The 121,896-nt window shown below is 42.6% G+C and overlaps 5 protein-coding genes, 2 long non-coding RNA genes and 1 pseudogene across 10 annotated transcripts in view; all 8 read left to right on the plus strand.

Annotated features, from left to right (window-relative positions):
• The window catches only part of LOC115137596 (dapper 1-A-like), a 15,679-nt gene extending 13,828 nt beyond the window's left edge, over nt 1-1,851 (plus strand). Inside the window, exon 4 of the mRNA XM_029673915.2 lies at nt 1-1,851. This exon is cut by the window's left edge and continues 93 nt beyond it. Coding sequence (XP_029529775.1) covers nt 1-1,388 — 1,388 coding nt within the window. The 3' untranslated portion in view covers nt 1,389-1,851.
• Nucleotides 1,852-16,444: 14,593 nt separating this feature from the next.
• LOC135573872 (uncharacterized) lies at nt 16,445-17,272 on the plus strand. Its single transcript, XM_065024056.1, has one exon. It carries the CDS (start codon nt 16,574-16,576, stop codon nt 17,270-17,272), a length of 699 nt encoding a protein of 232 aa, XP_064880128.1. The 5' UTR covers nt 16,445-16,573.
• A 14,229-nt stretch (nt 17,273-31,501) lies between these two features.
• On the plus strand, nt 31,502-33,057 carry LOC135573915 (uncharacterized). Its single transcript, XR_010465000.1, has 3 exons — nt 31,502-31,533; nt 32,160-32,297; nt 32,536-33,057. It is a non-coding gene; the product is annotated as an uncharacterized LOC135573915 (long non-coding RNA).
• An 11,488-nt stretch (nt 33,058-44,545) lies between these two features.
• Nucleotides 44,546-46,528, plus strand: LOC115137757 (uncharacterized). Its single transcript, XR_010465001.1, has 4 exons — nt 44,546-44,921; nt 45,475-45,548; nt 45,917-45,967; nt 46,110-46,528. It is a non-coding gene; the product is annotated as an uncharacterized LOC115137757 (long non-coding RNA).
• A 2,328-nt stretch (nt 46,529-48,856) lies between these two features.
• Nucleotides 48,857-53,345, plus strand: LOC115137597 (forkhead box protein G1-like). Its single transcript, XM_029673916.2, has one exon. The coding sequence runs from the start codon at nt 49,048-49,050 to the stop codon at nt 50,353-50,355; it is 1,308 nt and encodes a 435-aa protein (XP_029529776.1). The 5' UTR covers nt 48,857-49,047; the 3' UTR covers nt 50,356-53,345.
• Nucleotides 53,346-56,886: 3,541 nt separating this feature from the next.
• On the plus strand, nt 56,887-58,223 carry LOC115136671 (small nuclear ribonucleoprotein Sm D2). The gene is made up of 3 exons (XM_029672301.1): nt 56,887-57,008; nt 57,425-57,604; nt 57,799-58,223. Coding segments are annotated over exons 1-3 (357 nt in total). The 5' UTR covers nt 56,887-57,006; the 3' UTR covers nt 57,974-58,223.
• Nucleotides 58,224-63,206: 4,983 nt separating this feature from the next.
• LOC115136672 (vasodilator-stimulated phosphoprotein-like) lies at nt 63,207-94,392 on the plus strand (annotated as a pseudogene).
• A 1,056-nt stretch (nt 94,393-95,448) lies between these two features.
• Nucleotides 95,449-121,637, plus strand: LOC115136673 (clathrin heavy chain 1-like). 4 transcript variants are annotated; one of them, XM_065024397.1, is made up of 33 exons: nt 95,449-95,795; nt 96,691-96,898; nt 105,644-105,912; nt 106,201-106,362; nt 106,492-106,605; nt 106,729-106,902; nt 107,849-108,046; nt 108,215-108,415; nt 108,641-108,793; nt 108,934-109,056; nt 109,229-109,366; nt 109,527-109,691; nt 109,878-110,058; nt 110,203-110,366; nt 110,504-110,629; nt 110,735-110,877; nt 111,068-111,302; nt 111,417-111,539; nt 111,744-111,889; nt 112,044-112,227; nt 112,377-112,569; nt 112,835-112,992; nt 113,133-113,405; nt 113,569-113,736; nt 113,924-114,073; nt 114,245-114,376; nt 114,492-114,602; nt 114,781-114,951; nt 115,152-115,373; nt 116,100-116,120; nt 119,976-120,013; nt 120,098-120,173; nt 120,348-120,436. In XM_065024397.1, the coding sequence occupies exons 1-32, from the start codon at nt 95,754-95,756 to the stop codon at nt 120,126-120,128; spliced, it is 4,917 nt and encodes a 1,638-aa protein (XP_064880469.1). In that variant the 5' UTR covers nt 95,449-95,753; the 3' UTR covers nt 120,129-120,173; nt 120,348-120,436. The 4 variants fall into 4 exon arrangements, with proteins under 4 accessions (XP_064880469.1, XP_064880470.1, XP_029528166.1 ...); XM_065024398.1 differs by lacking the exon at nt 116,100-116,120; XM_029672306.2 differs by lacking the exon at nt 119,976-120,013 and having other exon boundaries at nt 95,450-95,795; nt 120,348-121,637.
• Nucleotides 121,638-121,896: the final 259 nt, after the last annotated feature.

A 121,896-nucleotide genomic window follows, 5' to 3' on the forward strand; every position in this document is an offset into this window, starting at 1 on the left:
AGGGCATCGCTGAGGAGGTGACGGCTGAGGAGCCCTGGCAGTGGGACCCACACTCTGCCCAGGGTTGGGAGGACCAGGCCACTGAGGAGGACTTCCAGCAGGCTCTGAGGATAGAAGGCTACATCCTGGGTCTCATCCATCGCTACGCGTTCTCACCCCGGCCCTGCATGCCTCGTACCAGCCTGGGGCCTGACCCCTCCATCTCCTCCTCATCCAGCATTAACAGGCAGAGCAGCCTGCAAAGGAAACCCCCTCTTCACACCCCTGAGCACTGCATCCCTGACCCACAGGACCTCTACCCTGACCGTGAGTGCCAGGCCTGGGGGTGTGACCCTCTAGACAGGGAGGCGTGGGGGGGAGAGGCCCCATCCATGGAGGTGGACTGTTATCTGTCTTTACCCTACCCTCACTCCAGACCTCACTCCCTGGCCGGGGGGCATCCACCCTCCCTGGACCCCCCTTGTGGAGCAATGGACCCTTGTTTAAGTAGTGAGTCTGATTCCCCCCAGCACTACCCACTGTCCCACTCCCCAGCTTCACATAAACACCTTGTCAGAGCGCAGTACATTCCTGGGCAGGCATGCCACGCCCCTGTACTATTCTCACACTATCCTCCAGAATACTCCCCCTCACATTATCCTCCAGAGCCTTCCAAGCCCAGCCAAACCTTTGTGTCCCCAGACCAAAGCAACTCAAAGGCCAGGGCCACGGGGAAGAAGAGTCATGAGGAGGGACAGAGCTCCAAGAAGCATGACGACAGGACCTGCCGCTCCCAGTCTGAGAACAGTTTGATGGGGCAGAGGGCTTTCCCTAAGCACAGGTACAGCACAGCCGAGCGCCCCCAGCACCAGATGTGCCAGGGTCCACACACAGGCCCCCAGCACAACAACACCGCTGGGGGGCAACGCTGGTGCTCCACCTTGGAGCTCAGCCAGGAGGAAGGGGAGACCCAGGGTGAGCAGGCCCACAGATGCCCACCTCGTAGGGTCCGCTACACCCAGGCCTGCTCTCATGTAAACCCCAACCACCACTCTCAGGTCCATGCCCAGCCTCGCCTCTCAGAGTACCCGGAGAGAGCACCTCTGTGTCGGGGAGAGGAGGGCCGTGTGCAGGCTGCCCCTGGGGAGTCAGAGTTCAGCATGAGTGAGGTGTACTCCCCTGCTTCCAGCTCCCTCTCTAGTGACTCCGATGAGGGGGGGCTGGTGTGGCCCCAGCAGCTGCCCCCTTGTCTGGCCCCCTCCTCTTCCTCCTCTTCCTCCTCACCTCAGGCCTCCTCAAAGGACTCCACGCAGCCCAAGGCCTTTGTTAAAATCAAAGCCTCTCATGCCCTGAAGAAGAAGATTCTGCGATTCCGCGCCGGCTCTCTCAAAGTCATGACAACAGTCTGAAAATATGTCAGTCACTGATTGTTTCTACTGCCCATATCCTGCACAGTCTGATGGGTCAACCTACATCACCTACAGTTCACACCCTAACGTCTACCTCTGCTGGTCCGTGCAGCATTGTCATAAAATCAAAAGCTATTTTACCGTCAGGAAAAACTCAGATGTCTGTAACTGGCCTAAGATCAGTATCATGATGTCATCTAGCTAAACCACATTTCACCACCAGACTGTGCATTAAAACTCTGCATTAACCATTCATTTGTTTATGAAAGTCATCCACTGATGGTAACACTGCCATGTCACATATGGACAACTGAAAGTGAACCGCTACCTCTCCTCTCTCAGCTGCACCACCACCACCTGGACCTGAAGCCCATTGTCTGTAGCACTGGCCCTGTTGCTGACTATAGTGAGGGGTCAACAGACTCATTTCTGTAAATACCTACCTGTGGCCTTGTTTGTATGAATGTAGTTTGTAAATAAAGATGTTGTGGTCTTTTAGGCCATGTGATTAATTTGACACTTTCTAGTATTCAACCTAGAATAGTGGACTCCAGAATGCCTGCTGGATATTTCTCACACATAAATAGTTATTTTCACATTAGATCTTATTCAGAGCTGATCTGATTGATCAAAGACCAATTAGTGACAAAAAATATCAGGATTGAGCTGCCTGTTAGACATAGCCTCTCTCTGGCAGCCTAAACTGCTTTCAGTGTGCTAATTGTATAACAGAAAGTGTACATCACCCCCCCCTGTGGTGTATCAGTAAAACTGCTTTAAACTTTGCTCAGAACATCTGCTGCATATTTTCATGTACCAAGATATGAAAATATGTTCATTCTAAGATGTTGTACATGATTGAGAGCATAGTATATTAACCCTAACCCAGGCCTTAAGCTTTTTATTTCTATTAGTTTTTTATATCCCAAATGAGAACCCCCTCATCTTTAGGCAAGCACAGGGCACAGAGCACAGAGCTTGTGAATGATAAATCATTTGGTCACACTTTATTTGGATAGTCCGGATTTTCCATCTGTAGATGCTCTACAGATGGTCATACTGTCAACAAACTGCCTGCTAAGCTTACGGTTAGAATTAGGTTTAGAATAAGGGTTAGGATAAGGTTAGGGCTAGGGTAAGGGTTATGTTACAAAGGTTAGGGTTAGTAGTTAGTTGAAATGTTACTGATAGTCTATAGAGCATCTACATATGGACTATCCAAATAAAGTGTTAACAACAATTTCAAAATGGCACCAGTGAACTGTATTTCTAGTTGATTACCACATATGGTAAATGTCCAATTTAGGTATAATACCAGGAGTCGCTTGTCGATTTAACCGCTCTGACACAGTTCCACCTCCGACACTCCAAAACAACCGCTATGGGGATGTCAGCTAAATCGGATCTGATTGAATAAAGCCTGTAATTGCACAAGTGTGATTGCTGGCAGAGACATATTGCAGAGAGGACAGGGCTTCCTGTTCTGTTGCACAACACTGTATTATAGTTCCTGTATTAGAGTTTCTGAACCCCCTCATCTTTAGGCAAGCACAGAGCACAGGGCACAGAGCACAGAGCGCAGAGCACAGGGCACAGGGCACAGAGCACAGGGCACAGGGCACAGAGCACAGAGCGCAGAGCACAGGGCACAGAGCACAGGGCACAGAGCACAGTGATTGTGAATGATAAACAATTTCCAAGTGGCACTCCAGTGAACTATAGGAAATGCAGGGGTGATTTATTGAGAAAGTTGCACTGCTGATTACCACAGATGATATCTGAAAGAGAGAGTTTATCACAGTTGTGCCAGAGGAAGACGACATGGGTGTGGAATGATGGGATGAAAGCATTTTAAAGAGCAAATTTGTTTCATAAAACATTTTATTTAAACAGAAATGCATGTATTTATTTTCTTAATTTAAATGTTTAACACAATTCATGTTCTGGTGTGCTCATTAACGGTTCTTGTTATTATCTGAAGGCAAAAACATGACATATTTGTCAAAATGACATTTCTATGAAAATGAAGTCAAATCTAAACATAGCTGATGTTAGAGGTGTAAATGCGTTGGAGCTGTCAATTCGGTGAGAAGCTGCTCTTGATCCTTGTCACGAAGCCACGCCTGTCCCCCTTGCGTTAGGATATATATAAAGTTATCACGCTGAAAATCATTAAAATAATGAATGAGGATTTCTATCAGCCTAATCAAGGTGTAGATTGCATCTCACATTCCAGTGTTAAAACTTGTAGACAAGGCTGCATGGGATTTCTCTTTTAATGTCCAAACAGGGAAAACTAAATCCAATCGTTACAGGAGATGTCAAACAGGAAAACATTTCTATCTTTGCAGGAGAGTCCACCTTCTAGTTATAATGCCAGGGCTAGCCAACAGACTGCAGGTCCCTGACAACTCTAACGACAAAGACACCTGCTCCACCATCTAATAAAGAGGCAGATTACGACAGGAAACAAGGGCAAAGCAAACAAGAATGCACAAGGACAGAAGCAGAAACTTCACATATTAATCAGAGGGCAAAAGAGGACTGGGTTCTTTCTTAGATGTGGGAACAGCTGGGACATGAACTGTCTGAGAGAGAGAAAGATAGTAACCTACTCCCAGCTGTGGCAAAGTTGAACATAAAGCACAGGGACAAGATATAACATGACTCTGCGCCTCCTAAAGCCTGGTCCCAGACATCACATAGAGCAGAGGAGATGAACCAGCTGTTTCCTCAGGACAGTGAAGAGGCCAGATTATTATTCAGAGACACGGGTAGAGAACTGTAAGAGTTAGAGCTATCAGGACCAAACAGGCCAGTGACAACTTGGGGCAGACTGAGACACAGCAAGGCTGAGCAGGACCAGGAGGTTGGCTAGGGACCAGGAGAGTTACCAGACTTAGTCTGCAGTGGAACAAGCAGCACAGGAAGAAGCTCAGCTCCTGAGTGGGCACCAAAAACGCTGCAACAATGACCCCCACTCAAGGTGGACGTCTGGAGACGGAGTGTCACTCACCCTCTTTACCTGCCTCTCAATTCAGGCCCCACCCCAGACCCCCCCTGGCCCCAGACAGTGCTGTGGAGGCTACTGAAGAACAATGACAAAGCATCAGGCTGGTGATGAATGGCAAACACGAAAACCCAACCAGGATTAAGTCGTTTGGCAGAACGGATGTACTCAAGTTCTTATGGTCCCAAACGCGCGGCGCCCCCTCCAACCACTGTCGCCATTCGCCTAGGGCTAAGCGGATCCCAGTTCGCCACATCATGACTTCCGACTGGTGCTTAACTGAATGGGACCTCAGAATGGCTTCACATAGACAAACTGTCTAGGGGATGTAACAAGGATAGCGGATGTAAAACGCCAGGAGATCCACTACAATCATACGACCGGTGACCCAGCCAGCCCTGGACCGACTGAAGACCGTCCTCCAGATATTCTGGCACCCCTGTCAAATCACGGCTCCTGAGAAGAGGGGGCAGAAGAAACAGGAGGGATAGCTGACCAGCATGACAAGCGGTTCCAGGAGAGGATAGAATTACTAGACCAATTAATAGAAGGATTATGACACAGCCAGGGATGGCCCAAAACAACAGGCGTAAAGGTGAACAAAATCAAAAAAGTAGATGGGCCCATGATTACCAGAGACAGTGAGGGTTAAAGGTAGCGTTTCAGGCCTGGGGAGAGGACCCAAAGGGCCATGCTGGTCCAACTGGTCTGAGAGGAACCATGTTCCCGAGGGGCAGGGAAACAGGCAGCACAGCAGGTCAGCCAGGGCCAGGTTGAGGAACCACAGAGAGGTGACGGAGCGCGAGCATGCAGGAAGGAAGCCCGTCACCCACACCCTCCACTGATGAGCTTGCCTTTTACTGGGACACCCAGCAGGAATAGAGACAGAGGCGGTTGGTAATTCATCGAGAACACCAGGGCGGACCTGAGCCAGTGGAGGGGATGGTCGTGATGCGCAAGACCAAGGCCCCCCAGGCATGACGAAGATCTACCCGTCGTTCTACAATCAGTGATGTTGGAAGGAACCTCCCGGGAGAGACTCAACTCCTCTTCAGTGAGAATCGAGCACATATCATCCATGATTGGAGGTGACTGTTGAGGGTCCGTTAAAGGAAAGGGAAGACAAGTCATTTGATAGCTTCTTTCCCAAAAACTCGATAAAAGGGACAATCTCCTCCTTTTTTCTGATACTGGTTAAATACTTTGCCCTAGATTGCCGTAACAACATTTCCAGTAAATAGATATTTTCATAGGATGTATATAAACTCTGTCAGACACCTTAAAAGGCATTTCATTTTTACATGTATTATCCAAAAAGTGTTTAAAGGTTAAAGGCATTGATAGTTTCATGATAACATTAGATTATTCAAATATGTAATACAAATCTCCAAACTTGTTTTTGTTTAATTTTGTTGACAAGCTACTAACAGAGTTGACAAAAACATTTAAAACAGACATATTTTTGCCTCTAAAAATAAAAGTTCTATAACATTATTTGTCACATATAGAAAATCCTTAATTTAAAGTAAATCCCGGGACAATAAAAAACAAGAATCCAAAGGACAGATCTTTCAGCACTAGAGACTGAATCAGGAAAAGGGAGACAGGTGTAGAGAGTAAACGAGTTTATGTTTGAACAGCTGGGAGTTGACATTCAAGTGGTTTGTTTTCCCTCAGTTGCTTTATGACTTCAAAACCTAATTAAAATAAACATATTTGAACCAAAATGAATATCCTATCTTAATCTATACTGAACAAAAATATAAATGCAACATACAATCATTTCATTGGTTTTACTGAGTAACAGTTCATATGAGGAAATCAGTCAATTTAAATAAATTCATTAGGCCCTAATCTATGGATTTCACATGACTGGGAATGCAGATATGCATCTGTTGGTCACAGATACCTAAAAAAAATGGGCTTCAGGATCTCGTCATGTAATTTTTGTGCAGAAAAATGTCCATAGATAAAATGCAATTGTGTTTGTGGTCCGTAGCTTATGCCTGCCCATACCATAACCCCACTACCACCATGGGGCACTCGTTGACATCAGCAAACCGCTTCCTGACACAACGCAGCATACAGAACATAATCAGGTTGATGAGGCCTGGCAGCTTGCAGGCCACGGGGCCAAATTCCAGTGCTGGTCCATGGTCAGGGGCACCATGAGGAGGACATTCAGCTGCAGTCAGCCAGGGCCAGGTTGAGGAACCACAGAGAGGTGACTCCGGCATCGGAAACTTCACATTTTAGAGTGGCCATAGAACACCAGGGCGGACAGGTCCCCAACACAAGGTTTACAGGCATGTGTAATGATCATGATGTTCAATCAGTTTCAGTGATAATGCCACACCTGATTGGAGGTGGATGGATTAAAAGGGATATTTGATGCTCACTAACAGGGATGTAAACCAATTTTTTCAGAGTCATTTTCGCTTTTAACAACATTTGAAATAGATATTTTCAAAATTTCTGGGATAAAAGGCATTTCATTTCAAATCATTAAAGAAAGGCATGGGATCAACACTTTACATGTTGTGTTTATATTTGTGTTCAGTGTATAAAGGCATTGATAATTATTCAGATGGAGTTGACAAATTATGGGTGTGACCATGGTAAAAAACATTTCAATATTTTTGTTTAATTCTATCAAAAGTAGAAAATCTTTTTGTAAATCAATAAAAACCCAATCAGATCTTTCAGGGCTCTGACAGGTGACCAAGGGCTTTACAGGTGACCAAGGGTTTTCCCTCAGGTGACTTCAAAACCTAATTAAAATAAACATATTTGAACCAAAATGAATATCTATCTTAATCTATACTGAACAAAAATATAAATGTGAATCATTTCATTGATTTTACTGAGTTATAGTTCAGGCCACAATTTAAATAAATTCATTACAGGCCAATCAATGGATTTCACAGGTGACCAATGCAGATATGCATCTGTTGGTCCAGATACCTAAAAAAATGGGATCTTCATGTAATTTTTGTGCAGAAAAATGTGATAAAATGCAAGTGTTTGCTTCCGTACAGGCCCATACCATAACCCTTTACACCATGGGGGCACTCAAGGGCTTGACAGGTGACCAAGCTTCCTGACACAACGCCACACAAATCTACGGGCCTGGTTACAGGTGACCAAGGGCTTGGTGGACAGGCCACCAAGGGCTTTACAGGTGACCAACTTCACATTTTACCAAGTGGCCTTTACAGTCCCCACCAAGGGCTTTACAGGTGACATGCTGTTCAATCAGTTTATTGATATGCCACCAATGGATTAAAAGCTTTACAGGTGACCAAGAGGCATTTTTTGTGTGTATGTAAAATTTCTGGGATCTTTTATTTCAAATCATGAAACATGGGATCAACACTTTACATGTTGTGTTTATATTTGTGTTCAGTGTATAAGGGAGATGGAGTTGACAGATTATGGGTGTGACCATGGTAATTTCAATATTATTTGTTTAATTCTATCAAAAGTAGAAACTTTACAGGCCACCAAGGGCTTTACAGGTGACCAAGGGCTTTACAGGTGACCAAGGGCTTTACAGGCCACCAAGGGCTTTACAGGTGACCAAGGGCTTTACAGGTGACCAAGGGCTTTACAGGTGACCAAGGGCTTTACAGGCCACCAAGGGCTTTACAGGTGACCAAGGGCTTTACAGGTGACCAAGGGCTTTACAGGTGACCAAGGGCTTTACAGGCCACCAAGGGCTTTACAGGTGACCAAGGGCTTTACAGGCCACCAAGGGCTTTACAGGTGACCAAGGGCTTTACAGGTGACCAAGGGCTCTATTCCATCTGTATCGTTGTAGCATAACAACATTTTAAGGTCATTTCTTTTTAAACCAAACGCAGTCTCCGCTAAAGCGAGAACATTGTCTTTATATTTCAATCACGTTTTAATACTGAACTTCCGTGACACATACTGAATAGAGCCCCAAATCTCCGGACACGTGTTTTAGGAACCTGTTCTTGTGTTTATATTTCTTTGTGTTTAGCATGGTATGGTTCCCAATCAGAGGCAGCTGTCAATCATTGTCTCTGATTGAGAACCATACTTAGGTAGCCTGTTAACCCACTCTTGTTTGTGGGTGGTTATTTTCTGTTTCAGTGTTTTTCACCGTTCGGGACTGTTTCGGTTTTTTCTTTATTCGCTTGTTAGTTTGTTTCCTGTGTTCAGTGTAATAAATATGACCAACACTTACCACGCTGCATATTGTTCCGATATTTCCTACTCAGACGACGAAGAGATTCGTTACAGAACCACCCACCACAACCGGACCAAGCAGCGTGGTAACCAGGAGCAAGAAATTGCATAACATTCCTTTTCAGTTCATATTAATTATTGCTCGTTTTTACGAGAGTTTGAAATTGGGATCCTTTGCTCTGGACAAGGGCATTTCTGGGCATAGAGCCCACATGGAAATGAACAATATTGAAAATATTTTGAAATTTCCAAAAGCAAATCTTTCCCCTTATAAATTCAACTAAATGTAATTTTTAAGCTCAAATAATGCAAAAAAACCTACATTTTTTTTACTATAAAATAAAGTTTCACTGCACGACAAGGATTGTCCCACCTTTCAAGAATCCCGGAATTGAGAATTGTATACATATTTAAGCATTATATGTTTATAATTACATACTATTTTGATGAATTGCTATCTGCTATTGTTTTATTTGAAAGATTTAATCCATAAGTGTCCATATCCAGACCAAAATAAATAACCATAGGACTATTATCATGTCATTCATGCTGGCTTAGTTATGAAGTGACACAAATCCAGACAGAATTTTACTAAACAATATGACTTTTAAAAGGCATCATTCAAGTGAACAATACCTCTAAAATGAAATAATTAGAATCAGATAACTAATCACCAAACACTAAAGTTAAGGTGACAGTAAAGGTTGTCCTTTACCTTAGATTTCAGACGTATGGCTCGGACGTCCTCTTGTTGATGACTGTACACACCCTTTAAAACCAGGAACTGTTCTTCTTTTGCACAATTTCTGTCCACAGACAAGTATGACCTAACCTCCTTATGATCAGGATTTGTCAAAATGTCAAAACATTACTAAATATAGACAGGCAGATACAGTGCCTTTGGAAAGTATTCAGATCCTTTGACCTTTATCCACATTTTGTTAGCTTACAGCCTTATTCTAAAATTGATTTATTTTTTAAAATTGATATATATATACAAAAGATGTATATATCACATAAGTATTCAGACCCTTTACCCAGTACTTTGTTGAAGCACCTTGGACAGCAATTGCAGCCTCGAGTCATTTTGGGTATAATGCTACAAGCTTGGCACACTTGTATTTGGGGAGTTTCTCCCATTCTTCTCTGCAGATCCTCTCAATCTCTGTTAGGTTGGATGGGGAGCGTTGCTGCACAACTATTTTCAGGTCTCTTCGATCGGGTTCAAGTCCAGGCTCTGGCTGGGCCACCCAAGGACATTCAGAGACTTGTTCCGAAGCCACTCCTGTGTTTTCTTGGCTGTGTACTTAGGGTCGTTGTCCTGTTGGAAGGTGAACCTTCATCCCAGTCTGAGATCTGGAATGGGTTTTCATCCAGGATCTCTCTGAACTTTCTGCATCCATCTTTGCCTTGATCCTGACTAGTCTCACAGTCCCTGCTGCTGAAAAACACCCCCACAGCATGATGTTGCCACTACTATGCTTCACCGTAGGGATGGTGCCAGGTTTCCTTCTGACGTGACGCTTGGCATTGAGGCCAGAGAGTTCAATCTTGGTTTCATCAGACCAGAGGATCTTGTTTCTCATGGTCTGAGAGACTTTAGGTGCCTTTTGGCAAACTGCAAGCGGGCTGTCATGTGCCTTTTACTGAGGAGTGGCTTCCGTCTGGCCACTCTACCATAAAGGCCTGATTGGTGGAGTGCTGCAGAGATGGTTGTCCTTCTGGAAGATTCTCCCATCTCTACAGCTCTGTCAGAGTGACCATCTGGTTCTTGGTCACCTGCCTGACCGAGACCCTTCCCACACGATTGCTCAGTTTGGGCGGGCAGCCAGCTCTAGGAAGAGTCTTGGTGGTTCCAAACTTCTTCCATTTAAGAATGATGGAGGCTACTGTGTTCTTGGGGACCTTCAATGCTGCAGAAATGTTTTGGTACCCTTGAATTTACCACAGGTGGACTCCCATCAAGTTGTAGAAACATAGCAAAGGGTCTGAATACTTATGTAAATAAGGTATTTATGTATTTTATTTTTAATACATTTGCAAAAAATTCTAATAACCTGTTTTCGCTTTGTCATCATGGGTTATTGTGTGTAGATTGTTGAGGATAATTTTTAAAAATCCATTTTAGTGTAACGTAATCAAATGTGAAAAAAAATCAAGGGGTCTGAATACTTTCCGAAGGCACTGTATATTGTGGCCTAGTACTTGTGCATAGCTTATCCCAAAAAAAAAAGGAATTTCCCCAGAGCCACATTGCTAATGCTAGCACCTATTACTATCATTGTTATGTTCACATCAAGCCTTATAAAATCATAGTCCAACTACACTATTATATCTGAATTTCACAATTTTATTGTTAAAGTCACTATGGTTATTACTGTACTGTTACATAAAAGATGTTGACAACATTGTTTTATATTTACAATTTGCTGGGAAGCCAAAGCTATACACACACACATGTTGAGTATGATGACAGCACCTGTACTGCACATTTGTTTAATATCTAGATGCATCTACATATTAAACTGTCAACAGCAGATACAACAGCTGTGTTCCCTTTTGATATCAACAAGCACCTTCAGGGTTTGCGTGTGTTTACTCATGTGTGTGCCCTAGCCTAGGAAGCCGACTAGCTTTAAGGGCGAGCTGCCCGGGAAAAAAAAAGGTCAAATATGTGTACTGTCTTAATAAAGAAAATAATTCACCACCATTTTCGGGCAGTTTAAAATGTTGCACACCGTATTCAACTAACACACATTTTCCAGTTTTTTTCCGTCTTTTTCCGTCACCTCTCCATTTAAGCTAGTTAAGGAAGAAAGTGATGTCTTTTGCAGCCTGAATGGTGGATGCTTTATGTACGAGTCAGTCCATGGGGACCGGAGTGTATCTACTGGGAATGCACATCAATCCATGTAGCGATGTAGCGACCACTAGATCTAGCGACCACTATCGACTGACTAGGCTATGGGTGTCCATAAAACAGTGGTCTAGAGCAGCGTTTCCCAAACTCTGTCCTGACCCCCCCCCCGGTTCACATTTTGATTTTTGCCCTAACACCACACAGCTGATTCAAATAACCAACCCATTATCAAGCTTTGAATATTTGAATCAGCTGTGTAGTGCTAGGGCAAAAATCTAGACGTGCACCCAGCGTGCACCCAGCGTGTCCCAGGTCTAAATCGGTCAGTGATTAGAGGGGAACAATGAAAAAAGCAGTGGACCTGGCTTCGAGGTCCAGAGTTGAGTTTGAAGGGTCTAACCCTTATGGGTGGAGTGCCCATATTTGCTAACCTGGCTGACAACTCTTTTGTCCAAAGTGGTGTGGAGTACCAGGCTTCAACCCCATAATTAAAACAATTAAATAAATACAGTGTCACTGACAGTTAGACTTACAGGTTATGTCGTTGTCTTTTGTTTGAATTGTTTATGTGTCCGCTGTGCGGGGGAAATGATAATACAAGCGGAACTACGTAGCTAATACTGTTGTAACGGGGATCCTTATTGTAGCAACACACTTTTGGAGGGAAGGCAATCCTGCGCTGCATTAGCTAGGTTTTCATGTCATCGGGTGTAGTTCATAAAGGTTGAAGAGTGTATGTTAGGATGAAGTGAGAACTCAATGCTCTTCACGAGCAAGAGAGAAAGAAGAATCTCATCCAGCTGTAAAACGTCTACAAGATTCCCAAATCCTGGTAGACCCTGTCATCTGCCAGATAAGAGTTTTGCACCTACCTGCAAACTAAGAAGAAAATCTCCACATAAGGAAGCATCGTGAGGCAACATAAGGTCAAGACTAACAGGAAAGTCAGACACGCAAGTACAAGTCAAGGTGTTTGAAGGTGGTCCTAGCCTTGTGAACAGCTAATAAGAGACTTTAAGATTACAATTCGTAAGGACTGGAGATAGTTGTCTATTTCATAAAGACTCTGGTATTATGCATTTGCTCTTTCTATCTTAATGTATCGCTGGTATGTGTATTACTGAAAAATATTATTTGATACTTACTAAAAATATATAGTCACAAACATTAAGGTTCCGTGTACACCTATTAATTCTATTTTCACCTGTAAGTTAATAGTGTAATTGTTTGGTAAGGTGTTTGTTCAAGCCTTTGTTACAAGCATTATACATGTTTATACCACGTACTGAGGTTTAAATTACCTACTCACTTATCCAAACCTTAGCTAGAATTGATTTGACTTGATTTAGAATGTCAGAAAGAGGTAGTTTCACTAAAGGTGATAGAGATGGGGTGGGTCAAGTTGAGCAGCTGCAGCATCACCTCGCAAACTTCGAGCCTTCATCAGAACAAACAGAACAGCAGGAAGAGGCCCAGACTGGTGTGGAGTCACTTTGGCCAGTGAATGATGATACAGAGGCTGCTAATGAGATAGCACAACAAGAGCCACAAAAAGGTGAGAGGGTCCGCAGGTTAACTGAAAAGGGCAGAGAACTGCGCGACGAAAGGTGGAGACAGCTCGAACATCGTTTCAGGGTCAGCTATGAGAAGTGGAAGGCTCTGGTAAAGGAAGCAAAACTGTCACTGACAGGCTGATGCTCTGAAGACCTACTAGAAGACCTCTTAAACAAGATTAGCCATACCTCTACAGAGCTAAACCTTGTCTATGTAAATTTGCGTCAAATCGACATTCCCGACAATGATATACGACGCAGAGTTGATACTTGTGAAGCAGTTACAATGTCTATTATCAAGACTGTAAGGTGTCATATAAAAGGCAGGGAAGAAGGTCAAAGTAACCAGATAGAGTTGCACTGGAAGGACAGCAATTCCTTGTGCATGTCCGAACTCTCACATAAGTCAAGTCTCAACTATCAGCCCTCAAGTGCTTCCTCCCAGTCTCAAAGCAACTCAAAGGTCAACTCCAGATGCTCAAGCGTGTCATCTGTCAAGAGACAAGAGGCTGCGGCGGAAGTTGCTGCTAACCAAGCAGCTTTAGAAGTAATGGATAAGCAAGAACGCCAACTAGAAGAGCTTCAGCGACTCGAAGATGAAGATAAGAAGAGGACAGCGGAGCAAGAAGCTGAGGCTGTGAAACGCAGCTTAGAAGAAGCTAGGCTGCGAGTCAAGTTAGAGGTAGAAAATGCTGCCAGACGAAGGACACTAGAAGACAAGCGTAGAGAGTTAGAGCGCCTAGAAGTGCTCAAGAAACGAAATGCTGCCAAGGCGCGAATGCAAGTGTATGAGCAAGATGAAAACTCAGAGGACGAGAAGAGAGAACTACTCTCTAACTGCAAATCTGTGAAAGAAGTCATGCACAGAAGTGGCTCATTTCACAGTCTCTCACCACAACATGTTGTGACAAGCACACAGCAAGAAGATGGCACCAAGACCATGTTCAGGTTACTAGCGGAATCAATCAGTGAAAGCCGCCTCCCCATACCAGAACCAGTAACATTCAATGGAGAGCCTCTCTCGTACACTGACTGGAAGGTCTCTTTTCAGACTCTGATAGACAGGAAGAACATACCAACAACTGAGAAAATATATTACTTAAGAAAATATGTTGGTGGGCCTGCCAAGAAAGCCATCGAAAGTTACTTTATGTTAGGAACAGAATCAGCCTACCATGCTGCTTGGACCATTCTTGAAGAAAGGTACGGAAACAAATTTTTCATCGCCAAGTCTTTCAGAGATAAGCTCAATGCATGGCCTAAGATAGGATCCAAGGACAGTCTTGAACTTAGAGACCTTGTAGACTTTCTTTGCAGCTGTGAAGCTGCTATGTCTCAGAATAAGGGCCTGGAGGTGCTTAATGACTGTAATGAAAACCAAAAGATCCTCGCTAAACTTCCAGATTGGCTAACTTCAAGATGGAATAGAAAGGTCACAGACATCTTAGAAGAAACGGAGATCTTTCCTAGCTTCAGTCAGTTTGTGAAGTTTCTCACGAGAGAAGCCAAGATTGCTTGCAATCCTGTAACATCCCTTCATGCTTTGAACCCAAGTGAAGATGGGAAACTTAAGACGCCAAGGATTCAAAACCCCGGAGCAAGGGTATTACTAACTAACTAACTCTGATGAGAAAGATACTGTTACTAGTTGTGTCTTCTGTGAGAAGTCAGGTCACAGTCTCCACAAATGCTGGAAGTTCATGGATAAGCCCACCGCAGAGCGACAGAAGTTTGTTCAAGAGAATAAATTGTGCTTTGGCTGTTTAAGGCCTGGGCATCGATCGAAAGATTGTGATAACAGGAACACCTGTGACACGTGTCAGAGGAGGCATCCATCCTGCCTGCACGAAGATCGTACTAAAGAAAGGTTAAGGGATAGGAAGACAGAGCCCCCACGAGATAAGGGAACAAGAGCGTCAAGTGAGGCCATATCTAACAGAGTCGTAAGGAACATTAACACTCACACCTCCACAATCATTCCAGTATGGGTGTCAACCACAAGTGAGCCAGATCGTGAAGTTCTTGTGTATGCACTTCTTGGCACCCAGAGCGACACCACTTTTATCCTTGAAGAGACAACAAAGGCTCTCAATACAAGGAAGGAGCCAGTCCAACTGAAACTCTCTACAATGGCTTCAAGGAATACTATTGTGCCCTGCCAGAAGCTGTCTGGTTTGCAGGTTAGAGGGTTTTACTTGGAGAAGAAAATCCCTCTGCCAACGACCTACTCGAGAGAGTTTATTCCTGCAAACAGAGATCATATTCCTACTCCAGAGACTGCAAGAGCATGGTCTCATCTTGAACACATTGCAGAGGAGATTGCTCCTCAACAGAGCTGTGATGTCGGTCTCTTAATTGGCTACAACTGCTCCCAGGCTCTCCTTCCAAGAGAAATTGTGTCTGGTAAGGGAAATCAGCCTTTGCTCAGAGAACAGATCTTGGCTGGAGCATAGTCGGCTATGGAAATCCACGTATCGACTATGGCGACCCTATTGGAGTGAGTCATCGGGTTATCGTTAGACAGGTGATGCAAAGCCTTCAATCTTCTTCCAACCTCACAAATCAAGTACACTATGTTTGTAGAACACATGTAAGAGGGGTAATCACAACACTGGACATTATCAAGACGCTTGAATCTGACTTCAACGAGAGAGCTGCAGAAGAGGACCTCATATCTCAAGAGGATATCCGGTTCCTGAAGAAAATGAAAGAGGGCATCAGACGTAAGGACAATGGACATTATGAGATGCCGCTGCCGTTTAAGGAAGAAAGACCCAATCTGCCGAACAATAAAACATGTGCAGTTCACCGACTCAAGTGCCTGGAAAGGAGGCTAAGGAGAGACAAGCAGTACTACAAGGACTACACAGCATTCATGGAAGAGACTATAGCTTGTGGAGATGCTGAGAAGGTCTCTAAAGAGGAAATTAACAAGCATCCAGTATGGTACATCCCGCACCATGGGGTTTATCACCCACAAAAGCCTGGGAAGATACGAGTCGTCTTTGACTGCTCAGCTAAGTTTCGAGAGACGTCCTTGAATGATCATCTCCTTACCTGTCCAGAGTTGACAAACACATTGCTGGGCGTCCTTTGTCGTTTTCATAAGGGTCCAGTTGCAATCATGTGTGACGTAGAGTGCATGTTCCACCAGTTTCATGTGAAAGCAGAAGACCAAGATTATCTACGGTTCCTTTGGTGGGAGAACGGAGATCTAGAGTCTCAACCCTCAGTGTATCGTATGAAGGTCCACTTGTTCGGCGCAGCTTCATCTCCTGGTTGCGCCAACTATGGTCTCAAACATCTTGCTGCCGAAGGACGAGGAAGCTTCAGCGAGAAGTCTATCCAGTTCATAGAAAGGAACTTTTATGTTGATGATGGGTTAACGAGTGTATCGTCTGAAACTGAAGCTGCCCAGCTGGTGAAAGAAGCAAGAGAGCTTTGCAGCATCGGCAAACTTCGGTTGCACAAGTTTATCTCTAACAGCAAGGAAGTTATAGCCACAATTCCCAAGGAAGAACGTGCCAAGGGTGCCAAAGACCTGGATATGGCTCTGGGTGAACCACACATGGAGAGAGCGCTTGGTGTACTGTGGTGTGTCGCATCAGACGAGTTCCAGTTTAGAGTAGTTGTCAAGGAACGCCCACTCACAAGAAGAGGAGTGTTGTCTACAGTAGCCTCTGTATATGATCCGCTTGGGTTTGTGGCACCCTTTGTCCTGGCGGGGAAGCAGATCTTGCAGCAGATGTGTCGTGACAAAATTGACTGGGATGACCCCCTTTCAGATGACCTACGTTCCCAGTGGGAATTCTGGCTCCAAGGTCTACACAACTTGTCTGAAGTAAGGATCCAACGAAGCTACTTGCCATCAAGTTTCAAGGAGGTGCAGAGTTATGAGCTCCATCACTTCTCTGACGCTAGTACCTCAGGTTATGGAGAGTGCTCATACCTCAGAACAATCAGCACCGCAGGAGAAGTTCATTGCTCCCTAGTTATGGCGAAGTCGAGAGTCGCCCCTTCCAAGGTTACGACCATACCACGACTGGAACTTTCAGCAGCGGTGGTAGCTGTTCGAACAAGTGACATGCTCAAAAAGGAGCTAGAGATACAAGGTCTACAGGAATACTTCTGGACAGACTCGAAGGTAGTTCTTGGCTACATCAACAATGAAGCCAGAAGATTCCACGTCTTTGTAGCTAACCGTATTCAACGCATTAAACCTCCAACACAGACAGAAATGGAGTAAAGACAGAAGAAACGCAAGGATAAATGACATTGTCATTTTGCAAGATGATACTGCACCACGCAACCAGTGGAAATTGGCAAAGGTTACAGAAGTGTACCCGGGACAGGATGGCCGGGTGAGAAGATTCAAGTTACTGATCAGCGACTCAACCCTAGATGAGAGAGGTAAACGCATCACCAAACCCACCTATCTGGAGAGGCCCATCCATAAGACAGTCACCCTCCTGGAAGCCGATCAAGAAACCTGCAGACACCTTTCACAGAAATCACCGGTGATTGGTGGGAGTGTAACTGACAGTTAGACTTACAGGTTATGTCGTTGTCTTTTGTTTGAATTGTTTATGTGTCCGCTGTGCGGGGGAAATGATAATACAAGCGGAACTACGTAGCTAATACTGTTGTAACGGGGATCCTTATTGTAGCAACACACTTTTGGAGGGAAGGCAATCCTGCGCTGCATTAGCTAGGTTTTCATGTCATCGGGTGTAGTTCATAAAGGTTGAAGAGTGTATGTTAGGATGAAGTGTGAATTCATGCCAGGAATAATAAGTGTGAAGTTTGATTTCCTCCCTTCTGTAATAAGCAGCCAATGAGGTATTTGTTCCTTTATTCATGTGTTTAATCTGAACCCGTTATAACGCCGGTTAAACTGTTATGTATGTACGCACTTCAGAGTTATACCAAGCTAATAAGTCACTCGTGAGATAAGGTTGTAAGAGTGTGCTTAACTGTATTTTTCATTTACTTTATAGTTCTCACGGAAGGTGATAATTCTGACTAAAACTACAGAATAAAGCCGCCAGTTAAAATCAAGGAACGGTTGTGCTCGTGGTTACTGAAGGGAGCTACATACAGTACCAGTCATAAGCTTGGAGACACCTACTCATTCAAGGGTTTTTCTTTATTTTTACTATTTTCTGCATTGTAAAATAATAGGGAAGACATCAACTATGAAATAACACATATGGAATCATGTGGTGAACAAAAGTGTTGAACAAATCAATTTGACATTTGAGATTCTTCAAAGTAGCCACCCTTTACCTTGATGACAGCTTTGCACACTCTTGGCATTCTCTCAACTAGCTTCATGAGGTAGTCACCTGGAATGCATTTTAATAAACAGGTGTGCCTTGTTAAAAGTGAATTTGTGGAATTTATTTCAGTTTGAGCCAATCAGTTGTGACAAGGTAGGGGTGGTATACAGAAGATAGCCCTATTTGGTAAAAGACCAAGTCCATATTATGGCAAGAACAGCTCAAATAGGCAAAGATAAATTACAATCCATCATTACTTTAATACTTGAAGGTCAGTCAATCCAGAACATTTCAATCACTTTGAAAGTTTCTTCAAGTGCAGTTGCAAAAACCATCAAGCGCTATGATGAAACTGGCTCTCATGAGGATCGCCACAGGAAAGGAATACCCAAAGTTACCTCTGCTGCAGAGGATAAGTTCATTAGAGTTACCAGCCTCAGAAATTGCAGCCCAAATAAATGCTTCACAGAGTTCAAGTAACAGACACATCTCAACATCAACTGTTCAGAGGAGACTGTGTGAATCAGGCCTTCATGGTCAAATTGCTGCAAGGAAGGACACAATAAGAAGAAGAGACTTGCTTGAGCCAAAACCACGAGCAGTGGACATTAGAACAGTGGAAATTTGTCCTTTCGTCTGATAAGTCCAAATTTGAGAATTTTGGTTCCTACCACCGTGTCTTTGTGAGACGCAGAGTAGGTGAACGGATGATCTCTGCATGTGTGGTTCCCACCGTGAAGCATGGAGGAGGAGATGTGATGGTGCGGGGGTGCTTTGCTGGTGACACTGTCTGTGATTTATTTAGATTTAAAACGATATTTAGATACTAAACGATATCATAACCGCCATCGATAAAAGACAGTAGTGTGCAGCCGTCTTCATCGACCTTGCCAAGGCCTTCGACTCTGTCAATCACCATATTCTTATCGGCAGACTCAGTAGCCTCGGTTTTTCGGATGACTGCCTTGCCTGGTTCACCAATTACTTTGCAGACAGAGTTCAGTGTGTCAAATCGGAGGGCATGCTGTCCGGTCCTCTGGCAGTCTCTATGGGGGTGCCACAGGGTTCAATTCTCGGGCCGACTCTTTTCTCTGTATATATCAATGATGTTGCTCTTGCTGCGGGCGATTCCCTGATCCACCTCTACGCAGACGACACCATTCTATATACTTTCGGCCCGTCATTGGAGACTGTGCTATCTAACCTCCAAACGAGCTTCAATGCCATACAACACTCCTTCCGTGGCCTCCAACTGCTCTTAAACGCTAGTAAAACCAAATGCATGCTTTTCAACCGATCGCTGCCTGCACCCGCATGCCCGACTAGCATCACCACCCTGGATGGTTCCGACCTTGAATATGTGGACATCTATAAGTACCTAGGTGTCTGGCTAGACTGCAAACTCTCCTTCCAGACTCATATCAAACATCTCCAATCGAAAATCAAATCAAGAGTCGGCTTTCTATTCCGCAACAAAGCCTCCTTCACTCACGCCGCCAAGCTTACCCTAGTAAAACTGACTATCCTACCGATCCTCGACTTCGGCGATGTCATCTACAAAATGGCTTCCAACACTCTACTCAGCAAACTGGATGCAGTCTATCACAGGGCCATCCGTTTTGTCACTAAAGCACCTTATACCACCCACCACTGCGACTTGTATGCTCTAGTCGGCTGGCCCTCGCTACATATTCGTCGCCAGACCCACTGGCTCCAGGTCATCTACAAGTCCATGCTAGGTAAAGCTCCGCCTTACCTCAGTTCACTGGTCACGATGGCAACACCCATCCGTAGCACGCGCTCCAGCAGGTGTATCTCATTGATCATCCCTAAAGCCAACACCTCATTTGGCCGCCTTTCGTTCCAGTACTCTGCTGCCTGTGACTGGAACGAATTGCAAAATTCGCTGAAGTTGGAGACTTTTATCTCCCTCACCAACTTCAAACATCAGCTATCTGAGCAGCTAACCGATCGCTGCAGCTGTACATAGTCTATTGGTAAATAGCCCACCCATTTTCACCTACCTCATCCCCATACTGTTTTATTTATTTACTTTTCTGCTATTTTGCACACCAATATCTCTACCTGTACATGACCATCTGATCATTTATCACTCCAGTGTTAATCTGCAAAATTGTAATTATTCGCCTACCTCATGCCTTTTGCACACATTGTATATAGACTCCCCCTTTTTTTCTACTGTGTTATTGACTTGTTAATTGTTTACTCCATGTGTAACTCTGTGTTGTCTGCTCACACTGCTATGCTTTATCTTGGCCAGGTCGCAGTTGCAAATGAGAACTTGTTCTCAACTAGCCTACCTGGTTGAATAAAGGTGAAATAAAAAATAAATAAACATTTTTTAAGGCACACTTAACCAGAATGGCTACCACAGCATTCTGCAGCAATACGCCATCCCATCTGATTTGCACTATCATTTGTTTTTCAACAGGACAATGACCCCAAACACACCTCCAAGCTTTGTAAGGGCTATTTGACCAAGAAGGAGACTGATGGGCTGCTGCATCAGATGACCTGGCCTCCACAATCACCCAACCTCAACCCAATTGAGATGGTTTGGGATGAGTTGGACCGCAGAGTGAAGAAAAAGCAGCCAACAAGTGCTCAGCATATGTGGGAACTCCTTCAAGACTGTTGGAAAAGCATTCTTTATGAAGCTGGTTGAGAGAATGTCAAGAGTGTGCAAAGCTGTCATCATGGCAAAGGGTGGCTACTTTGAATAATCTAAAACATATTTTGCTTTGTTTAACACTTTTTTGGTTACTACATGATTCCATGTGTTATTTCATTGTTGTGATGTCTTCACTATTCTACAATGTAGAAAATAGGAAAAATAAAGAACAACCCTTGAATTAGTAGGTGTGTTAGTAGGTGTGTCCAAACAAAAATGTCCTTCTCTCCACAGATGGGTATCAGTGATTTTCTTAAATTAAATACCCTTGCTAGATATTGTTAGATATTCTCCTTCACACTACTCCTTCAGATAAAACTTCTCCCTCAGAGCTGTCCTTGGTTTTATTTATGACATTTTGCATAGAACATTACACTACTGTCTAACTTAACTTATTTACATAACATAGAAGCTTATCCCCTTTCATTGTTGGACAATATTTGAACTGTAGTTCCATTCTGTCCAGGAATCTGTTTCATGTTGATTTGTGACCCATGGTCTGTGAGGGGTTTCCTCAGGAAGATAGCAGGGGTATAGGGGTGAGGTTGGTGGCTCAGTTCAGAGCAGGTGAACTGCTTGGTGGTAGAAGGTGTGTTTCATCCCTGAACGCATCTGACTGGAGGTCTGTAAGACAGAAATAATAATACTTTACTAAAGACTTATAAAGAACGACTGATTATCCTATTGATCTTTCGTCTATGCAAGCAAAGAAGCATGGATGTATGAAAGTAAGAGATTCTGAAAAGAGAATGAGAACACGCATTTACAGAGATTGAGCGAGAGAGAGATTTAAGAGGGAGAGAAAGAGAGACAGACAGAAATACAGACAAAGAAATCCACACATAATGTACCAATGAGGGATGTGTTCTGCTCGTGGTTGAGAACAGACTTCTCTTCCTCCTCTCCCCAGTCTGCAATATTGGCCGGGGGGATACACTGTTCCAGGAACAGATCTTCATCCTCCTCAGAACAGAAGTCCATGTCCTCCGGGGGCCACCGTAACTCGCCACTCTCCACTTCGCTCACGTCCGTGGGTTCCACCACGATGGAGGGAAGCCGCTCCTTCTCAGAGGGACTGAACTGCTGCAGGTGATTGAGAGAGCCCTCTGGACTCAGATACACCTCCACTGGGTCTGGGAAGATCTGGAGGCAGAGGGAGGGTCCAGAGGTGGGTGATTGAATGTTGGGTGACATGGATGGTGACATTAATTCACTGGTATAGATTCTTGTATTGTAAAAATGAGTTAAAAGACCCATCCGGATCTATTGTTCAACAGCATGCCATTTATTAAGGGTGTTTGGAACGAGAAACATGTCTGTAATGTTGAATATTGATGCAGAGGTGGATGGGTGGCTGGGTGGCTGGACGGATATGTACCTGGAAAGATAACCTGTTCTCGTTATTCCTCTGCGGTGACATCTCGCTCATCGATGACTCCTGGGCACCAAGCACCTCCATCCTTCTGTGTGTAAAAGATAGTTCAGCTAACTGATAACACACACACAGTATACAAAGCCACTGGGATGAACTACAGGAACACGGCACATGAAGACAGAAACACATTCACACTCAACATTGATGTATCACTTTACATGGCTGAGTAGACAGGCGCATACTCATACTAATGTCGTGTCTCTGACCGATTAAATTATATGACAGGCTATTTTATCAAATCGATTACCTAACGTTTGATTGATTACTTGATTGAATTATACCTTGCAACAATTAACTCGTTAATAACCTGGGGCACCAGGTTCCAAATAAACGCTTAAAGATCTGAAGATCTTTTATATCAATAGCAGTCAATTATTAATCGTCACCTTACTCAGTCTCATATGAGTGTCGTAAAACTCTTGGTTATCTTCACGAACGCTAGCTAACAAGTTGAATCAGCAATACAAAAATTGGCATAATTATTTATTTACTAAACACCTAAATAATCACATAATTACATATACATAGGATGGATCATACATCGATTACTAATCATGTCATAAAAGAAAAAGACGAAACCGATATGACGGCTGGTTACACAAAGAAAGGGGGTTGGGTTTGAATGAAAGAGCAGGAAGACTGAGGGATAAAGGGGATTGGGTCTCTATCGGACCTTGAGAAGCTATGCTACCGTAAATACAGAATCGTATGCATTCTAATAACTGCTCATTCTGAAAAGGAAAAGGAAAAATATATATTTTACACTGAGCTGCGCTTCGATAGGTGAGTCGAAGATGGAAGACTGGTTTGCCCAGCAGAGATCGCAATTGTCCTTTGCAGAATATTTCTGGTCGTAGCGTTGTAGAGCGGATATGTTGAAGTCTGTCGTACTCAGGAGATTGTCTGTCCTTTCCTAGGCCACGTACGCTTACAGCTGCAGCTGATAAATCAACTTCTAGGATGTATCACTTCTTCTTTAGTGAATAAGAGTTCAAACCATTTTGCCATAATCAGCTCGTGCTGAATTCTGGCTGGTCTAGTAGAAATTCATCCTTCCGGCATGCTGATCGTCATCTTCACGTGTTCTGGTCTCATGTAACTTTCATTATGTAGAAGAGAAGAGAAGAGAGGGGTTTCATCCCTCTCCAACCAATATCTGTTCACTTCAGCGTGGCCACTGAGTAAGCATAGTTTACTTATGAAAACAATTATCTAATTTAGAAGGCTAAAATTACATTTAATCTTTTCACAAAAAGTTTCATATTTAAATATTTAAATTGCACAACAATTCCATGTAAATCTGATTATGCATGCACAAGTGTCTCAGAGAGGAATACATACTATTGACCTACAGAAAACCTTGGAACAGGTGGAACTGATTGAACCCTAGTTTGGCTATCCTGGCACCAGAGTAAACCCTAGATTTTTCCCTTATATGGAACCCTCCCTGTGTTTACCAGACACAACCTTGAAGGATCATCATGTTTTTACCTGGATGACTAATTGACTTTCTCACGATGCTCAGAAGCCTTGTCACTTCAACCAGCAGGCTCTGGACATCCTGCAGTCACACAGTTGTTGTTGACAGATGCTTGCTTGCCCTCTATCCCTCCCTCTCTCTTCCTGTTGCTCCCCTTATCCCTCTCATCGACCAACCCCTCCCGTACACACACCTTTCCCAGTGAGACCAACTTGGTGCTAGTACTATACACACACTGTCTCTGTCACTCTGGTCTTGTCAAACTGGCTCAAGCATATTCCCAGTTACAAATGGACCTCTTTAAGTACATATTCACTAGTGTACCTCATGACAACCACATCTGGTTTTCTCAGCATAATTCTCTCTAGCCCCTCATGCCCATAAATGGAGGCCACATAACATGCCCCTTATCAATTTGAAACAGGCCCTTCTTTGGCCAGAGGGGTCAGTGCTATAGCTGATTGGCTGGGGCTGGTCTTTGAGGTACCAGAGTGAATCCCAGTTGTGGTGAACTTAGTCGCCACTTTCACATGGCCCCTACACACACACACACTGAGCGCTGAGCTTCAGATTAGATTGCTTATGGCTGCCAGGGCGGTTTGATCATATAAAAATAGAATATGTCCTCGTCCATCTTTTTTTCATTATGTCACGGATTGGCAGAATGTGGCCATCAGAATGCGTCCGAAGCTGAGCTTCCATGTTAAAAGCCCATATGACTTCCCTGTGATGCCAGCTATCCTCTGATGGCCAAACAGACACATTCCCTGAGAGTCATCTGCCATACATGGGTCAGATCCAGGTGAAATGTAACCCCCCCACACACACACACACACACACACACACACACACACACACACCATCTGGTTCGACTGTCCCTTCTTAACCTGGGGATCTATGGCCTTCAACTTCCATGTTAGATAACACTGTTAAATCATGTGATTAGGGAGAAACTTATTTTCACATTCACTGTATGAGCCTGAGTTATATCCTCTTTAAATATGTTTATGTTTTCCAAAAAAGCTGCCAGAGGATTGAGAGGGACTGAATATCTGTCTCCCAACCCACACCGCTCCTCCCAGTGCCAGTCTAGTATTATGGCCTACTGTCACTGTGGCCCTCACTCACTCCTGTTGACATGTCTTTCGTTCTAATGAGGCTGGGCTGTAAGAGACTCTTTCAAAGTGGCAGAACAACTGTATAAACCACTTTTACAGTCATGTCCAGTTTTCTGTGAAATTGGTTTCAGCTTAACAGATACCATGTTCTTGACCCGATTCATTTTATGATATGTTATTGACATAGTATCTGTGCTATGTGCATGGCTAAGCTGTTTGTGTGTCGTCTGTGACGTAAAATTTTCAGCTGGCTTAGCCTCGATGTAATCTCCTCTCTGCCTCCTGAACAATCCTCTGCCAGCCTGTCAGTAACAAGTTAACACAGTTACTCACTTCACGGTAGCATGGGAGGATTGGGGGCAGGAAACAGGAACAAATCACCATAACAGATAACAGATAACACAAACATTTTCAGTTCCACTACTGATACACACACCCATTCACCAGTTTGACTCTCTACTTCCCCAAACCATCAAGCCCACACTATCTATAAACTTTGCTACTGGTGCCTTCTTAGTATAATTTCTACACTCTACTATGAGGTCCTGACACAGGTCTCCATCTCCATAACAGTCATCATCAACTATAACTAGAGCATCACTGCATACCTGTGTGATCCATGTGTGATCCATGTGTGGATCCATACATGTGATCCACACATACCTGTGTGATCCACGGATACCACCACAAGGTGGTATCCGATTTTAAGTACCTTGGCATCATACTTGATTCCAACCTCTCTTTTAAAAAGCATGTGAAAAAGGTCATTCAAATAACCAAATTCAACCTAGCTAATTTCCGATTTATACGAAATTGTTTGACTACAGAGGTAGCAAAACTGTACTTCGAAACTATGATACTCCCCCACTTAACATACTGCTTGAGTAGTTGGGCCCAAGCTTGCTGTACAACATTAACACCTATTCAGTCTGTCTACAAACAGGCTCTCAAAGTGCTTGATAGGAAGCCCAATAGCCATCATCATTGTCACATCCTTAGAAAGCATGAGCTCTTGAGTTGGGAAAATCTTGTGCAATACACCGACGCATGTCTTGTATTCAAGATCCTTAATGGCCTGGCTCCCCCTCCACTCAATATTTTTGTTAAACAGAAAACCCAGACATATGGCAGCAGATCCACAACGTCTGTCATAAGAGGTGACTGTATAGTTCCCCTAAGGAAAAGCACCTTTAGTAAATCTGCATTCTCTGTGAGAGCTTCCCATGTCTGGAATACACTGCCATCAGACACACATAACTGCACCACATATCACACTTTCACAAAATGCTTGAAGACATGGCTAAAGGTCAATCAGATTTGTGAACATGGTCCCTAGCTGTGTGTTGCCGCTTTCCATGTTGTCTGTTGTCTGTAGCTTGTGAGGTGTGGAAACACTTTGTTGCTTTTATGAATTTTGTCTTGCTGCTTTTTGTTCTGTCTGTATGCTACGTCTTGCTTGTCCTATGTTGCTCTGTCTGTATGCTATGTCTTCTTGTCCTATGTTGCTATGTCTTGCTTGTTCTATGTTGCTATTGTCTATATTGTAATTGTTTTTAATAACCTGCCCAGGGACTGCGGTTGAAAATTAGCCGGCTGGCTAAAACCGGCACTTTTACTGAAACGTTGATTAATGTGCACTGTCCCTGTAAAAATAAAAAATAAACTCAAACTCAAACTCAATCAGAGAGGAGTCTTACCCTTCTGTGGCCAGGCAGAAATCCTCCCCATCCTGGCAGACCTCCACGCCTTCCAAGGTGGTCACTCCCATGGTGGGCATAGAGGGCAGAGGAGGTGGTGCAGACGGAGGGGTGCAGCTCCTACAACACTCTCCCTCCGCCGGCCCCTCAGGAGAGCAGCTGGTCTCCAGGGCGATGCCTGGATGGGCTGTGATGGGGTCCACGTGGGAGGGGTTCTGACGGTGGAGACTCTGTGGTCAGTAAGGTCGCTCCCTCTGTGGGTCAACACGGGACTGACCTAAAAGACAAGAAACATGTGTCCACTAGTCCACAGCCTCCAGGCTTCTCTGTCTAACAGCTGCCCCTCTCTCCCTCACCCTCTCCCTCTCCCTCTCTCCCTCCACCTCTTTCTATCTCTCTCTCCACCTCTCCTTTTCCCTCTCCCTCTCGCTCGCTCTCTCTCTCCACGGGCAGGGCTTTGCAGTAGTGTGATTGTGGGATTATTGTCTCTTTTGATTACGGGGGCTGGGTGGGTGACGTCAGCCAGGCCTGCTTGTCCCTCCGCCAAGTGGGCACACAGTGCAGAAGATCTGGGGAACATGAAACAGGCACACCATACAGCCCGGCGTTGACTGAGCACTGTTACATTAGCTCAGTGAGTGTAAGTGTGCGGCTGCTCACACGCAGTCTGCTGAAGAGACGTTTCACTCCTTCAGTCAAGACTAGGTAGGCTGTGCCCCCACCACATCTCTTTCTCTCCCTCTCTCTCTCTCCCCCTCTCTCTCTATATATATTTTTTTCTGTCTCTCTCTCCCAGTGTGTGCTGTCACTCTCGTCAGAGTGGATTTGGACAATTCAAGGGAATTAGCCCTGGGATCAAAGGCTCAGTGGTGTGGTGGAGATATATATAGCAGCAGGCAGCAGGAAAGCCATGTCCACTCAAACGCAACATCACTCACAGCACTGTAATCCTCACAGTACACATCCTGTGGTTCAGGCAGAGAAAGGACCGACCACTGCCAGCCAACCTGTTTAATGGCCTCACTGATTGATTTTCCAATCACGCACCTGTGCAGAAGCCACTGATTGATATGTTAACGTATGATACTATTAACCTAGTTGCCTGATTGATTTATCTCCGTGAACTATAGGACATCATAGAATTGATTGGTTCGATTTCTTAACATTTGAAATTATGAAATATACTTATTCATTTCACTGAGGGAGAGAGGGTAATGTATAACGTTTACATTATGTCAGGATATGTTATTGTTAGCCATCAGGGATCCTATGGGAGGAGAAGAGACACAGTCTGGTACAAGTCACCATGACAGCCATGAGTTGGAGAGGAGTGAGGAATTTGGGAAGAAGTCAGGTTAGATGAAGTGAGGAAGAACATATATCACTCATCTTCTGGATATCAACAGAGGTTTATTGGTTCAGATGTGTAAGGAGGGGCTCAGCATAGGAGAAAGGGTTAAATATCAGTGCTTGTGTGAATATGGTGTCATGTCTTTGGCTATGCCGGATTAATAAGTGATATGACATGCTATTCTATAAAATAATTTCTCCGTAATTAATATCACCTGATTGAGCTAATCATGTAAATGTAATTAACTAGAGAATCAGACACCACAAAATAATATTTATAGAGCTGTTATCTTCCGAATAAACTCTTAAAGACCTAGTAATATTTTACATCAATAGCAGTCAATATTAATCCTCATCTTAATTCAGTCTCATCTGAAAGTTGTAAATTCTTAGTTATCTGCACGAACCCTGGCTAACAAGTTGAATCAGCAATACAAAATTGGGTTTAATTATTTATTTACTAAATACCTAACTAATCACATAGAATTACACATAATTAAATCATAACTTGATTACAAATTACGTCATAAAGGAAAACGTCCCTAGCGGGCGGAACAGATATGACAGCTTGTTACACAAAAGAAAAGGGGCAGGGTTTGAGTGAAAGAGCGGGAAGACTGAGGAAGAAAGGGAAGAAGCTGTGCTATCGTAAATACAGTATCTTATGCATTCTAAATTACCGCCCATTTGGAAAAGGAAAATGCAATAAACATTTACTCTGAGCTGCGCTTCGGTAGGTTGGTGGTAGATGGAAGGCCGTGTTGACCAACCGAGTCCTTTGAAGAATGTCTCTGGTGGTCAATTGGATATGTTGTAGTAACGTCGTTGTGTGATAGACGGGTTCCTTTATACTCTTTCTGTTCCTTCCTAACCCTCGTTTGCATCTGCTGTTGCTAACTCAATGGCTAGGAGGTATCACTTCTGTAGTGGATAAGAGTTCAAAGTTCATACCATGGAGATAATGGGAAGAACTTTGTCCTCCCGGTTGGCATATCTGCATGTGACTCGGGCCGGGGCCACATCGTTCTTGGAGATATCCTTTCGGTGGTTTCCATGATGTTAACATAGCATGGTTAATTTAGTTGGTCAATTCTAGCTAACGAACTTGCTAACCAGACATCCCTCTCAAGCAGTCTTAACATTTTAAGCAAGTTAACTAAGAACGTTAATGAAATTGAGTTTATATGCCCAAATTATGCTCTTTGGATGGCTGCAAGTAAGGAAAATATTATTGCTATACATGCTAGCTATACATACATCCTTCCGGAGACACCTGAAACCCCACCTCTTTCAGGAATACCTAGGATAGGATAAAGTAATCCTTCTCACCCCCCTTAAAATATTTAGATGCACTATTGTAAAGTGGCTGTTCCACTGGATGTCTTAAGGTGAACGCACCAATTTGTAAGTCGCTCTGGATAAGAGCGTCTGCTAAATGACTTAAATGTAAATGATTCGCAACCAAAGCTCACACTGATGTTGGCTTCGTTCTGTAGTTACTATCTGAACCATTCTGACATAGGACCGTCATCCTCACATCTTCAGAACAGAAAGTTATATTGTCATCAAGGGCTTATATAGGAAGGGAGAGGAAGGCGTGTTTGTAAAGTTTTATAGCCCATGTCCCTTCACAGGGCGGGCCACTGATTGAGCAGCCCTATCTTATGAAAACCCACATCTCACATTTTAGAAGCTAAAATCACCTTTCATCGCATCACAAATAAATTGAAATTTCATATTCAAACATTTAAATTGAACAACAATTCCATGTGAATCCGATAACTCTGATGTGTAGACTTTCCACTGTAGAGTTTATGTCATCTGATCATTGATGAGAATGTCTCAAATGACAACCGAACTGACATCATATTCATTAAGTACCACTGCATATGTTCAATTGGTCGCATTACCAGAATATAGTTAATTTCCCCCCACCTTCTGATGTTCCCCGAATCTCTATGTTAACCAAGGGTTTTGCAAATGTAACCTCAGTAGGGTAGAGAGAGGAAAAAGAGGGGAAGAGGTATTTATGACTGTCATAAACATACCCCCCGGGCCAACATCATGACAATGGTTTTTGTCTTCTGTAGCTGAATGACTCAATGGCTGAATAATTTTGGTTTGAGCTTTACTAATCGTCCGTTAAATTTGATAAGGTTCATTTAGAACCTAACAGTATGTACGTCAATGGTTCTTTTGTTGATGTTGCAAAAGCAGCAGCCACACTTCCTGGGGTCCACACAAAACATGAAACATGACATATTACGTACAGAACATGAATAAACAAGAACTGCTCAGCTGTTTATGTCGATGTCACAATAAGTACTGACAGTTTGATATGACGCATATGAACTGGTTCCCAATTTCTCTGATGTAACCCCCCCGATGGTCACAATCAAAATCATGATATCAACCCTCAGACAGATTGAGACATGACATGAGAGGTCAAGAGCCATGAGGTTATGTAGTCAGAATGGTATCTACAAAGATGGTTTTCTATACCATCTATGTGATATCTACACAGTCTCCACAGTGGAGAGGACCATGCCATGTCCTAATGTTGACCGGTTTATTAGGGTAAGAACACATTGTATCATTGTGTACCTCACCCCTTTACAGACACCTGCTATACTCTTTTTACAATCAGAAGATCAAGCAAATTGTTCTGTCCTCTGACATTTTTGTCAGTATCAATCTTGTGAAAATGTAGTTGAGTCCGAGTGTTGTCGTCATGTTTGACTATCAGTGGACACATTTTGCCAACAGTACCCGTTGTACTGGTTCATTCATCCAGAAACATAGCTCACCAACTGCTCTTTTGTTTCCTGTCTGAATCATTTTTTTGTCCAATTGTCATTTTTTGTCCACTTCCCTTTTACTTACTTGGGGCAGAGTTCTACTACTTCAGGTTGAAATTTGACAATATATTTCTGATAAAAATGTGTAATTAAAAAGTTTGGGGACTCCAAAATCTCCTTTTCATCCCTGCATCAAATGACGTAACACATTTTCTGAATGTCAACACTTAACCCCTTCACTCACAAAAACTCTGCTATTGTTATTAGAGTGTTGAATGTGCTGAAAAGAATCTCAAGAATGTTGGTGATAACAGAGGACATTGTGCTCTGCCTGCTTGACAATACACCTTTTTTCAAAGGTGCAGTTCAACTCCTGTTTATTTTGCTTACACTCTGCATATACAGTACATGTTGTGATGGCGTAAAGTTGTTACAACTGTACATTTTTCAAACACACCACATTCTCCTCTTATCTTAATTATCTAAATGGAATTTACGCAAATCATCTCCAAGCTTTATCGTTTTATTCTAGCTTTCATTCTGGTTACATCTTGCACACCTTAAAAACTAGCCCCACCTCTACATGTCTGTCTGCAAGCAGCCAAGTCGTCAAACCAGTCAGAATATTTAGAACATCACCTCTGCAAGATGTTCACAGGTAAAACTAACTACTTTTGTATACATAAAAAATATATTTGCTGTAATGAGATTTCTTTCCAAATGTACATTCATAATGCAGACATAATTCATATTTTACAACAGCTAGTTCATTGTTATATGCATAAGCATAGTATATAACAAAAGTGGAAGAGACTGGTTTATATGTCAGCGGTTAATGGTTCTCTGTAGAAAGACAGATGGCTTTGGAATGTGTTTGGTGGATGGGAGGAGGTCACAGCATTGCTATAGGGGAACTCGAATGGAATTCTGTGGATTAGGTGAAGGAGGGGTTGAGGTCAGGTCAGAACCCCTGAAGGGAGAAATTATGGTTTATTACCCTATTATCCTCTTCCTGTGGAACCGTAAGATGTAAGGATTGGAGAGAAGGAGGAGTGTCCAAAGTGGAGTATTTAACCCATCAATCCTGGTGGGAACATGTCTTTGTCTGGACACAGCTGTGTCGACACTTTGGGAATAATTAAACTTGGTTAAGCTTCTCTAGTGTCCGTGAGTTATTTCCTCTGACAAATTAGAACCTAGCAGAATGAAATGACATATGACTTTCTAACACAACAACAATTAATTTGCCTATGCTCCATTTCAATGCATTTATCTTTTCTATAGAAGGAAACTCATCCTCAGCTATAGTTGCACATGGATTTTGAACATGGCTGTGGAGACAATAATGGAAACCTTAAGCCTGGTACTAACCTACACACAATAGTGACCTAAATACCTAACTACATTTCTTGTGAAATACAGGTTAGTTGTGCAAGTAATCTTTGTAATTGAATGTCATGTATCCTTTGTTCACCTACGTAGTTGTTTTTTAAGAGGCCTATGATGTGAAATGTATAAAATATATATATATACAATATATCCTAGATCTCTGTGTGTATGCAATAGTCCAATGCATTTGTATATGGCATATGATGAATGTCCCTGACAAATCTTTACAGTGAAAGGGAGCTAAACAACTATATTGTATTCTGGAACACAGAACCCAAACCCACCAATCCTGATCCAACCAAGGGTTGCAGAGGTGGCCCAGCGAGTCCTATACCAAGTAGGCCTTCTAGCTCTATTTTATGCTGTTATAAATTTGACAAGATAAGTGCATAACATATATATCTTATGGCATCTGTATTTTCCTGTATTTAATCATCATAATTGCTGTGAAAAGGAAGAATTTGTACGTATCTTATTGGCAAATCTTTGAGTGTCACGCCCTGACCGTAGATTGCTTTGTATGTTTCTATTTTTAGTTTGGTCAGGGTGTGATGTGTGTGGGTATTCTATGTTTGTATTTCTATGTGTTTGGCCTGGTATGGTTCCCAATCAGAGGCAGCTGTCAATCGTTGTCTCTGATTGAGAACCATACTTAGGTAGCCTGTTTTCCCACTCTTGTTTGTGGGTGGTTATTTTCCGTTTCAGTGTTTTTTCACCATTTGGGACTGTTTCGTTTTTTTCTTCATTCGCTTATTCTTTTGTTTCCTGTGTTCAGTGTAATAAATATGACAAACACTTACCACGCTACATATTGGTCCGATATTTCCTACTCCTCCTCAGAAGAGGAAGACGACAACCGTTACATTGAGTATGTATGAAATACCCTAGGCCTGGAATGATCTCTCTCTCTCCCTCTCTCTCTGTTCATTCTTCCATTCTAGGAAAGATTGTAGCCTTCACAGCCAAACTTAACATCTGTGACAGCTACCCAACTCACATAGGTATCTTGAAGTTTGCCAACATCCTGGTCAATGAGGGAGATGGCTACAGTACTGACACAGGAAAATTCACCTGCTCGCTAGCCTCTAGTGACTCCCCATCCCGCATGAGGGAGCGTAATCATCGACGGACACTAATTAGCATAACGCAACGGACATAAATATTCCTAGAAAATATTCCTATTCATGAAAATCACAAGTGAAATATATTGAGACACAGCTTAGCCTTTTGTTAATCACCCTGTCATCTCAGATTTTCAAAATATGCTTTACAGCCAAAGCTAGACAAGCATTTGTGTAAGTTTATCGATAGCCTAGCATAGCATTTTGTCCAGCTAGCAGCAGGTAACTTGGTCATGGAAATCAGAAAAGCAATCAAATTAAATCGTTTACCTTTGATGAGCTTCAGATGTTTTCAATCACGAGACTCCCAGTTAGATAGCCAATGTTCCTTTTTTCCCAAAATATATTTTTGTCCACCGGGACAATTGGTTTTTCAGTAGGACCGATTGGAATAATGGCTACCTCTGTATTTTACGCGAGAATCACTCTGGGAGCCATCAGGTGACCAGTTGTGCAATGTAGCTGCTTACGGGTATTCTTCAACATAAATGCGTAAAACTAAGTCACAATGCTGTAGACACCTTGGGGAATACGGAGAAAAAGTAATCTGGTTGATAGCCCATTCACTACTCAATAGGGACGCATTGGAACGCAGAGCTTTCAAAACATGAGGCACTTCCGGATTGGATTTTTCTCAGGCTTTCACCTGCAATATCAGTTCTGTTATACTCACAGACAATATTTTTACAGTTTTGGAAACTTTAGAGTGTTTTCTATCCTAGGCTGTCAATTATATGCATATTCTAGCATCTTGTCCTGACAAAATATCCCGTTTACTACGGGAACGTTATTTTTCCAAAAATGAAAATACTGCCCCCTAGTCACAAAAGGCTACTAGATGGCTTGTACCACTTCACACTGTATATGTCCACCTACGGGCGTGCCCAGTGTAGTATCTTAAAGAATGGCCAGCGGGTAGTCTCAGCATACCATACCAGCCTGCCAGACAATTGTTGCCAGGTAGCCAGCATTGGTAGTGTGATTGAGCTCCTTAAAGGAGACCATGTTTGGGTTCATCTGTGGGGGCCTACAATATTTCTCTGTTTTAGAGAAATATTTTAGCTTAAATATGTGTGCCCAATGCCACCCCTCATCTCTGATTTCCCGTTGGGCGCACAATATCAAGTGCGCCTATAGGCTATTTAGTGTGGTTTCAATCAAATGATCCAAATGATCCATAGTCTATAGGCTCTAGGCTATACGAAGTGCATGCCCAGAAAAGAGGAAGTTATATTTCTAAGGAAATTAACTTCCTTCCTGAGTCTTTTGCACTGCTGGGATGGTGTGATAAATAATTGTCGATTTAGGCCTAGTCCAACAAATGCGATATCGTGCTTGCGGATTAGACTATATGTTCTGTTCAGCTTGAGAAGGACAGCATGAATATGAAAAGGAGGACCTGATGTTAACTTTGATAGCTTGCTACCACTATAATTGATTTTAAGAAAAACAATATGTTTTTTGCCCATTCTTTTTTTATCAGAGGTATTACCTCACAGAAAGACAGATTCAAGTAACTTGGTGCTGAAACTTGAAGCAGGCAGCCACGGCACAAGAAATTGAAACAATCATGGTGCTGAAAGTAGGCATATTAGAGTAGGAATAATTCATTTAAACTGTCTTCATTATAGTTTGACTTTACTAACAACAAGAGGGATTTATATTGGAGCAATTTTCTTCCTATTTAAGAAATAAGAGGTAGGCCTACCTATTTGACAGACGAAATTAGGCTATAGGCTGCAATCCAAACTCCATGTACTCTTCAAATAGTGTCGGTAAAGGAAATGAAACGATTCCAGGTAGCCTAGCAGTTAAGAGCATTGGGCCAGTAACTGAAAGGGCGCTAGTTCAAATCCCTGAGCCGACTATGTGAAAAACATGTCAATGTTTCCGTGAGTGGTACATTCAGAATTGACTTTGTTTAGACATCCAGCCTGTATTCTAGTTTCATGACCCGAGACAAATCTTCAAAGGCACACTATTTATTTACAAGGAGTGGTACATGTGGGAACGCTTTACTTGCAGCAACATAACATGTTATGACACGGTCATAACCATATCATAATATGTCATAACAGCTGACACAACTTGTCATAACCTGTTATTATATGGTCATAACACTGTCATGACACATACAGTATATTTAGACCTGTTGGGAAATATATTGCACATTTTATGGCTGGTTATGACACCTAGCTACATAAGAGTGTAAAAACCCACAAAAACGACCACCGTAGTTATTTTATGGCTAGTTATGACACATACATAGGAGTGTCAAAACCCACAACTTACCACACAAGGCTAAACATGCCATTACACCATAGCCTAAGGGAGTCTCCCATTCTTCTACGCAGATCCTCTCAAGCTATGTCAGGTTGGATGGGGAGCGTTGCTGCACAGCTATTTTCAGGTCTCTCCAGAGATGTTCGATCGGGTTCAAGTCCGGGCTCTGGCTGAGCCACTCAAGGACATCCAGAGACTTGTCCAGAAGCCACTGCATTGTTTTGGCTGTGTGCTTAGGGTCGTTGTCCTGTTGGAAGGTGAACCTTCGCCCCAGTCTGAGGTCCTGAGCGCTCTGGAGCAGGTTTTCATCAAAGATCTCTCTGTACTTTTGCTCCATTCATCTTTGCCTCGATCTTGACTAGTCTCTCAGTCCCTGCCGATGGAAAAACCTCCCCACAGCATGATGCTGCCACCACCATGCTTCACCGTAGGGATGGTGCCAGGTTTCCACCAGACGTGACACTTGGCATTCAGGCCAAAGAGTTCAATCTTGGTTACATTAGACCAGAGAATCTTGTTTCTCATGGTCTGAGAGTCTTTAGCTCACTTTTGGCAAACTCCAAGCGGGCTGTCATGTGCCTTTTTACTGAGGAGTAGCTTCCGTCTGGCCACTCTATCATAAAAGCCTGATTGGTGGAGTGCTGCAGAGATGGTTGTCCTTCTGGAAGGTTCTCCTATCTCCACAGATGAACTCTAGAGCTCTGTCAAAGTGACCACATGGTTCTTGGTCACCGACCTGACCAAAGCCATTCTCCCCCGATTGCTCTGTTTGGCCGGATGGCCAGCTCTAGGAAGAGTCTTGGTGGTTCCAAACTTCATCCATTTAAGAATGATGTGGAGGCCACTGTGTTCTTGTGGACCTTCAATGCTGTAGAAATTCTTTGGTACCCTTCCCCAGATCTGTGCCTCAACACAATCCTGTCTCGGAGCTCTACGGACAATTCATTTGACCTTATGTCTTGGTTTTTACTCTGACATGCACTGTCAACTGTGGGACCTTATATAGACAAGTGTGTGCCTTTCTAAATCATATTCAATCAATTGAATATACCACAGGTGGACTCCAATCAAGGTATAGAAACATCTCAAGGATGATCAATGGAAACAAGATACACATGACCTCAATTTCGAGTCTCATAGCAAAGGGTCTGAATACTTCTGTAAATAAGGTAGTTCTGTTTATTTATTTGTAATACATTTGCAAACATTTCTAAAAAACTGTTTTCGCTTGGTCATTACTGGGGTATTGTCTGTAGACTGCTGAAAAAAATACATTTAATCAATTTTAGGATTCGGCTGTAACGTAACAAAATGTGGAGAAAGTCAAGGGGTCTGAATACTTTCTGAAGTCACTGTATATATTAATTTTTTATTTACCACATTAAATTATCATTGTAATTGCGCAAACATTTATGTCAGACATGTACCTACCCCAATGCTCTGTTGCTGATGACTGTGATGAATACAGGAACAGATTTCAGGAGCAGGACAAGACACCCTCTTTTTGACTGATGACTGATATAAGGGGGCCTGTACGTGATAGGCCTATCTGGCTTATTTGATTATGATGGTCATAATGCTTCTTGACCGTGTCATAGTGTTTTTTCTTAGTCCAAGTAAAATGACACAGGATGGTCATAATGCTTCATGAGTGTCATAAAGTGTATTTTCTACATGTTATTGAAAATATGATGAAAAAAACATGACTGTAAAGAATTAATTACAAAAACGACTAAAGATTTAAGAAACAAACTTTCAAACTAAAGGAAAAATCATTTGAATAAATGTGGGTTTTGACAGCCATAAAATAACGCAATATATGTCACAACCGGTGTAAATATATGGGTCATGACAGTTCTATGACCACATTATGACAGGTTATGTCAGCTGTTATGACATTATGACATTTTTATGACCGTTTTTATAGGATTCTTCCCACTATATGATTGATATGTCAAGCAATAAAATCTAAAGTTATCAATTAAAAGTTTATGTAAAAACACTACTTGTCCTCGTGAAAATTACAGCTGTAATGTCATCAATCAAATCAAACGTTTTTTACATAGAAGATTTCTTACAACAAATGCATTTCAAGGTGTTCAAAGTTATGCATTGAAAGGCATGTGGCACCTTCCTCTTGGCAGGTAGGTGACCAGAGGATTCTCTCTGCCACATGCAAATGCTTCTGTGGAGCTCATAAGTGTAGCCATGCAGCCTATTTTGGCAGTTCACAATATCGGCCGTACGGATGTGGAATGCAAGTGGAGGAAGCCAGTCGAAGACTACAACCCTCTGTCCCAAGGTCCCACACTGGAGGATCTTCAGTGGCTAAGGAAGCGTCTCCTGGGCAGGTTCAGTGGAATGGCATGTCTCCTTGAACCTGAGCCAGAACAACCACTACCCTACTTATGTAATTAATTTCATTATCCTTTTGGCCAAATTTCATATTCACAAATGTAAATTTACAAACAAAAAACCTAATTTTCTTACCTTACAAAAATACATTGAACTATATTTTAAGAAAATTAAATACTCTACCAACAAAAAAGCTGTTAGAATAATAAATGTGTGTATGTCCCTTAAGGTCCTTGTGTAATGTGATATTGTACCCCTTAGCTCCCGAGTGGCACAGCAGTCCAAAGCACTGCATCTCAGTGCTAGAGTTGTCACTACAGACTCTGGTTTGATTCCAGTCTGTATCACAACAGGCCGTGATTGGCCCAGCGTCGTTAGGGTTTGGCCCAGCGTCGTTAGGGTTTGGGTTTGGCCGGGGTAAGCTATCATTATAAATAAGAAGTCCCCCATGTACTTATTGATTTGTTGTTAATACAAATCAAATGTAAAAAAGAACCCCCCAAGAATATATACTTCGATAATTTTTTTCTAAAATATTAAATGAATAAAAAATCTAAACGGGAGATAGATTAGCGTCAACACTAGCTGTTATCTATCCACACTTCCAGTTTTTGGAGTTTGCCTTTAAAATAAAAGCGTGCGGTAAAACGCTATGTGTATGATACAAAATCTATATTTTTGCAGCTTTGCATAGTGCATAATGTTAAACTTATGTTATTATAACTACATTATTACTATATATTGTTCAAGGATGCAATTTGAAATGAATGTTTCAAAAAAGTCTTATTGTATTTTTGTTGGATTGCACAAAACATTGCACTGTACAGCAAAAACGATCGATGTGTGACCATAAAACCAGAGTCCAGTCTAGTTACTAGAGTCTCAGGAGTGCAAATCAGAGGAGTTTGAACAAAAGCTAGTTCATAGAAAGTCTTGCTGGACTTTTACTGTGGTCAAACAGCTTAAAATGGAGTGCCTGGACTCTAAATGGTACCAATATAGCACTGTACAGGAAAAACAATTATTTATGCTGATGTAAAGTGGGTTGGGGAGTACTCAGTAGGGTCTGTAGAATGTATATATGGTGTCATTTCACGGGGCTCCGGATAATACGGAGTGTTGCTGACCTTTTACTCCACCTATTACATTATCCAAAGTACAAATCACTTTATATGCATTACATATTGGCTTATAGAGAAAAAACATGATTTGTTCCGATGTAAAAATGGGTTGGGGAGTACTCAATAGGGTCTGTCGAACCTATTTGTTGTCATTTCATGGGGCTCTGAATAATACTGAGTGTTGCTGGCCTTTTACTCCACTCATTACATTGGCCTCAATGTAAATCCCTGTATTTGGAATACATATTGGTTTATGGGGTGGAGTAATTATTCAGAGCACCATGAAATGACACCATATATACTTTACCTATTGAGTATATATACAGACCCTATTGAGTATTGCCTACATTACTTTTACTGCAATAGTGTTTGCCCTTTAAGCCAATATGTATTCCATATACAATAATTTGCACTGTGGCCAATGGAATGGGTGGAGTATAAGGCCAGCAACACTCCGTATTATTCAGAGCCCCATGAAATGACACCATATATACATTATATAGACAGAGCCTACTGAGTATTCCCTACAATACTTTTACTGCGGCACCCAGAATAGTTTTTACTCTATAAGCCATTATGTATTCCATATGCAGTGATTCACATTGGGGGAATTTATTTGACCACAATTTAATGCAAATGCCACTTAAATATGAACAAATATGAATAATTGTTCATGGTTAGACAATTATTTTTCATATATCATTAACAAATACAGGTTATTGACACTTTTCTACTAATAAGTGGGGAACTTTTATTTAGAACGTTTCTGAAATCCCGTGAACCGTAAAAACCATTTATGTGTTGCTGACGAGACGCTGATGCTAGATAGCTAGCTTGACAGCCTGAAACTGAGTTATGATATTATTTAGTAGATTTTATTTGTAAACCAATTCAAATGGCTATAGAGGATTTGTTGGGATCCGATTTTGTAAAGAACGGCAAGAAGCTCTAAAGAAGTTAGAAGATGTATAAATAAGTTAGTAGTAGCTAGATAACATTATCCTGCTAGCTAAAGACTAGCTAGTAGCTATTATATTTTGTTGCAGTCTTCTTCTCTGACAGGACCAGGATAGTCTACCTAGTTATAATATTATAACAAAAATTGTTCCATTCTGTTACAACAACAACATGTTGTATCCCAAAGAAGACAAGGAGAATCGCATCCTGCTCTATGCAGTAAGTGTGATGACTGATGTTCATTCATACCCCCTCCAAATGGATTAGCTATCTAGTTTCATGCACTACCGTATTGGTTTGGAAGTGTTTGGGCATTCAATTGTTTAAACAAGTAAATGCATGAATGTAGTAGACATTACTGACTGTTGTGTGTATCTCGAGAGTGCAGGAACTGTGACCATCAACAAGAAGCAGACAACAGCTGCATCCATGTCAATAAGACATAGATGCATAGATCCCCCGTTTCTCCTTCACCCAAATCCAGACAGCTGATGTCCTGAAAGAGCTGCAGAATTTGGATCCCTACGAATCAGCTGGGCTAGACAATCTGAACACTCTCATCCTAAAATTATCCGCCGCCATTGTCGCAACCCCTATTACTAGTCTGTTCAACCTCTCTTTCGTATCGTCTGAGATTCCTAAAGAATGGAAAGCGGCTGCGGTCATCCCCCTCTTCAAAGGGGGAGGCACTCTAGACCCAAACTGTTATAGACCTATATCCATCCTGCCCTGCCTTTCTAAAGTCTTCGAAAGCCAAGTGAACAAACAGATCATCGACCATCTCGAATCCCACCGTACCTTCTCCGCTATGCAATCCGGTTTCCGAGCTGGTCACGGGTGCACCTCAGACACGCTCAAGGTCCTAAACGATATCATAATTACCATCGATAAAAAACAGTACTGTGCAGCCGACTTCATCGACCTGGCCAAGGCTTTCGACTCTGTCAATCACCGTATTCTTATCGGCAGACTCAACAGCCTTGGTTTCTCAAATGACTGCCTCGCCTGGTTCACTAACTACTTCTCAGATAAGAGTTCAGTGTGTCAAATCGGAGGGCCTGTTGTCCGGACCTCTGGCAGTCTCTATGGGGGTGCCACAGGGTTAAATTCTCGGGCTGACTCTTTTCTCTGTATATATCAATGATGTCGCTCTTGCTGCGGGTGATTCTTTGATCCACCTCTACGCAGACGACACCATTCTGTATACTTCTGGCCCTTCTTTGGACACTGTTAACAACCCTCCAGGCAAGCTTCAATGCCATACAACTCTCCTTCTGTGGCCTCCAACTGTTCTTAAATACAAGTAAAACTAAATGCAGGCTCTTCAACCGATCGCTGCCTGCACCTGCCCGCCTGTCCAACACTACTCTGGACGGCTCTGACTTAGAATACGTGGACAACTACAAATACCTAGGTGTCTGGTTAGACTGTAAACTCTCCTTCCAGACCCACATCAAACATCTCCAATCCAAAGTTAAATCTAGAATTGGCTTCCTATTTCGCAACAAAGCATCCTTCACTCATGCTGCCAAACATACCCTTGTAAAACTGACCATCCTACCAATCCTCGACTTCGGCGATGTCATTTACAAAATAGCCTCCAATACCCTACTCAACAAATTGGATGCAGTCTATCACAGTGCAATCCGTTTTGTCACCAAAGCCCCATATACTACCCACAATTGCGACCTGTACGCTCTCGTTGGATGGCCCTCGCTTCATACTCATCGCCAAACCCACTGGCTCCATGTCATCTACAAGACCCTGCTAGGTAAAGTCCCCCCTTATCTCAGCTCGCTGGTCACCATAGCATCACCCACCTGTAGCACGCGCTCCAGCAGGTATATCTCTCTGGTCACCCCCAAAACCAATTCTTTCGTTGGCCGCCTCTCCTTCCAGTTCTCTGCTGCCAATGACTGGAACGAACTACAAAAATCTCTGAAACTGGAAACACTTATCTCCCTCACTAGCTTTAAGCACCAACTGTCAGAGCAGCTCACAGATTACTGTACCTGTACATAGCCCACCTATCATTTAGCCCAAACAACTACCTCTTTCCCTACTGTATTTATTTTGCTCCTTTGCACCCCATTATTTTTATTTCTACTTTGCACATTCTTCCACTGCAAATCTACCATTCCAGTGTTTTACTTGCTATATTGTATTTACTTTGCCACCTTAGCCTTTTTTTGCCTTTACCTCCCTTATCTCACCTCATTTGCTCACATCGTATATAGACTTGTTTATACTGTATTATTGACTGTATGTTTGTTTTACTCCATGTGTAACTCTGTGTCGTTGTATGTGTCGAACTGCTTTGCTTTATCTTGGCCAGGTCGCAATTGTAAATGAGAACTTGTTCTCAACTTGCCTACCTGGTTAAATAAAGGTGAAATAAAAATCTATTTAAAAAAGATCACCCACTGGGTTGAGTAGGTGATCCCTATTTCCCACCACTTATGCTCAGACACTCAAATAAACCTCTGTCATGGGCAATTAGGCCATCTGTCTTTTCTCTGTCTCATCTCTCTTTCTCATTTCTGTATCATCTCTCCCCCTGAGTCTGACTCGCTAATAGGCCTACTAGCTAGTGGAGGTGCCGATGGTGATGCTGAACTGGCGGGATTAGCATCGCCATCAGGAACAGTTTGCCCCTCACTCCTCTCGTCCTGCACTGACAGTTCTCTGGCTCGTTCTGGGTTCGATTCGCCTTCTTTCTCTATTTTTTTGGACTTGAAAAATGTCAAACTTGTTTGCCTTTGATTATTTAAAAAATGTTTGGCTTTCCCACGATTTAAATTCAGTAGGGAGACGACTAGGCTACGTGACGTTATTACTTAGAGACATCTTCACGACACTTCTCTTCGTTACTTATGCCACTGGCCCTACCCCATAACCTATATGTACAAATAAGAGGATAGGAGGATTACATAGAAGGCTCACTGCGCTTTTACATGATGGTCTTTCTGGGGTACGGGATAAATAACGAGGCAGCTCGATTTAATGCTGATCGCTTTCATTAGAATGACTACAGTGCGAACAGTGAAATAATTTATAAATCATGCCGCGAGAGGTACCGGATATAGGCAAATAGGTGCCGGAACAAATAAAGTCAAATCTGAGAGGTGCAGGATCCTGCTCAAATTAAGCACTGCTCATCTCTCTCTCACACTCTCTGTCTCGTATCTGTATCTTCTCTCTGTCTCGTATCTGTATCTTCTCTCTGTCTCATATCTGTTTCTTCTCTCTGTCTCACATCTGTCTCATATCTGCAGGGCTGCCAACATGCTCTCATTTTGCGTACCAAATACGCAATTCTCTGTCCATGTATGCAGGTACGAGATCCGAGTTAAAAGTACGCATAAATTAATAGGGCCTGGTTTTTTTTTGTTTTTAAAAAACATTTAATAAAAAATAAATCCACTGAGTAAATCTAACGTCCCGATTCTCGAGCTGCAACACACAGACATGTACGGAGTTTGCGTCAAAGGACATGGAAATTAATACATCATACATTCGACGTAGCTACCTCGTGTCTGCCCCTCCTGTTTGTTGTGATGCTGAGTTTGCCGAATGTCAGCTGTAAGTTAACACATGGACAAATCCCTTTTCGACTCCGTGTGTTGTGGAAAGGTAAACAGTAATTGTTTTAAGCTAACGTTAGCGAACATAAGATGGACATTCAGTGGGCTCTAAAGTGCCAGCAGTTCAATAGATTTGCTAGTGAAATAAATTAAATGCTAATAGGAAAAATAACTGGTCGCATTTGTGCGAGTGTGATATACATTTAAATCTGCGTCCCTTTAGTTGCACTTTTCACGTAACATTACGAGGATCACGCAACCTGATAGACTGGAATTGTAATCATGATCCACGTCACAAAAATCATTACAAAGGTATAATAATAAATATAAACATCTTGGCATTAAATGGAGTCGGGAGTTTAGAAGACTGCGCGATGAAGAATTAATGAGTGTCCGGTATTAGCTATAGAGGCAATGCTTCTAAAATGCCTTTGCACTAGATTTGAGATTTTATCAATTTCGAAAATCTGAAATTACGTACGCGCTGCAAAGAAATACAATAGGCACCTTTACATAGTCTGAAACACCTGACTCTTCTAGCGAACAGCGTTCAGATTCCCTTTGCAGTAGCCTACTTATGCTTTGTGTAGCCAGTTTGCGGTCTGTGTCGATGCTCTAATTTGATTTTGTTTTTATGATTTCAAAATGAGTTTGCTTTTAGTGTTGATTAGGAACTCTCTGTTTGAGAGGTGACAAGTGTTCCTCTACCCACTGTTTCCTATCATAGCTTTTTCATTTTTATTATGGATAACATGTTTATTTGATACTGATGCCCTTGTTCTTATATCAGAGTGTATTTTTTTTTATCGCGGATAAGACGTTTGTCCATGTTGTACCTTAAAAAGCTAGGGGGCAGAATTTTCACTTTTGGGTAAATAGCATGCCCAATGCTGGACCCTTTTGTGAGTTGCACAAGACGTGATGAGCAGAGTTGGTTTATTTTCGTTCATGTATTGAATACAGATTGCCCCGTCTACAATTTGATCGATTATTAACGTTTAAAAATACCTAACGTTGTATTACAAAAGTATTTTGAAATATTTTGGCAAAGTTTATAGGCAACTTTTAAAATATTTTGTAGTGACGTTGGGTTTTTCTTAAGCTGTTTTTTTATGGATCAAACAGGCTTTATAAATGGACATTTTCGATATATATGGACGGAATTAATCGTACAAAAGGACCAATTGTGATGTTTATGGGACATATTGGAGTGCCAACAAAAGAAACTCGTCAAAGGTAATGCATTATTTCAGCGTTTTGTGTAGCGCCTGCTACGCTAGCTCTTTTGTTTACTACTGGTGAAGATGGGTGCATGCTATCAGATAATAGCTTCTTATGCTTTCGCCGAAAAGCATTTTTAAAATCTGACACGTTGGCTGGATTCACAACGAGTGTAGCTTTAATTGAGTATCTTACATGTGTGATTTAATGAAAGTTTGAATTTTATAGCATTTTATTTGAATCTGGCGCTCTGCATTTCCCCTGGCAATTGGCCAGTTGAGACGATAGCGTCTCCCTATCCTCAAGAGGTTTTTAACAAATAACTTGTTATTATTTGTTTAATAAAAAATTAAACTCCAAGAATAAAGGCCCTTTGGGCGTTCTTTCTAATTAGATATTGATTGTGACTTTCACCATATGTGTAAATGGAACGCTGTCAAGAAAGACATTTTGCGATCAGACTCACAAACAGCACACGCACTGCTCTTAAAACATGGACAGGGTTGGCAGGTCTGTCTCTTCTCTATATCTCTTCTCTGTCTCACCTCTCTGTCTCTTCTCTCCTCAGTGAGCTGAGCAGATCATTGCAGATGTGTTCCAGGATCCAACGCTACCTCAGACAGAGGATCACCCCTGCCCAAAGTGAGGGTGGCCAACACAACCACACTCAAACAAACCCTCATTCTCTATCTCCCTCCTCTAGCTCTCTGAAACCAGGCAATTTCTCCACACTATTTATATTCACAAACTATCTCTATCATTTCAAAATAATGTCAGCTGACAAGGTAGAAATCTGTCATTCTGCCCCTGAGCAAGGCAGTTAACCCACTGTTCCCCGGGCGCAGAAGACGTGAATGTCGATTATGGCAGCCCCCGCACCTCTCTGATTCAGAGGGGTTGGGTTATATGCGGAATATACATTTCATGTGAATGCATTCAGTTGTACAATTGACTAGGTATCTCCCTTCCAGATAAATCTAAAATATTGATCTCTTCACTCTCGTTTCAAGTGTGGCCACAAGGTGACAGTGTTTTTCCAGTCACACAGTATGAAGGCTGAGGTACGTTGCTAATCATAGAACACCCACTGTCCCCAAATAGTTGGTAAATCTAGAAATACTAGAGTATTATAGAGTCCACTGAGCTATATGGAGACATTGGTATGTGGTGTATATGAAAGTTACTGCTTTATTTTCTATGCAGGATGTCATGAGGCTGTACTATGTCTGCACAGCCCCTCACTGTGGACACCGCTGGACAGAGTGAGGAGGATGAAGAGGAGGTCTGATGTATGCATCCACAGTCTCTGCTGTTGCCCAACAGTCCACCATGTCTCACTGGGGTTCACTGTTGCTGAAAACAGAAAGACTGGTGGTTGTGTGGGCCTAAAATACTCTGCCAAATCAGAAACTTTTACAGGAATACTAACTTTGTGTGTTAGATCTTCATCATCTTGTTGGAGTGTACGTACAGGAACTGCTAAGATTTGTATGGACCATTTAAATGCCATTTCTTACCATGTTGTGGAGGAACACCTGTTGGGACATAATTGTGTTAATGTATTAGCTCTAGTACTTTTTACATGTATTTGAAATTAAATAAGACAAAGTTTTGTTGTGAAATGCTTCTGTTTTCTTTCAAAAACTTGATTGAAAGACTTCTCTAAGACTGCATGCCACTGTTGTGTATTTGAAATGTTTCCTGAATTTCCATTGTTACGCAATCATGTGACCTGATCTCTGTTGCAATACTTGCATCCAAAAAAAGAGCTTAAATATAGAAGGTAAAAAGTGTATTATCTTTTATAGTTGGGCATATGAAATGTTACTCTTTATTGGTGTAGCTTCGACTTCCCTTTTTGTATCTAGGCATATCTGTTTGGCCACTGCAGTGTATTTCCAAATGTGTAGTTTTCAATGCGTTTTAGACCCACTGAGTGTAATAGTGTCATTGGGGAAAGCATGAGTAATATGATTGGCATGCACATGAAAGGAAAGTACGCATAACATGTAATAACCCGCCGGAGAAACACAGTCCACATACCCTTTAACAATATGTTGTTAAACAAGTCACTTATTCTGAGGAACGTCAAGGAAACTGCCTATTTTCAATGACCTCTAGCGACGAAATGAAAAGTAATTCTTGATAGTTTAATACATGGACGTAAGAGTCACTGGTAAGGAAGTACCTATATGAGTTCTGTCGAAAGGTAATGATTTCTGATGATACATTGTTATGAATGGGTAAACTAAAGTTAATTGTTTGGTCTACAGTTTGGATATGGTACAGATTTACTGTGGTTAGTTACCCATATGTATGCATTTCAGTAGAGGTGGTTACTCGGGGACAGTGGGGAGCAGCAGCCCCTCAATGCCGGGAGACCCTCAAGTATCCTGCTCAAAGAGTTGTCATACACCACACAGCACTGCATTGCGGGGGCATCCAAGAATGTATGGACCAGCTCATCCACATACAGAGAATGCATATGCAGGATAGGAACTTTGATGACATTGGATACAAGTGAGTGACCTCTCCTTTCCAGGTATTTTCCATCATTCATTGTCTTAGGATAATACTATATGCATAATAACTGTTTTCTGGCATTTGCAGGCTTCTTATTTGGGGAGATTGCACAGTGTATGAGGGCCGTGGCTGGGGTGTTATGGGCACACATACCAAGGGCAACAACCACAACTCTTTGGCCTTTGCCTTCATGGGCAACTTCAACAGTAAAAAACACAATATTGGACTTTCCATCTCCCGGTCCTTACAGTGTGTAAGGCATTGGTACCAATGGGTTATGCTTCTCTGTTTCAGATGAGAGGCCCAGTCCAGCAGCCAAGTCATCTGTTAAACAGCTCCTGCAGTGTGGGGTTTTCACCCTGTATTTATCCTACTTGGGCACAGAGACTTGAGGGACACCGAATGTCCTGGGGAGAGACTATATGCTGCACTAAAACATCTCAAATTTCCCTGAACATAACATCATCCACAGACTCAATTGCTACTGGTTCGAAAGACAGAGAGAATTGGCTGGTGGAAGAGATTACCCAGAACATCGTAGCCATGGCCGATACTAGCAGGGTTACCTAAACTCGGTCCTGAAAATTGATGTGCAAACAGATTCTGAAATTATCTGTTGTAAATTGCCACCCATTCACAGTGTAATTGTAGAGGTCAAATATTAAAGTTGTAAAATGCGTCTGTTTAGTAGAAATTTTAAGACTACCAAAATAAATAATAACGTTTATTCACATAAAATTGTCCACATACCATTATATTCCTTTTTCTATGAGTGTGCTGCTATAAAGTTTTCTAGGAAATAAGAACTAATAGAGTAAATACAAAAAAATATGCTGCTGAACAAATACTAACTATTGACAGAAAACTGGATGGGACTTCAGTTTTGGGTGGCCAAAATATTATATTGTCCTGACTTGCTGTGTTGTGCTTGATGAGTTTAAGCTTTTGGAATTTAATTGAAATGGCTTCGCAAATCACACACACAAAAAAAACATAATTTGTCAAAGGGAGAAAAGCTTGTAGGCCTACCTGTAAATGTTTCAACATTGTAAGAGATGTTTAAAGGTACAACATTCCAAACAAGTGTACGCTTGTATTGCATGGTGTAGGATTAAGGGGGAGAAAAGAGGAAAATATGAAACATAAATGCAGCTTCATGCTGTACGCCTTGACGCTACAACAATTCTTACTTGTCAACTGTTGTGCAGGAAGCCGCATGCCCTGCAGGCAGACGTCTAGGCGTCACAAGCTGCCCCGCACCTATGTCTCTTTTAAATTCTCTGTTTGTTTACTTACCTTAAGAGTTTACCTCCTCCTGAATTACTTACACACCTTCACCTAATTCGTCTTTGATTGGCTGTTTGCCAGGTTATTGTGTAAACAAATGGAAAGGAGTAGAGAGAGGCAGTACCAAAGGGCGAGACGCAGGTGAGAGGTTTGAGTGTCACGCTCCTCGGAAGTGTTATAATTGAACCTGTGAGTTCATCGATCAGTCAGTGAAGTTGGCAGCGCACGAGGGGCGCATTTTGTTTTTCGCACCCTAATACGCTGTGCGTCTAATTTCGTGGATTTAGACATTCCTTCTCTTCAGACTGCCAGACACCGTGGGAACTGGGTGATGTTGAATATGGAGGATTTCAAAGCCCCTGTCAGAGTTTTCAACAAGTCTTCATTCAGCATCAGCAGCCTGCTTTTTCGACGAGAGGGAGTGATGAGTGACGACGGCGCCGCACTGGACGGGATCCTTTCCCGATGCTCCAAGCCCCTTTCCAGAAAACACATTTCTTCGGGGCTATCTGCTAGGCCTAAAGAAGTTAGTGCTCAAGATGGAAAATATGATTTACATAGAGACAAAAACGGTGATAATAAAGAATACGCCGTCCAAGAGGACAAACGAGTCTCCAGAAATGGCCAAAGGGAAGACGGAGAAGATACGGAGAGAGTTGGAGAGGTGAAGACATGTGGAGGAGTAGAGGGAAAAGCCAAACCGGAGAAACCTCCTTTCAGCTATAACGCTCTGATAATGATGGCTATTAGCCAGAGCCCGGAGCGAAGGCTTACCCTCAACGGCATTTATGAGTTCATCATAGGTCATTTCCCTTACTATCGAGAAAATAGACAAGGATGGCAGAATTCCATCCGACATAACCTGAGTCTGAACAAGTGCTTTGTCAAAATACCTCGCCATTATGATGACCCAGGCAAAGGCAACTACTGGATGCTTGACCCTTCAAGTGAGAACATGTTCATAGCTGGCACAACTGGTAAACTCCGGTGCCGTTCCACGGCGGGCACCCGGGCAAAGCTGGCAATTAAACGGGATTCCCGTTTGACCACCACTGCCGCCGGGCTGGCGTTCACTGGGTCATTTTATTGGCCGGTGCCATCGTTTCTAAACCTTCAACATCCTGCGCACTCATACCCGGGCACAGGGTCATATGTAGGGCCCCATCAGTCCAACTATGCCACCTCGATCCTTTCTCAACGGTCACACCACACCACCGTGAGTGCCATAAATGCTAGGGCAGACCGACTCTTCCAAACAAACCAAGAGTCGTCTTATGTTGGCATGGGTGGAGGTGCGCAGTACTGTCGCCATCACCAAATGAGCGCAGCCACAACATTCGCCTCTTCATCGTTGCCATGCACGTTGTCTCTCCCTAACCCTTGTTCCTTTAACTTGCTATCCGGACAAGCGAGTTATTTTTACTCGCATCACCAGGTACCCCACCCGGTGACGTTCAATGCATGGTGCCAGGAGGAGTACCCCTCATCCAAGGCATCTCCTGCCGGACAGATTTACTCCGGAAAGAATGGACCATCGGATTGCTTGGGGAGTTTATGCATGGAGTTCCCTAATTATTTTCTTCCAAGCAGCCACACGAGCACCCTCAACACCAATCGTCCTTGGGATGCAGGGAAATGACCATATTTAATTATCTATTTAAATTAACAACGTATGTTTCTCTTTGAGTATTGTATCTTTCTAATGTCTACCAATACTGCGAAATTGATTTAAATAATTGATGTGAGTTTGCTATTATCCAAATAGTCCTATCTGTCTTTGGAAAGAACATTTATTTCATCATCCGTTTTTAAATAATCGCCAATCACGCGTGAATGTGCCATTTCCATCTAAACGTATTACTAAAAACACCACTTACCATTTACATTTTTTTTCAGTGCAATAACCTAGAATAATGTTGTATTATTTCACGAATAATGGGCAATATTTGTGGTGCGTTCAGATAATTAAAAGTGTATTTTCCTTTGATAGCATTTCGTTAGTAGCCTTTTAAAATACCAAATATAATACCAACTTATATGTCACAAGATGAGAGATGCTGTAAGATAGTTTCACAATGGTGAATGATGTCGTAAAAATATACAACTATTTGGCATCTGTTAAGCTAATTAACAGGGTCGAGATTGTTATTGCGAGATGTTGCATCACCGTTTAGGCTACTTTTACGCACAGGCTCATCACTCGCTGACATGTGTATTCGTTTTTTCGTTCTTGGTGTCGTAACTCCGATTTGCGATTTTTAGGCCTAAGTCTTAGGGATGTTGGCTATATGGAACATCATTTAAAATATATATAAAATAATGAAAATAACTTGTACAACAGTGTCCCATGAGTGCTCTCCATATATCTGTAGAAAACTGGCGAGATTGTCCGATGATAGCCTTATTTCCATTATTATTCCATTATTCCAAATTGAGAAATTGATGTGCTTGAACAATTCACTGTTAACTTAAAACAAACTTAAAATAACAATCGTCTTCTTAAATGTCCTCTATCAATCGTATTGCTTGAGGAAGGATGTGCGTAATTCATTTTAAACGAAATCTTTAGTCACGTCTGGAAAGGTATTGGAATAAAGTATTTACTCTGATGCAACTAAAATAATATATAAATTAGAAACAAAAGTCAATAATTGTTTTGATACTCCAGGATTAAAAATAAAACATTGGCTAAGAATTTTCTCTCCTGCACTAGTCTATTTCGTCAAAATCAAAACTATAGGGATTGTCTCCATTTGTGTCTCAACATGAACACAATGCTGTGTTGAGCATTTCCTACGTTTTAGAATACAACTAAACTAAATACAATGGCAAGAAAAACCCTTTGGAATTACCTGGACTTCCATAAATTGGTCATGAAATTTGATCTGATATTCATCTAAGTCACAACAATAGATAAACACAGTCTGCTTAAACTAATAACACACAAACAATTATACTTTTCATGTCTTTATGGAACACACCATGTAAACATTCACTGTGTAGGGTGGAACAAGTATATGAGTTATTAACTTGGATTTAATAACTGGTTGACCCTCCTTTGTCAGCAATAACCTCAACCAAACGTTTCATGTAGTTGCAGATCAGACCTGCACAATGGTCAGGAAGAATTTTGGACCATTCCTCTTTACAAAACTATTTAAGTTCAGCAATATTCTTGGGATGTCTGGTGTGAACCGCTCTCGGGGTCATGCAACAGCATCTCTGTCCGGTTGAGGTCAGGACTCTGACTGGGCCACTCCAGAAGGCGTATTTTCTTCTGTTGAAGCCATTCTGTTGTTGATTTACTCCTGTGTTTTGGGTCGTTGTCATGTTGCATCATCCCAACTTCTGTTGAGCTTCAATTGGCGGACAGATAGCCTTACATTCCCCAGTAAGATATCTTGATAAACATGGGAATTCATTTTTCCGTCTATGCTGTCCAGGTCCTGAGGCAGCAAAGCAGCTCCAAACCATGATAATCCCTTCACCATACTTTACAGTTGGGATGAGGTTTTGATGTTGGTGTGATGTGCCTTTTTTTCTCCACACATAGTGTTGTGTGTTCCTTCCTTCCAAACAACTCAACTTTAGTTTCATCTGTCCACATAATATTTTGCCAGTAGCACTGTGGAAAATCCAGATGCTCTTTTGCAAACTTCAGATGTGCAGCAATGTTTTTTTGGACAGCAGTGGCTTCTTCTGTGCTGTCCTCCCATGAACACCATTCTTGTTTATGGTTTACCGTATCGTAGACTCGTCAACAGAGATGGTAGCATGTTCCAGAGATTTCTGTTAGTCTTTAGCTGACACTCCAGGATTCTTCTTAACCTCATTGAGCGCTCTGTGCTCTTGCAGTCATCTTTGCAGGACAAACTCCTAGGGAGAGTAGCAACACTGCTGAACATTCTCCATTTATAGACAATTTGTCTTACCGTGGACTGATGAACATCAAGGCTTTTAGAGATACTTTTGTAACCCTTTTCAGCTTTATGCAAGTCAACATTTCTTAATCTTGGGTCTTCGGAGATCTCTTTTGTTCGAGGCATGGTTCACAGATAGATAGGCAATGTTTCTTGTGAATAGCAAACTCAACATTTTTGAGTGGTTTTTAAGGTACAGGGCAGCTCTATCCAACATCTCCAATCTCGTCTCATTGACTGGACTCCACATTAGCTGACTCCTGACTCCAATTAGGTTATGGAGAAGTCATTAGCCTGGGGATTCACATACTTTTCCCAACCTACACTGAATGTTTAAATGATGTATTCAATATAGATAATAAAGATACAATAATTTGTGTGTTATTAGTTTAAGTTATTAGTTTAAGCAGACTTTGTTTGTCTGTTGGTTGTTGTGATTTAGATGAAGATCAGATCTAATTTCATGACCAATTTATGTAGAAATCCAGATAATTCCAAAGGGTTTTCATAATTTTTCTTGCCACTTTATGCTTTGAGAAATGCTTCATCCCAGAGGTGGTGACTATGTTCTGCATGATTTGTACTATATCTACACTATTTTTGTTATCTTTTTCCCTTTAAAGCGTGCAAATGTTTGTGTACAGGGAACTCTATGCATGTCATACATATACTGTAGGCTATATGTGTAATAATGTGATCCATTTTATAATGTGTGTGCAATAAAAACAAAAATAGTGATATAAAAGTGATGAGTTGTATGACATATGCATTCAAAACACAAGAGTCGGTTCTGTGATACTTGAGGTACAGGAAGTGAATAAGTGAAGGAAGTGAATAAACACACACACATTCCCCCAGCCCATTCAACACGTTTCTGTGTCAGACTCACGGTCATATTTTGACAGAAACTTCAATAGCACCTGTTGAAGAAACCCACTATTACCACCACAAATAGCCATGCTGCTGTATCTGTAAGTATTAAAGTTCTAAAGCAGCCATTTTTATCTCAATATCAAGCATTTCTGGGTAACAATTAAGTACCTTACTTTATATATTTTTTTATTAAAATGGTTTAAAGAAATAGCCTCTTAGCAAAGAGAAATTCCTCAAGCATTAATTTTGCAAGGACTGTCCGGGAGTGGAGAGGGGAAAACTGAAAACTAGCTGTTTTTGGCAGAGAGGATTGGAATTCTCTTTCCTATTGGTCAATTAACTAATTTACTGCATGGTGATGTCACCAGGCAGACCAAAACTCAATGCTGTTTCAGTGTAAGAGCTGTTTGAAAAGACTGCCTGATATTTCAGCCTGTTTTGCTAGGATGATCTTCATTTTCATAATTTCAAAGCATTAGTCCATCCTCATATTGTGGAAATAAACACTACATGAACAAAAGTATGTGGACACCTGCTTGTCAAACATCTCATTCCAAAATCATGGGCATGGAGTTGGTCCCACCTTTGTTGCTATAACAGCCTCCACTCTGTTGGGAAGGCTTCCACTAGATGTTGGAACATTGCTGGGGGGGACTTGCTTCCATTCAGCCATTCAGCACCAGTCAGCGTTCCAGGGTTGAGGTCAGGGCTCTGTGCAGGCCAGTCAAGTTCTTCCACACCAATCTCAACAAACCGTTTCTGTATGGACCTCGCTTTGTCCACGGGGGCAATGCTAAAACAGGAAAGGGCCTTCCCAAAACTGTTGCCACAAACCTGGAAGCACATGCTAAAACAGGAAAGGGCCTTCCCCAAACTGTTGCCACAAACCTGGAAGCACAAAATCGTAGAGAATGTCATTGTATGATGCAGCGTTAAGATTTCCCTTCACTGGAGCTAAGGAGCCTGAACCATGAAAAACAGCCCCAGACAATTATTTCTCCTCCACCAAATATTACAGTTGGTACTATGCATTGGGGCAGGTAGCATTCTCCTGGCATCTGCCAAACCCAGATTCATCCGTAGGACTGCCAGATGGTGAAGAGTGATTCATCACTCCAGAGAACCCCTTTCCACTGCTCCAGAGTCCAATGGAAGCAAGTTTTACACCACTCCAGATGACGCTTGGCATTGCGCATTGTGATCTTATGCTTGTGTGCGGCTGGTTGGCAATGGAAACAAATTTCATGAAGCTCCCGACGAACAGTTCTTGTGCTGACGTTGCTTCCAGAGGCAGTTTGCAATTCGATAGTGAGTGTTTGAACGGAGGACAGAGGTTACACGCTTCAGCACTCGGCGGTCCCATTCTGTAAGCTTGTGTGGCATACCACTTTGCGACTGAGCCATTTTTGCCCCTAGATGTTTCCACTTCCCAATAAGAGCACTTACAGTTGACCGGGGCAGCTCTAGCAGGGCAGAAATTTGATGAACTGGCTTGTTGGAAAGGTGGTATCGTATGACGGTGCCACGTTGAAAGTCACTGAGCTCTTCAGTAAGGCCATTCTACTGTTAAAGTTGGTCTATGGAGATTGCATGGCTCTGTGCTTGATTTTATACACCTGTCAGCAACAAGTAGGCTGAAATAACCGAATCCACACATGTTTAGGGTTATCCACATACTTTTTTATATATAGTTTATACAAACATTGTAAACTCGTGTTTTTGACTGCACTGGGCCTTTAAGACCATCAAAAGTTCAAAACTGAAACTACATAGGTGTGATAATGGGCCAGAGCCGGCCTTGACTGTGATGTATAGAGAGCAAGATAGATAGATAAACATCACAGTCTGGCTGATCTCATTGATCTACTTCTACTATTTTGCCTGCACGTGACATCACCACCTGATGAATTTTCCCTCACCTTTCTTGGGGCTCATCTGAGATATAAGTTAACAAAAATAGACGTGTGAGGACAAAGATGAAGACAGATTTCTGGAAGTTTTAGTTTGTTATTTCACCTTTATTTAACCAGGTAGGCTAGTTGAGAACAAGTTCTCCTTTGCAACTTGGCCAAGATAAAGCAAAGCAGTTCGACACATACAACAACACAGAGTTAAACATGGAATAAACAAACATACAATCAATAATATAGTAGAAAAATCTATATACACCATGTGCAAATTAGGTAGGATAAGAGAGGTAAGGCAATAAATAGGCCATGGTGGCAAAGTATTTTACAATATAGCAATTAAACACGAAGTGTGCCTCTATCAAACAAAATAGACTTCATGGGGACTGTAGCCACCTTTCCTAGACGGCTGCGGTTAGACCAGGATACTGCTCTTAGGGTGGATCATGTAACCTTACACCAACACTGTTGGCAAACTTAGCATCTAGATACAAATATTATAATAACATTTTCATTACTCACATGAGTAAATGTGTTATAGAGATAGAGAGGGAGAGAGTGAATCAACAGGTAAGCTAGTACAGAATTGGGCTTTGTGTATCCTGGGGCAACTGTAATACGGTCCTGTTTGCTGTTAATTCAGTAATAAATAACAGCTATCCTCTGACAGGCGTTGATAATAACCCCATACCTCTGAATCCCTCAGCCAGCAGACTCACAGTACCACAGGGAAGAGAGTAAATCAACATGAGGAGAGGGACTGAGGCAGGCCTCAAGATGCGTCTGAGCACTCAGGGCAGCTTATGCTCACCAAGACCCTGTAGCTAGACCACACACACACACACACACACACACACACACACACACACACACACACACACACACACACACACACACACACACACACACACACACACACACACACACACACACACACCTTGACATAGGTGTATGGACAGCTAACAGTCTAAAAGCCCACTTTACAAGAAACAGTCAAATATCCCAGCCCCTCTGGAATAATTCATCCGGGGTTTATGGGAGACATTAAGGAAGTGAGTGAGTGAAGAGGGGCAAGTCTAAGCTATTTGGTATGTTTCATAATGATAGTCAAGCACTGTAAATTAATCCCAGACCTGGGCCTCCCAAATCAGCACACTGTGGGTGTGATCACCTAACAAGGTAGAGCCGCCACCCTGTGAAATAAGGTTGGGAATCTCCTGTGTGTTTTAAGTATCAAATGACATGTTCTATAATAATAGTTTTCTTCTAAAATCATCTTGAGATTAATACGAATAAACTCTAAATTATAGTTAATTTACTCTACTGTATTCTACAACTGAGACAGCATTTACATCATTGCATAATTAATTACAATTTATTGCATAATTAATTAAAATGTATCCAGATAATGTATTCTAAATAAATGTTAAGGAAACCCGGAAGTTATTGTCATGTTTTTTAAATGGGACCCGGAAGCCGTTGGACAGACAACACACGAGTGTGGCGTTGGAGCGATTAAAGAAGCCGGGAAAAAGCAAACCTATTTATTAGCTAGTTTCACTGCTAAAATCGCCATTCTTTGAAGAAAATATGTAAGTACTTTAAAAAAAACAATGTGTGCTTTGTTTGGATACAGTAAAACAGACCTCATCACTGTGGAAAGATGTGTAGCTAAATTTGGCTAGCTGGCTGGCTAACGATAGCTGTTCGTTACCCATCCATGATGATCTAACGTTATTAGCGACAGTAACTAGTGTAGCTAGCTAACATGTATTGTAGATGACCCATAATGATCATAATAAAAATAGGAACTTATTAGCCAGCAAGCTAATACATTGGCCTCTTCATGTTAAACAGTTTTCAAACTTTGTTAACAGCTAACTGTTGGTCTGAATTAACTTTAGTTGTGTCAAGTCGCCATCATCATCATCATGATGTCTATAAACAATGTTTGAATTGCCTGGAGTTGAACTCTATTAACAATGAGTATCCTCAATAATCCTTCCAGGAGCCTGTTAAATAAACCCAAGTCTGAGATGACTCCTGAGGAGCTCCAGAAGCGGGAGGAGGAGGAGTTCAATACTGGGCCCCTGTCTGTGCTCACCCAGTCTGTCAAAAACAACACACAGGTCCTCGTCAACTGCCGAAACAACAAGAAGCTGCTTGGCCGTGTCAAGGCATTTGACAGGTATTTATGTAGTTAGGCCACTGAGTTGGGAAGTCATCCATTGGAGTTAGACAGTTAATCACAAATGTCCAGCAAATAGAGACACAAGTTAATGTCTGCATTTTGTCATCACATGTTACCTATATCCTCCCAAATGCTTCATTCTTAATACTTTTTGGTTAACTGCATACATTTGTATTCCCTTCTCAATGCAGACACTGCAACATGGTCCTGGAGAATGTAAAGGAGATGTGGACAGAAGTTCCCAAGAGTGGCAAGGGCAAGAAGAAGTCCAAACCAGTGAACAAGGACCGTTACATCTCTAAGATGTTCCTGAGAGGAGACTCTGTAATCGTGGTGCTGAGAAACCCCCTCATCACAGGAAAATAGACTGTTAATTTGCCCACTTCACCTGTCTGTCAAATAGATGATGGCAGGCAGTGGGTTGACTGTCATTATGTGAAAATTATGTTTTGTTTTGAGTCAGAGAGGAATCTGAGCTGTGTGTTTATAATTTAGTGTGAGAAAATGATAACTTCACTCTTCGGATTGCTGATTAGGATCGTTCTTGGCATTCTATTTTGTTTAGGGTGCTCTTTTTAGTTTTTCATTTTAATAATAAAAGATGAGAAGTATGGTATTCAAAGTGTTGTATGTTTACACACTCTTAGCCAGATGTATTCTCTACTGTATGTTCTATCTCAAAATCATTTCAGGCTCGAAAGCAAGGGATATGTTAGGATGAACAGCACTCTGACTCTTGACTCCTCTTTCTCCTTCCTTCTCTCCATCCTCTAGCCTGTTTCCCCTGGCAGAAGCTTGGGTGTCAGTGTTGATTTCAGACGGCAGCGCTCAATATGTGACAAACTGCCGTTTTAAAGACCCGTGCATTATAGATGAGGCCAGATGTGATGACTGTCACTTCACACCCCGCTCTGTTCTCCGTATCATCTTGTCCCTCGCTGTGGCTCACCCTCTCCTGACCACTTTGTTAGCTAATTGTCGCAATAGCATCTATTTCTTCTGAAACAGTTGGCACTTAAACCAGTGTGGTTGGCTTGTGTGCCAAGGTTATTCCCATTAAGTGGCATATATGCAAGAGCACAATCATTTTCATTAAATCACACGTCTGAATTAACAGACTGCATGTCTCTTTAGGTTTGGTCAAAGGTCAGTATTCCCTGCTGGGCATAAATAATAGGACAGTTAGTTTTACATAAATCCAATTATGTCTTCATGATTGGCATCCTCTAACCTTTAGAGTCCCAGAGGAGGAGGGACATGATAAATTAACATTGTTGAGGAATTTTGGCAAACACTTCCTTTTCTCCAAAATAACAAGTTTCCCATCTTGAATGTGCATTGGAATTTTAGCATGTTTGCAGAGCTGTCAGAAGCAAGATCTCACAGTTCCCTGTATGCAATTTAGCCTAAATCTCACTCAGTCTTAAGTGTTGATCCCTATTCCATATTTCCCATTGGGGCGAGTCCTCTTCTAGCTGACTATAACTATTGTGCTTCTCTATTCCCACAGCTACTCCATTCCTATTCATGATTGTTGTTCTGCATCATATGCTTTCTGCTTTTGAGAGTTTTCCCATGCTCTTTATTGGCCCACCTAGCCCTTCAAAGCCTGGGGCTGTCCTCCAGGTCTCCCCATACGAAGGAACATATCTTGGGCAAATGCATCCTCTTCATGTCCCACACCCGCTATCAAATCAAATTTATTTATATAGCCCTTCGTACATCAGCTGATATCTCAAAGTGCTGTACAGAAACCCAGCCTAAAGCCCCAAACAGCAAACAATGCAGGTGTAAAAGCACTTTCCCTGTTATCTGCTCACCCCAAGGGTCCTTGTACCTGTGGTATCACTTTGTGTGTGTGTGGGGGGTGCTCTGTCTGATTTACAGCCCTGGGTGAAGCCTTCTGGGATTGGGATATGTGTAAGCCAACTCATTATGTATCTGATTAGAAATTGGAGAAACATTCCCATTTATCATTTTTTGTTCTCTTACTGCAGTAGTTCATGTTATCACCAATAATACAGTATATTACTGCAGTAGTTCATGTTATCACCAATAATACAGTACATTCAGCCTCCTGAGTGTTCTGTTTAGTTACAAACATCCACACACATTCATTCATTCCTATTGAGTTCTAGAAAAGGGTGCCATGTCTCTTTACGTGAGACTTCTTGAGTCCAGTTCCCTCCAGATTTTGGGGTGTGGATCTTCAGCAGGAAGGGGGATGTTTTATTCAGTAGGCAGCTGGGGCAGAAGGCGAGTAAGAGGGGAAGTGTGATTATGATAGCATTCGGGCATGTGTCGATACTCCGCGCAACGCAACACCCTCGCCCGGCATGCGGCACACACTCGCCATCGATCGTGCTCGGTAACCCGAGCTGCCACAGTTTGTTTCCAAGCAGATCCATGGTCGGGGTGTCAGTGCAGCGAGGCAGGTGGAGAAAGAGTGATAGAGAAGCAACTCTATAACACAGCAGTGGAGGCTGCTGAGGGGAGGACGACTCATAATAATGGCTGGAACTGAGCGAATGGAATATTCGATACATGCCACTTATGCCGCTCCAGCCATTACAGTCCTCCCCAATTAAGGTGCCACCAACCTCCTGTGACACACTTGAGGTCACCTCATCCCAGTGAAAAAGTGCTGCTACCCCACACATCAAGGCCAACATTATTTAATGATTTTTTTGTTAATTTAATTAGGCCAAATATAGAAGTATTAATACATAGACATCCCATATGTTACTGGCAGACTAAAGGAAAATGTGGAGACACAATGTGTACTGCTACATGGCCAGGCCAGCTATGTTGCTCTGCTATGTGTTGTTCTTTTTCCTGTTATCAATCAGATAAAGGTGCAATTATAGACTACATAGAGACAAATGTATTTTCTGTATACAACCTGACTGGAATGTTTTTTTTTTCTCTAACAAAATAGTAGGTCTAAACTTCATCAATGTCAATCCATAAAACCATTCTCCTCTTAATTAAAACCTGTAGTATCTTCTGCCATCTAGCGGTGTATATTAGTATTGTATGTTTGGCCGCCCAGTAGAGGGCTTGCTTACATTTTTTAACTACTGCAGGCTACATGAGTGCAGAATGCGGAGCAACACTCAAGGTGCGTGTCAAACACCACCAGTCTACAGACGAACAAAAGGTTAAAGAGGGATAAACCTCTAAGGTTTGATAAAGCATTGTCCCCATGAAGACAAAATGAAGAGTTTCAGCTGTGTATCTTCCTTATGGTAGACCTATCTTCTTCCACTGTGCAGTGACTTACATATTTAAGGTGATCCTCCCCTCCCCAATTCCCCTAGTAGAGGTCATAGACCTAGTCCGGGTCAACTCATTTGGGCTAAATTTCTTTAGCTTCCCTCTGCCTGGTGACCAGCCCAGATCTCAAACACATAGTGTCTCTACCCCTCCCCCGCTCTCCTGTCCACACACACTACTTTTAACTGAATGGCATGTTATTATAATTCAAATGTTCTTATAAATCTAGGCTGTATTAACAAACAATCTTTTGGACATTGTGTTAGGTGAGAAGATCATTACCTTGTCTCACCTGTTTCTGAAATTTCCTGAAAAATAATCTGTGGTCAAAATAACTTTTGCATATGGTTCTATTATCTATTATGCGCAGTGAAATAATCCATGACCCATATTAATCCCTATTAAAATGATTAGTACTCAAGCCCCCTGCCTCTACCAACATTCCAGTTTTTCCCCAGACTAATTTTCAATCTCTTCTCTCATTTTTGCTACAGTCCTAGACTCACTGACACGAGGGCACACACACACACACACACACACACACACACACACACACACACACACACACACACACACACACACACACACACACACACACACACACACACACACACACACACACACACCCGCACACACACAATGTACTCGAGTCTTCCTTTTATTTATCACTCTCCAGCCGCTCTACCATAACCTTGGTCTCTACCTTAATCTAACTCTCATATTATCTAATCACTGGTGTCCAAGTCCATCAGGCCCCATGTGAAACTGTGCCAACTATGGAGAGAGCTGACGTCACACTGTGGAAACATGGTACAGAGGACAGGAGGGGAGAATCCTAACATTACAGCACGGTCTTCTTCTGGGTGAACCACTTTCTGGGAGTAGAGGGACTGTCTTTGACACACAAATACATTTTCATTTTCTCCCCAGTCTTCCACAAAATGACATGCTTTTCTGAGGAAAATCTGATTATATAATTAACATGAGCTTGAAAATGTGTACTCTGTTTTTGGGTGCAGTTTCAGTAGTGGCCAGCAGAAAGCAGATTGAATGGAGGGTGCTAAAATTGTGTGACAGGCTGTCAGTTGCTCAGTAGATTGTAGAATGGTCAGCTGTTGTGTGTGTGTGTGTGTGTGTGTGTGTGTGTGTGTGTGTGTGTGTGTGTGTGTGTGTGTGTGTGTGTGTGTGTGTGTGTGTGTGTGTGTGTGTGTGTGTGTGTGTGTGTGTGTGTATTAAGGCCTATCAGTGCTTCAGATGTTTACACAAGCCATTGAGAGGTAATGCATTCCTCCCTTTTCTGCTCCAGTTCCCTCTCCCCCATACGGAGAAAATACAGTGCAATATTTCATGGTGGTGACAACACTGTTTAATTAAGCAATACGGCCCAAGGGGGTGTGGTATATGTTCAATATACCACGGCTAAGGGCTGTTCTTATGTGCCTGAACACAGCCATTAACCGTGGTATATTGCTATATATCACAAACCTGAGGTGCCTTATTTCTATTATACACTGGTTACCAACATAATTAGAGCAGTAAAAATAAATGTTTTGTCATACCCGTGGTATATGGTCTGATATATCACGGCTGTCAGCCAATCAGCATTCAGGGCTCAACCCACCCAGTTTATAATTCACTTGCATCCTGCCAATGAACAGTCCTTAGCCATGGTATATTGGCCATATACCACACCTCCTTGGGCCTTATTGCTTAAATAGTCTTTCCCATTATCTTCCTCCTTCATTATGTATGAAGTTAGTAGGCCTATAGTGGTGGCAGGTAGCCTAGCGGTTAGAACGTTTGGCCAGTAAACAAAAGGTTGCTGGTTTGAACACCTGAGCCAGGAGGGTGAAAAATCTGTCAATGTGCCCTTGAGCAGGGCACTTAACCCTAATTTGCTCCAGGTGCACTGTACTACTATCTGGTGTATGTGGCAATATAATTATTTGTTTTAGCCTACATTGAGTCTACAGATAGTTTCTTAAACTACTTGTCTCACCATTATTAACGTTATGTGCATAACGTTGACTATAGATAGGGCAGTCTTGTTTAGTGCAACAGGCCTATGTTGCTTAAATTCTAAGTACAGTATGTTCTCAACTTTCCACCAACTGCCTTGAACACCCGAATTGGAGTTATGCCTTTCAACCACTAGGGAAAGGCAGAGTGGTGTGGATGTTTCCCAAGGTTAGTGCTATCCGGGATCCTTGGGACATGGACATCCCTAGCCAAAACCCAAACCTTAACCCACTTAAAACATACACTTCAATGGGGGGTATGGACGTCCTAAGGATCCCATATTGCAATACGTTTTTTTTCTAACTACATAGAGGAGGGGCCGGTGAACATGGAAAGAAAGCCTACTTCGAATTGAAAGCTGGAGGCGGGTTGAGTTTAAACACCAATTAAATTACACAGACCGAGAAGGTCTGGAGAAAATTCACAGCATTATCGATCAACGTTCCCACGTTGACAAAATTGAGAAAGAGCCTTTAGTTTGTCCTGACAGTGTTCGCTCGTGTATGGTAGTCTGTTTAGAAAGGAGAGATGAGTCTTGGATCCTGATTGGAGTTGGCAAGCGCGCTCCACTACTGTATCCAGTCTTTCAACTCCTCTCTCCCCGAAACCAGGAAATCATCGAGGTGTGCTTCTCTTTATCCTGCTTGTGGATCGTAGGCTATCCCTTTACGTGTATATAGATGTGTATCTTGCCGATATCGTCGTTTTTATTTTTTATTTTTGAACCCCGGGCTTAGATCTGAGGACGAAAAAACTGCATCGGAGAGGATCTCCACTCTCTAACAATGAGGTAAAGCGATTCAAATCTGATCGGTCTGTTCATTTTGTTTTGTGACTACAATACAACATATCGATTTTGTGCGCTTGTAGTGATCGAGCATGGCTGGTGCAAGTTTTTGTTTTGAGTCATATGATTTATCATATTGTAACTTCGATAGATTTCGAACTGTTTTGGTAGTCTAGTTTTGACTCAGCCTAAACATGTCATCATCAAAGTGACCGCCAGACTAAATCAACTTGTTTCAATGCAGAGCACCTTATACAATGTATCACTTTGTAGCCCATGAGTGCGAGAAGAAAAAGAGAAATGCCAGCTCGAGCGGTGTCTGTCCCCTGGTCATACGGTAGTAGCCTGTTGCTCTGTCATAGTTTAACATATTGTCAAGTGGCCTAATTCCAGTACAATAGGCCTAAGCCTAGAGAGCATTAGACCGGGTAATTTGTACTTTACTTGAATTACAATTTGTGTCCCATGGTGATTTACATGTATCATGGAATCAATATTTATTGTGTCCTATTTGGGACATTTTGGTGGGAAATGGAACTGCGATCTGTAATGGTGCCCTGTGGTAGAGCACGCTGTTGTGTATGATAGACGTGGAGTTGTCTGGTTAGCTGGCCTGCCATAGTTCCACTGCTAGACATGGAGTTGTCTGATCAGCTGGCCTGCCATAGTTCCACGTATCCATGCAAGGACCCTATTTCCCCCGTAATTGGCCAACCAGGCCTGTACACACAACCAAATTTCGCCGAGCATGGAACAAGCCAGTCTACGAATTCCACATCCTGTTGCAGCCTGTGAAGTTGGCAATTACACGATTTGAAGCCAAGACTAGTTAGGCCTTTTCTGGAATGTAATTTTTTTCCCCTGACTCGAACACAATGGCCCCTCGCATATCACCTGGGCCTATGTACATTTGTATTCTATAATCTATCTGGGACTCTATCCACAATGTATATTTGTTGTGATTCTATAACCTGTGTAACAAGTTATTTATCCTTAACCAATCTTGAATCTCTCACTTCTTTTGCAAAACCAAGTTGGGTAAGTAAGGCCTTGTATTGTTTTTAACCCGTTGCTGGTCACTTTGGTTTACTTTGTTAAAGCCAACACTAATTTCTAGGCCTAATGAATGAATGGGCTCTGGCCCCATCTGAGGTCATGTCATTTACTTTGCTTACATAATGGGTGAGGAATGTAATGTTGTCTGTCATGTAATCAAGTTCATTGTCCTCAGCATAGTTTAACATATGTGAATGTTGAGATGAGTGTAGCCAGCTGGTTAAATGTTCCATGGTTTATCCCAATACAGGTAGGCCAAGATCCTGAGGTTACCCAAATCGAATAAATCGAAACTTCAGTCAATACATCCAAGGAAGTTTTATTACACAAAGATAACCATATTCTCTGTCCACCCTGGCTGTGCATACATCCTCCCTATAACCATAATCAGCTGAGACAGAGAAACATGGAGGAAACTATCTCAGACTACACTGTCACACAGGAAATGCATCAGTCTTCGTTAATGGCAGCTGGAGGATTCATTGTTGTTATCAAAGCGACGCCTGCTGTGACTCGCTCCAGGTGTCTGGTACTAACTGCCCCCCCCCCCCCCCCCCCACACACACACACTCACACTCACACACACACACACCCTTCAGTTGTAAGGTGGGTGTGAAACATTTGATCTAAGAAGTTGAAGGGAGTCAATTCAGGAAGTGAACTAAAATTATAATTCAATCATTGAAAAAAGGGAATTTGTTTTCAATGACTTCTTAATCAAATTAAAAGCAGAAGCTATTTTATTTCAAAAGTTTTTTGTATATATTTTCTGAATTTTAAATTCATGCCACTTCCTGAATTGACAGCTTTCAATTTGAATTGAGCCCAACCCGGTTACTTACAAGCTCTTTTCCAATGATGCAGAGTTAAATAATAAGAATAGAAAACACAAGAATGACGATATATACAAGTAGTACCATTACAGTATCAATGTGTAGGGATACATGGTAATTTAGGTAGATATGTACATGTAGGCAGGGGTAAAGCGACTAGGCATCGGGATATATAGTGTCTAGCAAGGAACTGTGTTTGGGGTGATAAAAGGCTGCTCTCATCAGTTACAAATGTTCTCCTTTCACTCTTACCATGTTGAGCACAGTTAAAATGTATATACATTTTTTTTTAAACATTTTGGGGAATATTCAGAGGTGGAAACTTTCTGTGGGAATTAATGGGAATATATGGGTATTAATACCATGTAGATGTTTTTTTGCATTGGATATATTTACAATATCATATGGAGACAAACAAATCTTTTATCTTATCATAATTGCAAATAATTAAATCCTTCCAATAGAGAGAATCAATTTAGTTATGAATTGAACTTTAATTAAATTAGTTGACTCTTCACATGGGATGATTTCAATGAACAACAAAAGGAAATATTGAATGATCCATCGCATCTCCCAAAAACGTTTTCAACATCAGTAAAATGATAGTCTAGAAACTAAAGCTTTGGTTGTCTTCCTCTCAGGCTTCCATGTCTTCTCCCTGGACCTCAATGTCCACCTCTTGAACATCAGAGACTCTGAGGCCTCATCTTCACTGTCCCTTTCCAAACTTGTTGAGGATGGCTCATTGTCAGGCTCAAAAAGCTGCAAATTTGCCCAGATGGCCACCAATGTTTCAACGTGTGTGTGTGTGTTCCCGTTCCCAAACAAGGACCAGTTGCGCTCTGAGGCAACAGTGGAAAGAGCCTCAGATCCACAAAGTACCTACCATCAGGTGGCTGATGAGATATGTTGGCACGACTGCCATATTGCATCTCCATCCCAAAGCCCTTGCTTGGAAGATACTTCACCAGACTGCCAAGAACCTTGCCCTCATCCAGGTCAAGGTGGCGAGACACTGTAGTGATGATACCATAGGGCTGGTAGATATCTGCACCAGACAGGATGCTCTTGCTAGCATTACTTGGGGCCTCAGGCAGAAGTCTTCACGTTTTTTGATGTTTTTCAGAACTGCAGTTTCCTCTGCTTGGAGCAACAGTGAAGTGGGCAGGACAGTATGGATTTCTTCTCTTACGTCTGAACATCAGACAGGATGGCATTGTCTCTCTCAATCCGTGAAAAGGCTACTGCTAAAGGTTTCGGGCTGCTTACCACTCTCTCCCAAAATACATCATCCAGGAGGATCCTCTTGATGGGGCTGTCCATATCAGCAGACTGTGATATGTCCATTTCTTCAAGAGACGCCTTACCCTCCAGGGGACTGTCAGACATGACAACACCACCCCAACGGGTGTTGCTGGGCATCTTCATTGTGGTGCTCTTATTCTTCTCACTTTGCTTGGTGAGGTATATTGCTGCTATAACTTGATGACCCTTCACATACCTAACCATTTCCTCTCATGTAGTGTATCCATTGTTTTCAGTGCCATGGTGTCCTTGAGGAGCATATTCAATGCATGAGCAGCACAGCCAATGGGTGTGATGTGAGGGTAGGACACCTTCACTTTAGACCAAGCAGTCTTCATGTTCGCAGTATTTTCTGTCACCAGTGCAAATACATTCTGTGGTCCAAGGTCATTGATGACTGCCTTCAGCTCATCTGCAAAGTAGAGACCAGTGTGTCTGTTGTCCCTTGTGTCTGTGCTCTTGTAGAATACTGGTTGAGGGGTGGAGATGATGCAATTAATTATTCCTTGCCCACGAACATTCGACCACCAATCAGAGAAGATTGTTTGTTGTGACCACTGAGGGAACTTTATGCACTTGGCCAGATGATTCTGCATCTTTGCATCCTTCACATATGATTTGTCACAATATTTGCAAATGTACACATCTTTTCCTTCAACATTAGCTGCAGAGAAATGTCTCCACACATCAGATGGTGCCTGTGGCATTTTCCTGTAAAGATGATTAAATAAAACACATAAATAGTTAAGCAGTTAGATTAAACAACTCCTTTGTAAGATAAATGTTTTAAAATGAAACATGTATGGAAACAAGTGAATTAACACTCAGTTAGCAGGCTCAAGCTATCTAAAACCCACATGGTAGCAAAAACTAAGTATCAGGAATTGTTAACAAGTTAGAAATGATTTAAACCCACTTTGCTGTAGGCTACTATTTACTAGTCAACAAAAAAATCATGTCATATAAAATGTATTCACCCCACTCAGTATTGTTATCAAAACTTACCAGAAAGTATGTAGTCCTAGGCTCAGACAGTGTAGTAGTGTGGGCTCAATAGCATCTCATTAGTGTGCAAGATCTTGAGAATCAGCTGTGCATGTGATGGAAGAATGCACTGTGCATGCAGAGGGTTGCAATTCCATTGAATTGGGGATAGTTTAACCAAAATATGCCACAAGACCTAGAATTGCCTTGTGTATCCCGCAAAAAAAGGTTCACTGTATTAAGCTAACTTTCTTTGATGAATTAAAGCAAAATTCCCCAAATTCCCGGACTTAACTTGCCATGGAAAATTTCCCAGAAATTTCCTGGAAAGTTTTCCAACCCTTTGCAACCCTATACAGAGCGACTTACAGGGTTACATGCCTTGCTCAAGGGCCCATCATCAGATGTTTCACCTAGTCTGCTCTGAGATTCAAACCAGCAACCTTTCAATTACTGGCTCAACGCTCTTCAAATCAAATCACCCTCAACACACAGGACCTGCCGACGTGTGTTTGGGGTGATAAAAGGCTTCTCTCACGAGTTTAAAATATTCCCCTTTCACTCTCTCCATGCTGAGCTCGTATAGTATTGATCTACTTAAAAGCAGGAACACACACTCTGACTCACCTACAGTCTCCTTTTATTTCTCTCACGTCATTCTTTGCCTGTCTGTATTGAAATGGGCTATGAAGGCCAAACTGGCTTGTGTAGATTCACAGGGAGTGCATTTCACTTGCTACCCTCTCCTCCCCTCCCCCTTTACCACCATAAGTTAACTTTTAACCCCTAGCTGAGAAGTCAGAACTTATTATGGCTGATGTTGTTTTTCTAACTTTGTCTCTTTGATGACACAGTCATGTAACAGTCATTTTATGGCACATAATCGTTGTGTATTTGTCATCACCAATCGCTGGTATGATTTATTTTTCATGTCTCCATAAGTAGACCATTTCCTTTGTTCATCAAAGTAGATTCAGATGGGTTCCCTGTACGAAAATCAATTGGACTCGTGTGGTAGTATTCACTGAAAATACTTAGTACGTCATCATTAACACTGAATGACACTGTGGCCGAGCAATCTGTGACATGCTTCATCACAAGCTCTCCCATTTAAAGCAATTCGATGCAGTGCACAATGTACAAAAATAAGCCTATATTGCCGCAATAGGGACATCCAGTTTCCTTGGTGGTTGTGGGTTTTCTATTATTAAGCATCTAGATTATAATATCCCCCCCTTGTTCAGCGCTGTCACTCACACGTCTAGGCGGGTGCAGAATGGTGGCTAGGGCATGGTAAACAGGAAGCAACAGTTTGGCTTTGGTCACTGACCAAAGAATCCTCTACACCCTCCTATAGTACGGTATACTGACGGTGAAGGAAATGCATGTCTCATTAGGCTCACCTCTCAATTCTTCCTATGAAGTTGCGCAAACTCAACATTTCGCAGTGCGTGTCGGGATAGCACTTTGCTCTGGGGCATCCTGGCTTGTTTGATGTGGCTATTGCAGGGTCTAATTAGCTGCTACCCCCCCAGCTAGCGTTGGGACACTTGTGCATAAAGCGGAGGTGAACGTGCAAATGGAGTTTTGAGGGGAAGGGGCGGTTTGGGATTCTGCCTGACACTCCCATGTAAACCATTCTGTTCCTTCCCTCCACCCTAGCTAGTACACTTTCACACACCCTCATTCCCAATGCTCCTAGTTTCTCCTTTTATATCCCATCAATAAGAAATGTCGTTGCCTGTAGCTGATCCTTATAGATGCTGTAGGTAAGGAGGAAACTGTTTTCTCAGGGCCACTTGTGTCTCTGGAACAAAGATCATCAGGGTAGCCTAGTGGTTAGAGCGTTGGACTAGTAACCGAAAGGTTGCAAGTTCAATTCCCCGAGCTGACATGGTACAAATCTGTCGTTCTGCCCCTGAACAGGCAGTTAACCCACTGTTCCTAGGCCGTCATTGAAAATAAGAATTTGTTCTTAACTGACTTGCTTAGTAAAATAAAGGTAAAAAATACATTTAAAAAAATCATATTTTCCTTATGGTTCCCTGGGCAACTCCAGGTCTTGGTTGGCTTTGGTGACGCTAAAGCTTGTTGCGGAAGCTATACTGTAAAGTTTTAATGCACAGTCAGCACAGTCAGCAATGGCTGCAATTTTTCTCTCTTGTTCTCTTCGTCGCTCTCCATTCATAACTCTGTCTTCCTCCCTAGGTGAAAATGGAAAGGGAGATCTGTGGAAAACAGCTTTATAGCATCAGCCATCGCCAAAAACTCTGTCACAAATACTGACTTTCCCTTCTGCCATACATGAGGATGCTAAGACAATGCATTAACTGGATACAAGCTATATTTTGTTTGGAAGATTAAAATAGAGGCTCAAGCGATGCCACTGTTGGTTAAATAGGGAGTTTATTTTTTTAGATTTGACATCAAACTATTTCCTGCATGGGTGACATTTTTTGTGAATGATTAATGTTGTTTACAGAAACTATCAGCTTTTGTGCTATCGCTGGACTGGTTGCTTCTTCACATCTCCCAGTTGGGTCTCTCTGTCTGAGATGTGTGTTGAGTAATTCTAGGTTTAGTCATTTGGATACATTTTCAATGGGTAGTGAATTTGTGAATCATCTCTACTGAATGTCCACCATGGCATATAGCTGTAAAAAAAGTACCACCTCGTTTAAAAGGTAGATTTACTGATCCTCATTCCATTGCTTCATTCTCAACTAACAAGCATGTTCATGCAATTAATCTTAGTGACCACGAGGCAAGTTTAACCATTTAGAAGACACGTTATAAAATGGTGTGTGCATACTATCAAAGAGTAAGACAGCAACATTTCATAGATCCATGATTTGATTGTGTACTTCAGCAAAAAAAAAAGTACTTCCTGAGTCTTGACCAGCGTTGACCCTTTTGAAGCCGATAAAGAAAATTCTACTACTCAGCATCTATATAGCGAATGCTAAGTGTCAAGCCACAGGCATGCAGCACTCGCAGACCTCCATAAAGGTGAGGTATCAACTCAATTTAGTTTATATCCTTCCTCCCTTGCTCTTTTATGCTCTGTGCGCGCAGCTTCATACCCATAACATATTCTCTAGAGATGGGGACAGAGTTATATGTCTGGACAACTGAGAGAGTGGGGAGATACTCTCATCATGTCCCCACCCCCTGAGGGGGGGGGGGATCTTCTCCAAGGGGCTATGCCTCCTCAGCCTCTCAGGGAGGATACGCTTGGCCCTGTAAAAGGAATTAAGTGAACGCAGAGAGAAGAGCGATGATTCGATGGTCCAAATAAGGGCATAGTGAGTGCCAGTCATGGCACCCCCAGAGCGCTTCAGGAGCTGGAATGCTGCTTTTGCTCCTCGGCCTCTTTCAAGTGGTCAGAGGTCTGGCCCAGACAGCCAAGGAACATTTCCACAACATTGGAGAGACTATTCCAGAGAAACTCCGGCACCGATGAGTCAGCACACAAAGAATGCTGAGTGGTTTGGACCTGACCGAGAAAGAAAGAGGAAAAAGTGAGAGAGTTGGCGCATGAAAGAGTTTGAGAGGCAGAACATAACAAGAGACAGAGAATCCAACACCTTAGAGAGGGAGAGAGCGAGCCTGGTGCTGTGTTTATTTAACTAGGCAAGTCAGTTAAGATCAAATTCTTATTTACAATGACTGCCTACCGCGGCCAAACCCTAACCTGGACGATGCTGGGGCAATTGTGCCCGCCCTATGGGACTCCCAGTCACTGCCGGTTGTGATACAGCCTGGACTCGAACCAGGGTCTGTAGTGACGCTGAGATGCAGTGCCTTAGACTGCTGTGCCACTCAGGCGCCTGGTGCTGTGTGCCTCACAGGGGAGAGACTAAAAGCACTAGTCTGCATGTAGCGGCATGCTAGGACCTGTGTGAGGAGGGGCAGGCACGAGGAAGGGTGATGGAGAGAAGGAAAGTTAACAGCAGTAGGCAAAGGATTACAACAGGGGTCCTGGTCCTCCTCAATCTTTAGTTTGAGGCTTCAGTAGTCAGCCAGTCAGTCCATACGGTTTGCCTCTTACAAAAACTACCTGTTCTTCAAGGATCTGAGGTATTCTGTCCATTTGTCATCCTATTCAGTGTACAGCCTATGTGTTTTTGTGTTTGACCGATTTTTTAAAAATAATTTTAAAAAAAAAATTTTTTTTTTTTTTTTTTTTTAAACACTCTACTTGTTATTCAGTCCTGTTACTGCCTGTGTCCCACTGTGTTAGTGTCAATTGGGCCAGAGGTACACTACAAAAGTATATGGACACCCCTTCAAATGAGTGGATTCAGCTATTTCATCCACACCCGTTACTGACGGGTGTATAAAGTCGAGCACACAGCCATGCAATCTCCATAGGAAAACATTGTCAGTAGAATGGCCCGTACTGAAAAGCTTAGTGACTTTCAATGTGACACCGTCATAGGATGCCACCTTTCCAACAGGTCAGTTGTTCAAATTTCTGCCCTGCTAGAGCTGCTCCGGTCAATTGTAAATGCTGTTATTGAGAAGTGGAAACGTCTAGGCACAACAACGGCTCAGCCACAAAGTGTTAGGCTACACAAGCTCACAGAATGGGAGTGCTGAAGTGCGTACCACATAAAAATTGTCTGTCACTATAGAGTTCCAAACTGCCTCTGGAAGCAACGTCAGCACAAGAACTGTTCGTCGGGAGCTTCATGACATGGGTTTCCATGGCCGAGCAACTGCACACAAGCCTAAGATCACCATGCGCAATGCCAAGCGTCGGCTGGAGTGATTTAAAGTTCGCCTCCATTGGACTCTGGAGCAGCGGAAACGCGTTCTCTGGAGTGATGAATGAGTCTTCACCTGTCAGTCCGACAGGAAATCTGGGTTCGGCAGATGCCAGGAGAACGCATAGTGTAAAAATGTAACGTTTGGTAGAGGAGGAATAATGGTCTGGGGCTGTTTTCTTATGGTTCGGGCTAGGCCCCTTAGTTCCAATGAAGAGAAATCTTAATGCTACAGCATACAATGACATTCTAGACTATTCTGTGCTTCCAAATTTGTGGCAACAGTTTGGGGAAGGCCCTTTCCTGTTTGTTTCAGCATGACAATGCCCTTGGCACAAAGCGGGGTCCATACAGAAATGGTTTGTCGAGATCTGTGTGGAAGAACTTGACTGGCCTGCACAGAGCCCTGACCTAAACCCCATCGAACACCTTTGGGATGAATTGTCTGCGAGCCGGCCCTAATCGCCCAAAATCAGTTTCCTACCTCACTAATGCTCTTGTGGCTGAATGGAAGCAAGTCCCCGCAGCAATGTTCCAACATCTAGTGGAAAGCCTTCCCAGAAGAGTGGAGGCCGTTATAGCAGCGAAGGGAGTGTGGACCAACTCTATAATAATGCCCATGATTTTAGAATGAAATGTTCAATTAGCAGGTGTCCACATACACTACATGAAAAATGTATCACTGAGTCTGTCACTGTGACAGCCCTGTACTTGACTGGAGGGTAATTTCATTGAGGACAATACTGTCAGATGATACTGGAAACTTCAAAACTAATGCAATTGTTTTTGTACGTAAACTGAATAAGAGGTCACACATGGTTGGTCACCTATGCCCACGTTGTTTGTGTGTGTACTCACCTTGTGGTGCTAGAGATACCCAGGTTGTGCGCTGTATCCTGGAGAGACAGGACCAGGTTATTTTTACTCTGCCTTTAAGAATGTGTGTGATCGGCATTTTCATCATCCACGACTTGGAACTGGGGTCTTTACTTTTATCAAGGCTGAGAGAGGGAGTTAGCATTGCTTTACTTTTTGTTTTAGCTCATTTTAAACTAGACATTTTTTAGTTGGAAGAGGTAATATGAGTGGAATAACTTTTGTTCACATTTCCACTAGGTGTGAAGTCCTAAGATCTGAATAAACTGAGCTGTGATGCATCTTATTTCAATATCTTTAGTCATGTTGATCTTCTCATGATAAACAAATTAGAATAATAGTTCAAGCACCCTTTTTGGTTGGTACATGACTCCATCTGTGAGCAAATTAAAGCGCATTAGACTTTCTGTTGATTTGATGTGCTAGACTGGACAGTTTGTCTGTCATGACTGACCCCACAACATCATAGCACACTGGCAGGACATAGCAAGCACTCAACATATGAGTATCCAACATGTTCTGCCAAATGAACAGAGGTCAAAGTGGAACAGTGGAGGGAAAGTCCAAATTGCTAACATGTTGGCACAGGGCTTGAGATAAAAAATAATGGTTGACTGATTAACTGGTAGCCTAAGTATGAACGCAGAGATGAGGATTGAGGGATTAAGAGGGACGATGGGGGACAGACGTAGAGACAGAGGGGGAGGGAAGAACATGAGGAGTGTGGAGAAGAGCATGGTGGGAGGGCCAGGTAAACAGAGCGAGCAGGAGCGACACTGGACCTGGCTGTACTTGTCGGTACAAGCTCTGAGCAAAGCCTTATACAGACTTCTCAGAGCGTGTGCCTCTGTTGTGCACTGCAGTTTCCTGTTAACCCCTCACTGACTGAGAAATTATAGGCTCCGATTCTGTCTCTAAATGTCTGAGGCTCCGATTCTGTCTGTATTCAGACTGTAAACTTTATCATAATGTTGATCAGTTGGGTTGCTAATTTGTCATCTTGACAAACAGGATATTTTCATAACCTTTGCAGCAGCACTTGGTTATGATTTTGACATGTGCAGCAGCCACGTCCAACACCGTTAATGTTTGAAGGTTATGTGAAAATTCCTCAGATTAAGACTGTTCTGTCCATTCCTTGTTTGAGTTATTTTAATGCTCAGCCAGCCAGTGACCTATTGGCTCTCACAGTACAACACTTAATTAAATGAACTGGTCAGCTAGTTAATGCTTATCTTAATTGCTAGTCTGGACTCTTAACTAACCTTCAAGGACTGCATTATGTGTGCTGCTTGGACACTGTCACAGAAATAAGTTGTTTATGGACTCTTCCCCCCCCCCCCCCCCCATGGTTCATTCAGATGTTAATGTGTGGAAAAACATGTGCATCCATGTAGCATGCCTGCGCCAACCCTGTGGACTGTGTGTGTGGCCTGCTTTAACATGGGAGTCTCAATGTCTGTAGATGTATCAATAATTCACTCCTCACTCTCTTCCTGAGCCCCTGCTTTCTCTCCAATTAACAATGCATCCATTTCCCAGTCCCCTTTCTCTGTACCTTACCAGTTTGGAGCTGCCCTCACTGCTCCATACCTGGGTGGGTTGCATTCGCTAAAAACAAATGTGAGCAAACCTTTATAAATGGAATATTGGCATTCTTGCTGGAAAAGTTTGGCTTGTACTTCTGTGTCTACTGACCACGATCCACATCTCTTTCCTCACATGTTGTCCCCAGCCAGGGACATCTTTATTTAATTTTTCTTTCTAGCACTTCCTCCTTTCTGCACATGCTTACCTAACAAACATTTAGGTCAACAGTGGGCACATGAGTGGGTAAACCTGGACGGGTGAGTTTGTGTGTCTGTATGAGCGTGTGTCTATTGTTCACTAGTCAGGCTGATTCAACCCTTATTAGGCATTGCTGGGAGCAGGAAGTGGGCTGTGGCTAAAGAGCTGTGTCACAGGAAGTTGGAGATTGTATCACAGACTGGAGAGAGGTGAAATGGGAGAAGAGATGGAAAAGGAGCGAAATGAGGCATGCTCTCTGACGGTCTGCTCCCTCTCCTTCACTCTGTCTTCCTCTCTCATCACACTTACTAGACTTTAAGCCAAAATACCGTGGGCTACACTGCAATGTAAACTAGCAAACTTGTTGTGAAAGAGCAAGTAAGGCATTTCACGGTACTAGTGAACGTGACAACGTGAAACTAGCTAGCAGGAGTTGTGTATTGTCAGCTAATTTGATGTGTAGGGATGAGAAAATAAACCCTTTCAATTGTCTGCACATGCTTGTGGATTGTTGCATTATTCAATATTGTAATGTTTTAGAAGAAAGATTGCTCGGATTAAGTAGTTTGCTTAGTGGCTACTGTGGAATGTAAGGCAAGGATGTAATGTGAATTCAAAAGTAGAAATCTACAGTTGAAGTCGGAAGTTGACATGCATCTTATCCAAATACATTTAAACTCAGTTTTTCACAATTCCTGATATTTAATCCCAGCAAAAAATCCCTCTTTTAGGTCAGTTAGGATCACCACTTTATTTTAAGAATGTGAAATATCAGAGTAATAGTAGAGTATTTATTTCAGCTTTTATTTCTTTCATCACATTCCCAGTCGGTCAGAAGTTTACATACACTCAATTAGTATTTGGTAGCATTGATTGTTTAACTTCGGTCAAATGTTTCAGGCAGCCTTCCACAATCTTCCCACAATAAGTTGGGTGAATTTTGGCCCATTCCTCCTGACAGAGCTGGTGTAACTGAGTCAGGTTTCTAGGCCTCCTTGATTGTACACGATTTTTCAGTTCTGCCCACAAATTTTCTCCATAAGATTGAGGTCAGGGCTTTGTTATGGCCACTCCAATACCTTGACTTTGTTGTCCTTAAGCCATAATGCCACAACATTTGAAGTGGTTTTTTTTTCTCACCTTTATTTAACCAGGTAGGCAAGTTGAGAACAAGTTCTCATTTACAATTGCGACCTGGCCAAGATAAAGCAAAGCAGTTCGACACATACAACGACACAGAGTTACACATGGAGTAAAACAAACACAGTCAATAATACAGTATAAACAAGTCTATATACGATGTGAGCAAATGAGGTGAGATAAGGGAGGTAAAGGCAAAAAAAGGCCATGGTCGCAAAGTAAATACAATATAGCAAGTAAAACACTGGAATGGTAGATTTGCAATGGAAGAATGTGCAAAGTAGAAATAAAAATAATGGGGTGCAAAGGAGCAAAATAAATAAATTAATTAAATACAGTAGGGAAAGAGGTAGTTGTTTGGGCTAAATTATAGGTGGGCTATGTACAGGTGCAGTAATCTGTAAGATGCTCTGACAGTTGGTGCTTAAAGCTAGTGAGGGAGATGTATGTATGCTTTGGGTCATTGTCCATTTGGGAGACCCATTTGCGACCAAGCTTTAACTTCCTGAATGATGTCTTGAGATGTTGCTTAAATATATCCACGTAATTTTCCTTCCTCATTATCTATTTTGTGAAGTGCACCAGTCCCTCCTGCAGCAAAGCACCCCCACAACATGATGCTGCCACCTCCGTGCTTCACATTTGGGATGGTGTTATTCGGCTTGCAAGCCGTCTCCTTTTTCCTCCAAACATAACGATGGTCATTATGGCCAAATGGTTCTATTTTTGTTTCATCAGACCAGCGGACATTTCTCTAAGAAGTACGATCTTTGTCCCCATGTGCAGTTGCAAACCGTAGGCTGTGACTAGGGGGTTGTGTGTGAGCCTTGACATGAGCATCGGGGAGGCCCTCACCATCTGTCATTGTCACCCTGCCAGCACCATGTCACCATGCCTGGCTCTAGTTAGTGACACTGGTCTGTCAGTGCCACTGCACATAAGCCTACTTGCGTAACACTGCAGTCCTCTCCTATAGATCGGCTAGTGTCTACATTTTGTTTAATTTCTCTTATATACCAGGTGCTGTGAAAGTGCCACGGTTTGTATTAGCTGGTACATTTTTCCTAAGAACAGGTTGCATTTCCAGTGTTATTTTTCTGTCTGTGGGACTTAATGCAAAGCTGCCCCAGGAACCTGCATGGCAGTCAGCTATCTGTAGGGGCTCTCCCTGTGGTTGTGTGGGAGGAGATGTTGATGTTGTGCAGGTGGAAGGTTCCAGATCCTCCTCTCAGACCCGGAGCACAGCCGAGCTTCCGGTCTTTGTCAGCCTCCATTGTTGTTCCCAAACAATCTTATTTTGGATCAAACCATCTCTCCTCTTGTCATAAAATTGGCAATTTAATGGGTCCTTCCATGAAGTGCCTTTTTGTGTCCCTTTTGATATTTTAAGTAGAAATTGTGGGCCAATATTGAATTTTAAAAGCCTGTTATATTAAATTAAGTGCATTTTAACATAGACCACGTGGTGAAATCAATAAGATTTTAAATATGAATTAAGACTTGCTAAAGTGCCAAAATTCTTAATTTTGACATGTCCCTTTTGTGTATCCTCTCTTTATTTGACCTTTATTTATCTAGGGAAGTAAGTTAAGAACAAATTCTTATTTTCAATGACTGCCTAGCAACAGTGGGTTAACTGCCTTGTTCAGGGGCAGAACGACATATTTTTACCTTGTCAGCTCAGGGATTCGATCTAGCAACCTTTCGGTTACTAGTCCAACGCTCTAACCACTAGGCCTGTGAGTTCTAGGAAGATTTTAACCCACTTAACACTAACTTTTGACAATCATTGTCAAGCCCTAGTTATTTTGTTGCTTGACAAAGTCATTTCTGAAGATGAAATAAATCATAATCTGATTTAGTGATTAATTTACATCTGTCCCTCGTTTTTAAGGTCAACCCTGTTAATTTGACTGAACTCTTGTTTTAATACGCTGAAATGATTCCTTTTTAAATATTATTTTCAAAAGAAACATTGTAAATCAAACAAATCATCGTGTAAAAGCTGGTGAGCTGGTTCTTTTCTTTTTATCCAATTTTGTGTTGGAAAACCCAGCGGGTTGATTATAACACGTCAACCCTGTTACTCCTAGGGGGCTAGAAATGTTTTAACAATTTGAAACATTTTTATGTAGGTTGCATTCAATTGCCACTCGCTGTTGCAAAAAAGTTTCCCATTCCCCATCACCAGGGGATTCATGGCTGATTTTAAGATGGACATCGTCAACTCTTACGTTCAATTTGGCACTTATTATAGTCATTTTTTCATTTAACTTCTTGAGATGGGAACATGTATTTTATGAAATTGAACATGTCCTTTTAATGACATTTCACCTCATTTTAACATTTGATCAAAAGTAAATATATATATTTTTTACCAAATTACACGTCTCAAAAGGCACCAAATTGGTGGAATGACCCTACTGCGTTCTTGCTCTTTTACTGTATCTGTCTGGTCTGTTTTGCCTACTCTTCCTCTATCTCTTCCCACACTGTCTTTCACTCTTTCACACACACTAACGTCTGGTAAATGCATCAGTGCATATATTGTCATAATACACATGTCAAGGGAGGGCCTACACTTTGACTATACACCCACAGGTGTATAAATGGCCTGTTGATTGTGATGAAGAGACACCATTCAATATGGTGTATTACCTGTTGCCTCCTCCCTTCATTAAGAGTTTATTGTGCTGGCTTGCATCAGTGGGTCCATTGACAGCCATAGTGTGACAGTGGCTGGGTGAGTTTGACCAGAGCAACTGGATGATGGACTGACTCAACTTTCAAGCTTGTCTTGTTTATGGCAGCATGTGAACTGGCTAATGTTTCTGATTCTTTCTCCCCCTCTGCTCCCTGTCCTGTCTTCTCCCCTCCCTCTCTTCCTACTCCTCTGTACTCTACCATACTTGCCCCTGATTCCCTCCTCCATCATTTACCCCTCCCCCAAAACATCCCTTAAGTGTTTTTTGCATAATAAGTAATACTAAATAATTACATTGTACAATAACTGATTTTTCAATACCTATCATTGGAGGACCAAAAAAACTGGGACCGATTGATCGGCCAATTTAAAAAATATATTTTTTTCTTATTTTTTATATATATTTGTAATTAATGACAATTACAACAATACTGAATGAACAATAAATACTTTTATTTTAACTTGATATAATACAGAAATAAAATTGATTTGGTCTCAAATTAAATTATGAAACATGTTCAATTTGGTTTAAATAATGCGAAAACACAGTGTTGGAGACGAAAGTAAAAGTGCAATATGTGCCATGTAAAAAAAGCTAACGTTAAAGTTTCTTGCTCAGAACATGTGAAAGCCGGTGGTTCCTTTTTAACATGAGTCTTCAATATTCCCAGTTAAGAAGTTTTAGGTTGTAGTTATTATAGGACTTTCTCTCTCTACCATTTGTATTTCAGATACCTTTGACTATTGGATGTTCTTATAGGCACTTTCGTATTGCCATCCTAATCTCGGGAGTTGATAGTCATAAACATAAACAGCGCTGTGCATCCCAGCATTGCTAAGAGCTGCTGTTTGAATGAATGCTTACGAGCCTGCTGCTGCCTACCACCGCTCAGTCAGACTGCTCTATCAAATCTTATACGTAATTATAATAAACACACAGAAATACAAGCCTTTGGCCATTAATATGGTCAAATCTGGAAACTTCGAAAACATAACATTTTATTCTTTCAGTGAAATACGGAACCGTTCCGTATTTTATCGAACGGGTGGCAACCCTAAGTCTAAATATAACTGTTACTTTGCACAACCTTCAATGTTATGTCATAATTATGTAAAAATCTGGCAAATTAATTAGTCTTTGTTCGGAATAAATGGCCTTTCAACAGTTCGCAACGAGCCAGGCAGCCCAAACTGCTGCATTTTCCCTGACTCAGAAAATCACATTGTAGGATTTTTTATGAATTTATTTGCAAATTATGGTGGAAAATAAACTTTTGTTATTGACCAAATACTTATCTCAATACTTCGTTATATACCCTTTGTTGGCAATGGCAGAGGTCAAATGTTTTCTGTAAGTCATCACAACGTTTTCACACACTGTTGCTGGTATTTTGGCCCATTCCTCCATGCAGATCTCCTCTAGAGCAGTGGTGTTTTGGGGCTGTTGCTGGGCAACATGGACTTTCAACTCCCTCCAAAGATTTTCTATGGGGTTGAGATCTGGAGACTGGCTAGACCACTCCAGGACCTTGAAATGCTTCTTACGAAGCCACTCCTTCGTTGCCCGGGCGGTGTGTTTGGGAACATTGTCATGCTGAAAGACCCAGCCACGTTTCATCTTCAATGCCCTTGCTGATGGAAGGAGGTTTTCACTCAAAATCTCACAATACATGGCCCCATTCATTCTTTCCTTTACACAGATCAGTCGTCCTGGTCCCTTTGCAGAAAAACAGCCCCAAAGCATGATGTTTCCACCCCCATGCTTCACAGTAGGTATGGTGTTCTTTGGATGCAACTCAGCATTCTTTGTCCTCCAAACACGACGAGTTGAGTTTTTACCAAAAAGTTATATTTTGGTTTCATCTGACCATATGACATTCTCCCAATCTTCTTCTGGATCATCCAAATGCTCTCAAGCAAACTACAGACGGGCCTGGACATGTACTGGCTTAAGCAGGGGGACACGTCTGGCACTGCAGGATTTGAGTCCCTGGCGGCGTAGTGTGTTACTGGTGGTAGGCTTTGTTACTTTGGTCCCAGCTCTCTGCAGGTCATTCACTAGGTCCCCCCGTGTGGTTCTTGGATTTTTGCTCACCGTTCTTGGGATCATTTTGACCCCACAGGGTGAGATCTTGTGTGGAGCCCCAGATTGAGGGAGATTATCAGTGGTTTTGTATGTCTTCCATTTCCTAATAATTGCTCCCACAGTTGATTTCTTCAAACCAAGCTGCTTACCTATTGCAGATTCAGTCTTCCCAGCCTGGTGCAGGTCTAAAATGTTGTTTCTGGTGTCCTTTGACAGCTCTTTGGTCTTGGCCATAGTGGAGTTTGGAGTGTGACTGTTTGAGGTTCTGGACAGGTGTCTTTTATACTGATAACAAGTTCAAACGGGTGCCATTAATACAGGCAACGAGTGGAGGACAGAGGAGCCTCTTAAAGAAGTTGTTACAGGTCTGTGAGAGCCAGAAATCTTGCTTGTAGGTGACCAAATACTTATTTTCCACCATAATTTGCAAATAAATTCATAAAAGATTCTACAATGTGTTTTTCTGGATTTTTAAAATATTTTTGTCTGTCATAGTTGAAGTGTACCTATGATGAAAATTACAGGCCTCATCTTTTTAAGTGGGAGAACTTGCACAATTGGTGGCTGACTAAATCCCTTTTTGCCCCACTGTAACTAGTGATTATGTAAAGATTGATTTAAAAAAGAAAAAAAAAAGTTTAATGCTAGCTAGCAACTTGCCTTGGCTCCTTGCAGCCACAAGGTCCTTTTGATGCTGCACTCGCGTAACGTGGTCAGCCTGCCACGCAGTCTCCTCGTGGATATAATCGGTGTCCATAAAGGCAGATTACCGGTTGTTATGAGAACTTGAAATCGGCCATGCTGATTAATCGGTCAACCTCTAACAATAACTCTCTTTCTGTCTCTCCCTTAGTGAGTCCAGTATCTGCCAGGCTCGGGCCACGGTGATGATCTATGATGATGGGAATAAGAAGTGGCTCCCGGCAGGAACCGGGCCTCAGAACTTCAGCAGGGTCCAGATCTACCACAACCCCTCTACTAACGCCTTCAGAGTGGTGGGACGCAAGATGCAGACAGATCAACAGGTTGTGTGTGTGTGCGTGCATGTTCCACTGATTGTGTGATGTTGTACATCAACAGTACCAACAAGCCCTGCCAGCTGTACAACTGTGAATCAGCCCTTTTTCCACCTGTGGCCATGCGCAGGCACACGAACACCACTAACTTCCTCAGTAACACAAGCACAGACTCCACACCAGGTTCTCTGTGCTGGGTCAAAGGGCTGTGTTCTGTCTCCTATAGTTCCCCCATAAGGGCCAATAGGCTAATACAGGCCTGGGTGGCATGGAGCACATGGGGCCTATCAATACTTACACCACCTCTACTGTTACAGCTTTAACAATAAAACTAGACAAACAGCACTATATATACTGAACAGAAATATAAACGCAACATGTGAAGTGTTGATTTCATGAGGTGAAATAAAAGATCCCATAAATTATCCATACCCACAAAGCTTATTTCTCTCCAATTTTGTGCACACATTTGTTTATCCTTGCTAGTGAGCATTTCTCATTTGCCAAGATTATCCATCCACCTGACAGGTGTGGCATATCAAGAAGCTGATTAAACAGCATGATCATTACACAGGTGCACCTTGTGCTGGGGACAATAAAAGGCCACTCTAAAATGTGCCGTTTTGGTACACTAGACTATGCCAGTCTAAAGTTTTGAGGGAGTGTGCAATTGGCATGCTGCCTGCAAGAATGTCCACCAGAGTTCTTGCCAGATAATTTAATGTTTTTTAGAGAATTTGGCAGTATGTCCAACCGCCCTCACAACCGCAGGCCATGTGTAACCATGCCAGCCCAGGACCTCCACATCTGGCTTCTTAACCTGAGGGATCATCTGAGGTCAGCCATTCAGACAGACAGCTGATTAAACTGAGGAGTATTTCTGTCTGTAATTATGTAATTAAGCCCTTTTGTAGGGAAAAATAGATTGGCTGGGCCTGGCTCCCCAATGGGTGGGCCTATTCCCACCCATGGTTGCACCCCCCCCCCCCTCTACCCAGTCATGTAAAATCAATAGATTAGGGCCTAATTTATTTATTTAAATTTAATGATTCCTTTTATGAACTGTAACTCAGTAAAATCGTTGCATTTATGTTCATTAATAGATACAGTATCTCACCACCCCATCCCTCTCTCCATATCATCCTCTCATTAAACATCCAGTCGCCTGAGTGTTCCCCCTAGACGTATGTTTCCTGAGAGGTGGTTGGCCAGCTCAACCACTTCCTGTGACAATTTAAGGATGCCTTCCCCATCTCTCATTACTGTTGCCTCTGTTTGCGTCTCTCCCCTCCCTCCCGCCCCTTTGTTCTCTTGCTCTCTCTCTTTCTGAGTATCTCTGTCCCTTCTCTCTGCGTCTCTCTCTCCCTGACTCTTTTGGCGCGGGGAGTTAAGGCGCTCGCTCCTCCGCTCTGTGGAATTCAGGGGTTGTAAAACAGAAACGATGCATCAGCACATTCAGACTGAGTCACTCAAACCCAGAGCACCGTGACTTGTATTGAATCACCAGGCTGGTGCCACCTGCTGGATGGATATAAACCTAGGGTACATTTCTCTTGTCCAAACTGGCTTCCTCTCCTTGATCTGAAAGCACAGGCTGAGTGCAATATGGGAAAAGCTTTCAATTAGGGAAGATTAGACTGAGATGCACCCTAAACACGAACACTTAGAGCAGGGTGATATATCATCTAATGGATCCACATACCGGTATGGATTTTTATCACTGAGTGTCAGTATTAAGGTCTAGTATTGCCATAACCAATGTAGTTCCTTCCATACAACATGAGTAAAGACTGTTCTCTTATCTAAAATCCCCATTTCAACTATATGGAGCCCCACCTTGTTTTTTGATAAAGAAGTGGTATCCATGATATGCCAATGTTGGGAGTGTCATGTCTTGACTCCGACCCCCTTCTCTCTCTAAGGTGGTGATTAACTGTCCGATTGTGAAAGGCCTGAAGTACAATGAGGCCACGCCCAACTTCCACCAGTGGCGGGACGCGCGGCAGGTGTGGGGGCTCAACTTCGGCAGTAAGGAGGATGCTGCCCTCTTCGCCAACGGAATCGCCCACGCACTGGAAGTGCTCAATTCCCTGTCAGACGCAGGTACTATTAGAATGGATCGTACATGCAGCCTCAACATGCTTTGCAATTACCTAAAGGCACAGCACCGTCTGAGAAAGAATTGCGAGAGATGCATGTGTAGAAACATGAGCATGACTTGCATCTCACAGCTTTCTTCCTAAGTCATACTCTCTCTCCCTTCTCTTTCTCCAGGTTACGCTACCCTCCCACGCCCAGTGTCAAATGGACCCTCCCCAGAGGAACTGGAACAGCAGAGGAGGTACCAAGTGTGGGATATCTGGGGTGGGAGGGGGAGTACAGTACACTCGCCTTCCAGATTGAGTTGTAATTAAGGGTCAATACAAGTATCATGACAAAATATCTTCATATGACCAGAGTCCCACTGATCTGGTTTTACATAACCACACATGCACACTGACTCAAAGGATTTGTCAGCATTAGCCTTCCGCTGCTTAGCCCTCAGCCAGCCTCTTGAGGACGGAGTCTGTAAACTCTTTGACGTCAAAATCTATCCTTTCCCACCAACTCCTCTCCCTGTGGACCCCACACTCGCCAAGGATACGCCCAGCTTTTACCCCTCATCTCATTTAGTCTAATGGGCAATATATAACACACTGGGGAGGCTCTGGGATAGGCTGGCGAGATTGTCCATCAAATGGTGGTAGTAATGGTCACAGATATGATTGTCAAGATGGTACCGACTGTAAGGGGCGACATCTTACGAGCTCCAACTCCTTTGCTATATAGTGACTTTTATCGTGTTTATCTTTTTTTAACAGAAATGTTCAATTGCTGGAAATGAGCTGTTTCAGACAACTGTGTGATCGATCACGCTCTCCGTAGCCGATGTGAGCAAGACCTTTTTAAACAGGTCAACATTCACAAGGCCGCTGGGCCAGGCGGATTACCAGAACGTGTACTCCGAGCATGCGCTGACCAACTGGCAAGTGTCTTCACTGACATTTTCAACCTCTCCCTGTCGGAGTCTGAAATACCAACATATTTCAAGCAGACCACCATAGTCCCTGTGCCCAAGAACACTAAGGTAACCTGCTTAAATGACTACCGATCCGTAGCACCCACGTCTGTAGCCATGAAATGCTTTGAAAGGCTGGTCATGGCTCACATCAACACCATTATCCCGGAAACCCACTCCAATTTGCATACTGCACCAACAGATCCACAAATGATGCAAACTCTATTGCACTCCACACTGCCCTTTCCCACCTGGACAAAAGAAACACCTATGTGAGAATGCTTTTCATTGACTACAGCTCAGTGTTCAACACCATATTGCCCTCAAATCTCATCACTAATCTAAGGACCCTGGGACTAAACGCCTCCCCCTGCAACTGGATCCTTAACTTCCTGACGGGCCGCCCCCAGGTGGTAAGGGTAGGTAACAACACATCCGCCATGCTGCTCCTCAACACAGGGGCCCCTAAGGGATGTGTGCTCAGTTCCCTCCTGTACTCCCTGTTTACTCATGACTACACGGCCAGGCACAACTCCAACGCCATCATTAAGTTTGCAGATGACACAGGTGGTAGGCCTGATCACAGACAACGATGAGAGGCCTGACTGTGTGGTGCAAGGACAACAACCTCTCCCTCAACTTGATCAAGACAAAGGGGATGATTGTGGACTACAGGAAAAGGAGGACCGAGCACGCCCCCATTCTCATCGGCGGGGCTGTAGTGGAGCAGGTTGAGAGCTTAAAGTTCAATGGCGTCCACATCACTAACAAGCACACCAAGACAGTCGTGAAGAGGGCACAACAAAACCTATTCCCCCGCAGGAGACTAAAAAGATTGGGCATGGGTCCTCAGATCCTCAAAAGGTTTTACAGCTGCACCATCAAGAGCATCCTGACGGGTTGCATCACTGCCTGGTATGGCAACTGTTCGGCCTCTGACCACAAGGCATTACAGAGGGTAGTGCGTACGGCCCAGTACATCACTGGGGCCGAACTCCCTGGCATCCAGGACCTCTATATCAGGCAGTGTCAGAGGAAGGCCCAAACCACAGACTGTTCACTCTGCCACCGTCCGGCAAACAGTACCGGAACATCAGCTGTCATACACTACATACGTGCACACACACACATACCGACACAGCACGCACACACTTTTACACTCATTTGCTGCTGCTACTCTGTTCTTTATTTTACTCTTATTATATTTCCTGATTCCTAGTCACTTTACCCTGCTTGTACATACAGTATCTACCTCAAGTAGCTCGGATCATTTTATTTGGTACTGGTACTCCCTGTATGTAGCTCCATTCTTGTGTATTTTATTTTTAAACTCTGCATCATTGGGAAGTGCTCGTAAGCAAATGTTTCACAGTAAAGTCTACACCAGCCTTCAGTCAACCAAGAGTGCTTTCAAAGTGTGTGTGTGTGTGGCAGCTGCAGGTCCTGTGGGTGACAGATGTGCTGGGGTAGGGGACCTGGATTGATACCGGATTAGGGCTTCTTGGCCAAATGTGTACTTTAATTTCAGTGCTGGACTAATCAGGAGCTCCTTCACCAACCCAGCATAGCCGCATATTCAGCACAAGTTAATAACAGATATGCTCTTCAGTCTAACGCTGCTCCAGAGCCATTTGTCACAATTAGACAGTGCCCACAAGGATTGTTTGAACATGGTTGTTGCTTTAATTAAATAACTGCTGGTACACTTGCCATGTCATTAGTGTGGAAAGATGAAAACCAAAATGTAATTTCTCTGCCAGGTCACCTCTGGCTTGAGACCTCCTTTTCAGGGAGGATGTGGTGCCTTCCCATTCATCCCTTCACCAGATACATTGTTACATTATTTGTGCCTCTTAATCTATTGACTGTTTGGGTGTGTTTAGTTTGTTTGTCTCTTAGTGTTAATCCCCATGAGTTTTATCCCTGTAGGCTGGAGCAGCAGAGGCTGGAACAGCTGGAGACAGAGCGTCAGGAGAGAGAGAGGCAGGAAAGAGAGAGACAAGCTGCAGCAGGTCAGAGGTCACACTGACGGCAATACAATTAGCCTATTTGAACACACCTTTATTTGTTTTACCCATTCCCTGAACGTAGTACACTGACTGTCTTAACTTTTTATTTATTTTTAGTGCCCGCTGCATCGTTGGCTCCCCCAGCACCTCCGGGCCCTCCTCCACCCCCCGGCCCTCCTCCGTCTGGGCCCCCTCCACCCCCGGGACCTCCTCCCCCAGGACCCCCGGCCGCAGGATCAGGACCCCCGCCTGCCCCACCACTGCCCTCCCCGGGAGGAGATGGGGGTCTAGGGGGAGGTGCAGGGGGCCTGGCTGCAGCCTTAGCCGGGCCAAGCTCCGCAGAGTGGCCAAGGTGAGAGAGAGAGAAAGTGGCATCAGGATTAGAATTAGCATAACGATAGTTTTGTATCTATCTCCACATTTATGCAACCACCATTCATTTCTGATTTGGATTTCAATGCCATTCATTTTGAATGCCGAGCCTCTGTTTTGCAATGCTAGCAAGAGCTCAAGTGTTGTGTCGATACTGATACTCTAACATCTCCTGTGTCTTCTACCGCCCTCTGTAGGAGGATAGTGGTGCTGCTGCTGCTGCAGCACCGGCTGCCAAGCCTGATCAAAGCCGCACCAGTGCCTCCATCGGTGGTGGTGGTGGAGGAGGCTTGATGGGTGAGATGGCATCCATCTTGGCACGGAGGTAGGTGGCACTGAAGAGCACACTCCTATAAATGAACAGATCCATACGCCTCAGTCTATAGCGCTGTGTATGCCCCTCTATGGTGCTGATCTAGCTTGGTGAATCTTTAATTAAGTGTCTCAAACTCTTACTCTCCTTTTGTCTGTCTGTCTTGTTCAGGAAAAAAATGGCAGACGGTGGGGCTAAGCCACCTGCTAAGATGGCAGATAATGTAAGTATTTGTTAGTTTATTGGCCAACTATGTTGTGAATATAGATTTGAAAGGTGTCCATGTAGTCAGAAAACACACGTTTTGCTTGTCTGTTTCTTTTCTCCCTACAGGAATACTCAGAGTCCCAAGGCCAAAGTGGTGAGAACAGTCTGTTTTGCTTGTATCTGGAAGACAAATTTGCTTAATATTAGACTTTTATACAGTTTGGATTTAAAATATGCCTCTCTGCTTTTTAGACACTCTTGGACGAAGACCTTGGGAGAAATCAGCCACTATGCCAAGGTAAGGTTTCAGCTTCCTATGCTCTCCGTGTCTGTAGTAAGAGCAGCCTGTGTGGACGCATGTCAATCTCAGAATTCAAAGAGGTGTGTGTGTGTTGATTGTGTCCTGTTCTAAGAGCAGTGTGTGTCTCACAAACAGGAATCACTCCATCTCCAAGAGCATGGACTCCACCTCTCCCTTGTCCCAAGGTCCCAGGTACAAAGTCCCTTCCCTGACAAGACAACAGGACTGACGCTTTGCTGCTCTTCCTAACATACCGTCCCACCTCCCTTCCATCTGTCAGGTCAACAGGGGCACAGCTTCAAAGAGTGGTGCTGGGCCATTGTTCTGTTGACAGCACCACCTAGTGGACTGCAGAACGCTGTGACTTCTGACAGCTTTTATCATCTCTGCTCAAAAAGCTGCAGGATTCCATTCTATGTGAATTAATATTTTTTTAATTTGTATTTATTTATTTGTACCAAAGAAAACAAGTGATGGACAACAATACAGATTTATTAAAAAATATATTTTTTAAATGTTGTGGAGGTGTGGTTGGAAGCCCAAGGGCTTCTATTAAAACAACACCACAAAAAAAACTAAATCCAATACATGAGTACAAAAACGTTTGTTAAAACGGATAACAAAACCTACTAATTATAAATGAATTGATCAGTAATCACACAAACCATTTTAGTATGAGAGTTAGGCTATATGGAGGGGATTGCTGACCCCCAGTTATCGCTTAAGGTTATTGCCAAAACAGAATCCCTCAATGTGAAGATGAGCATTTCAGAGTATGTTACCTCTATATTTGATAGATAATTGACTATGTGAGAGAGATTTCAGAATTTACCTGGAAGAATCCATTGACGGGTTTAGGTAAACTGTCTCGGGAGGTATGAATATTTGTAGATGAAAGTGCACAATTGGCGTACATTAATGTCATAAATAGACACGATATTGAGTTTCTTAAACAAAGGTGCAGATGGAGCCAGGTAATTAGAGGAGGTAGCTTGTCTTGAGTAATTTGTGTAGGTAGGAGGCATGTTTACTGGCCCAGACAATATTACAGTAAATGAGATATGGGGAAATTAAACTATAGTATAGAGTTAGGAAGCAAGCCTGATGACCCAAACCACTAATCTTTCTGATGATACCAACAGATTTCATCACTTTGCTGCAGACAAATTGAATATGATCTTTCCAGGATAACTTTTCATCAATTACAACTCCAAGGAATCTAGTGGATGTGACTTCCATTTCATTCCTACCAATTGAGATTTTGGCTCTTTATAAATAAATAAAATGTTTTTACAATATTTCTTATTGTAAAGAAAATGGGAAGTACGGTAGAGGACACAGCAGCACGGTCATTGATATAGATTAGGAATAACAAAGGTCCAATTATCGATATCTTGACCCTGGTAGATGCACAGCCATTTGAATAAACACACTGTTCTCTACGTTAAACATAACTATATAACCAATTGTACACTACCGTTCAAAAGTTTGGGGTCAATTAGAAATGTCCTTGTTTTTTAAAGAAAAGCACATTTTTTTGTCCATTAAAATAACATCAAATTGATCAGTAAATTCAGTGTATACATTGTTAATATTGTAAATGACTATTGTAGCTGGAAACGGCTTTAAAGAAAATGTTTTTTATGGAATATCTACATAGGCGTACAGAGGCCCATTTATCAGCAACCATCACCCCTGTGGTTCCAATGGCACGTTGTGTTAGCTAATCAAAGTTTATCATTTTAAAAGACTAAATGATCATTAGAAAACCCTTTTGCAATTATGTTAGCACAGCTGAAAACTGACCTTTAGACTAGAGTATCTGGAGCTTCAACATTTGGGTTCGATTACAGGCTCGAAATGGCTAGAAACAAAGAACTTTCTTCTGACACTCGTCAGTCTATTCTTGTTCTGAGAAATGAAGGCTATTCCATGCAAGAAATTGCCAAGAAACTGAAGATCTCGTACAACGCTGTGTACAACGCTGTGTACTACTCCCTTCACAGAACAGCGCAAACTGACGCTAACCAGAATAGAAAGAGTATTGGGAGGCCCCGGTGCACAACTGAGCAAGAGGACAAGTACATTAGTGTCTAGTTTGAGAAACAGATTCAACTGGCAGCTTCATTAAGTAGTACCCACAAAACACCAGTCTCAGCGTCAATAGTGAAGAGGCGACTCCGGGATGCTGGCCTTCTAGAGGTCCTCTGACCAGTATCTGTTCTTTTGCCCATCTTAATCTTTGGCCAATCTGAGATCTGGATTTTTCTTTTTCTCTGCCTAGAAGACCAGCATCCCGGAGTCGCCTCTTCACTGTTGACATTAATTTGATGTTATTTTAATGGACATAAAATAGGCTTTTCTTTCAAAAACAAGGACATTTCTAAGTGACCCCAAACTGTTTAAAGTATTCAGACCCTTTACCTAGTACTTTGAAGCATCTTTGGCAGCGATTACAGCCTCAAGTCTTCTTGGGTATGACACTACAAGCTTGGCACACCTGTATTTGGGGAGTTTCTCCTGTTCTTCTCTGCAGATCCTCTCAAGCTCTGAGGTTGGATTGAGAACGTTGCTGCACAGCTTTTTTCAGCTCTTTCCAGAGATGTTCGATCGAGTTCAAGTCTGGGCTCAGGCTGGGCCACTCAAGGACACTCAGAGACTTGTCTCGAAGCCATTCCTGCGTTGTCTTGACTCTGTGCTTTGGGTCGTTGTCCATTTGGCAGGTGCACCTTCTCATCCATCGGAGGTCCTGAGCACTCTGGAGAAGGTTTTCATCAAGTATCTCTCTCTACTTTGCTCTGTTAATCCTTCTCCTGAATAGTCTCACAGTCCCTGCTGCTGAAAATCATCCCCACAGCATTATGCTGTCACCACCATGCTTCACTGTAGGGAATGTGCCAGGTTTCCTCCAGATGTGACACTTGGCATTCAGACCAAAGAATTCTATTTTGGTTTCATCAGACCAGAGAATCTTGTTTCTCATGGTCTGAGAATCCTTTAGGTGCCTTTTGGCAACTCCATGCAGGCTGTCATGTGCCTTTTTACCGAGGAGTGGCTTCCGTCTGGTCACTCTTCCGTAAAGGTGGAGTGCTGCAGAGATGGTTTTCCTTCTGGAAGGTTCACAGAGGAACTCTGGAGCTCTGTCAGTGACCATCGGATTCTTGGGCACATCCCTGACCAAGGCCCTTCTCCCCTGTTTGTTCAGTTTGGCTGGGCACCCAGCTCTGGGAAGAGTCATGGTGGTTCCAAACTTATTCCACTTAGGAATGATGGAGGCCACTGTGTTCTTTGGAACCTTCAATGCTGCAGAAATGTTTTGGCTACCCTTCCCCAGATCTGTGCCTTGACACAATCCTGACTCAGCTCTACAGACAATTCCTTCTACCTCATTGCTTTGTTTTTGCCCTGACATGTACTGTCAACTGTGGGACCTTATATAGACAAGTATGTGCCTTTCCAAATCATGTCCAATCAATTGAATTTACCACTGGTTTACTCTAAGTTGAAGAAACATCTCAAGGGATGATCAATGGAAACAGGATGCACCTGAGCTCAATTTCTAGTCTCATAGCAAAGGGTCTGAATACTTATGTAAATAAGATATTTCTGTTCTAAAACCCTGTTTTCACTTTGTCATTATGGGGTATTGTGTGTAGATTGCCGAGGATTTTTATTTATTTAATCAATTTTAGAATAAGGTTATAACGTAACAAAATGTGGAAAAAGGCAAGGGGTCTGAATCCTTTCCGATTACACTGTAGATGCCTTTTTCTTATTCAACAGTTGAGGGATGATTTTCCAAGTTTACTTTATATTATTTAAGGATTCTTGGAATTTGATATCCCTTGATGTAGTATAGAATGGAATATTGTGTGTTTGGCCTGTTATTTCTGGACATTTGGTGTTGTGGTCAACAGTCAAATGTCATTGAAACTTTGAAAGCAATCCTTAGGTTGTCTGTTTTTCACAGAATGTGGTTTTGTATGTGTGGTGCTTCCTGAGGCCTCTTTGGTGGTGCTATGGTGATGGGTTGGATTGACAGCGTAGGTTGTCACAGTGATGAGACTATGCTCGATCTTAATCAGTCCCTCCCTTTCTCTCTCTGCCTCCCCTACCCACTCGCTTTCTTTCCCCCCATTGCCACACCTCATCCAGGGTGAAGCAAGCAGGTGTTAATAATGATGCTGGAGGTGGTGAAGAGACCGATATTGAGAGGATTAAACAGGTAAATATTATTTTCTGCTGCACCTCTAATGCCAAGACTAGTAAAGACATAATCATATACAATACTGTAAATGATAGAATGTTTTGATTGCTTCTTGCAGGAGATTCTTGATGAGATGCGGAAGGAGTTACAAAAAGTCAAGGAGGAGATAATCGGAGGTGAGACTGCAGATATTTGTTTTGGGCCACAACCATGTTTCACACAGACTTTTCCAATGACGTTAGTATAAAAGTCCAAATTAAGTGAGGGAGAAAATAGCAAAGGCACTACTTATTTTGTCAGATGTTGTATTGATTGTTCCTTGTCTCCTGTTCCACAGCCTTTATTGAGGAGCTACAGAAGAGGGGCTCCACATAGTTCTGCTAGTGTGGCGGGAGGAACGGAGGGATAGAATGGATAGAGGAGGTTATGGCCCTGTGTGGACCTCTCCTCCAGTGTACCCCAGGGATGTTTCTTTATCTTCCTCACATTCACATACCTACATAATTGCATTTAATTGTACCTTAACCCAGGGAAGCGATTTAACAACCACATCCAAACAAAGGACTAGATCACCTGCTGCGTTGACACCAGCTCTCCTCGCTCATCCCTTCTTGTCTCTAACTTTTCCTTCATTTCATGACAACCACTGCAGAGCACATAATCACGGCTGTTGTTGCTCTTACTCCTTGTCATGTACAGTTGTATTTCCCCCCCCATGTATCTGTCCCATAGAAATCGTGCTCCTATTCACTCCCTTCGTCAGACAGACCATTGTATTTACTGGGGTATTCAGTAATCAGGGAAGATCATATCATTCATTCTTGTTACTGTAATGGCAGAGTGGATGGTTGGCTTTTGTAAGAATCCTCTTTAACCTGGCACAACTTCAACCTCATACGGCCTTCAAATAAAAACTTTTAGATAGGCCTAGCTTTCAAGAGTTATGTTGTCTTGGCCTATTTTGAGAATGTGGGAGGACCCTACCAGATTGTTCATGGACCCTGTGGTTGATGGCTTTCATCCACAGCACACACTGCTCCCTGCAGGCCTGGTGCACAATGGCAAGAGCTTATACTGCCTTGAAGCAAAGTCTACCGCTCCCAAGTGGACTGTTCTGTCAATGGCCAAAATAGAGAGACTACGCAAACTTCAATTCTACAGACTTGGAGAAGTCAGAGGAGACATGCAAAGGGAATGTGATGGACGACTGCCCGGAGTGCTGTGAGAGAGGAGAGTGCTGTGGTTCTGTGCTATGGAGGGAATCCTTGTTCTTTCTGCAATGTACTTGGCCAAGAGAAAGTGTGAATTTTGTGTGCCACTCTCTGTGCCACACACTCATCTTTACCTTCTGCTCAAAACAAGACACTAATCATTGGCCAATGCAGTTGTCCTAAACTGTACTGTTTTCATTTTTAGGTGTGTTTTCTAACTACATTGAAATATTTTTAAAAAAAATCCATAACTGTCAATTGGCCATGACCAACTGCCTTGGAGAATAGATATTTGTTTTGAGGGAAAATATTAGCAAAAGTGAATTGCTGTTTCTATTTTAATTTGAGGTGAATGGGAATTGTTTTGATTGTTTTCTTTTTAAGAGAATATTTTGGGTTACTGTTTTTTTCCTAATAGAGTTTAAGCTTTTTACACTGAAATACAAATAAAACATTGTAGAGACACTGGATTGGAGATGCCTTTTATAGTCAAATACAGCCGCTTCTTGTAACGCGAGTCTTGGGTTTTACCTTTTGTTGGTCTTTCCATTGAAGTGCATTTCCATCCTTTTCAAGCCTTTAATATTTTCAGGATATTCTGGCTGTCAAGGCATTGACTTGAATTACGATGTTGTGCATGTATTCAATACAGCTCAAACGCATTTATGAACATTTTAAATAGGAAAGAATGAAATGTATTTAGATATTTTCAATATGACACAGCATAGGGGTGGGGGATATAGGAATGTTTTTCTAGTTTTGTTCCTTCCAGAGTGAGGGATCAAATGTTTTTCTCTATTAAAGTGTGCTTGGGGACCCAACTAAAACGGTTGTGTCAGGGTTAGATCTATGGTTAGAGTAGGATCCCATTTACGATCAACTGGTCCAATGATTCCGACAGGACATACATGAGACCTTATGCATGCTACAGGACAGTAGCATGCATGATAGAACAGCACCTATGAGTTTAGAATTCATTTCATGACTTAAAACGAGTCACTCTAGAGCTGAGACCTTGTGACAGACACGATATGTAAACATATGAACATGAAAATCCTACACTGTATGAACAACATGCAGAGAGGACATATCCACTTTTAAAGTCCGCTGCCTATGATGAAGCGTGAATTATCCGGAACTGACGTAAAAGGGCGAATGATGTGGCACAAATTGGAAGTCAATGTGAAATAAGTATAAATAAGTGTTTGCCATCTTAGATAAATTAAGGTTTGTTTTAGACTGTTCAGAGGCCAAAGGCAAAGATGAAATGACAGGTGGAACAATCATATTGGTTTGTCTTTCCTTCCAGAGATATCCCTAGCGGCTTCCGGATTGATAACATTCTGACAAAGATGGTGGCTAAATGAAGACATCTAACTCAGGCCGTTTAACTTCGAATAAAATGTCCCAGTTCCGGTTTGCTTAAGGGGGTGGTTCTCAATGCGATAGCAGCTGTGTCTTATCGGTTTTAGTTCACTGACTGTACATGAACAAAAACGATTAGGGAGTTGGATGTCTTGCTTCCTCTTCCGTCTCAGATTTTGATCCGTTTCCGCCGCCATTGCAGGTTTGGACTGAGATCAGTGTTTAAGACACTGCTATCCATCCATTCCGGCAGTGGAGAAAACGCATAAACATCCGGCGGCTACACTTGACATAATATTTTGAAAAATATTTCCAATAACAGCTTGCTTGGACGTAAATATTCACTGTCTGACTACGACTTACGAATCAGTGAGCGAGGAGGTCGTAGCTAGCACGGTGCTAACTTAGCCAGCTAGCTTTTGAGCTAGAATTCCAGGACTCCGTAGAAGCAAAGGACATCCGCAATGGCTCAAATACTACCTATTCGCTTCCAGGAGCACCTGCAGGTATGAAAACAATATAGCGAAATACTGGTCGTGGCGAGGGCTCGTAACTATCGCACTAAACCCCTCCAGATCTTTATCGGTTGCTTGACGATTTTCGCTAACTGTTAGCTAGCTAAGCTAACTGTAGCTGGCAGTCCAACACCCGCAGCGAAATGAATGACCTCTCCTCCCCGTTGCCATATTATGCTAGCTAGCTAGCGAAAAGACTAGCACAGTGATTTGTGGTTGCCATCAAACGTAACGTTAACTGCTTTTATATGATGGCTGCTATTTTGATTTTAATTGGCCTGCTAACTCAAACATATGTCATGTTAAGTAATGGCTAACTACTTAACTAGATAGATACGTTTCTGTTTGACAGTCCATTCAATAACAGCCAGATAGATACATTTAGCTATTTCTGCTAGTGTTGACACTGATCTTAGATTACCCCTACCCTGACATTCAAGTGAGGCAGTTGTTCAGTAAACTAAAATGGTTTAATCCACAGACAGATGTTCTATGGTTAAAACAACATGGCTTTCTACAATGCCTAGCTAGTTAGTATTATTTATTTTGATGTAGTTGCTATATCTATGGCCATAGGATGATAAAAGGGTAATGGGTTTGACTCAGTACAAATGGATAGCTACAGTACGAATTATCATCAACATAAAATCTTAATCTCTGCAATGATCATTAACCTGTGCATGAACCTTAAGGTCGGTTAGCCCACTGAACTAAAGTGTTGGCATTAGTTCCAGGACAGGAGCCAACACGTTTTCAGGTCTCAGACAAGATCACTCACTCATCATGCAAGCGTAGTTCACTGAATCACCTCTGCTACACAGTCACACTAGCAATTGTTTTTTTTTCAATCAAAATCTTTCTAACAATGTAATTCCATTTCCTTTAGCTCCAGAACCTGGGGATCAACCCAGCTAACATTGGATTCAGCACCCTGACTATGGAGTCTGATAAGTTCATCTGTATAAGAGAGAAGGTGGGCGAGCAGGCACAGGTTGTCATCATTGATATGGCCGACCCCAACACTCCAATCCGTAGGCCCATCTCTGCAGATAGCGCCATCATGAACCCTGCTAGCAAAGTTATTGCCCTCAAAGGTAAGGACTTCCACTGAGCCTGACTTGTTTCCTTTGACTGAACTAATATGTTTTTAACAACTTAATTCACCCAAACTAAGTGGTTAACTTCAACTTTCACTGCTGTAGGCCTTCATTTTCCTATGTGTTGCTGTCCTAATATTAAAGGGAGTTTGTGTATGTACGATTTTGTTTGTCAGCAAGTTAATAATCTAGGCCTGTCACATTCTGCTTCACCTGTTAATGACCATATACAGGCCTGTCCATTTATTTTTTGTTTAAAAAAATCAGAAGTAAAACTGCTTGTGAGTTGCAATTTATAGTCTAAAATTGAAACAATTGAACCCCTTTTGTACACTGATAAAATTGTCATACTATCATGAATGCTTTTTCTATTTTTGCTTGTTTTTGCTCTTTTCGTTTCTTAATGCTTTCTTATATGTTTGCAGACGGTGAGTTGGATTTTATATATCATGAGTTGTGGAAGTTGTAATCATGTTTGCACTGTGTTGGAATGTCTGCCCAGTACTGTTTATGTTCTGTTTACATAGGAAAGAGTGCTTCCATTCTACTTTCGAACACAAGGGGATTGTTGTTTTTTTTAAACAGGAGGCTATAGGGTAAATGGCAAACAGAATAGGGATGTTCAAGGGAGTTCATCAAGACCTCTAGGTTTGAGGAAAAAAGGGTTAAAGTAAAAACATCTGAGAATACATTGTGCACCTTTTATATTGCACACTACTGTCTCAATTGCGTAGAGGTCAAGGCTAATGCACAGACTGAGCCAGTGAAACATTCCTCTGAAGCAAGATCCTTGTGATAACTTTTGATAATGTATTATTCATTCCCCTATTATGACTATATCCAGTTTGAGAGCTGGTCTTGGACTATAGGCCAAAATAGTCATGGTTTGCATGATTTTTGTCAGTGCATCCTGGGCTGCAGTGTAAGAACCTTGCATTCAGAGACAAAGTGTATTGCAGATTAGACTTAGAGAAAATCAGATGTGCAATGCAACATTTCAATACTAGACTATTGTAGCCAAATTAATTTGTATTTGTGTTGATTTAATATTGATTTGACACTTTATGTATTCTATTTTAAGCGTTCACTTGTCAGACAAGATACACTAATGACCAAAAGTATGTGGACACCTGCTTGTCGAACATCTTATTAAAAAATAATGGGCATTAATTTGGACTTGGTCCCCCCCTTTGCTGCTATAACAGCCTCTACTCTTCTGGGAAGGCTTTCCGCTAGATGTTGGAACATTGCTGCAGGGACTTGCTTCCATTCAGCCACGATCATTAGTGAGGTCGTACACTGATGTTGGGTGATTAGGCCTGGCTCACAGGACTTCGGCGTTCCAATTCATCCCAAAGGTGTTAGATGGAGTTGAGGTCAGGGCTCTGTGCAGGCCAGTCAAGTTATTCCACACCGATTTCAACAAACCATTTCTATATGGACTTTGATTTGTGCACGAGGGCGTTGTCATGCTGAAACAGGAAAAGGCCTTCCCCACACTGTTGCCGCAAAGTTGGAAGCACAGAATCGTATAAAATGACTTATGCTGTAGCATTAAGATTTCCCTTCCCTGGAACTAAGGGGCCTAGCCCAAACCATGGAAACAGCCCCAGACCATTATTCCTCCTCCACCAAACTTTACAGTTGGCAGTATGCATTGGGGCAGGTAGCATTCTCATGGCATCAGCCAAACCCAAATTCGTCTGTCGGACTGCCAGATGTAAAAGCGTGATTCATCACTCCAGAGAACCCATTTCCACTGCTCCAGAGTCCAATGGCGGAAAGCTTTACACCACTCCAACAGAAGCTTGTCATTGCGCATGGTGCTCTTAGGCTTGTGTGCGGCTGCTCGGCCATGGACACCCATTTCATGATGCTCCCAACGAACAGTTATTGTGCTGACGTAGCTTCCAGAGGCATTTTGGAACTCCGTAGGTAGTGTTGTGGCCGAGAATAGATTTTTACATTCTACCTGTTTCAGCACTCTGCGGTCCTTTTCTGTGCGCTTGTGTGGCCTACCACTTCATGGCTGAGCCATTTTTGCTCATAGACGTTTCCATTTCATGATAACAGCACTTACAGTTGACCGGGGCAGCTATAGCAGGGCAGAAATTTTACGAACTGACTTGTTGGAAAGGCGGCATCCTATGACGGTGCCACGTTGAAAGTCACTGAGCTCTAAAGTAAGGCCATTCTACTGCCAATATTTGTCTACGGAGATTGCATGTCTGTGTGCTCGATTTTATACACCTGTCAGCAACGGGTGTGGCTGAAATGGCCAAATCCACTAATTGAAGGGATGTCCACATACTTTTGTGTGTACAGTACCAGTCAAAAGTTTGGACACCTTGTTCCAGAGTTTTTCCTTATTTTCACTATTTTCTACATTGTAGAATAATTGTGGAGACATCAAAACAATGTAATTGCACATGGAATCATGTAGTAAACAAAAAAGTGTTAAACAAATCAAAATATATTTGAGATTCTTCAAAGTAGTCACCCTTTGCCTTGATGACAGCTTTGCACACTCTTGGCATTCTCTCAACCAGCTTCATGGGGTAGTCACCTGGATTGCATTTCAATTAACAGGTATGCCTTAATGCGTGTTGGGACACAGTAGGGGTGGTATACAGAAGATTGTAAAATACCAATTCCATATTATGGCAAGAACAGCTCAAATAAGCAAAGACGTGATGGTCAGTCAATCCGGAAAATGTCAAGAACTGAAAGCTTGTTCAAGTGCAGTCGTGAAAACCGTTAAGCGATATGATGAAACTGGCTCTCATGAGGACCACCATAGGAAAGGAAGACCCAGACTTAACTCTGCTGCATAGGTTAAGTTCATTAGACTTACCAACCTCAGAAATCGGCAATTAACTACACTTCAGATTGTAGCCCAAATAAATGCTTCAGACTTGATGTATCAGATACATCTCAACATCAACTGTTCATATGAGATTGCATGAATCAGGCCTTCATGGTCAATTTGCTGCAAAGAATTCACTACTAAAGGACACCAATAAAAATACTTTCTTGGGCCAAGGAACACAAGCAATGGACATTAGACAGGTGGAAATCTGTCCTTTTGGTATGAGGAGTTAAAATGTGAGATTTTTGGTTCTAACCCCCGTGTCTTTGTGAGATGCAGAGTAGGTGAATGGATCTCTGCATGTGTGGTTCCCACCGTGAAGCATGAAGGAGGAGGTATGATGGTGCTTTGCTGGTGACACTGATTGTGATTGACTTATTTAGAATTCAAGGTACACTGAACCAGCATGGCTACCACAGCATTTGGCAGCGATATGCCATCCACTAAGCGCAAACCAGATGGACTATCATTTGTTTTTCAACAGGACATTGACCCAAAATGCACCTCCAGGCTATGTAAGGGCTATTTGACCAAGAAGGGGTGTAATGGAGTGCTGCATCAGATTACCAGGACTCCACAATCACCTGGCCTCAAACCAATTGAACTGGTTTTGGGATGAGTTGGACTGCAGAGTGAAGGAAAGGCAGCAAACAAGTGCTCAGCATATGTGGGAACTCCTTCAAGACTGTTAGAAAAGCATTCCAGGGGTCTACCTCATGAAGCTGATTGAGAGTACAAAGCTGTCATCAAGGCAAAGGGTGGTTAACACCTTTTTTGGTTACTACATGATTCCATATGTGTTATTTCATAGTTTTGATGTATTCACTATTCTACAATGTAGAAAATAAGAAAAACCCTTGAATGAGTAGGTGTGACCAGACTTTTGAAATAGTACTGTGTATATACAGTGGGAAGAGAAAGTATGTGAACCCTTTGGAATTACCTGGATTTCTGCATAAATTGGTCATAAAATTTGATCTAATCTTCATCTAAGTCACAACAATGGCCAAATAGTCTACTTAAACTAATAAAACACAAACAATGATACATTTTTATGTCTTTATTTAAGACACTATGTAAACATTCACAGTGCAGGGTGGGGAAAGTATGTGAACCCTTGGATTTAGTAACTGGTTGATCCTCCTTCGTCAGCAATAACCTTAACCAAACGTTTTCTGTAGTTGTGGATCAGACCTGCACAACGGTTAGGAGGAATTTTGGACCATTGCTCTTTACAAAACTATTTAAGTTCAGCAATATTCTTGGGATGTCTGGTGTGAACCGCTCTCGAGGTCATGCAACAGCATCTCCATCCGGTTGAGGTCAGGACTCTGACTGGGCCACCCCAGAAGGCGTATTTTCTTCTGTTGAAGCCATTTTGTTGTTGATTTACTTCTGTGATTTGGGTCGTTGTCATGTTGCATCACCCCAACTTCTGTTGAGCTTCAATTGGCGGACAGGCCTAACAATCTCTTGCAAAATGTCTTGAAAAACATGGGAGTTCATTTTTCTGTCGACGATAGCAAGCTGTCCAGGCCCTGAGGTAGCAAAGCAGCCCTAAACCATTAAGCTCCCTCCCCCATATTTCACAGTTGGGATGAGGTTTTGATATTGGTGTGATGTGCCTTTTTTTTCTCCACACATAGTGTTGTGTTCCTTCCTTCCAAACAGCTCAACTTTAGTTTCATCAGTCCACATAATATTTTGCCAGTAGTGCTGTGAAACATTCAGGTGCTCTTTTGCGAACTTCAGATGTGCAGCAATGTTTTTCTTTGGACAGCAATGACTTCTTCCATGGTGTCCTCCCATGAACACCTTTCTTGTTTAGTGTTTTACATATTGTAGACTCGTCAACAGATGTGTTAGCAAGTCTTTAGCTGACACTCCAGGACTCTTCTTAACCTCATTGAGCATTCTGTGCTGTGCTCTTGCAGTCATCTTTGCAGGATGGCCACTCCTAGGGAGACTAGCAACAGTGCTGAACTTTCTCTATTTACAGACAATTTGTCTTACCGTGGACTGATGAACATCAAGGCTTTTAGAGATACTTTGTAACCCTTTCCAGCTTCATTCCAGTCAAAAATGCTTAATCTTGGGTCTTCTGAGATCTATTTTGTTCGAGGCATGGTTCACATCAGGCAATGTTTCTTGTGAATAGCAAACTCAACCTTTTTGAGTGTTTTTTTAAAGTGCAGGGCAGCTCTATCCAACATCTCCAATCTCGTCTCATTGACTGGACTCCACATTAGCTGACTCCTGACTCCAATTAGGTTTTGGAGAAGTCATCAGCCTAGGGAATTCACATACTTTATCCAACCTACACTGAATGTTTAAATGATGTATTCAATATAGACAAGAAAGATACAATAATTTGTGTGTTATTAGTTTAAGCACACTGTCTATGGTTGTGACTTAGAGGAACAGATCACTTTTTTTTACCAATTTATGTAGAATTCCAGGTAATTCCAAAGGGTTCAGATGCAAAAAAAGCAATTGTATAATGTAAGTGATCAATGTGTCATTTCTCTTTGCATTCGATGGGCTAGTTTTATTTTTTTAAATGTAACTCTGATTTGTAGTCCAGGTGTATAGCATTACACAACCGGAAATGTAGGCCTATAGACTTTTGAGTGGTGAAATTTGTTAACAATAGTAGGTTCATCATAGGCTACAGACACAGGAAATTAATGAATAGGAAACCCTTTCCTTGCTCCAATAATAAGCCAGTGATTGGAAAGCCTGAAATGGAATGGTTGTCAGTCAGTGCATCCAAAGACACTTCTCGTACGTCAACGCATCAGTTTGTGTTTTGTGGTCTTGCGTTAATCCGCATTCAGGCCCAATCCCAAACTTCTTAATTCATCTCAGGATGAGCATACTGTGGTTAGGAATCCTGTAGAGCTGCTCTAACTCCTGGAAGTTCACCTATGACTAGGCACATAAAATAGTAGGACTTTTTAACAGTAATTAATGGAAGACCTTATACAGTTCCATCAAAGTATTCATACCCCTTGACCTATTCCACATTTTGTATTTACAGCCTGAATTCAAAATGTATTAAAATAAATCTTAACCATCTACACGCAATACCCCATAATGGCAGTGAAAACGTGTTTTTAGAATTGCTTGCAAATTTGATTGAAAATAAATACAAGTATTCACACCCCTTTGCTATAACACTCTAAATTGAGCTCAGGTGCATCCAATTTCCTTTGATCATCCTTGATATCACTACAACTTTATTGTAGTTCACCTTTTGGACAATTCAATTGGTTTGACATGATTTAGAAAAACTCACCTTTCAATATAAGGTCCCACAGTTAACAGTGCATGTCAAAACAGAAACTATACTGTTGTCGTGTCTTTGGCATCATTAAACTGAAGATTAATCTTTATCAAATGACTCTCTGTAATTATTGTTACGTGATTAAACTGATTAATCATGTAACTGTAATTAACTAGGAAGTCGGGGCACCAAGGAAAATATTCAGATTACAAAGTTATAATTTTCCTAAACTTTTCAGATATTTTCATATCTAATCAATAGTCTTCTGATTAATGAATTATTTATTTTACCTCACGTTAGTCTCATTCCAAACGTCGTAAATTGTTGGTTATCTGCACGAACCCAGTCTTCACTGAGTCATCCATACATCGTCTTAGTAAATAAATGATTTAACTAAGTCATTCACAGAAATGCATAAACAAACATTAGATAGTTACAAGGAAATGATAACGGAGTTTCCCTAGTGGGATAACCGGCATCGGCGGCTTGGTGTACAGAAGGGAAGTTGGGGTCGTCTGAGAAGACAACACACAGTTGATAATTATAACAATTGAAATGCTAATCCTTTGCACATGAACGCTCAGTGTGTCGTCGGGTCTCTGTTGAGAAGTTTGTTTCTGTTGGAGAGTGTCCGTCCTCTCTCTGTCGTGGTTAGAATGGATAGTTCAGAGTGACATTCATTCATGTCATTATAGAATAGATTTTTCGGCGGTTGTCGGTCTTCGCGTTCAATGATACCGAATTTCTAGCTGCAGACTAGTAATTCATATCAAAGACTTGTTCTTATTCTGTCGGTATCGATAGTCTAAGAGTTTAACCACATGTTATGGTTAAAAGATAAACAGCGTTATGGTAATGTGGCTGTATTGGCTCCCGTGAGTTTCACAAAATTGTACCAAATGGACCAGTTCGTAGCTGAATTCTTCACCGATCTGTTATACCTTCTCCAGAACATAAATGTTGTTCGGACCTCAGGTTCTGTGTGGTGGAAGAAATTCCTTTGTTCTCTATGAAAATCCACTCTGTCTCTATACTGTGGCCATGAGGAGATAATCTCCTCTAGGAATTTACAACCTCTCTCTGACCACAGCAGCCTGGGTGTAGAAGACAGGGAGAGGGGGATGGGGCTTGCTGTACCCAAAGAGGGCAACGTCATGACAATGTGAAGTCCAAGGATTTGTCCGTAGATCTCCACAATAGAGTTGTGATGAGGCATATGTCTGGGGAAGGGTATTAAACAACCGTGCAAGAAGGACCTTGGTCAGGGAGGTGGTCTAGAACCCAGTGACCACTGACGGAACTATAGAGTTCCTTGACTGAGATAGGAGAAGCTGCCAGAAGGACAACCGTGTCTACAGCACTTCACCAATATTGGCTTTATTGGAGAGTGGCCAGACGGAAGCCACTCCTGAGAAAAATGCACATTACCGCACATCTGGAGTTCGCAAAAAGGCATGTGAAAGTCTAAGCGCAAAAGATTTCTTTGGTCTAATGACAAATGTAAATCTTTGGCCTGAATGCAGAGAGCTATGTCTGGAGAACCAGGCACAGCTCATCAGCCTTCTAACACCATCCCTACATGAGGCGTGGTGGCAGCAGCATGCTATGGGGATGCTTTTCAGCGGCAGGGACTGTGAGACTGGTAAGGATGGAGGGAGCAATGAATGGAGTCAAATACAGGCAAATCCTTGATGAGAATCTGCTTCAGAATGCAAAAACGACCTTAGACTGGAGACAAGATTTATGTTACAACAGGACAATGACCCTAAGCATTCAACCAAAGCACCGCTGGAATGGCATCAGAACAAGAATGTGAATGTTCTTGAGTATCCCAGCTAAAACCCAGACTTTAATCCCATTGGAAATCTGTGGAAAGGCTTGAAGATTGCTGTTCACTACTGCTCCCCATCTAACTTAACAGTGCTTGCACATATCCAAGACATTGATTGCACATATCCAAGACAACTCAAAGCTGTAATCACTGCCAAAGGTTCTTCTACAAAGTATTGACTCGGGTGTGAATACTTATGTAAAATACATATTTCTGTATGTCATTTTCAATAAATTAGCAACATTTCAAAATATCCTGTTTTCCTTTTGTCATTATGGGGTATTGTGTGTAGATCGGTGAGAAATCTATTAGCACCATTTTCAATTCAGGTTGTAACACAACAAAATGTGGAATAAGTCAAGAAGTGTAAACTTTCTGAAGGAACTGGTTTGTAAAATTATCAGTTCACCCAGTCACTAGTGGTTGCTGTTTATTAGCCTCATGTGGATTGGTGACGTCTTACCTTTTTTTGTATGGAGTCTTTTCCTTCCTGAATGCAGATCTTACCACGTTATTGGTTGCCCGTCGTTGTGGTCTTGCTTTCTGCATTGCAAGTGCTGTTTTGTTTGGTCATTTGGTGGCACTCGCACCAAACCATGACTACCACTATTTCTAAATCAAGTGAAATTTGGTATTACAGTATTTTCATTTCCCCTCTAGTCTGTTTGTGTGTGGTGATTAGTAGTTTACATTAGTTCGTGGATATACAGTGTTAGATCATCATATTGCTAAACCTTTTAATGTGTGAATTTTCAGCTGCAAAAACCCTCCAGATCTTCAACATTGAGATGAAGAGCAAGATGAAGGCTCACACCATGACTGATGACGTCACTTTCTGGAAGTGGATCTCCCTCAACACTGTAGCACTGGTCACAGACAACGCCGTCTACCATTGGAGCATGGAGGGAGACTCCCAGCCAGTCAAAGTCTTTGACAGACACTCCAGCCTAGCAGGCTGTCAAATCATCAACTACCGCACTGACGCCAAACAGAAATGGCTGCTTCTCATTGGGATTTCAGCACAGGTACTGAAATAGAGGGAATTAGATTGGATTTATGGTTGACGCTAGCTGTATTCTACTGAAGTGACTTGCGTTTTTTTTAATGAGTTTGTCATAAAGTTAATCCGTGTGAGTATCAACACTAATGTACAGCAATACACTGACCTGATAGATGCTAATAACATGCTTTTTGGCTGTTTTGAAGCTTGCACAGCATTATTAAGTGTTCTGCCCTGATACGGCTTAATGTACCTCTGGAAAATACTGCTGTAGCACAAGCTCTTGTACAGTATGTGTATTCCTTCATTTTAGCAAAACCGTGTGGTGGGAGCCATGCAGCTGTACTCTGTGGACAGGAAGGTGTCCCAGCCCATTGAGGGCCACGCCGCCGGCTTCGCCCAGTTCAAAATGGAGGGTAATACAGAGGAATCCACACTGTTCTGCTTCGCTGTCCGAGGGCAAGCTGGAGGAAAGGTAGGAATCTCCAGCTTGGACATGGAGTACTCAGGGAGGGCTGGAATGGAATGGAAAATGAGCAAATAAGACTGGGAGATGTCTCATTGTTTTTGTTTTTTTCCTCTGAATGTGTTTTTGCTTTCCTAGTTACACATAATTGAAGTGGGAACCCCACCAACAGGCAATCAGCCGTTTCCAAAGAAGGCAGTGGACGTGTTCTTCCCTCCTGAGGCCCAGAATGACTTCCCTGTAGCCATGCAGGTACTGGAACCACTTCACAGACAAGAACTCAAACCTGTTCCATACAGTCATGCAGGCCCTCTGCATTAATACCTGTTATGCTACAGCTTCTGAAGCCTTGTGTCCCTGCTCTCTGTCTTCTAGATCAGCTCTAAGCAAGATGTTGTCTTTCTTATCACCAAATATGGCTACATCCACCTGTATGACCTGGAGACTGGCACCTGTATCTACATGAACCGGATCAGCGGGGAGACCATCTTTGTTACAGCCCCACATGAACCAACCGCTGGCATCATTGGAGTCAACAGGAAAGGACAGGTATGTCTCCACTGGTAAATGGGAGTGTTTTCGTCCTTTTATCAGGAGTAACCAGATGCCAGTGGGCTGATCAATGAGTTTCCTGTCCAAAACACACATTCATTAAATATTCAGGAGGATGGAAAGCTGATCCATGTCTGTAGAGCCTACTGCTCCATGTCTCCTCCTCAGAATTCACAAACACTGTATACTGTACCTGTGTGATGATGGCTGAGAGTCCCATATATGTGACAGTGGAAAAACAGGGTGTGTTTGTGTGGAAGTGTGCTTTTATAAATAAAAATAAAAGGTATTATTTTTAACCTTTTTATTTAACTAGGTAAGTCAGTTAAGAACAAATTATTATTTTCAATGACGGCCTAGAAACAGTGTGTTAACTGCCTTGTTCAGGGGCAGAATGACAGATTGTTACCTTGTCAGCTAGGGGATTCGATCTAGCAACCTTTCAATTACTAGTCTAACGCGCTAACCACTAAGCTACATGCCACCCCAAATTGACGTGTGTGTGTCTGTCACTTGGTGACCTTGGCTGAGGGAAGCCTTGTTTAATACTGATCTAACGGCACCTCCAGCAGAGAGCAGCATGTGAAACACAGTTGGAGATCCTGTCAGGCCAGGCGTCCTAATCTCCTTAAAGCTCCTGGCTCTCTAACCCTCCAGTCTGCTGCTCCTTTATATCTTAATGTAACACACACACACACAGACATCATCATGGAGCAGTGTGTTTCTGTGTAGTTAATTCACAAATGCTATTCTCTAGTCTAGCAACATTCTTTTTACACGTTCAATTAAATTCTGAAGAAATATGTGAGTTTAACAAAGGAATTATATACCAGTTTTGTTAAATTTGTCAGTACATATAAACTAATGTAATAGTACACATATTTTCATGTCTGTATAGTAGTGGACTCTCTAACCCTGTCTGTGTGTTAATGTGTTTGTCCAGGTGTTGTCAGTGTGTGTGGAGGAGGAGAACATCATCCCCTACATCACCAACGTGCTCCAGAACCCAGACCTAGCCCTGCGCATGGCCGTGCGCAACAACCTGGCTGGGGCCGAGGAGCTGTTCGCCAGAAAGTTCAACACCCTGTTCGCTGCAGGGAACTACTCTGAGGCTGCCAAGGTGGCCGCAAACGCTCCCAAGGTACTGCCAATGCACCAAAACGCACAAACTATTCAAATCATGATCTGGTAAATGTTTTTTGGATGATATTTCAGCTGCCTTGTGTATAATAAGGTTTCTACTACTACAGTCTTCTATCATGTTCACATTTTTTGAAAGTCAAAATGCTCCTTTCCTCCTCCTCCCCAGGGTATCCTGCGTACCCCGGACACCATCCGTAAGTTCCAGAGTGTGCCGGCCCAGCCGGGCCAGACCTCTCCACTGCTGCAGTACTTTGGCATCCTGCTGGACCAGGGCCAGCTCAACAAGTTTGAGTCTCTGGAGCTGTGCAGGCCCGTCCTACAGCAGGGACGCAAGCAGCTGCTGGAGAAATGGCTCAAAGAGGACAAGGCAAGGAAACCATAGTTATCATAATAAACTGAGACTATAGTTGTCGCTTACTGTTGAGTTTGGATGTTCAACATTGAGCTTAACAGTTTTATTTTCCAATTATGTATTGCTCAACATATAGCACTGGGCTGTTCAAATGTCCCTATAACTATTGGGCTGGTTAGGACTTTATTCGTGACAGTGTTGGTTAGGGATTTATGAAAATTGCATGTGTTTTTTTAATAGCTGGAGTGTTCAGAGGAGCTGGGGGACCTGGTGAAATCAGTGGACCCCACTCTGGCTCTCAGTGTCTACCTCAGGGCCAACGTGCCCAACAAGGTCATTCAGTGCTTCGCTGAGACCGGACAGTTCCAGAAAATTGTCCTCTATGCCAAAAAGGTTAGTTGTGGTGTTTCTATCTTTCTAAGTCCTTACCAATATAACATTTGACTTGACGCAAAATGGAATTCTTTAATATGGTCAATTAGATTGTATTCCGTTTTTAACTAACGGATGCGTTTTCCGTATTTCCCTTCTAGGTGGGCTACACTCCAGACTGGATGTTCCTGCTCAGGAATGTGATGAGGATCAGTCCAGAACAAGGCCTGCAGTTCTCCCAGATGCTGGTGCAGGATGAGGAGCCCCTGGCCGACATCACACAGGTCAGACGGCTAAACGTCTTCACCACCTCAACCATTAATTTATCGTCCTATTTCCCTTACATATACATTTTCTGAAGGAAAAAAACCTTGTTCAGTGCTGCGCTGTGAGGTGCTGTATACAGTAACATGATTGATGTGTGGTAACTGATGTATTGTCTGTTTCCCTGTTCAGATCGTTGACGTGTTTATGGAGTATAACCTGATCCAGCAGTGTACCTCTTTCCTCCTGGATGCCCTGAAGAACAACAGGCCTGCTGAGGGGCCTCTGCAGACACGCCTGCTGGAGATGAACCTGGTCCACGCCCCACAGGTACACACACATCACACCCCATTCCACACAGACCCAACACTTACACAGCAATTGTATGCATGTTTTTTCTTTTAGTGCCACACTCTTATTTGCTTCTCTTCCACTGACTCGTGATGTCATGGATTTTAAATTAATGTATGATGTTTTTTTTCTGCTTCAGGTGGCTGATGCCATCCTGGGCAACCAGATGTTCACCCACTACGACCGTGCCCACGTTGCCCAGCTGTGTGAGAAGGCTGGCCTGCTGCAGAGGGCTCTGGAGCATTACACCGACCTGTACGATATCAAACGGGCTGTGGTGCACACACACCTGCTCAACCCTGAGGTATAGGACACTATCTAACACAACCACACACTGCATGGAATAGAATGTCCTGGAGTGTTCATGGTCTTGGTGAACAAGTGTGTACTTGCTGTGTTTTGCTCTTAATAAAGCTTTATTGACTAATGTGTGCATTCTGGTATTTTTCCTGTCTGTGCACTGACTCTGTGTATTGACTCTGTCCTGCAGTGGCTGGTGAACTTCTTTGGCTCCCTGTCAGTGGAGGACTCTTTGGAGTGTCTTCGGGCCATGCTGTCGGCCAACATCCGTCAGAACCTGCAGATCTGTGTCCAGGTGGCCTCTAAGTACCACGAGCAGCTCTCCACCAACTCCCTCACTGAGCTCTTTGAGTCCTTCAAGAGCTTCGAAGGTAAGCAGACCATACACCTGACGCAAACCACCTAGTCTTGTCCTCACCTGCATGGAACATGGTCATGACTGTCTCAACAACCACATAGTTGTTCATCCTACCTCTCTATCTATGGGGACTAAGTTCTGTCTCTATTCATTCCAGGTCTGTTCTACTTCCTGGGTTCCATCGTTAATTTCAGCCAGGACCCAGAGGTCCACTTCAAGTACATCCAGGCAGCCTGCAAGACGGGACAGATCAAAGAGGTGGAGAGGATCTGCAGAGAGAGCAACTGCTACGACCCCGAACGAGTCAAGAACTTCCTCAAGGTAAGGAAGAGAAGTAGGCATACTATAGTATGACACCACAGCTTACTTCAGTCTTTATTTTGTTAATTACCCTGAAAGCCAAGTCTAGCTGTTAGTTTGATTATGTGAGCTGATATCAATATTTCCTCTCTTTACAGGAAGCTAAGCTGACTGATCAGCTCCCCCTGATCATCGTGTGTGACCGCTTCGACTTTGTCCACGACCTGGTCCTCTACCTGTACCGCAACACCCTGCAGAAATACATTGAGATCTATGTGCAGAAGGTACATAAACTCATATTAACCTGCCTAACAGCTTTTTGTTTGTATACACACACACCATTGTACGATATGTGAATTTTCTATAAGAAAAATGTGTTTGTGTGTCAGGTGAACCCCAGCCGTCTGCCGGTGGTGATTGGAGGGCTGCTGGATGTGGACTGTGCTGAGGATGTGATTAAGAACCTGATCCTGGTGGTGAAAGGACAGTTCTCCACTGATGAACTAGTGGCTGAGGTGGAGAAGAGGAACAGGTAAGGACTGTGGGGACCGGGAGAGGGATGTCTCAGCCCAGACTGGCTTTATGCTGTAGTGCATTTAATTGTGACATTACTTCTGAAAGAGAAAGTAGGATGAAGGGGTGCTGTTTGACCCACTTAAAAGTGTAAATATATCTAGTTTATGAGCACCTGAAACTTGAAGATGTGTATTTGTTGGCTCCAGACTGAAGCTGCTTCTGCCTTGGCTGGAGGCCCGTATCCATGAGGGCTGTGAGGAGCCAGCTACCCACAATGCCCTGGCCAAGATCTACATCGACAGCAACAACAACCCAGAGCGCTTCCTGCGTGAGAACACCTTCTACGACAGCCGCGTGGTGGGCAAGTACTGTGAGAAGAGGGACCCCCACCTGGCCTGCGTTGCCTACGAGAGAGGACAGTGTGACCAGGAGCTCATTAATGTGAGTGGGGAAATAAGAATGACATATTTACTTGACTAATACATTGAAATGTTAATTTTACACTGTTTGCGTATGTTTTCCCTCACTACTGATCATCTTACATTTCCTGTACAGGTGTGCAATGAGAACTCTCTGTTCAAGAGTCTGTCTCGCTACCTGGTTCGCCGTAAAGACCCTGAGCTGTGGGCCAGCGTGCTGCTGGAGAGTAACCCGTTTAGAAGACCCCTCATCGACCAGGTATGGACCTGTTCCTGCCTGTTTGAAATGCAAACCTCATCCTCACTAAAACCATGGGCCAAAATGTTCTGTGATGTCCCACCAAAACGTTGCTTATATTTCGCACGATGGTTAAATTGTTATTTGTGACTTGTTTGGCTATAAGTTTGCAGAATGGTGACTATTCTCTCCATTCTGGAATGACGTTTGTTGTCTTTCATTCAGGTTGTTCAGACGGCCCTGTCTGAGACACAGGACCCAGAGGAGGTGTCCGTCACAGTCAAGGCCTTCATGACTGCAGACCTCCCCAACGAACTCATTGAGCTGCTGGAGAAGATCGTTCTGGATAACTCTGTCTTCAGTGAACACAGGTACTAGGGCTACTGAAGCTCTGCTACCTGTGCTCACTGGCAGACTGAGCTGTCCATTGTGTGTCTGCTCTTTCAATATCAGGCTTGTTTGTAACTTTAAATGTGTTGTTTTAGTTTGTCATGCTGAGCAGAGTTCATCTGTGTTTTTATTCAGAAACCTGCAGAACTTGCTGATCCTGACAGCCATCAAGGCAGACCGTACCCGTGTGATGGAGTACATCAACCGCCTAGACAACTACGATGCCCCCGACATCGCTAACATCGCCATCAGCAACGAGCTCTTCGAGGAGGCCTTCGCCATCTTCAGAAAGTTTGACGTCAACACCTCCGCCGTGCAGGTCAGTGGTTGAGTCTTTTTGCTCTGGCAAATAGACCATTGACCAAAATGTTGCTTGTTCAATTCCCGTTGTGGGCAATGCTACTGGTCTGTCTGAATTCTATGGATTAAGAGGTGAACTTGACAAAAGTCATTTCTGTGTGTTTTTAGGTTCTGATTGAGCACATTGGGAACCTGGACCGGGCCTACGAATTTGCTGAGCGCTGCAACGAGCCTCCAGTGTGGAGCCAGCTGGCCAAGGCTCAGCTGCAGAAGGGTCTGGTGAAGGAGGCCATTGACTCCTACATCAAGGCTGATGACCCCTCTGCCTACATGGAGGTGGGCCAGGCTGCAGCCCAGAGTGGTAAGAGACAAAGAAAATGATCCACGTATTGTCCAGCATACAACCAACATTAGGGTTTTTCAATGTAGGCTTGCTATTGAAGGAGAAGGTATTCACCTGCATCCAATTTGGGGGAAAAGTAGTCTGGCTATCAGTCTCTAACATTCCACTCCTTGTGTCATATGCTAAAGAGACGGGACTTCCTGCAATCTCAAAGTTGCAGAATCCAGGCTAGGAGAAAAGGGTTTAGTGAAGTAAATATAAAAGTTCCTCTTACTATCTTCAGGTAACTGGGAGGACCTGGTGAAGTTCCTTCAGATGGCCCGTAAGAAGTCCCGTGAGTCCTACGTGGAGACAGAGCTCATCTTCGCCCTGGCCAAGACCAACCGCCTGGCTGAACTGGAGGAGTTCATCAATGGACCCAACAACGCCCACATCCAACAGGTACGCTCTGAACACAAAATACACATACTGGCGCATACACACACCGGCATACCCCCACACACGTTTACCTGACACATCCTTCTCCATCACTGCTGACCAGTATCATACCTTTTTTCTTATGAAGTATTTCTCTATTCCAGGTGGGTGACAGGTGTTATGATGAGAGGATGTATGATGCGGCCAAGCTGCTCTACAACAACGTGTCCAACTTCGGGCGGCTAGCGTCCACCTTGGTCCACCTGGGAGAGTACCAGGCCGCCGTGGATGGAGCCCGCAAAGCCAACAGCACCCGCACCTGGAAAGAGGTGTGCTTTGCCTGTGTGGATGGAAATGAGTTCCGCCTGGCACAGATGTGTGGCCTGCATATTGTTGTCCATGCTGATGAACTGGAGGAGCTCATCAACTACTACCAGGTAAGGCCCATTTGGTTCAATTACTACCAATATTCACTCTCATAGCAATTGCCTTATCCTGGCCAGAGTTAAATAAAATAATTTACCATACCATAGCATGTGATAAATGTGTTTTTAATGGTCCTGTGTTGATTGAAGATGCCATGGTTGTGTTTGTCTCTAGGACCGTGCTTACTTTGAGGAGCTGATCACCATGCTGGAGGCAGCCCTGGGCCTGGAGCGGGCTCACATGGGCATGTTCACCGAGCTGGCCATCCTCTACTCCAAGTTCAAACCCCAGAAGATGAGGGAGCACCTGGAGCTCTTCTGGTCCAGAGTCAACATTCCAAAGGTAAGAGGGGGGAAGAAAGCTACGAGATGGATGTCTATATGCAAGCGGATTGAAATGATCTGCAAAGTCTTTATATTTTGATATTTGTTCATATGTTATTTGAATGCAGCAATGTGTGATTTAGTGATTCATATCTTTGTGTGCTGTTTTTGGGGTGGGTGACGATAATGTTAATGTGTGTCTTCAGGTCCTGAGGGCTGCAGAGCAGGCCCACCTGTGGGCAGAGCTGGTCTTCCTCTATGACAAGTATGAGGAGTTTGATAACGCCATACTCACCATGATGAGCCACCCCTCAGACGCCTGGAAGGAGGGACAGTTCAAAGACATTGTCACCAAGGTAACTGACTGCAACAACACACAAGCTCAGCATGTCATGTCTTAGATTTGCAAACATTTCGTATTGGTTGTTGTCATGATGTATTCCTTGGTCATTGTATGTGGCCAAGTATTTGTCACTGACTAGAAATCCACATCCTGCAGCTGAAATGTATGAGGCTTGTGATTCCAGGTGGCCAATGTGGAGTTATACTACAAGGCTATCCAGTTCTACCTGGAGTTCAAACCATTGTTACTGAACGACCTGCTCATAGTGCTGTCACCACGACTCGACCACACCCGCGCAGTCAACTTCTTCATGAAGGTACTAGGATGCTACTCTGTCCATACTTGATAGCTTCTTGTATGGCAATCTTTGGCATTCAGAACGACCTGCTTGACTGTTCACTGACTGGACTTTTTTCTCTGTCCACCTCCAGACCAAGCAGCTGTCACTGGTCAAGCCGTACCTGCGGTCAGTGCAGAACCACAACAACAAGGGTGTCAACGAAGCACTTAACAACCTCTTCATCACAGAGGAAGACTATGCGGTACTAAGATCTTTTAACATAAGCTTAGTTTTTCATACTTTGGCGAGAAGAATCTGTGAAAACACTGAAATTACCATTGTGAAAAGAGAACGTTCCTTTGTTGAAAAAAAGTCTGCATTCATTTTCTGTCATGCAGAAATGACTTTCTCTCTTATTGTTACACCTCTGTCCTGTCCAGGCCCTGCGTGCCTCCATTGATGCCTACGACAACTTTGACAACATCACCCTGGCCCAGGGCCTGGAGAAGCATGAGCTGATTGAGTTCAGGAGGATCGCTGCCTACCTCTTCAAAGGCAACAACCGCTGGAAGCAGAGCGTGGAACTCTGCAAGAAGGACAAACTCTACAAGGTCCAGCTTCTCCTCAACTTTATATCAAATACTAATATTTTGTCTAAAGACCAGTGATCATCAGCTCACACGGATACCCATGCTGCTGTTGTTTTTGTAAAATGTATGGATCATAACATTGCTTTTTGATGTCACTGTCTGAATTCTTTCCCTGTGTCTTCCTTGTTTTGATGTGTATGTCTGTGGCGTTTTGTGTGTAGGACGCCATGCAGTATGCGTCTGAGTCGAAAGACCTGGAGCTGGCTGAGGAGTTGTTGGCCTGGTTCCTGGAGGAGGACAAGAAGGAGTGCTTTGCCGCCTGCCTCTTCACCTGCTACGACCTGCTGAGGCCTGACGTGGTGCTGGAGACGGCCTGGAGGCACAACATCATGGACTTCTCCATGCCCTACTTCATCCAGGTCATGAGGGAGTACCTCTCCAAGGTGGGTTAGTTTGGCCACGCCTTGGATGGCAGTTCACTCCATAGGGTATTTTATACAGAGTGTGGTAAGGGTTTTTTGTGCTTAGGTTATCAGTGTCTACAGTGAAAAGTAGGTTACTATTAACATGGTGAGGCAATTCGTTGTCAGGTGATGTTTTTAATGTACCAATTTACCTTTTTGAGGAGGTCACCTTTTAGGATCTTGTAAACAACCACAACTTCAGCCGATCACATCCTCATCCTGTTCCGTTTCTCTGTCATGTTACCGGTAATCATGTCTTCCGTTTTGATTTGGGTTTTCATCTCTGCTACTTTTCCATACAAATGTTAACGTCAGGAGATTCATACTGCTTAGTATTTTTCCATGCCACATATATATATATATATTTGTCATATGGCAAGAAATAACAGAAATATCACTTCTTGTGGTAGAACATAATGGTAGTATCGGCTATAGTCTGCTGGGATCCAGGACAAACAGGAAGAAATAGACTGCTATGTACATAATTATGCATGGTGTATGATGATTACTGTAATGATATTTTAAAAACAGGTCTGCTGATATAAAATATCTAACTTAAAAGTACCACATTTGTATCAAAAGTGGCTTATTTCCATCTCTCACTGATAGTTTTTTTTTTCTCTCTGATTCCACGTTTGTTCTCTCTGTTGGGAGAGAGTTGGTTTTGTTTTTCTTCTTAAGTTGCCTCTCTGAATTCCCTTTCAGGTTGATGCGATTAAGGAAAAGGTGAAAGTCCAATCCATTTCCAGTCATTCTTTTTGACCCTCTGTAGTCTGTAGTTTGGAGGAGTGAAACTAGAGGAAACTGCATGAGTCTGTCCCCTCCCCATGTCACTGCTGCTTCTGACTCCACACCTTGACTAGACCCAGAATGGTCTGGAGTGGGGCTCTCTCACCCTGCCTCTGGGGAGCTGCTGGGCATGCTGGGGTTTGGGATGGCTCTATTAGCTATTGTTCTTTGTTCCAGGGTTGAATCAGTGACTGACCAATCAGGATTCAGGAACTCATTCACCCCAGCAACACCCAAACAGAGGGATGTTTAGTTCCGTTCCATTGAGGCTGCCCACATAAACCAGCAAACTCAGTAACTGTCCAGGAGCAGGAAAGGAGAGCTCTACTCTGGATAACCTACTGTAGTCAGACAATACTCTCCCTTAGACCTGTAGATACTAATGAAAAACTACCACTGTCTGCAATATCACTGGTCTGCTGTTGGCTTGAGGCTGTGATAATCTCTACCACTTGCCATTTAGTGGTCAACCTTGGTAGAGTACTGGGGTTTGATTTGTACTGAAATGAATGCTGAAACAGCCCTGGGACCACATTGAATGTGGTTTGACCAGAGCTTAGGGCCAACATTGTTCAATTTTGTCCTTTTATAGTGAAGTAATGTAGCCTCATATTTGGGCTATGTACAGCTGGAGACGGCTGCAAAGTGGGAGAATAGAACACATTGTGTATGGAAATATTGATCCTTCTTTCAGAGTACCCTTCTATGTAACGGTTTACGGAATTAACTCTCAAAGTAAAAAATGCCTAGTTGTAAATATTCTCAACAAATTGTGACATGTATGGAGATCTTTTTTGCATTTTATTATAATTGTTCCTTTTATTTGTTATATTAGTTGTACTGTAGTGTCTTTGCTACTCCAGAACTGTAAAGTGTGGTCTGTTCAATGACAAGTGGGGTACTGTGTGTACATAGTGTGTAGAACGCGTGTAACATACTTACATTGTATTCAGGGCAAGCATGCGTTTCCCCCGCCCATAGCATTAGCAGCATTTTTGGACAGGCTTGGAGACATTGTTGTTGGCTGTGCCTGCTTCTGGACGCCTTGACTGGCCGTACAAACCATCCCTCCATCCTCACTCCCTCCACTGTGGCGCTCTGCCTTTCTCATGCACTCTTCTAAACAGAGAAATGACCTAACTGCTGCTTCGGCATGTCTCTTTCCCCTTCAATGAACCTACAGCCTGTTTACCTGCATCTTAAAACAATGTACTGACTGTTTTGGCAGAAGGCAAGTATGTAGAGAACTGAACCCTACGTTGTGATCTGACAGGAGAGAAGTATATTCATAGATGACTTATGGTTTTGTTGAAGTGATCTTGTGAATTTTCAGGATGCATAGGTTGTGTATGTCTCTCATATTCAAGATGCTGCTTGCTTGAACCTGTGAATTGTCAGTCTTGCCTTTTCTTTTACAATTCCTGCTCTAAGCTGCTTAATAACTCATCAAGCAGACCAACATGATAAAGATTTCCCTTATTTGCTGGTTATTGATCATTTTAGTATAAATATAATCTTTCACTTTTAAAACTTTTTATTTTTATTGAGGTTTCCAGTTGATTCATTGAATCTGTTTGTTCAACTTCATGGTAGGGAAAGTTTCTTGTTGGTGTTAGCATTGTGATAGTGCTTGTAATCCCTGGTAGTTATTTTTCTGTGATTGTTGGCCCATATTAGAGCTGTTGAAATGGGTTTGGTTCTCTACATACTGTCCAAAAACATGGAAATAGATGCATCTGGTGGCTGGATGGTGGGACCATCTTTATTTATTTGTATTTACTGTGCCTTTGGAAAGTATTCAGACCCCTTGACATTTTCCACATTTTGTTAGGATTCAGCCTTATCCTAAAATTGATTAAATAGCTTCTCCCCCATTAATCTATACACAATACCCAATAATAACAAAGCAAAAACAGGATTTCTTTTACATTTTTGTTCATTGATTTTCATTTATTTAATCCATTTTAGAATAAAGTTGTAACGTAACAACGTGGAAAATGTCTAGGGGTCTGAATACTTTCCTAAGGCACTGTGTGTATGTATATACAGTACCAGTCAAAAGTTTGGACACAGCTACTCATTCAAGGGGTTTTCTTTATTTCTACTATTTTCTACTTTGTATAATAGAAGTGAAAACATCAACTATGAAATAACACACATGGAATCTTGTAGTAACCAAAAAAGTGTTAAACAAATCTAAATATATTTGAGATTCTTCAAAGTTGCCACCCTTTGCCTTGATGGCAGCTTAGCATTCTCTCAGCTTTTGCTTCATGAGGTAGTCACCTGGAATGCATTTCAATTAAGAGATGTGCCTTGTTAAAATTGTATTTGTGCAATTTCTTTCCTTAATGCGTTATAGCCAATCAGTTGTGTTGTGACATGGTGGGGGGGGTATAGCCTTATTTGATAAAAGACCAAGTCCATATTATGGCAAGAACAGCTCAAATAAGCAAATAAGCAAACAAAAATGACAGTCCATCACTACTTTAAGACATGAAGATCAGTCAATCTGGAAGATTTCTAGAACTTTGAAGTTTCTTCAAGTGCAGTCGCAAAAGCCATCAAGCGCTATGCTGAAACTGCCTCTCACGAGGGCCGCCACAGGAATGGAAGACCCAGCGTTACCTCTGCTGGAGAGGATAAGTTATTTAGAGTTACCTGCACCTCAGATTGCAGCCCAAATAAATGCTTCACAGTTCAAGAAACAGACTCATCTCAACATCAACTGTTCAGAGGAAACTGTGTGAATCAGGCCTTCATGGTCAAATTGCTGCAAAGAAACCACTACTAAAGGACACCAGTAAGAAGACTTGCTTGGGCCAAGAAACACGAGCAATGGACATTAGACCGGTGGAAATCTGTCCTTTTAGTCTGGAATCCAAATTTGAGATTTTTGGTTCCAACTGCCGTCTTTGTGAGACTCAGAGTAGGTGAACGGATGATCTCCACATGTGTGGGTCCCACTGTGAAGCATGGAGGAGGTGTGATGGTGCTTTGCTGTCTGTGATTTATTTAGAATTCAAGGTACTCTTAACCAGCATGGCTACCACAGCATTCTACAGTGATACACCATCCCCATCTGGTTTGCGCTTAGCAGATTTATAATTTGTTTTTCAACAGGACAATGACCCAAAACACACCTCCAGGCTGTGGTAAGGGCTATTTGACCAAGGAGAGTGATGGTGCTGCATTAGATGACCTGGCATCCACAATCACCTGACCTCAACCCAATTGACATGGTTTGGGATGAGTTGGACTGCAGAGTGAAGGAAAAGCAGCCAACAAGTGCTCAGCATATGTGGGAACTCCTTCAAGACTGTTTGAAAATCATTCCAGGTGAAGCTGGGTGAGAGAATGCCAAGAGTGTGCAAAGCCGTCATCAAGGCAAAGGGTGGCTACTTTGAAGAATATAAAATATATTTAGATTTAACACTTGTTTTGGTTACTACATGATGTGTGTTATTTCATAGTTTTGATTTCTTCACTATTATTCTACAATATAGTAAAAATAAAGAAAAACCTTTAAATGAATAGGTGTCAACTTTTGACTGGTACTGTATATATTAATTAGTGTTCTGTTTAGGCTTAGCTGTGTGTATCTAATCTGAAATTAGACTCCTTTACAACCCTAATGCTGGGCTGTCGTGGTCAAGCTTGGTAGCTAGTATCGCCAGTAGCCACTAGTAACTGTGCCTGACTAAAAAACCTTCCCACACACCGTAGCATGGCCTGCCTCTTGCGGCCTGTTTTTTTTGTAAAATCTTGACTTTATTCATCTCTGCCTGTCAGGAATGGTCCCATCGGCCAGCCAGTGAAATAACCCAGAGGTCAGTTATATTGGCATCTCATTAGAGCTCCCCTTGCTGGTTGTGTCTGTGGTTAACATGCTCACCTCTCTCCCTGCCTCTCAGGTCGACAAGCTTGACGCCTCCGAGTCCCTGAGGAAACAGGAGGAGCAGAACACAGAGTCCCAGCCCATTGTTTATGGTACGGTGGCCTGACCTCTACATAACCCTGCCGCTCTATTGGTTGAATATGTTAAAGGGGGTCTATAATGCTTTGAATTTGTAGCACCTGGGCAGTGTTAACCCTTTGGAGTTTGTTTGTATATTAGTAGTCTTGTCACGAAGCTCATGCTAGTGTCCTGTGTTTGTGTTGCAGGCACGCCCCAGCTCATGCTCACTTCAGGCCCTGGTCAGGCTGTGCCCCCCCAGCCTGGCTATGGAGGCTACGGCTACCCAGCAGCACCCACCGGCTACGGCCAACCTCCCCAGCCTGGCTTTGGCTATGGCATGTGAACGCCCACCACCCCTGACCCCTTAGTCACCTGTTTGTCTCTCCTTGTGTTCTTCACCAGCTTACCATGCTCACAATAGGGGATACAAACAACAAGAACCTGCGCTCTTTAAATTATTTGTATTATGTTCTCCTTTAAACTGCAATGGACTTTTATTTGTATTGTTTTGAACAGAAATTTGACCACATTTTTAGTTCTTCACATTCCATATTTGACTACTTAACACTTACTAGAATGATGATTTTTGTGTGTATTTTTTTTATTTTATGGGGTTATGTATGTAAGTGGACTTGAGAAAGAAGCAATTAACTTTTTTTGAAGTAGTTTGGAGAAGCATCTAATTTGCACTCTGTCGTGAGAAGAAACTAATATAGAAACTCTTCATTTTGATGTACTGAACGTGTGAACAGCTTACATTGTCTATTCGTCTGTCTGTATAATGCATTTCATTATTGTATATTCTGAAAAAAGGTTACATATAATATTTGAACATATATTGCCACTTCAACACTAAGTAACAATAGTATATTCTGCACAGGCGTGTAGCTTTGAGTTTGAAATGCGTACGGACGTATGTGTCTGAGAGTGTGTGTGTGATCTAAATAAGAATTTTAATCCCCCTTGTTCTATACTGGCTCTCCAGTCAACCCCAATAGATGTTAGTCCTCCTTTGTTGGCTACATGTGTTTAATCTAGGTGACCTTCTGTTGTGCTGTGTACAGTGCTTGTGTGAGACTGTATGTGCAGGGGGATCGAAGGCTGACTCTTCAGACCCGTACGTTTGTATTTAGTCACCACCCTCCTTGTGCTGAGGTCTGTGTATGCCAGGTGTTGTGGTGTTCTAGGTCACCATATTTTTGTGTGTACAGAATAACGATCGTTTAAAAAAAAAAAAAAAAAAAGTGGAGATCTTGCTCGCCGTCCTCCACGGCCCTGTCCCGTTTGGTTCGGTCAGTGCGATTGGCTCTGAGAACAAATGGAGGAATTGGAGGACAGGGCTGTTCTCCTTTGGTGTCCTAATGTCAACTTGTTTAGATCAGTAACACTCCTGTAGGTTATGTATTTCAATGGTTATTATGAAGAATTAGTTCAGTACTACAGCATACAGTTCTTTGTCAAGAATGGTCTGAAATAAAAGCCTGTATTTACCTTGATGTATTCCCAAAGTGCTTTGAGCTGTGTGTGTAACGTATCATCCTAATCTCTGAACATTCCTATTATATTAACAATAAAACATTTTCATAAAGACCATGCTGGAAGAGAAATATAAAAGCCTAAAGTCTATCCTGTAGATAAAATCTTGGTCCCTGTATGACGAAGTTGTTAGGCACAGTCAAATAATTTTATCCTACAAAGAAAACATGTCATAACAGAATTGACGTTTTCACATAATCACAGTCTATATAAGCAATC

This window comes from Oncorhynchus nerka, linkage group LG11 (assembly GCF_034236695.1).
Source record: "Oncorhynchus nerka isolate Pitt River linkage group LG11, Oner_Uvic_2.0, whole genome shotgun sequence".
Classification (NCBI taxonomy): Eukaryota; Metazoa; Chordata; class Actinopteri; order Salmoniformes; family Salmonidae; genus Oncorhynchus; species Oncorhynchus nerka.

What these genes read in the sequence shown, in the direction of transcription:
- LOC115136671 (XM_029672301.1), top strand. An exon ending in CGTGTCAAGGCATTTGACAG is followed by an intron (nt 57,605 to 57,798) that starts GTATTTATGTAG and finishes TTCTCAATGCAG; the next exon opens with ACACTGCAACATGGTCCTGG.
- LOC115137597 (XM_029673916.2), top strand. Translation starts at nt 49,048, where the DNA reads ATGTTGAATATGGAGGATTTCAAAGCCCCTGTCAGAGTTTTCAACAAG.
- LOC115136673 (XM_029672306.2), top strand. Translation starts at nt 95,754, where the DNA reads ATGGCTCAAATACTACCTATTCGCTTCCAGGAGCACCTGCAG. An exon ending in GAGGGCAAGCTGGAGGAAAG is followed by an intron (nt 106,363 to 106,491) that starts GTAGGAATCTCC and finishes TTGCTTTCCTAG; the next exon opens with TTACACATAATTGAAGTGGG. An exon ending in AATGGCTCAAAGAGGACAAG is followed by an intron (nt 108,416 to 108,640) that starts GCAAGGAAACCA and finishes TTTTTTTAATAG; the next exon opens with CTGGAGTGTTCAGAGGAGCT.
- LOC135573872 (XM_065024056.1), top strand. Translation starts at nt 16,574, where the DNA reads ATGGCTCTGGGTGAACCACACATGGAGAGAGCGCTTGGTGTACTGTGG.